The sequence below is a fragment of the Lepisosteus platostomus genome, chromosome 11, assembly GCF_059453375.1.
Source record: "Lepisosteus platostomus isolate fLepPlt1 chromosome 11, fLepPlt1.hap1, whole genome shotgun sequence".
Classification (NCBI taxonomy): Eukaryota; Metazoa; Chordata; class Actinopteri; order Semionotiformes; family Lepisosteidae; genus Lepisosteus; species Lepisosteus platostomus.
The window spans coordinates 11,242,580-11,386,758 of record NC_142621.1 but is presented as its reverse complement, the minus strand read 5'-3'; the positions used below and the strand labels follow the sequence as shown (position 1 = coordinate 11,386,758).

At 35.1% G+C, this 144,179-nt stretch overlaps 1 protein-coding gene across 3 annotated transcripts; it reads left to right on the top strand.

Moving 5' to 3' along the window:
* The first annotated feature begins 67,589 nt into the window (after positions 1–67,589).
* On the top strand, positions 67,590–127,732 carry nr5a2 (nuclear receptor subfamily 5, group A, member 2). 3 transcript variants are annotated; one of them, XR_015925206.1, is made up of 9 exons: positions 67,590–67,812; positions 72,154–72,285; positions 75,883–76,001; positions 77,889–78,030; positions 81,354–82,000; positions 101,713–101,832; positions 105,978–106,125; positions 124,546–125,250; positions 126,797–127,732. XR_015925206.1 is itself a non-coding variant. In XM_088598416.1 (8 exons), exons 1-8 carry the CDS (start codon positions 67,749–67,751, stop codon positions 124,791–124,793), a joined length of 1,620 nt encoding a protein of 539 aa, XP_088454542.1. In that variant the 5' UTR covers positions 67,590–67,748; the 3' UTR covers positions 124,794–127,732. The 3 variants fall into 3 exon arrangements, 2 of the variants coding, with proteins under 2 accessions (XP_088454542.1, XP_088454543.1); XM_088598416.1 differs by having other exon boundaries at positions 124,546–127,732; XM_088598417.1 differs by lacking the exon at positions 67,590–67,812 and adding an exon at positions 71,628–71,847 and having other exon boundaries at positions 124,546–127,732.
* The last annotated feature ends 16,447 nt before the right edge of the window (positions 127,733–144,179 follow it).

Genomic DNA, 144,179 nt, shown 5'->3' with positions numbered 1-144,179 from the left:
CCTGTCTTGTGAAATTGTCTTATTTATTGTTGTAGTCTTCTTATTTATTGTTATTGTCATCCTGTAAAGCGCTTTGAGAAGCCACCTTTAAAGGCGCTATATAAAATAAAGTTTATTATTATTATTATTATTGTATGTGCTCTCCCTTAAACTTTTACTAGTTGAGTATGGTACTTTTACTTCTAGTAAAACTTTTAATTAGGTTATGTATTATTACATTGTGATAAGGGTTTGCAACTAATAATTATGTCGATTAAAATTAATGCACTTTAAATGTTTTCATTATCTTGATAATACCATGATAATATGTTTCCATCTATATATGTTCACTACAGGTAAATTATATTTGAGAAATTTGCTAATGTTCTGTAGTTTATATCATTGCAAGATATAATACATTTATTAGTGCAATGTATTATGCATGAACCTGTGGTAATTCAACGATACACTGAATATCACAATTGATCTGAAATTATTTGACTTCTTTACATGTGATGAACTAAATTGTTCATGCACATACTTATCAGTCTTGCACATTTGTGAAAGAGAAAGCTTTTACCTGCTTCTACACACATTAATTCAATAACATACACTGATTTCCAAATCAGGTAAGATAGTGTGTACAGTCTGATTAATAAATTCTTCCAAAGCGCTTTAAAATGAAATTAATGAGAGCTAGCTCATTATGCATTAAACAATTGTTTCTAATTAATAAATACTCTGACCTTCCCATCTGACAACCGCAGCAAAGCATAGCTTACTGTACATGCAAGTTATATTATTTGCCATATAAGGGTTCCCATATTATTTTCACAGTTCATTGCTACTTAACTATGTCAATGACGTGTCAGTGCATCAACACAGATGTACTTTGCACATATGGATGCACTTTGTGCATGAATGCTAATGAGGTAATTTTTGCCAAGCACAAAATACTCTGAAAAATTCCTTGACAGGAGTAAAGTTCGGATGCCTTTTTTGCCATGGATTTACAAATTACACATGAATCAAAAAAAGTCAGTTTTGGTAAAGAGAAAATGACAAGTAAGCACAGTGAACAACACATTAAGTAAGACTTTTTCTATCCTTGTACAGTCTTTCCTAGCTTCTGTGTATGTAATTATTCTTTACAGTCTGGTTCAGATCAAACAGCATTTGGAAAGTCTTCATTTTTTTATAAATGTTAGCTTAATAGAAAATGAATAAGATGTTAAAGGTTAAGGCTGAAGTGGTTTAAGGTTGTTATTACAGTTGTTTTCACATCTGAAATGTTAAAGCAGTAAACTCTAGTTCCCCCACCTACCACACACACTGTTCCTTGTATGCTAGTTTCTGTCGAATACAGAACCTCCTTAAATTGCCTTACACCACAGAGAGTGCCATAATAGCAGCTTTTACACATTATTTTCTTCACAGAGTATTATTAAAGTTCTGAGGGTTATAGGCACCAAGCATCTAGAAATTATCCTCATAATTGTATGGACAAAATTAGCAGCTACAGCATTATGAAGTTTAATTCTTGTTGACACAGCCAACATATTTTGTTTGAGTACAACTCGATACTTTTAGAAAGTCTATCCTTAATCTGTGTTTGAATTCCTGCTGAGAAAAACTAATCTTTTTCTACAGCTTTAGTGTTTCATGTAACCCGTGCTAAGGTCTGCTGTGAGTAAGGCTTTTATGGAGCAGGAGATATTTTATACTTATTGCCAAAAGTTAATATAAAGTATATACTAGAATATATAAAAATATACTTAAATATTCTTCACACCCGAAGTAGGCCCCACAGCCAAAACATTGTGTTTCTTTTCTTCTCATTCAGCATGGATTAAACATTTACAGTACTTGTTCCTTACTATAAATATATACTGTACATAGAATATATAGAATAACATATTTTTTCAGAATACATAGGCAACATTGTGGCATAACAGCTACAGCTACAGCTGGAGGGTTCTGAATTTGATTTTGGCCTCAGGCTTCTGTCTCGCGACGTTTGCATGTTTCCCTTGCGTTCACATGGGTTTCTGCCAAGTGCTCCAGTTTCCCCTCACATACCAAGCACATAGTGGCTACGTTTGATTGAGCATTTTAAATTGTCCCTTTTTGTTTCCAATTCAGGGGCAGAAGAGCCACAGGATCCTCAGTTCCTGCCTTGCACCCAGTATTTCCAGGAAAAAATCCAACTTGCGACAACTTTCAGCACAACTGGCGACTTTCTGGCAATACTGTACGTTGGTGGAATAAAGTTATTAATCAACTAATTGGAAACCTGAGGTTTTACAATTCAAAAGATTGTTTCAGAAATCATTGTATATTTACAGTATCTTGGGAAAAAATAATTTTCATTAGTACTTTCATGTTCTATAGACTAATAAATTCCTTTACACGTTGATTTCCTTTTATGTATCCTATCATTTAGATATTTTACTTTATGGTTATTTTCCATTTAAGTCACCCTGAATAAAGACATCAGATAAATACATGAATTACACTGGTAATAATGATACATTTACAAGAGTTTGAGAAACCGTACTGAACAGAAGGACATGTTGTCACAGAAACTAATATTTTCTTTATGTTCTTTCAGATTTAGTTCTGAAATCCACCACATGAAACTTTTTAACTGCAGCTTCTATTTTAACACATGTCCTGTCTCTTTTTTTAAGTCCTTTGTGTAGGAAACCGGTTTCCTGTCTCCCAGTTAAACAGCTGACCTTTAGTAGATCTTTTCACGAAAGCTCTAAAGCAATGGGTACAGTGTTCATACTTCCTGTTTTCACACTGCATCTCAAATTCAGAAGCTGCAACAATGAAGGCACCGCTAGAAGTATCTGAAATTGTACTATGAGAAAATAGATTGGGGAGAGCCATAATCTATTGCTTTGTTTTATTCTTTATTGTGGCTCTTGCATTAGTGACATTAAAGCAGCAAAGGTATTCTCTCCAGCATGAGAGAAGATGGAGTGAGCATTTTAGTCCCTGTGAAATCCATTCATAGCAACCTGGTACATTATTTTTTGGGGGAAAAAATAATTTGTCTCTTTGCATCATTGTACAACATGAGTAGGAATTATTTTTTCTTAGTATGAGGTAATTGCACTGTGAAAGAATACTCTTTTAAACTATCCCATCACAGCAGTATGAATCTTGATTTAGGCACAAATGAAGAGCATATGGCAAGCGCCACATGCAGAGGTTGTTAAGGAAGAAGAAAAAAGCAAGAACTTCTGCCAGTAAGTTACATGGCAACTTTCCATCCTAGCCTCACATGACCCTCCTTAAAGTACAGGCTTTGAGGTTTCTTCATGTTTAAAAATACTCAGTGCTAAATTCTTTACACATGAAGGCTGAACTGGGTAAATTCTGCAGTGGGATTTTTTTTTTGCATAAACACTGGCAGCTTTTGCATTTTTAAAACGATAGTTCCAAAAATATGATTTCTTCTACACAGTAGACTTTAGTCTTTCACTCCCTTGTCTTCAGAGGAAAATTTCAAGAAAAAACAACAACTTTTAATTGACTTACAGATGTTGAGGCAACACTTTAACACTATGTGAGAGATCATTGACATTTTTGGTTACAATTCGTCCAAATTCAGACATTGCAAATTGAATAGTAGATAGAGAAAGTATGAATGGATTTTTTTTTCCGTGTACTCTTTAGAAACACAGTCTATGTGAAGTACTGCTAATTTGACGTTTGTAAATTTTTATAGAATATTATATTTGTTTACAGAGTAATTAGAATTACCATTTGCTAAAGTACTAATTGCTTTTGACACAAAAATTATGTTCATTGAGATTTTTTAAACAAACCTGTTCTTTGTAGGAATACAGTATTCGGCTCACTCCAAGGAAATAAAGCCATTTGCCTGAGAGTATTTTATTAATTTTAAATTAAACGTGTATAAATCTGATAATTGTCAATGTTATTAAATATTCATGAGAAACCTTTTGTGTCCAAGTAATGTATAACATGACATCATAAATCTGGTGTGTACCAATTATACTAGAATAAATGATTATATTATGACTCTTCTTTTTAAGATTAACAGGTTCTGCATACATTTACATATAGATCAATATTTACTTCATTTTACTATATTTCACCTTTCTAAATTATTTAACTAGGCCTTTTCCCTTATTTCATAACAATAACTATGTTTGCCTGTGGAGAAATGTACAGTAGGTGTATTTTGGACGTTAGATGTTCCTCCATTTAAAGTTTAAATCATTTGAAGTAAAGGCAAACAAACTTCAAGGAATATAATACTGTCATCAACATGATGTGTGTTGTGCAGCTGCCCTGACTAACAAGATTTAAAACAGCGGAATACTTTATAAATAGGTGCTACATGGGGCTTTACTTGCTTTATGTGGTGAATATAATTCATGTATCAAGAGCCTGCAGTCTCCAGTTTTGCATATTTTACACAATAAAGCCCATAACAGAGTCTGCACAATGAAAGAAAGGGAGCAAGTACAAATTATAATGGTATTTTTGTTTGATCTCCCAGACATATAGTGTATCAAGTGTATGTATATGTTTTTAAAAATAAAGTGGTAAAACAAAGGTCTTCTGTTTTATTTCTATCCATTCTGAAGAATGACTCATTTGCTCTATGCATTACTCACAACGAAAAGAAAAGAGCAATGAAACACCCAGGAACTAAAAAAGGTTATGTTCTACCAAAGGCTGCAGTGAATACTGTTTTTAAATAGAGACTATGGTATCTGAATTTCCTTATTGTGCACTTTACCACTGGAAACCGATAGCATAATGGCCAGCTGTGCGAAAAATACTGGCAAGAAATCACTGTATTTTGATTGAAATGTGAATACACTGAATGTGTTGTGTTTTGGTGAAGAAATCTTCTTTTGTATGAGATATGTATGCTCTTTGTGGGAAAAGCCCCTTTGCATAATAATGCCTTGCTGAAGCTATTTCAAATCACGTGAACAGTTACTCAGACCGCTAAGCTACAAAATGACAGCGAGCTCATTGATATTCTGCTTTAACAACAAGAGAAATGTCAATATTTTGGATTTCTCTCTAGAGGTTGATTTGTTTCTGCTTTGAAATGTTTAAAAAAGTCTATATTTTCTCAAATATATGAGCCATCTTGTTGTACGCCTTTTTCTGCATGTCGGCTCATTGCGTGTTTGTGTGGGCACACAGACATCTTAAAGATTGTGGGCTGAGCTAGTCTAGTTTTTAAAGGTTCTCTAAAGCCACAGGGAGAAACAGGACTGGTTTTCTAAAAACACTGATTTCTATTTTCTGTATTGAAGCTTTTTGAAGTATTTAATTAATACAACTATTATCAAATAAATGTGTCATTATTCTCAAGGTTCAGAATACGCCAGATCAAATACAAGTGCAAAATACACGTAACACCAATCAACATAAGAACCTGTTCACATAACAGATATTTCATATAAAACTTAATATTTGTGAAGAATAGTCTTTGTTTTGATAGTGAGAGTATCATTACAGGACCTAAAATCTTAAAATTAATAATAGTCTTTTACAATCTCTTGTAAAAGACTTGCATTGCTTCTCTTAGAAACTGGACAGTTCTTTTAATACATTTAAGTTGATTTTGCATTTTTAGTCAACATTCCCAAATATGCAACTTGGGTGTGCTCACAGATCTTGGCTCCATTTGATTCCAGAATTGGATGGCCTTCCTTGTGAAGTCTGCAAGTGTGGCTTTCACTGGGTTCTCTGGTTTCCTCTCTTCCACAGATATGTTGGTGGGAGTCACAGGTGTTATCTACCGTAAATTGTCCCTATGTGTGTGATTGTATCCTGCAATGGATGTGACCAGCCCATGGTGTAGTCCTCCCATGAGCCATGTGCTTCTGGGATAGATTCAGAATGCCACAACTTTTGCCAGGAATAAGTAACTTCCTGCTATTGGATGGGTGGATAATCAAGATTTTGGACTGTCTGGCTCCTGTGGTACAGTAAGTGAAAAAAATGGAAATTGATGTGTCAAAAATATATTGTTTATAAGAGTATGGTTACTTCAAGTGTTAAGTAAAGGATTGCTGTAATATCCCAGCATTGAAAGCTTTTGCAAAATATGCATTCTAATTTTGTTAAGGAATCCCTTTAACTTGTAAGGGATGTCAGATTTCAAATAAATGTTTTTTTTTCCACTACAGGAAATGTACTAAAATACATATTATTTGTAGACTGCAATTGCTGAAGAAATTCCAAAGATGGTTTTAGTCAATTTCAAATGTAAACAGTGTAAACTACATATTAACCGCAATAAATCAATACGAGCATTGTATGTGTTTGGATTAAAATGATCAGTCTGGCAAAATAAAACTGTGCCAAAATGCACATTATGCATAATATTTTATAATTATTTGATGTAATCCATAAAGATATAAAATTGACTCGTCTCATCTTGAACAACTCAAAAAGAATTCAACATTTAGAACTCAACATCTCCCTCTAGTGATGCCTAACTTGGAAATGATTCACTATGTACAAAAGCAAAAGTAAAAAGATTATTTTTTATTTCCAAAATATTTACCATTGCTTAAATTAGTTTGTCTTATACAGAAATATGGATAATTGCATATCAGTAATAATAAGGTATTTAAACAATTACTAAAACAAGTTAGAAAGATTACATCTTTAGTTCAATATAAAAACAAAACCATTTAAACTTATTTACTGAAATACATTTAATAGAAACTGTTCAACCAAACGATACTGTATACTTATACTTAAAATCATGAATCTGAATATCAATTTCTGAACACAACTCATTAACTATTCTAATTTAAATAGTAATGTTTTAGAAATATAATGTATTTAACTGTATTGCAAGCTAGAAACATAGTAATTAGTCATCATTTATCTAAAGCCCTAAAGTACAAATACTACCACTAAACTCTAAAGTTTTAGGATTTGGGATTAATAGTGTTTTATTCTGAATAATCATTCATATACTGTACATCTCAGTGCTGATAGAAAGTTTATGCTAAAACGAAATTGATAATTGAAAAGTGTACTAAATAATTAAAATAACACCAGTACAGCACAGTCCTTTTGGCCATCTGTTTTTTTTTTGTCTTTAAACGTTTATGGCATTAGGTTTAGTTATGCTGTGAAGCTCTTAAATATATATGCGGTATACAGTATATAATCTCAAAAAATAATTTTCTCTCACCTTCCAAACACAGTTTATTTACCTGGAATGATGTTATTATAACATGTTAAGATTCTATAGGTATATTTCAATTGTATTTTTCTCTGGGTTATTTTTAACCTCAGAGAATACCACAACAAACATTTGGGGTTTTGTCACTCCTTGTGTGTTACTATATGGAATTATAGTATAATTTACATGACAAAGGACTTAAAATAGATTTAAACATTTATCTGAATCATTAAAGCTAAATTTTAAATTCAATAATAATAGTGTTAGGTAACTCACTACCTATACAATTGCATTAATAAAACAGCTGAAGTCATCATACCATTCTTTGTGCATCCATCAATGTACTTCATACAGCATATCTTTTGTCATCAGTTCATTCTCATCAGTTTTGGCACAAAGGAGGAAAAATCTGGATGTGAAGTAAGAACACATATCATATAAGAAAGATGACGACATCCATTTGTCATTTCATTGACTCTTTGTTAAGTTCTGTTGCATCCATTCAGACACGGGAAGAACATTTGCAAACTCCTGCCCAGAAATTCATCCATGTTCTCCCAGAGCAACACTTTAATTCCCTCTTCCATTTTATTAATTGCTGAATTTCTTAAAAACCCTTGCCAAATGTCTGGTTTATTTTTGGAAAAGGCTGCACTGTGAATTTGCCTGTAAATGGGAAAATTTTAAATTCTGCATTTCCATTAATAATAGAATAGAATAGAATAGAATAGCATCTTCATAATAGTGTAATAGATGTGCATTTCAAAATTTGTATGTGATTAGATGAATATTTCAAACTGTTTTTAATTTTGGTAAACTACCATTCATATAACATTATTAATACCCTGCAATTAAATTATTTTACATACCACCATGGACACTAAAATAGAAATTACTCAACCGGTACTGGAACAAATAATGAAATGTTTAAAAAGATATGTTTAAAACATTGATGAATACCACTACTAATAAGTGCTTTATCAATTTTTTTATTATTATTATTAACCAGTTAAATAATTCTGCTACACATAGCAGAATATGCTTTTTAAGTTCTGAAGTCTGCAATTTTCTAAGTTTATATCCTCTAGGATTTTCCGGCTTAAAAACCAGGCTAGGGCTTTTAAAACGTAATCCTTCCCACCCTGACTACAAACATAGATATTAAAGCTGCCCACTTGGAAAACATATCTCAGTGCTGGCAGAGTAATCGTATTCTGCCACATTATGGGCAGTGAAATGGCTTTCAGGATAACCACCTACAACTTCTGGAGCATGGAGAAATGCAGTGATAGCTGTACTGCCACCTGGTGGTAGTCACTATGACTGCACTGCTTGGAATGTAGTGTCTCTAATTTCAGAAGCCCTAATTGCATATGAGTTCATAAATATAATATTAAATAACCACACTGAAAAACAAGAATTACTTTTAAATGAAACAGAAATTTAATGGAACCCTAACTGGGCAAAAAAAGCCATGTGGCAAAAAAAATTGGTTCTATGGATATGAATATTCATTTTTCTTCTGTTCCTTGAAATTATTCTAGAAGCTTTGATCTGTCATTTATAATATGTTTTGTTAAGCAAGACAGCATACATTTGTTTTTAGAACCAGTCTAAAACTGTGACAACAACGATCAGATTTCGGATTTGCATGACAAAATCCTCATCATTTCAGGTTGGGAGAGAAAAATGTATTGTCTTGCTCTCAGAATGGATCTTTATTCCTTCAATAAAGTAGCAAACTAACAACCACCCTCTTCAGTTAAGGGCTTTTAATTAGAAGAAAGGCTTAAACTTCGCAGTCATTGGCACCACTATGATTTCAAATACATGGAATGGAATGAACTCTCAGAATCATTTATGAGGAAAATGCAGCTTTCTTTTCACAGACAAGCCCCTACAATAACCACATCACTTAATTCTATAGCAGTGTATTACCCAATAAAACAGTCACAACTAAATTTTAGGACTTAATTCTGCAAGTACAGTATAATTTATAATTAGAAGGACTGCTTTCAAATGAAGTGTTTGGAAAAGAAACTTAAAAGGAAAGGACCAGTTAAAAGATTGACTTTTTTGTGTGTTTTGAATAAATCAGAGCAAGTCTAGTCTCAAAGTCTACTTGGTGTTATAAGCATTTTTTTTACATTCTATATTATGTTATGTTTATTCTATTGTGGTGCTGAATAAACAGAGGTTTGACCAAAGAAAACATGCTTACTGTGAACATTTTTTCAAAATGTTTTAGTGCGTTTATTTCTCAGAATTAAATCATAATGTATTGTTGTAACAAGATGCTCTATTTTATTTAAAATTGTATTTTAAAGGTATGGCAGCCATCACTGTTCTTCAAAGGCATTACTCTGAAGTTCAGCTTGGCAGATAAATGTTTAGGTCTCTGTCACTAAAGATACATCTTTCTTTCTTTTTGTCTTTCTCTTTGTCTTTGTAACCAAGGAAATGTAACTTCTACAAAAATCATTTCCAGGTGGCACAGTGTTAAGGTGAGAAGCTGCATCACAGTTCTTGGCTTTTCAGTTGGGTTGGTGGTCCATGTAGAGTTGCATGTTTCCCCTGTGTGCTGGTGTGGCTTTTCTCTGGGTGCTGATAAAAACATGCTGATAAGATTCATCAGTGTTTGTAAGCAATGCTTGGGCCTGTGCCCTGTAATGGGCCTCCCACCTAGAATGTTCTCCTCTTTTGTGCCCTGTGATTCTAGAATTGACCCTTAATAGAGGTCGGTGACATTTTAACAGGGGATGGACAGAACATTATTATAGAAGTTCTTAACTTATGTTTGGGATGGATAATGGCAAGTAAGCCAATGCTTTTCCAATTCATAATCATTCCTGATGTTAATTATATATCGTGATGGAAAACAGAAACGCAACACCACACTCTGGCCCTCCCGTCTGCGTGAAACAGGCTGAAGAGTGACTCATCCATGAAGAGGACCTGATGCCACTGCTGACGAGTCCATCGCAGCCTCTGTCAGGCTGAAGCCAGTCAGATGTGATATCTAGGAGGTGTGAGCAGAGGGCCTCTGACAGGTCGCCTTGCTCTAAGACCAGCAGCATGGAGCCTCACTGTCCTGTCACTGATGCGGGTATTGTATCTGCCAGCAGTTTCAGCAGCAGTACGGGTGGAAGATCTGAAACGATCCCTCAGATGGACCATCTTGATGTGTTGGTCCTGTTCTGGTATGGTCACTCGAGGGCGACCGGATCTTGGACAGTTATCCGTCCTGCTGGTCTGCTGAAACCTTCTCTGCAGTATAGCCACAGTGGAGCGGCTTACTCCATAGTGTCTGGGAACGCTGGCACATGACATGGGTGCCTGCAGCATGCCAATGGCCGTCTCCCGAGCTTCTGGTGAGATTTAAGGCAGAAAAATTACTAAGTGTGGCCCTTTTCTTGCAGTGACCTAAGCTTTGAATTAAGGCCTTTTTAAAGGTGACCTGATCAGGCATTGTAACACCTGGACCTCGTTGGGTAAAAGTGCACCTAACGAGCTTTCATATAATTGGCAAGTTGCAATGCCTCACTGCATAAGCTGTATTTCTGGTCAGAGGGCTTAAAACAAATTGACAACTTTTTGTGAAAGTACATAAGCTATAACTATAGGATTCTCATTTGAGAAAATGTTGCGTTTCTTTTTTCACTCACTATACAGTATATCACACGTAAACTCATCTTTTTACCCATTTTGTGTCATGCATCCCTCCTCCATCCCACCCCCATTCTTTGCTGCTAGCATTTGGATAGCTCCTCTTTCTGAAAGGGGTCCGAGCCTTCCTGTTTTATGGCCAAGGGGCCACCCCTTAACCAACTAGATACTCAATACATTCATTAATTCCTAAAACATTGGGATCTTGAATGTCATTATTTCTTGTGAAATTGAGCAATACATAATTCTATGGATATTTTCTTTTAATTAAATAGATATAACTATGTGTAATAAAACTTAATTATGGGTGGCACAGTGCTGCAGTGGTTAGCACTGCTGGGGCCCTGGGTTCATTCCTGGACCTGTAGTGCTATCTGCCAGGAGTTTGTATGTTCTGCCTTTGTTTGCGTGGCTTTCCACTGGGTGCTCTGGTTTCCTACCACAGTCCCAAAACATACTGGTACTGTAGGATAATTAGCTTCTGAAAAAATTACCCCTACAGTAGGTGTACAGTATATAGTATGTGTGTGTGTGACTATGACTGTGTCTGCTCTGTGATGGACTGGTACCCCGTACAGGATGTTTCACCCGTTGCTTGACAGGGTAGGCTCTCGTGTGACCCTGATTTGGAAGAAGTGGTTAGAAAAGAGATGGAAACATAATTATATCCATTGTATGAAAATGTAGTGTTATTTAAATGTTCATATAGTCATATCAGTTCAATGTAAGATGGAGATGCATTGCTTTTCATGACATAGAACATATTTATTGTAAAGAAAATAAAAGAGCAAAAGATCTGAATTTGTACACCCCTGTTCAAATAACGAGCAAATGATTTTCAGTCAGCAATTCCCCAAGATTTATCTTTCAAATGGAAAAGTCATCAGCTTCCTGAGCAATTGGGAACTATCACTCAATGTCAAATATATACTATACACTGTACATGATTCAAATATTTTAATCACTCAAAAAAAACATATGATTGAAAAAAAAACATAAAAAGTACACAGTAGGTGAAAGAAAGTCAGAAGAATGGATTGGTATTGGATTTTTTTGCGGGAGAATCACGGCTTTTGACTTCAATACAATTAAGCAGGGTCTTAACAGGAAAATCTGCAAAAATAACATCATTCATTAATAATGAAATGGAAATGACCATTTTGAAGTGTCTGCTCTCTAAGGGTTAAATCCTGTTTCTGTAAATTGGTTTGCTCTCTATCTGTGCTTTCATGTCTCTGGGAGTCTAGACAGCTTCTTGGCATCTGAAGCTCTTTAGAGATTTGGAGATATTGTCAGAGAGTGAGTATTGAGTTGTTTAGATCATGCTGCACTGACATCTTTTAAAAGATAATATAGACCTGTAGTTATCCATTAAGTGTCGTCTACACTATTAACTTGCAGACAAACCAGGAGGAGGTCTCTAGAGAGAGTAGTCTTCTTAATATGAGCTTAAATTGTACTTACTGTAACCCCAAATACCAAATAATTAGAGCCACAGAACATTGTCCATTTTGTTTCTTTATTTGTTTTACTGATAAACTTGCTTTTAAAATCAGGATTATATCATTTTTAATTTTTAATTTATGGTCCTAATATTAGAGACTTTGATCAAATATATCTAAGATGCTTTAATCATAGTTTTGTAGGAATGGGCATTTTCACATTTTCAAGTATTATTTACTGCAATCTGCCAGATACACTACAGATAAAATCCAACATAGAGGGTACTATCAGGAATCACAGACCGATTTAATGTCAATATTTGAAAATACCAGTAATGTTGTCCTTCTTTTATAATTGAATGGTACAGTCTAAGAAACAGATACATTACAGAATATGCATTTTAGCTGTTTGCCTGTATGTTATTGAATTTTTAAGACATTATTCCACCAACCAATCTGAAATTAAAGTTCTGCAAAATACAGTTCCAGAAAACTGGAAACTGGAGGTTAAAACCGGAACCTATATTTTACATCAAAGAATTACTTTTAAAAAATAGCATTTTAAAACTCTTTAAATTTATCTTTCTCAATATTTATTTGAGAAAACTGAAACAATTATCAAAATGAAATACTTTTGATGCAGATTTCCAACATTTTTTTCTTTGATATTCATTTATGTTTGATACAGTGTATTAAAATCCAGTTATTATATAATGCATACTATCATTACATAACTATTTGGCAAAAAGAACAAAATAGGTTGCTTTAACCTTGAAATTATAATTATTATTATGCAGCACGATCACGTTCAAACTTTGAAATAAATAAAATTCTCTGATGTCAAATGATTTGCAGCATAAACCTGAGAGGGATAATACAGTATATGCAGGAAGTGTAAAACATAATATTGATTTTAATATGTTCAATTTATTTTTCAAGCACCCTAGTACTTTTCTATAAACTAATGCAATATTTTGGTCCCGTCTAACATGGAAAATGGAAGAAAAGTTAAACTAATATTACTTTGTTAGTAAGATCTTGACTGAAGTAATCTTGTCAGGAACCACTCCAGCTTAGACCTTATGATACAATATACAATAAGCAAGAGCCCGCATTGTGGCTCCATTTAGTGTGCAGGCCTCTCTTTGGAGCCAGATGAGATGTCCTCATGATGATATAGCTTTTAACCTTCCATCTCCTTCAGCCTGACGGGGTGAATTACAGTAAATGATAGTTACCCTGCCTGCGAATTGATGTGACCTGATTTCATCTTGCTGCTCTAATGGACTATATGGGTGAAATCTCCTGGGAGGAGGGTGTCCAAGTGAATAGAATGGGTTAAGAGGAAGAAGCCTCCATTTCATTCCCAGTCAAGCTGTCTGAACTTTGTGGTTCTGAGATTAAAATCAAAGCCTGGCTTTTAGACTGTAAACATTACAGGAAGCAGCGCTGCATTGTGAATGCACATAGTCCAGTTGTGATGGTTTCTTCAAAATACAGTTAACCATAAAAAAATGTCAAGGAAAACCTGTCTTCTTAGCATAAACAATTCAAACAATTCCGGTTTGAAAACATGAACACTGTTGAAATATTTAGGAAATTGAGGTTGGTGGTCTCATGCAATTTTGAAGTACAAAGGTAGGGTTTGCTTGCAAATCAACAGATAATTTGAGTCTCATAAATAATGAGCACAATAATTAGATTTTTTTCCCATGACCTACAGTGCCAACAGAGCAGTGCATATCCTGTATTTTTGAGTCATGAAAGGTCAAGTAAATTATGAATTCATCTGTATTTACAGCCTGAGTGAGTGCTGTAATCATGGAAGTTGTCATAGACTTAAAAAAACGTTTTATGGTTAAATTGGTATGCTTTGTTTAAGCTGTAGTGACATAATCCTGAAGAGCAAGAAAGACTGCAGTTTTTCAACATAGTAACGCATTACATTCTACATCAGGATTTATGATAATTCAGCTTGACCACTTTTGAAAATTGTTTTGTATTTGCAACTGTAACTGTGAAGGATAACAGGGGACACGTGCTGACCCACTTTCATTACAGTGCAGTATGAGTCAGGGCTTCCCAGGGCTTCTTAGTGCTCATATCTGTCACTGAAGGCCTTCAGGATGACTCTGATTCAGAGTTATTCCAAAAGCCCATGTCATACTGTATCTCTTGCTCTCGTTTTTTAAGACTTGTTCTTTCTGTTTCTTTCCCTACAAACAGTATTCTTCTCTTTTTATCATAGTACAACTAAAATGACTAAAGTTAAATTGAAGTAAGAGTTCATAGTCCTACACAAAGCAACGATTTGGCACAGGAGTGACCTTCTGGTGAACCCTTAAGAGGTCAGGCTTGTCAGTTTCTAATTTGAAGCTGATGTCAGTCCTGAGGAATGCAGGGAGATGTCTCATTAGTAACTAATGGTGGGCATATCTCCTTGTTCCAAACAGTGAGCCTACCTGCAGTATACAAGATTTACTGAGCAGAAGGGTCATTCGCTATGGAGGAATGGGCTTTTCAGAGGTGGGATTGAGTGAAAGAGATGAGACATCGAATTGAAAATTTTGGATTTTTTAGAGAAACAAATTTAATAATAATAAGGACATACAGTCTCAGACCCTAAGGATACATGAGGGTGTCGGGGTATATTTTGTGTAAAGCACCTCATACTTTGTCCATGTGTGGATATACAGTATATACAAAATGATGGATCAAAGAGAAGAAATTGATTTTAAACCTCCTCATTGTCAGACAATAACATTATGGCTTAACGTCTTATGGATCACTCATAGATACTGTATGTGCATAAATGTTCAGTATCTGACATTATTAGTATGGATGAAGAGACTATATAATATGAAGAATGAATCATTGTTAGACTAAGTAAGTGTTGTAACAGATAACTAGAGACACAACCAAACAGAAGACCTCCTGTAAGGATGATGGGACAAAAACAGTCCATTTGAGTGAGGATAACCAAAGACAGAACATCATGGAAGACTCTTACAAATGCATTCATATAGCTATGGATTTTTAGAATCTGAAGAACCCATAAATATATATGTAAGTATTTGTGTTTCTGTAATCTATATGTACTTTATATATAAGCGGAACACTGTATTATTCACAAATGGTGCCTATGTGTATGTTTGTTTTAGTTCATTACCAAAGATTGCTTTAAAACCGCTTTGTAGAATATTCATTTTCTGTGTTTTTATTCTTTTAAAACCTTGTCTCTACCTCAAAATGAAATTAAAAGAACTTACTAAGTAGCTTTCATGTTTTAATTACCATCAGTTGTGCACTAGATGGCAGTAAAGTGTTTAAAATATGCAGCTCAGACACTACATGATTGATGGACCAAAGATCATGTTTAGCTATTCTTGGAAGACATTAATTAAAAAACATAGTTTCATATAACCAGCAGGGTTTCCTATATATGTTGCTAAATCACACATTGCACTAGTAAAATATGAGTTGGATCAATATTTTAAGACGCTAATCTTTCACTGTATAATAGCAAGACAAACAATACTAGGCAACCTGATAGGAGCCCATTTCACTCAAAGCTGTCTGAGGAAGTCCAGGAAAGTTGATTTGATGTGATGCTTCGTACTGTAGGTATGATCATAAAGCAATTTAGCAAAGATGCTAAATAGAGTTGATCTACTATAATTGTCCTGGGAGATACAGAGATCAGATTCCATTACTCTTTTTTGACAAGTTGTGATTTGAATGACTTGATTGTCATGGCCTGTGGTTTGCACTGGAAATGATCACTTCTGCCCAGTACATCAAGATTCTCCCAAAAACATGCTTTTCTGTCTGTGCCAGTGGACATCTGTCCAGAATACATTGGGTTTCTACAGCATTTTATAACATAGATCACACAGCCTGTGTAACAACAAGACTGAAATATAGACAGGACATTGTTTGAATGAATTCTCTTTTCCTATAGCTAGTATTCTTCATGGAAGCTAAGATGTAAGGTGTAAGTTAAGGTTCTAGTGTTTCCTAAAAGTCATTCTTCCTTGAATGACTGAACCCTGTTTCCTTATCTTCAGGATCACAGCTAATGGGAAGACAACACAAAGATATTTTAAAAGATCAGAAGGTGAACTTAGCTGATACTCTAATAAAGTGTATGAGGTCAAGAGCCCGACACTGTGGATTAGTGTTCTGCTATTGTGGCTCAGCAAAGGTCACACACTGAGACTTATCAATCCACCAGTGAATTAGGAGTTGAGTCTTGAAACCTACAGTAGTATTATGTCTTTCTGGAGCAGCTTTGTTAACACTATATTTGACATGTCTCATGACTTCAGAACAAAAAAATGTTTTGAGAACTAGCATTTGAGTGTATAAACTTGATAGTGCCGAGGCTCTGAGCGATCCTGTTGGGCTTTGACCTCACTGCACACATTGCCCTACTGTTTATTTAATGAACATCAGTTAAAAAAAATATTCAAAATTATTACATGAGCATGTTGAGGTTTACTGGAAAAAAACCCCAACAAATTCAATTTAAAAAGAAGAATGGTGGTCAGGAGCAGCCCTACTGAGTGGTATACAAAACTATGTCTAGGTTATCAGGCATTTCTTAAATGTACCCTGTATGTGCATTGTAATGGGAAAGGTACTATATCCTTTTAGGGCACATCTTGGCTCACTGTCATCCTTTAACCCTTTAACTAAGCAGTTATTGAAAATAGACAAAAAGGTAATCAGTGCACACAAAAATCTGTATTACAATTAAACATTTACATGTTTACGTGTTTGTTACTGTTTTATTGTCGTCTAGAACTTGATTTTTTCACCTTTATGCATCTTGAGCAGGAATATTTTCAACTACATTGCTAATTTAATCAAAAATCTCTTTGACCATTGGTTATTTAAATATTTAATATAGTTGTTCTAACCCAGTACTTTTAGAAGGACTCATTTTAATGCAGAGCAAAAATATCATCCAGTGTTATGTAAAATACACACTACTCCATTTTCCCAATTAAGAGTCAGATTGAACAGTGCATTATACAGGAGGAGTATGTTTTTTTTTTCCTTTTGAGGTTTCAAACCACAATACAAAAATGTAAAACTATTTCACTAAACTTTATAGCATACTCCGGGGTTGGTATTAATAGCGGATCCATTCATGTTAGAGAGTTACTTGGATTTTTATATTCTTCATGTATTCCAGTTTCTAACAGTACATATATTTTTAAACATATTAATCTTGTATAGATTTTTAAATCTTATAGGTATACCTGAATAAATAATAAATATGTTTTTTTAATTCATTTTAAGCTCTGTGAAAACTCATGCTGTAACCGATAATATGGATTTGGGGAATAAAAAGTGAGTCCTAAGTTTCAACAAGTACATGCATCAGATGAATAAATTCTACCAACCACATGAAATGTTGTGTGCAGAAGGTAAGTTAATATTTTACTTCAGTCATGGGAAACAAATTCTTCAAACATTTGTGGAGTTTTCCAAAATGGGATTTACTATCTCTTCCAAAGGAACAAAACCCCACTTGTAATCACGGGAATGGCTTCCTTTAACTCAGTCATCATTCCAGTGGAAAAAAAAAAAACTTGCTGCTATGAAGATATTTTTTTACCAGAAAGTCAAGTTTTAATAAAAGGTTTAAAGTAATAAATGCTGTATCCAAGCCTACAGTATGTAAATTGTTCTTTTCTTGATGACTTATGTCCATTAACAGCATAATAAAAGCTTATATCTGGTAATTGAGCCTTGGTTAAAGTAAACACTGACTATATAAAGGTGTGTGAATCACAAAACACACTATCGTGTGTGATAGAGCTTAGTAGGTTTCATTATTTTATAGATATTTTTTAACCAAGACTCAGGTTTGAAATCCATATGTTACATGTATTCTATTATTCTATCTTTTTCATAATACTCAGGTATCATTAAGTAGCCCAAGTTTAAAAGATCTGACAATAGCAGCTGCTGTCCCACATTGGAACAAATGTGTTGTTGAATCCTTGGCAGCCGTACATTGAAAGGCTAAGTTACCGTTAGCAATGTATGATGTCAGCAGATTTTTATAGCAGTGCCTCTTAACAAAGGTTTTCTAATTTGGTTTTCTCTTTAGCTTTATAGTCCTTGAAGTATCTCTAGAAGTTAATTTAAGAATGTTGTAGTAGGTAATCTGTTATTATACATTAGGAAATAGAGATCTGAAATTCTTGCAATTATCACATGACTTTAAGCCATGGAAATTTTTTTAATCTGTATCCATGTAAAATATGACACAGTTCATACAGTACATCACCTCACCATGTATTCTGGTAAATTCAAAGAACACACTGACCTTCTTATTTATTTTACAGTGTTTTTAATGTCACTGGCAGACCTGTGAGGCACAACAGGGTACAGCACAAAGCTTAAATATGTGCAACTTTAACTGGAAATATATTTATTTAAAGTGCAACTTTAAAAGGAAATATATTTTCATTTCAGGTTTTCAACATGGTATTGACTATACCTTGTTCCTATATATATATTACAAAGCAAGGAGTAAACAACTCGGAATCAAAGCATATTCTCTGAAAAACAAGGTTAATTACTAGTTAAAAGGAATCTCTTTGAAGAGGTTGTCCAGGAGGACTTAACCTATCTGTGGGTGGTTTTCACAATTCAGATTTAATGAGATATAGGATATGCACAAAACATGTCCAAGTTGAAAGCATCACTCATTCATGGTAGCAGTGCTGATACATCAAGGATACCACCTTTACCCTGAAATTCTGCTAACTCAGGAGGCCAATTAACACCTCACCAATGAGGGTCAGAGATGAGTTTAAGATTTCTCCCCTGTGAACAAATATACTTCTCTTGGTTTGCTGATGCCAAGAAGTGCACAACCATGTTAAATCAGTTTAGCTGCTTTGTGAAATTAAAGACGCTCCCAGGTAAAGGTTTCTGAGGAGCAATTATCTCATACTACAGGCAAGATTATGCATAAAGTTTTTTTTTTCACAAAGCTCAGTCTAAAAAACAAATATATATATAAGGACTGCATGTTTCCAGCTTTAGGTCAAATTTAATTTTAGTGGACATTAATAAAAGGAGATATTGATAATGGTGATTCTTATGCTTCCATACTCAAAATGAACTTCAGTTTGTAATGCAGTAAATTAAAATAGAGAAAAAAGTAAATGTTGTAGTCAGTTATTCGTCTTTATTGTACACATACTATTCATTCATAACTGTAGGAAACCAAAGCTAAAAACATCTTGTTTTTTTCTCTTGATCATGTTTACAATAGCAGTTTATGATCATAATAATGACATCAGCTTCCTTAATTGTATGTATTGGCTTGGTTCCACTGTTATTAGCAGCAGGTGAGCCAAAGCCTAGAAAATGGAGACTTCCTGCAGTGAGGTATATACATGCCGTCTGAATATTAGTGCACTTTTGTAACAGGTGGATGTTCCAGTACTGATGTTACAGTATACATTGCATTTTGGAAAATATGAGTAAAATATCAGGCTCAGATCTTATGAAATAAAATGCTATTTGATTTATTATAATTATTTCAAAAAAAATTAAATATCAAGTCTTAATGCTGCTTTACAAATGATGAAAAACCATCAAAGATAAATTGTGGGTCAGATGGGTCACAGCTAACCAGAGCTGTCAGCTAGAAATGATTCCTTTTAAAAATATCGTATTGCACATTCATGTTATTCATCATTTCGCATTGCCAAGACGAGGAAAAAGATTGGCACAGACATCTCCTTGTCTCTGGAAACACTAAATACAGTCTACACTAAAAAAATGCAGTCAGAGTGTTTTCAGTTACATAAATTGGCTACGTATTTGCCTGAGGGCAATCAAACGAAAATGCAGGAAAAAATGTACTTTTCATATTATTTGTACTTTATAGACACATCAAAACATTTATCTTTTCTTGCACAATTTATTTCTTCACTTTCACATAGTTTTTTTTTTGCTGTTCTGGATTATAATTGTTGGTAAGAAAACAGGACTTTTAGCCAAGAATACAAATAAGGGAAAATTAGTATATTTGAACATGTGCACTTTGTAACTTCATATCTGCAAGATTCTTGTTTAGAACACAACACATTCAAATGAAAACAGCATATAATAGTTGTTTATTCATTAAAAATAAAACATATAACCCTGACAACCTTATGTCTTTGTCAAAACAAATAGTGGTTATTCTTTTCTGTCATTTATTTACTTAGTGCCAAAGCTGTAATTAACTGTCCTTAAACTGTCTTTGTTCTTTTTTCAATTCAGCGATCATTGTAAAACCGTGCTGAAATTTCCATATGTGGGAATACTTCAACAGAAAAAACAGGGTAATGATTTAAGTTTAAAATGTAAGCAAATACACACATCTTTAGACATAAAACTGCATTGTAAGCACGTGCTTTTCTACTCATCATCATCATAACTGCTTCAACCAAGCCATTTATTTTGTGGAAACTACAACACCTCAGATAGATTAATAGCTTTCTCTTACATTTCAATTAAGAAACCATATTGTCTCACAGTCTCTTACAAGTCAGCTATATAAACCCTTCCAAAAAAATGCCACAGAGCATGAGGACTATACCATTTGATTAAATTAAAACAGTATGATTACTTTAATAGATACAATGTGTCTTATTTACTGTAAAAGCCAATTAACGCTGTCAGATTTTCTTTCTTTTGTATTACGTTAACTGTAATAAGCTAATCGTTTCTTGTATTTTTGTTTACATTATATTTATCAATAATGCTCAAGGCCATCAAAAAAAAATGGAACATTAGGGAAGCACTTTAACATCAAATATTGAAGAGATGGTAATTTAAATGACTTGCTTATTAGTTGTAGCTCTTGAACTGTGAGTAGAGTTGTGTGCTCTCCTCATGTTTGCATGAGGATTCTCCACAATCTCCAGGTTCTACCCACCTTCCAGATACATACTGGCCAGGTTAATCGGTGTCTCTGAATAGCGCCAGCGTGCTCCTACAGTATGTATGTGGTTTAAAACTGACTGACCTGTCCACGGTGTAGGCCTGCCAAGTGTTCTGCGTTATGCTCTGGGCTTATTTATCTATTCTAGGAATTTGCATCTGGAATAATTAGCCACAAAAGTGAAAAAAAACTTTGTAAAAAAATAGCTTAGGAGATGAGAAAGAAAAAACAAATGATCAAATATAAAATGGATTTTTCTCGCTTGTTAAAACTTATTTTATGGAATGTAGAAAAATGGAGGATAACATCTATCCAGCCAGTTTGAAAAGCACTCCATAGTAAACATGATTTAATTTAGAACTCTCTGTCAATACACATGTAATGAATGCAGATTGTTGCTTTAGTAATTATAATTATATGTACAATAAACGAGAGTCAAACATTGTTTAACTAGAATCTTGAAGTAAATGTGTGCTGTTTTCCAAAAAGACAATCAGCTTCCCAGAAGAAACCAATCAAGGTACTATTCAAGTATGACCTGTTAAAAACAAGAGTTGTTGCCAGGCTGGTTTAACAATAAAATAAGGTAGTAACGTCTCCAGCTTGCTTAATAAGTTAAATAAAACTGAAGACCAAGTTTTAACATGTGCATGGTTTTTACAGAATATTGTATTTTTGATGGAATTAAACCATTATTCACTTATACATTACATTTTTGATTTCCTAAATGTTATCTGTGGAGCTCTTTGAAAGTTTTGCTTTTCCTCTTTTGACAATCTTTCTCAAAGATTATGCAGGATGATTCTGTTTGAAAGCCCAGTCTTTTCTCTTCAAAATCATCATCCTCAAGTACTCCAAATACTGTACACTCCAAAGCACAATGGCATTCAGATATTATACAAATTCCGGTGGTCACAATTTTTCCAAATGTGATTCACTGCATCAGTTTTCAAACTAAATGCTTGCTGTTGTATCATAAACTCTCAGTGACTGTCAGTACACATTCAAAGCAATGTGATTCCTTCAACTTGAATTTACCAATCTTTAAATTCACTATGGCATCAAATAAATGCTTGTATTAAATAGTAATACAGTGATACCAAACTCTATTTGCTTAAAATGCTTCCAAATAAAATGTTCAGTATTGTAAAAGATACCATAGTCACTGTACAGTTCTTTGGTTCATAAGCAGATAAAGTCAACTCTGGGAATTACAGAGGCAAGAAACCTGAGATGGTTGCCTGCATGTTACAAGACAAACACATGCTCCTTAAAAATAACAATGAGCTCCTCTGCTATTTGCTGCCCCACATGCGCACAGACTCAGATGTGCAGCATATGACTTATTTTCCGCAAGATATAATATTACTGGGATGTATTAAGCATCCTCTGGCCTTTTAAAGACTGACCAAGTACTGAGCTTGATAGACAGCTACAACTTTGTAACTTCCTTTAGTACTGAACACTGCATAGCACATTTTTTTATAAATGTGTTTATGAATGGAGAATTCATTATTACTGAACACACTGAATCCTGTACAAATGTTTGCTATTCAACACGAAAACAAAATAAAAGCTACATTTCAAGCCTTGCTGTTGAAAAATTAATCTACTTCTAATTTATCACAAACAGAAATGCATTGGTGATCATGTATTTCACTGAAACACTGTCATTCCAAAACCTCTGAGGAAACATGTTGACAGGAATACTGGTATAAGGAACTGCATTACCTATTTTAAAGTTCTTGAAGATTTGATTTATTAACTAATCACGAACTAAAGCACTAAACAATATATCTCATTGAAAAAAAAATCTCTTGCGCTGTTAACTTCATTTCATCTCATGTTGTGGTACATGACTGAGGAGGTAAAGATAAAAAGGAAAGATGCTGGTTAGTATCCTTCACATTTCAACATAGTAAGTGGAACGTTCATGGATTTACTGTACAGTGGATTTTATATTCACAATCAAGACTACTCAGCTCCAAGTCCAAACTCTTGCTCTCAGAGCGCAAAACTGTGGCTCACTCAATGATACAGTATGTGTGCATCTCTTCTGCCAATGGTTGCCAACAGTCAGATATAAGCCAGGAAATGTTGTATTTCAGCAAGAAATCGTTTGTCCCGTACAAGGCGCAAAGAGCCCCAAATTTTCATGAATCCTAAAAAACATCAAGCCATCAGAGATTAGCTAACTTACTTTCTCCGGGTATCAATATCAATCTGAAAATCGTTCTTCACGTAATAATCACTAGATAGTACTCATATGTGAAACCTTCCATTATTGGCTAACAACGTTTCTAATTCTAGAACACAAAAAATGATGACATCATGTCCACAGCTAACTCTAGCCAAAGTGCATCGATAAGTATATTAGCACTTACCGCACAAGGTAAAAAAGCAAGACAGAGGAGTCAGAAGACAGAAAGAGCCCTACTAAAACAAAAAAAAGAAGAGACTGCGTAGCAACAACAATTAAAGAGAACAATAATAAGACTGGTTCAAACCTGTATATGTAGAACCAGGTAAAGCCTCTTGTACATTTTGTTGACACAATTTCAACATCCACCACAAGAGTAAGAAGAACTTCAAGCTGCATAGATATAACAGATATGCACAAGAAAGCAGCACATTCCAAATCTGCAACTAGCATTAGCAAATTCTACAGGTATGTTTCAAATACTGAAAGCAACAAAGTGGCTGCCTATAAAAATTTCATCATTTGCAATACAATTATACATTGCTCGATTGCTGACAACAGCATGTACAATAGCAATAAACTGCAGTAAATGCTGAAACATTTTCTGATTCAAACACAGTAAGTACAGTAGAATGTGCTGTGGAATAACTAAAAGGCAAGCTTGTAACAGCTTATGTCTGTAAGAGATATTTTGGAGGACATATCATATAAGTAAAGAGAATCTGTTTTCTTCTTTAGTCCCACTGAGGTAATCAATAAGGGGAGCTTAAAATCTCCCTACTGTGCTTTTGGTACTTTACCACTGATTCAGTGTAAACCTCCAGATTTTTATGAAGATAGTGAGGAAGCCTGCAAATGGCAGTCATTGAGCTATTACTGACAAAAGACACCAGCCGAGCCACAGCTACATTACTTCATATCTTGGACAATACTAATGTTAATTATAGGATACATCATTCCGTTTACCAGTTGTTACACAATGAAAACATATATCTCTCAACACATGCAAACACCCATTAGCCTGTATGAGAAGCTATCTTTTACAGATACAGAGAAACTGATAGGCCCAGTCAAACTGCTTAAAACCACATTGACAAGGCATACAAAGTAATCTGCGCAAGCTATGTTAGTATCGAGATTTGAAGAATTGATTTTACTGAATCAGCTATCATAAAGCAGATTGCTGTCTGTCAAGAATCTGGGAAAGAGAACATAAAAATATTATTTCAGATTGTGCTGTAGATTGTGGATTTTGCTTTTAGAAGCTATGTAAGTGCTTTTTCAAGTCTGTGCAAAATGAGCTGTTGAGTGCTGTGATTAGCTGCAAGAAACATATTTGTAAAATATAGATGATTAGGCCTACAGAATAATTATTAGCATACTTTGACAGCCGATTAATGAGCAATAGGTAACAATGTTCGCTAGAACTGGAAAGGTCAATATGACCAAGGACATGTTGAAATATAAACAACATTGAAATGTGCAATCTAGAAAAAATATTTCATGTACAGTATGTACATTGTTATCAAAAGCATCATTCTTTTTGATTTACAAAACCTTAAAGATTCTTTTCAGGCTACAGGAGGAAACATTTCTTTACCTTCTTAGTGAGGGTGAAAATGTCAGCAGCGAACCAATCTGCAGCAGAATGCTGTGAAAACTTGGCAGAAAGGAATTTAATATCCATATCATTTTATAGGCCGTCTTTTCAAACAAACACAAATGATTTTTTTTGTTTTAATTCTGCAGTATACAGTGGTGCTCCAATATGTATCTTCATTCTCCAGTTTGACGCCGTATTTTTGCTTTTGAAATAACAGGAGACCTGAATTGTCCGATGTAAATGTTTTTACCAGTCAAATACTTCTATTATTTTCCACACAAGTGCTTTGAACTTGTTACTCTGCAGACTCCTTGACAGATGTCTGCTGCTTGTGATCCCCTATTCCCAGGATGTGTGGGTGTGTGGACAGCGCTGGGAGTTTGTGCCACTTGCTGCATTTTGTAGTTTTAGTGTACCACTGAGTGCAGCCGGTCCAGTGCTTACAGCTGCTCAGAGAGCCAGCAGATTTACTGGTGGCACTGACCTTTTCATCAGAGGAAGTAAACTCAGCCTGGTGTTTTCTGTCTTTGATGACTATATTTTTACTTTGGAAGTAAAGTCAGTATCTCATTACAACTTCACTGGAATGAATGCTTTCAGTGCTCTAAAAGATATAGCATGCATATTTAAAATTGTTGTGGGAATGTATTTTTCATTTCCAAATATGCCATTCCACAGAAATAAACATATAAACCACTGAGAAAGCTTGTGAATGTGCTCAGCGGACCAAATATCCAGAAGTCTTGTTAACATTTTAAGTGTTATACTGTACTGTACACTACAGGTCATGCAGTAGATTATAACACACATAGTCAAGACTTTTTAGTATTCCTAAATCATTGTTACAAATATTCACTTTTCTGTTCTTAAATATCTAGGCAATCCGGTGCTGTTTGATTATAAGAATTTTAGTATTGATCTCCCTGTGACAGAAGCTACAGTTGCTCTGTAAAGAATTTTGACATGTCTAAATATGTGTTAATAAATACTAGTTCTATCTAAATACAGAACCACTGAACAAAAGAGCTAAAATGGATTACCCTCAGGTGTAAATCTGCATCATATATGGACTCAAAACTGGCATATTTAGAGTCTTCATCGGAAGTATTTCAAAAACCTTGTCTTTATGCTCTTGTTGTTGTGCTCTTTAGCGTGATAGTCTACGCCAATAAAGTTCACTATTCAACAAGCTGTTTCTTCTGTCTAAATAAGGGTTTAACTAAAGTGCTGAAATAAGGAATGGTTATATTAATTACTTGAATTTAGATATATTTTGAAAACTATTGAATAATTAGTTGAGAGATGTATTTATTGTTGATTCAAGTATATAAACTTTAACTTAAGCGGGGATACACCTGTAACCATTTCAAATCTACAGTAGGCTTAAATGATATGTAGGCTCCTACATTTACAAATATGTGGGAAAGGAATTTTTAACTTGCAGGTATTTGGAAATACATTATAAATAAAGCAAAAAAAAGGTTTTTCTGAGTAATAGAGAAACCAATAAAGAAATTAATAGCTTTATTTGAAGAATATGTACACAGCACAAGCCTTCAGCAAAGGCAAAATAATTAATCAAAGTTTCACCTAAGTCCAAATACAGTGCATAATACAGCTATTAGTTCTTATTGATTGACCCCAAGAGGGGCATTAGCAGCTTGAGAGAATGATATTGAGAGGAAGATGGCATGAACTGACACATTTAAAAGACTTAGTGAGCTATCCAAGGAGTGTTGAGAGGAAATTGAATATTTTAACCTTACTTTCTGGATACACCAAGGTCCATTGACCCAATATCCATTTGAGAAAATTAATTCACAACACATTAAAACACTATTAAAGGAATTCTGTTGGAGATGGAATGGGGCCAAAAGCAACTATTGATTAGGGGCCACTCTGTTACTTTCTATAGCCAGATAATACTTCCAAACGTAAAAAACAAAGACCCTTGACCTTGGTTGTATGATTCTGTGTTCTGACAACCTTTAAACAGCATACAATTTAAAGCTAAATATTTAGAACTACATAATTTACCCAAATGCAGTAAACATAAAGTCATACAGTACATACAATATCGTTCTATCAGAAATCATGGAACATGCACATCAAACATGTCTATAGTAAAATATATTTACAGAATGCTTATAGGCCCAGAAATGAGATTATATAGGTATTTTTTTAATAATTCCATGTTATCTGTATTGTAAATTAATATTGTATGTGTAATAACTGTACCTACAGTATATTGTAGGCATTAAGCTCAAATCAAAAGGAAAAAAACATGCATACTGATAACAAAATGGCTCTAGATAAAATGTCTATAATTAAAGTGAAAAATCAAATATATTCTTTAAGATGCTTCCTTTTTCAGCTATTGGCTTAGTAACATCCACTCATGAGCCTTTTTGAAAACATTTGTTCTACTATTGTAATAGTAAGTGTACTGCACTGTGCCAGAGCAATTCTTCATTTTTAATGAAACAAGTACAGACATTTTGGCACTTTGGCAGAAGATTAAGATTGTCACTGTAATTAACCAAGTTATTTCGAACAAAATACATTTAGACATTTAGACCACTGATTCATAGAATTCATAGATTCATAGAAAACAATGTTGTACAGTATGAATGACTAAAAAAGGGCACATTTATCAAAAATACAGAGCCCAGTATACATTAAAGAATGTTTTATTTTCTAACAGAAGTGCTGTAAAACCTTTTTATAGTGAATAAGCACCAGATGCTTGTAAAATTGAAAAAATTATCCACTCTCTATAGTAATTGCAAATAAAATTGCACAGCTTTGGCTTATTAAATGAGAGAGTTACATTAACTGAACAGGAAAGAGCATTGAACCATATGAAATTCCAACACAGCACAGATAATTTTAGTGATAAATTAAACTTAATGGAGAGTGTAAAATGTAATAATGCTCAGGGGGTAGAGAAATAAATGGAGAGGTGTTACTGACTCCATTTGTGTCCCGTGAATGTAATGACTAAATCAGACAGAATTATTAACTGCTTTTATGAAACAATGTAATTTAGCACCTTTTTCCTTTTTTACAATCAAAACACAGCTCATCTGTCACCTCCTTTATCATCTTATAAAACATTAGATTTGTAAACAGATGGCGAGAAACTGCGGCTGTATGACAACAGATGTAAAGCGTGAATCTATATTTGACACGACTGAAAATCTGCACATTACATACACGTTATTTATACAGGAAGTGTAGCATTATGTTACCTGCATACTACCTTTATTAATTAATGCAGATAATGAAGACTTTACTCATTTACAGTATCTGTATTTTTATTATATAAACTTCATTACCTTGTTACAGTAATTCAAGGATACTCAATTGTTTTGAAGTAGAAATTCTAAATTTATATAAATTAATTTTTTCCTCCAGATGTACAGTAATCCAGTAATCCAAATCCTTGCCTCCTTGCCTGTGTAATTAGGAACAAATTACAAGCTTTATTATGTAACTTAACATCATGCACACGGTTTTTTAACAATTACAGATATAAGTGGTGCGGTATGTTACATAGTCTCAAGCTATACAAGTAGTGTGGAAAAGCATATCACAACATCTCTCAGAATGTGGTTTGTCTTGAAAATTAAAATGATGTACTGTATTTCCATAAACACCTTCTGTAAGTCTTTTTCTTAAGTAGCCTTTTCTTGTGTTCAGTGTTTCCAACATTCATTTTCCCTTCAGTTATTAATCTGTTGAAGATGTGTCAATGATTAGACTTTTATTGGGTTTTAGAGGGAAGTTTGGGAGATGTTCACATCCTAATCTCGCTCACTTTCACTTATACTGTATATGTAGAAATATATCAAGCTTCTCACTTGTTTCCTTTTTTTTTCCTTCGTTTGACCTCATCTTCACACTTGCAGCATCCTCAGCACCATGAGGAATTAGGCTTTGACTGAACTAATGGAGTTCATAAGAAAAGTTTGGGAGGGATGACAACAACCAAGCTCAATCAGACTCAGCTGTCAGTAATTAGCAATCGCTCCTGACAATCCATTCCTCTCCCAAACGCTATAAATACCTAAGAGATCACTATCTCTCTCTCTTGCATGTCTCTTGCATCCCATCTCCACAACATCTCCACCTCTGCACCTACCCCTTGGTAACCCTGCATGGGTGTCCTGGTCTCCTTGTCCTGCATGGCCGGGAGACCAGCCCTCAGCCAAGCGGGTTAACCCACAATTTCGCTCCACCATGCTTTCATCTTGGGTGTTTGTCATTCCTCGTGAATTGAACTATACATTGGTTATTTGTATTGTAAAGGCTGCAGGACTAGTGCTCTGGATTCAATTCCAGGCCTGGGGTGTTATCTGTGTGGAGTTTTTGTGCTCTCCCCATGTTCATGTGAATGTCCTCTAGCTGCTCTGGTATCCTCCTATAGTCCAAGAACAAACCGGTAGGTTAATTGGCTTCTAGGAAAATTGGACCTAGGTGTGAGTGTGTGAGTGTCTATGTTCATGACTGTCGGCCTTGCAATGAACTGATATCCCATCCAGGATGTACCCTGCCTTGCACCCATTACTTGCTGACGTGCTCCCCCTTGAACCTGAAGTGGAAAAAGCAGTTAGAAAACCAGTGGTGTGCCTTCGGATATGAGTGTGCCACAATATTTTAGAAATGTTACATAGGAATAAATTAAATATTGTTTATATAGAAGTAGTGTAGCATATTGCATGTTTGCTCACTCTAAAGCATTGTTGAATTTGTTGTGGCTCAAGTTAATTTTTCCAAGTTTGACAGACATACAAGACATAAACAGGGAGAGGCTGAGCCTGTGCTCGGTGCTTCATTGTCATCAGTTTCTACCAGGATAAGGTGACTACACTACGCACTGTGCGGCAAACTCGGATTAAAATTGAATCACTGTTTTGTTTATAATATGTATAATATGTGCTTGGGCTTGTGATGTGTGTGAGGAGAGAGGTGTGGTGTCCCACAAAATGTTTATATTTATATTAACATTATACAGTATATATACAGTATATATGTATTCACTGTAAGTGTGCAATAAAAAGGTTAAGAAACACTGCAAAAAGATTGATAAATTTGTATGCATCAATAGTATCACTATTGCGCAGGTTCTGTGGAGGATTGCTGTCACAATTCTCTGCCTTTGGAATATTAATAAAAGTGATTCTACTGGCTGAATGGAAAATGCAATGCATCTTGTTAAATCTGATTCTGATCACTGTACTGTATGTGGCACTGTGTACTGTACATGAAGGTAATAAGAAAAATAAAGCTGTGTCTCATATCAGTGAGAAAACTTTATGCTCTATGAAATGTCTGAAAATGTGTGAAAGAAAAAAATCTACTACAACAACAATAAAACAGAATGTTACTTAAAGATGACACAACATGTCTTTCAGTGTCATTGTTTTTTTTTCTGACTTTGTGCCAAATCTCTGGCCCTCTCTTGGCAAATAATTTCTCCAAAGTTATGTATACTTTCCTGTCCATCATAATGTCTCTTACAACATATGGAAATCCTTCAAAGTAACACAGACTCCTCAGGACGGGATGTTTCTTTTTTGGCATTTCCTCACGTTTAGGTCTCTTAAGGAGTTTTCATGTTTTATAGCAGACTGTGAGTATAAAAACAAACTGAAAGTAGAGGGTCTTTGATCTACATTTCCTGGTAATTATTTATGTCCTCTTTGCACGCACATTTTTTTTTTACCTGATTATTATTAGCTTCCTAAATATTTGGTGTGACAAAGATAACACACAAATTAATAGTTTTTGGAGGAAGTTATAAAAGCTTTCTAGTTGTCGTGAGAAACCATTTTTCAGAAAAGTCAGACTGTTGTGGTGCATATTTGCAATTTTTTTATTTTTTGCATGACGATTCCAGTCCTGTCCTCACTCCACAACCAAAGCTTTACACAACCTTAGGCCTAATCTTAACCCCCCTAATTAAATTCCTAATACTGACCATAACTGTAGATTTAGCCCTAACTAATAAGATAAGATCAATTTATTGGCCATATACAATTTCTTGTATTAGGAAGTTGTCTTTTCGCATACCCCAACTTGCTCTCCATGAGACACACAGAAGCTCAGAGCGCAGAGTCAGCCATTTATACAGCACCCCTGGAGCAGTTGGGGTTAAGGGCTTTGCTCAGGGGCCCAACGGAGTAGGATTCCTCTGCCAGCCACAGGATACAAACAGGCAAACTTCCACCCACAGACACAGATCCTTAGCCACAGAGCCACCACACCACCCCTTTAACTAATGTGCTATAACTGAGTTTTAATAATTTGTTTTCTTTACAGCTTTGAGGGAAATATAGTTAACGCAGTTAACACATCTTCATAGATATCTCACTGTGAAAAGCTCTTAAAAATAAAACAATTCTATTTGTAGGTTTTCTTATTCTCAAGACAAATTACAGTACATGCCTCCCTATAGCTTACAAACACATTTTACAAATATGACAGTTATCGTATACAGAAACTCCAATTTTAATCAGAAATCTCTCTCGATAGAACAATATACTGTATATGTATTGAGTATTTCTGTTGTTATAGATATTTTGCTTTCTTTTTTGTATTACAAGAACTACTTAATTTGATTTCTAATTTGATAATGAAAATGAATCTTTGAGAATTCCAAAACCTAATCCAAGGAAAGAATTATTTTTCTTGTTTTCTTTTTTTTACATGAACATATATCTATCATATACAAAAACAAGTCTATAGCCAAGAGTTGTTTATATCTTTAGTAATGGTTATTTTTAATTTCTAATGATACAAATACCTGGATAAAATATGAAGAGATGGTTAAAAGCATGGCTAGGCTGAAAAAGCAATGCACTTTATCCAAGACCCCAGACAGAGCAGCAATTAATCTAAAAACTTAGTCCATGCCAGGCCAAAAGAACAGTTACTTCTTTCCTTGACCTACAGTACATGCCAAACCAGCTCAGCAGATGTACTGAAATTCACAGTAGAAAGCGTAAAATTATTGCAGTTCTAGTAAAGCAAATGACTGTTACTGTAGTAATTGTAAAGATCCATTGTTACTATTTGAGAAGAGACAAAATATATTGCACTCATTTTTGTTGAGTGTCTTTTTTAATTAAGTCTGAGACTTAATTGAATCTACTGTGACCCCTCTTAATACCTTTAAAGGGGAACTGCAATACTATTTAATGTGTTGAGGTTAAAAAGAATCAACATTGATGAGTGCATTTCAAACCACAATAAAAGTAAAATGTACACAATAACTTCTAAAATCTGTAATTTACATCACAACATTTCCAGGTAGTGTATGTGCAGGGCCATATTCTCAATTCAGAATGAGGCAACAAAACTTCTGGTGACGTGAAGCGGCCCTATAACATTGTTAACAAGCAGGCTTTTGAATACATTTCTTTTAATCCAATAGAAATATTGCTCTTGACTTCGAGACGGTTTTGCCGATAAATGGTACTTACTTGTTAACTCTGCATGCAGATCACATAGAAAACTTTCTGCAATGAAATATCTGCTGCACAGCCTGTACTTAATTTGCTTGGACATTGCATTACATTAGTCTTTACAGTGACTAGTGAGCAGGAAGGGCCACTTCACATCACAATTCACGTAAACTCTTGCTCTTGCCCATGATGAGCCCAGGGGTTTGTGATTTTGTGCTTAATTCGAAATTTGTAAAATTACTCTGTACCATCAATGAATTTATTCTGTTAGTGAGATTTAATAACTGGTCTGAGAAATTGGGACTACAGTTCTCCTCTAAACAAAAAAATATGAAGAAAATATAATAAAAAATGTGAACTGTCTGTGAAATTCTTGTAGTACATTTAGTAACCCTTTCAAGATGCTTGCAAATATTTCTGCAAGAAAAGGCAAATTGAAAATAAGAGGGGCTGTTAAGTGCTTGAAGGGTCCAAGCCAGGTTCTTTTAACTCAGGTGTGATACTAGAAGTCTTTAAGCCTGCAGGTAAAACATCACATTTCACAGACTCATTGATGAGGTTATTAGCTAATGCATGAAGGGCAAATAATCTACTGTACATCTGATTAGCGATATAGGGTGTAAGAAACAGGTGGTACAGTAGGTCTCATTTAAACTACCAACTCAGTCGCATACTGTAAGTATCATCACTAAAACAAGAGAAGCTCAAAACTATAAAAGAAAGAGAGGTTGTCATGACTACAGGAGGGGGGAGCACCAACTGGTTATTCATAAATAAATAGCATGCAACACTGTTCATACAGTATTAACCCGTTTGGGTATTTTGTTTGGTAATGCAAAATGACAATAGGATTACTGCAACCTGTCTCTACAAGACTAGAACAGAAGAAGGACCTGGCCACCTTAGGCTTGAGGTCTGGCACCTTTATAGAACTATTTTTCTTACATAATCCTGTAGTTTCCGTTGATGAACACCCAAAATATTATCCTGCTGCTTTCATAAGTTTTCATGTAGTCAAGGATTTGCATCAATAAAAATATTGCTTACAAAATTGTTTGTAATTGATTCCCTTTCCACTTGATATGGCTCATCAAACAATGAAATACTACATTTTCAAATTCAAACTGATATAAGGCTACTTAGTGGCACATGCTTCAGTAGAACTAAAAGTAGCTGGACAATTTTCAAAAGAGCATCAGAACAATTAATGGAAAACTAGGCTGCAATTAATGAAATACGTGTTTCTGCTTGTGCCATGATGACATAGCTGTGGACTAATGAGAAAGAGTCAGAACCTTTCACTCTACCAAGATGGCCACAGGTGGTTGCTCCCCAGGGACTACATCAAAGAGGCCACCATGAAGAAGAAAGTGAGTCACGGCTTGTTGATCATGTCCATTTATCTCCGTAATCGTCAAATATTAAGTGATTCATTTCCTGGGTAATAGTGATAGAAACACAGTGCCTTCGATAACAAAGATATCAATTAAGCAGTTGCTTCAGCAAGTCAAATTTATAGCAAAAATTAGATGAATATCTTTTGTAGCTTCTTTGGAATGATTTAGGTACAGTACTTCAAGATGTAAGGTACAATACCGTATATCCTTAAAAAGGCAAGCTGGGAATTACAACCAAGGTCAACATGTAGAACAAACATGGTTTATGTAAAAATAATTCCTGTTTTTATTAGTTAAGGCCTTTTGTTGTGAAGTGTAGTACAGATGGAAATTTTCATTTTAGTGAACTAATATGATTGTTGTTGTTGTGTCATTTGCATCTGCCTCCCTTATTGTGCAATATTAATTAAATTAGATTTTAATCACTGACAACGTATCTACCTCTGCAGAATAATTCTTGGTAAAAGTTTTTTTTTTTATCCAATAGATCGTTATTGTTTTAAACAGCTCCAGATTCAGAGGGAATTTGGAAACAAAAACACATTAGTGGTCAATGTTAAAAAACTAGAGTTAAACTTTTCACTATTGACATGAAACATAACTTCCAAATGTCAGTGTGATTTAAAAATTTGTCAGATACTGTAGTAAAGCAATCTATTATTCAGTTAAAATACAAAGTGGCAAAGATAATGGTAATTTACTTCAGCAGAATCTTTTGTTTCTGAAACAGCCATTGGATCCATGTCACTTTTAACCTTTATTCACATAAAAGTGGTGAAAGAACAAATGAAAAGAGGGTGAGTACAAAGTATTTTGATCATTCAAAGTTCAGTGTTTATTGAGTGTGATTCACCTCAGGGATAATTTCAGACCTGCCTGATACCTTCTCTTGGTTGTGTAGACACAACCAAGAGACGGTATTTATCCAGAGTGTAGAGATAAAAGGGCTTGGGGGGTGTGCAGTGAGGAAAATGCAGCCAGGGATTCCACGTCTAAGACCAGTTGGGAATCTGATGACAGAAGGATCTGTGGGAATTTAAAAAAGTGAGCATTTACTGTTCCCCCTGGATGAGAATTTCAGGAAGGAAGGCTTTCATTTTCAAGCCCCTTCCGTTATTTAGATTACATATTTTCATCGGCAGAGTTTTCAAAGGGAATAGAAGTTTCCCAGTTCCTTGTGTCTTGTATATTCTTTGACAATATACTATATTGTTTCCGGCACAACACTTATTTTGTGGCAATTTTGAACAGTTGATTGAAGCATGTTTGCTCCTTAAAGAGAGAAAGAGTGGTCACTATGAGTTATGACTTGGGGAAGTTGTGAGAAGAGAAATTCTTTTTCTCAGTGTTGTCTAGCATTGTGCTCAGTTCCCAAGAGGCTCTTAGAAAATTGATTTCCAATGTTTTTATTTTTCTATTTGAATTCTGCATTTAAATTATTTTGTAATTTTTAATACACACAGAAACAATACACACAGGGTCCCCAAATTAGGCAGCTGAAAAAAAAAACAGATTTACCAGATTTAACCAGATTTACAATTGTATTTATATTAAGTAAATGACTTTCTTCAAAGAAATATTATTCCTAAAAAACTCAAACAAGCTAAATTATGGATTCAGGAGACCCAGAGAGAGTCGCGCCCCAAGCAACATCAAGGGAAACTGTCAGCAACGGCACAGAGGATTATGGGATGTGACTTACCATGAGTAACTGTCATGATGTCGGAAAGTAACTCATCCATGTCATGCCGTGGAATGGCCAGGAAAGCAATAAAGACCAAATGCATAGCGGGGGTTAGCCCGGGCTCAGAAGGTCAGACGATATCGGGATAGAAACCTAATCCCTCAGGCCACGGACGTGGGGCGACCTGGTGCTAGGTGGGTCTCAAGACATCCAATCCCTCAATGCTGAGCAAGGGGGAAAGGGTGACCCGGAAATATATAGCCCCACACAAAGACACACCGGAAGAACAAGCAAAGGACAGGAAAACTAGGAACCGGACAGAGTATCAGCGTCCTCTAGCTGTAGAGAGCGTGACAGTTACAGTACTTGCACCATCTGCTGTCACAATAAAGCCCAATCCATTATTCATGATCTCAACCATCCCAGCCACAAACTGATCTTCCTTTGTGCTCTAGCAAGTGGTATCACACCATTAAAGCACTTACCGCTAGACTAAAGAACAGCTTCTATCCTACAGCAGTGCAAATCCTTAACAGCTAACTGGGCAATTCCTTAGAATGCAATGCATCTCTGCACTCTGCATTCTTGACTTGGCTACCACGTATTTATTGTTCTGTTTATTGTCTGTACAACTGTCACTATTATTTACTGCTTTGTAATGTACTGTCTACATTGTGGAGTGTTGTCTGTTGTTTGTTGTACTGTACATGTCCTAAGTGAACGGCGTGAATTAGAATCATAATGTACATGTACCAATGGCAAATAAACTCCTCTATCTAAACAGCCACTCTTCCCTTACTTGTGTTCTTAAAATAAATACCTAAACAATCCCATTTTTGTCCTTTTGTCTTCTACAAAACTTACAATGTCTGGTGTAAATCCATGTGAAATATATGGATTTAATGTTTGCCTTTTTTATTCACCAGTCTCATGATCTGAAATAAAATACAGGGCCCGCAGAATGAAAATGGTCGTTGTCTAATAAAATGGGCAATATTTGAAGCTCTCAAGTGGCTCCTCATCTAACAAGAGTACAGGATGAGTTCTACAGCCTGGAGATCCTGTAGGAATCCAAGTCATGCTGCTCGCCATGTCATGTTGTTTTAGTTCCTTATAGCCAAGTACAGTTGTATAATTTCTAGTAAGAGTTATAGGCTTGGAATCAGCAAAAAAAAATCCCTGGGTTTCCATGCTACAGCACCATTTAAACTCCATCTGAAACTACACTGGGCAAGCAGTTTTCAATTCCATTATTTTAACTAATTTACAAAAACGAATCATAACAACAATAGCAATAGACATGCATTTCAATACTGTACGTTTTGTCTTGCATACCACAAATTTTGACTTACAGGAACTATGCTAATTGCCGATCTTCGCATGTGATTTTACATCTTTTGTGTCTGAATTTTGTGAAAGTTATATTTTTTTTAAATATCCTCATGTAAGAACAGAATAAATACATTTTTAATTTAACCAGATCGTTTTAGATTTACTTGCAAGACTGCACTGCTGGGATTGTTATGAATGATGTTTTTTAGATGTGATTAAAGGAACACTACTACTTGGGACCAATGTGCCCAGACCCATTGTTGTATGTCTTGTAATGACAAAAACACAGAGGAGATGTCAAATTCATTAAGGTTTTTTTTTTTCTCTAGAGCTAGAAAGACTAAGCATTGTTAAATATATTCTACAGTATAACACATATTTTAAAATAGATTGGAAAACAAGTAGTAAATTATAAATAATAAATAATAGCAATATCAAAAAATGGTTCACAAAATTTCCATAAAGATACCTTTTTTAAAAGACTAAATAATTACAGTGCATAGCTGGTTAGACATCATATGATGAGTCCAATCCAATCCAACACAATTTAAAAATTCACATTTTAATAATTTGCCTTGAAATGTATTAAAATGAAGTGAGTTTTATGCCTTTCAGCTCCTAAAATGTTTTTTTTTCCTCAAACATCTACTGTAAATAGTATTATGAGCATAGAGCAGAGTGAGAACAGAATGGGTTAATTTTTAATTTATTAATGCAGCAAAGATTAAGCAACACCAAACATTTTCAGAAAAATACATGTGAAAGGTTTACCAGTTTTACTAATAACTTATCAATCAAATTCGACATATTTTTAAACAATGTTGCCTGGATTTAAAAATTGGACCCAAAGAAGAATCTCGTGTTCTTGAAGGATATGATCAGGTAAAACCGAATTCTAGGTGTTGTTTCATTCTTCAGAAAAAGAAGAGTCAAGAACTTTAACAGATTTTCCAGTCAGGCCATCTGTGGACCCCTTGCATCATTAGCTCTGGACTGATGAAAGATGAATTATAGTTCTATCAAAAGGAGCTGTGTATCAGGAGCATATAGCTATCAGCCATACAGTAACACCCTGCAACTCACAACTGGCAGCCTACTGAAGCTCAGCGGGTGCAAGCCTGGCCAGTACCGGGATAGGAGACCTCCTGTGAAAAACTAAGATTGCTGCTGGAAGAGGTGTTCGTGGGGCCAGCAGGGGGCACTCAACCGGTGCCCTGTGTGAGTCCTAATGCCCCAGTATAGTGACGGGGACACTATACTGTAAAAAAGGTGCCGTCTTTCGGATGAGACATAAAACTGAGGTCTTGACTCTCTGTGGTCATTAAAATCCCAGGGTGTTTCTCGAAAAGAGTAGTGGTGTTACCCTGGCGACCTGACCAAATTTCCCATTGGCCTTAACCAGTCATGGCCTCCTAATAATCCCTATCTATGAATTGGCCTATCCTCCCCACTGATAGCTGATGTGTGGTGAGCGTTCCAGTGCACTATGGCTGCTGTCGCATCATCCAGGTGGATGCTGCACATTGGTGGTGGTGGAGGGGAGTCCCCATTACCTGTAAAGCTCTTTGAGTGGAGTGTCCAGAAAAGTGCTATATAAGTGTAAGGAATAATAGGTGGGGGACATTCTTCTTTCAGTTTATGTTCAGTGTGTGTTTTGCAGCTGAAAAGGAGACAAAGGGATATGCTGTAAATCAAGTCAGAGAAGCATTTTAATGCTTAACCACCTTAAATGAACAGGTACCATGTTCATCTTTTTAATGTTTTAGTTCAGATGGTCACCTTCCTTGTCCATCACTTTTTAATCCCCTTATTGACTGATCTGATTTCAGCTCTCTGACATAGTATAATTATTCATTCCATTTTGTTTTCTTCAAAACAACTTTGTTTGTGCATGATATTTAATTTGAAGAGCTAACAGATTGTGATCAGTGGTCAGGGCTCAAGAGAAATCAGACAGAAAATTAGGTTCCTGTTTTCTTTTGGTTTGATTATCCTGCTAGTATAGATCATTACATTGGCATCCATGTGTAACAAATTGCCAGGGGATTTGAATCTATTTATCACTGGTTCTGCCGGGAGGTCTTTTGATAGTCCTGACACAGCGTGAACACTCAAGAGTAATTCTATGCAATGCAAACAAGATGGTGATATCAGATGACAAATGGCTAATAATGACTTGGAACCTGCACTGACAAAGTAACTTATTGATCACTCTTATTACTGAATGCATCAGTCTTTAGAACTAAGCATGGAAATTAGCTGCGATCCACCCACAGCTACCCAGGACCTTGCCTGGAGAAGACAGGACAGGACAAATGGCTGCTGGTACTTTCTGATAATGTGCTCATACAGTGATTCTCAGCATTTTAAACAATCCAGACTGTACTCATAGTATTCCCTCTGTATAACAAAGAGCTTATTCTCTTAAACGTGATGATAAAGTTAAACTTAAAATGGGAAAGATTTTAATGTACTGTGTTAATAATCACAAGGCTGCTTTGTATTTAAGAACATAAGAACATATGATTACAAAAATATAAGGTTACAAATAAAAGGATGATGTAGTTAGTGGCTACTTAGTCCTAGAATCTCATTCTGCACTTTTTAGAATGGGCAACAAGTGTTGATCAAGCATAAACACCTAAATCTTTTTCATTTGTAGGTACCTCACTTCCTGAAGGAGCTACTCATGCCTGGCATTCCCCATTTAATATTTAAAATGTATATTTCTGCTACATGGATGTACCATCCTGCACTTGTCTACATCAAACATCATTTGCTGTGTATTTGCACAGTTTTGAATTGTATCTTAATCTCTTTAAATTTCATTTGCTGCTTCTACAATGTTTACTACCTTTCTGTTTGGTATAATCTGTTTACTCACTATATAAGAATCAAGATCATTGATTTAAGTAAGAAATTTCACAGATCCTAGTACAGGTCCCTGTGTTATTCTTATAATTACACTAACCCCATTTGAGCATTTAACCCTTATCTGCACTGTTTTCTATCTAAAAAACAATTCTCATCCCAGCTCCTACCTGTAGCTGTAGGTACTGGTGCCTGTTCAGAATTACTCTTTTATGGGGAATTTTAACAGTCGTCTGAAAATTTAAATATACTGTACCATATTGTATGCTTAGTGTGTTGTTGCAGATGCACACACAGAGCATGAGCTCTGATATTATGAGCTGATAGCAGAGCGAGAATAAAAAGGATGACTGTAAGAACAGACAATTAAATAATATATGCATGAAAGAGGGATCAGTGATGATGTATCAAGCGTGGAGATACATTATTGTTTTTAATAGGACTGGAATAGCTAAATCAGATAACAGCTCAAGAGATCCAAATATCTTTTTTCCAGCTTTGTGGTGTTGAAGGTACTAAGGAATAATGGCTGAAGGAATTTCCCCTCATACTGTATTTTAGAACAGAAAGTTAAAGTATAACTATTTCCGACCAGATTTCTGTATTTCCATTATTTCCAGGATGCAGTTAGTTTCTGTGAGAGCATAAGGAAACCAGAAATGAGGAGGCAATGTGAACTGAATAGTGTCATTCCTTTGCTGCCAGACAGAGCAGAGGTGTAGGATGTATTAGAGATAATAATGTAAAATAATATGGGATAGTATTTTATGTTGATCATGGCTTTCTTCTTTAAGCATTAAAGTTGTGCTTGTGAGCTTGCCCTTAATTTGGTGTCTTCTGAGTAAAAGCTGCTGTTCATTGACTATAAATCTTTTTTGTTTGTGTCACTTTTTTCTGCATGCTTTAAAAACTCCATTAAAATGAACTAGAAACATGTCTATTAGCTTTGTAAGTTACCTTGATGTATTTTGGCATAAAAAATATTTTTTTTGTTGTTACTGTATATCTAGGTGCAAAAAGTTAGAAGAATGATGTAACAATGCATCTAAGGTTCTCTTTTGTCACCAAGTGCCATCTAACAATTTGTCTACATGGTCAAACTACTATTAAATTCAAGTGTAGTGCACCTATTTATGAAGTGCATAAATATACTAATAGAATCCAAAATTTTTATGCAGCAATATATACTGTATAAACACAACTTTACAAGAGTACCCACTTGCCTCTGTATAGAATTTGTTTCAGACTAGTTTTTTAGCTTCACGTGAATGGTTATAAATGAAAAATATATCCTGATACAAGGTTTTAAACATTACAAACATTATATTATTTGGTTATGTTTGTACATCATTTTAGTTTTCTGCTGAGGTAATGTTGTAAATCTTGACTAGCCAAAATTTCATTTCCAGGTTTCTATTCAAAGATAGCCTACTGTATATTAAAGGAAATAATATTGTTTGCAAATAAGATATCTGAACTAATGATAATCTACACTATTTTTTTTTTTTATGTTTTGGATTTAGATGTAAAATTCAATCCTAATAAATAGAGTCCTGCCTAGAAATATGTAAAATATACATTATTAATGTACTGTATATACAGTACTATGATTTTAAAAATGGTTCAAATGATCTTCTCCTTTAAGGTATTTAATTAATGAACAGTACATACTTATTGAGAAAAGGCAGACACATTTCAACGTTTTAGGAAGGTTACTGTTACAGGTTTTGTGATTTAATATGCGTTCTTCTTGATTATTTTTCTGTTAACTGCCCATATTAAATTACCTCATAAATGTTTTATTTACTTCCTTAAACTATAAAAGAAAGATCTTCACAGTGGTGCTACATGGTTTCAAGAATGTTTTGTATTAACATTCATATTTTAGTCTTGGATGCTGGTATCCTGATGAGGAGTTTCCTGTAACTCATAATCCTAAGAGCCCCTAAAAGCTTGTAGCATGTAGATTTGACTCATGGCAACACTGTTACTTAGGTTGATATGGTTATCTGTCCCATTCCTTAGTAAGTTTTTTGTTCTTTCTTTACCTATAAAAACATATTTTTGCTTGTCATTAATTTATTCACTAGTACTGTATGTGGTATAATTTTCAACCTATGTTAGTTAAAAGTACATTTTAAAAGATGTACAGTATGAAACTGTATATTCTGAATTTTGTATTTTTAAGCATTTTTCTACTAAGAATGTTTCTAGCATATGCAAATGATCAAACTAATTGTGAATTTAATTGTCAAATACAATAATGATGCAAATGTTTGGATTTAGACACTTTTAAGTAAAACAGAAAAAAATAATTCTTGTAAGTTTAATATTAGAAGTAATGTGAAAAAATCTTTAAAATGTTCCACTGTTAAGATTTCCTTTTAGAGAAGGGGAAACTGAACAATAGATCATGTTTTCATTAGTTTCATGGCGACTAGAATTAAGATGATGATTGCAATTGAGATTCAAAATTCCTTTTGACCTTTCGTAGATAACATACATTTTTAAGCAGGGTGAAGGTGTTGAGTTTGATAGTTTATATATTTGAAAAACTATGAAAGATTGTTCAACTCTTAGGCTTTGCATGAGGTTTAGGTTTCTCCTCATGACCTGCATGGCCCTTTGAAATCTTGGCCTAAATTGCCTTTCAGAACTGCTGACTTCTAAAACCTTGGTTCTCGCCCAAGGTCATCTGTTCTTCTCATCTCAGCAATACAAAAATGAAGCTTCTTTGGTTTTGTGTAATATACAATCTCTCAGATTCTTCTTCAAGAGGTAGCATGTTTTTCTTCTAGAGTTAAAAGTTAAAATTTGAACTGAGTTCCAGTAATTGAAATCCAACAGCATGAAAAAGGCATATGATTTTTTCCTGAGGTGGAAAAAAATTAGGGGTCTTAGCAGGGCTAGATACAATAAAACATAAACTGTAATGGTATTAAATTAGATTGGGTAAACAGTACAATAAGGACTGTAACCCAATCATTTTAAATGTGGCATATTCAGAGAACAAAAATATCTACAGTTCTTGCTCCAGAATGAGATAGTTCTCTGAAGGCTGTAGTGACCTGGAGTCATTTACAGTATATTTAAAAATGAACCTCTGCTTGTATGTGAAACAAATCATTCTCTAGGACTTGGAATTTATTGTGGATTTCATCCTTAAAATGCTATCATAAAAAAACAATGCTAACCAATATATTGTATAGTTTTCTTCTACACACCATTAATTTTCACATCAATTTTCACATAAGTTTCACATCCTGAAATATTTTAAATGGATGTTTTTTTTTTAATTTTGTTTATCTTTGTTCCTTTTCAAGTTTATTTTGTATGTCTGCTATTGATAATACCTGATGTTTTTAGTTTTCCTGTGGAAGGTAGTTTAATAAGGAAAAAAAAACAAATGATAAAAGTGTTACATTTCACCCCCTCTAACAAATACATAAACATATTTTTAAAAACAGTCAATATTTCATAATATCTTTCATACAAACATATTTTGTATGAATTGATTTTTCATGTTTTCAGCATTGTAAGTCTCTGAACATATAAAATTCTACAATAATTATTGAGGATGTTACAACAGTGTAAGTGTAAAATCTAACAACACTCATTGATTGCGATTACTCTCCTGTTTTGAAGCCTAATCTCAATGTTGTTTTCAAAAACCTTCCTCATTCATTAGCAACCTGACCTGTGCTGTTTGATGTTTTAATGGGAGCAATCAATATACATCTTACCTCTCCCTTACAGTAAATGTGGTTAAGTATTTATGAATTAATTGACTTGCCTTATGCAAATCAAAAACATCTTACCAACTGTGAATTAGAGGTCATATGTTCAGCGTATAATAAATAGGCCTTTTAACATAGTATTAATGCTGACCATATGATAAGCCTTGTTAAAATGGAAAGTGAGAAACAGACTAAATCAATCTGCTTGCATTATCTCATCTCAAATGTATTTAACTGCACTTTTCAGCTGATGAAGATGTTACACTTCTTGTGTTCGAAACAGCTGGGGTTTTCATTAAGAGCGTCCTTCTTCCCAGCAGAGATGTAACATTCATAAAGCAATAAATGCTCAAGAGACGTGTTTTGTGTAAGCTACTAAGAGAGATCTATTTTGATTTTGTGAAGGTCAGCTTCACTGTGAAGGAAGTTATAACTGGGCAAGAGATTGCATTCTAAGATTAATAAATTTCACCTTTTGAATTATAGAAAGTGCAGCTAAAAATCAATGAACCTCCCATTATTGCACCCCGAAATAGAAGACAGAAAGTAATTCTTGTTAAAGAGCTCTCAACAGTTTATTTCAAGTCACAAGCATCTTGTCAAGTGTTTAAAAAACACAGTAACATAGGCTTTGAAAGTGGCATTTTAATATTGGCTGAAACAAGGACTAAACTACACACTCAGTAACACTTCCCACTTTTTTATTCCATTGTGTTAAAAGTTAGATAGTTAATTCACACTACAAATTAACCTTCTCACAAAAAAGGATGAGGTACTGTAAAAATACTAAATGTTTAAATTAAATATTGCATATGGAGCCCCTGAGCATCAGTGAAGCAGTGGTAAGTATTTATGTCTTGCAGGGTGCTGTCTGTGTGGAGTTTGTATGTTCTCTCTGTGTTTCCGTGGGTTTCCTCTGGGTACTCCAGTTTCCTCCCACAATCCAGAAACGTATTGGTAGGTTATTTCACTTCTGGGAAAATCGGCCCTGGTGTAAGTTTGTGTATGTTTGTCTGTGTGTGTGTGCCCTGTGATGGATTGGTGTCTCATCCAGAGTGTATCCTTCCTGCCTTAAACCTGTTGCTTGCTGGGTTATGTTCCAGCATTCCCTGTGACACTGTATTGCATAAAGCGTTTAGAAAATTGATGATAGACATGGTGCCCCCTGGTGAAACAGTTTGATTTTTATTTTAATATATGAGGTTGAATATCCTTGAGTCTAACATCTTTAACAAAAGTAGTTCAAGTAGGTATCTGTGTGAGCATGCATAGGCTGCAAAGGAACACGTAAAGGTTTATTCCATGGTGAAAAGAGAAAAATAGAAACAACATTTTGGCTTCTTCAAGTGTGAAGTGTCAGTCTGCTTCATCTTTAATAAGAGCTGCAGGAAAATGGTAAAGGAGCTGGTAAATCTTGAAACAAAATCTGTGTGCTGAAATTATTTCAATTTCTACAGTTGCTGTTTTACTAAGTATACATAACATAAATACAAATAGATGTATCAATGTACAAAATTATATTCGTCTCCCCATATAAATAACAGTTAAATTGAACGCTAAACCATAAAAAAGTTAACAAGTGGATCTTACATTTGAACAACACTGTTGCACTGCGTCCAATGTGGTGCAAATGCATTTTAGCAATTTTATTGATTAAGCATGTTTTTGTTGCAGATTCTTAATGCAGATTATTTTTCTTTTATAAACAAAGTAGCTTTTTTGTATATATTTTCGTAGCTTCACTGAATTTGTCTTAGTTACAGTTACCATTAAAATAATGAAACTCCATTGCATAAATTGTTTTATACAATTTGTCTAAGATATGTCCATCCATCTTATAACCACTACAGTCACAGATACAGTACGCACACACTCACATCAGGATAAATTTTCCCAGAAGACAATTAACCTACCAGTATGGTTTTTGGACCATGGGTGGAAACCGGAGCTCCTGGAAGAAACCGACACAGGGAGAACATGCAAACTCCACACAGATAGCACTCCAGGTCCAAAATTAAACACAGAGCTCCAGCACTGTGAGGCAGCAACAGTAACCACTCCGCCACCATGCCATGCCATCAAAGATATGTCTGTCAACAAAATACATTTCTCAAACTTCCTGATTGATGCTGATTCTAAAGTAATTATTTGATTTGCAAATCAAATTATGTGGTACTACATTGCTTGGGCCTCTTAAAGTACTGCACCAGCATTCTCAGTTTTCAAAGGACCTGTGAAATTGGAATCACTGAAATGAAACATGTTATCTGAGCATGTGCATTTGCGCTAGCTTTGATATGCATACTATACGTTTTAATATGTATTCCTCCATTGGTCTATCAGATGTGGGAACTGAATAGGGAAGTAGCTTCCACAGTGAAAAACTGTGGTCAGCAAACCACTGCTGGTTGATAAAGAAAATACTGTAACTGTAGAGAACCTATCAGTCTAAGCATCCATGTCTGATACAGTACATTGTGAAAAATCCAGTGGAGCTATATTTGGAAAGCAATAACATTTTTGTTTAAATCTTGAACATATGTATAACAGAACAGTAAAACACTGACTTTATTCTGCATAGATGAAATGCTAAACAAAATCCAAATGAGGTAAACAAAACAAACAGCATTTATTTAACTCTAATGAAAAGAAAAATCTGAAAACATTTATTTTTCTTTCAAAAGCTTTGAAACACCACCACCTCAGATGTGACATTAATTGCGGTTAGATCTTTGACAGATGAAAATATAACCACAATGGTTACTTTCAAACCAAATTCTTAATAAGTGATTCTTTTTTTTTTTTTACTTGTGCTTGTAGAGCACTAAGAGCAATAAAAATAGCAAATAACTTCAAAATTTTCTTAACTACATTACCAAGTAGCAGTACATAATTGATTTTGGTTTGTTTTCATCTTCTAAATGTTATTTGCAAATTGTGTAAACTACATATCCATAAAATTAAAAAATCAAATTGGAATTTTTAATGTTAAAAGTCCATTTTTGGGTTGATTTGTGTGCAAGTATCTTGCTTACAATATTCTGAAGAAATAAATTGAATTTCATGTCAAACCAATCTCATTACATACCTCCTATAAAATACAGGTTTAACTCCTTTGATCAGGCAAAATGTTAAGAGTTGTTTAATAACTAATTCTCCATGGTGCAGGTCAGTCTGAGCCTACAGATGGCCTTGAGAAAAAAGATTGAAAAACTGCTCTCCTACAAAAGATGGAAACCTCATTATTACTTATTTTTTGTTTGGCTCCCTCTTTTGTAGTTGTTTTTGTGTTTTTGTCTCCTTTCATACCAACAGATGGTCACAATCCTGTACAGTAGCTTCTTTCCCTAGGGTTGCTATGCAACGCGGTGAGGCCTATCTGCATCCTCTTTGGGTTGTATCCCATTTCCGTTTGACAGCTCAAAAATAACCAGGCCCAGTATGCTTCTGCATGTTGTTTCCTCCTTTCTTCAGAGTGTGACATCTATCAAGTATGTTCCTGGGCTTCCTATCTCTTCCTGTAACAGCCCACCAAAAAAAGAGTTGTCCTCATTTGATTTTCCTCATCGCTTCCTATTTACACCAATCCCTAATGTTTTAGACGAGGGAAAACATTCATAAATGACACATGCAGCTGCAGGGCCATAAAAAAATAGAGGCGTTCAATGGTAAACTAGAAAGACTCATTATTGTCAGATGATGGGTTTTTTTCTTATCCTCTGAATAATAACATTCATTTCCCAACTGATAGTAGAGGGATGAGGAACAAATCATTGTGTTTTGGTTTTACTCATCCTTTTATTCTTGTTTGCCTTGTCTTGCATGTCATTTTTTTCAGAGACTTTAGCTGTTTAACACTGCTACGATTTAAGGGCCTGCACTGCATGCTGTGAATGAAAGGCAATTAAAATTAATATTTGCTGTAAATACTTTGCTTAATTTAAAATATTCCGTAATGTAAAAGTTTCTAGAGGGGTTTTTGGAATGGAATGTCGTCATGATATTGTTCTCTGTGGAGTCACTTCAGACTATTATTATTATTATTAGTAGTAGTAGTAGTAGTAGTAGTAGTAGTAGTAGTAGTAGTAGTATTAATAATAATAATAATAATAATAATAATAATAATAATAATAATAATAATAATAATAATAATAATAATAATAATAATAATAATATATTCTAGAGTTATAGCATTTTTCCTGGTAAAACTCCTCACACTGCCTTTTCTTCTCATTTACATTGCTGTACAGCAGTTCACCATGTTGTTTTGTATAAACTGGACTTTTTCTATGTCCAGTCTATGACAGTTCAACTCCACTACAGTTTTCTGATTTTCTACTGTCATACTGGTTGGTTAATTCGCTGAAATTGATTGGTTAATAATTAGTTAATTCATTGTAGATCACGTATTTCACTACGGATGTAAATTTTTAGTTTTGTGTTTAATCTGCTGTATATATTAGCAGTACTTCATACTGCTGTGGGCACACTGTAGGTTTTAACCTGGTCATATAGGGCTAGATCATGTGTTGTCAAAGTACTGAGTACCTGGCATAAATGAGCCTTGCAATTTCCAGGGGAAAATGGGAGTCACAGTTCTAACTTTTTACCGAGGACTATCTTGGCTACAACTGGTAGCACATGTTTTTTTTCTCAGGCCACTACCAGTTCAGTCATCATTTATTAATTAATTCTCCACTATTTTTAGGTGGGAACAGTTAATGAACTACAGGATGTTTCCTGCTTTTTCGTGCAAGGGCCGCTGTGCTTTACTTCATAATATAATGCATAGTTCAGGAAGTCATCATTTATTATTTCATGACATCTTAAACAGCAGCCAAATGTCTCTAAACATCTTGAAAATATAAACAAAAATTAATCATCGATCCATTACGAAAACAAACACTAGATTTAAATGAAACATAGGAAGGGCAATGAATTCCAATCAGTACCTCACAATATGTGACACAAATATAAATATATCTGCATTTCAGTCTAATGCATATCAGACTATATTAGAAACTGAAAAGTCAGTCTTGGAACCAATTTCTGATTGTTCAGTTATATTTATATCCAGAAAGGCGTGAAATGTTGTGGCAAGCTCAGAATTGTAAGGACACTCAAATAATTTTTTCCAGTTGTTTAAGGATCACAAAATAGAACAATAATATACAACACTCTGATAGCATTTAAACTTTTTGTAAACATTATTACAAGTTTATATAGCCACATTTGTGTTGTATTAATGTTATTGGCAAATCTGAATAAATGTACAAATTCCTCTGGAAATATTTTTATTGGAGTTCTCACCAATAACCTACCTCGTTTTGATCAAATTAATCCTGTTGAATTAATTTCAGTCCTTGAAAACATGCTGTTCATATATAGTTCATTTAAACTATAATCTGGCAGTCTGAAGAATTTAATTCACATTGTAATTATATAGCACCTCTTTATAACAGATATAGCGTGATCATTCTCAATGCCTGTTTGAAGATCAAGATTCAGTTCTTTTAAATATAATTCTGATGCTGGAAATGATCCTTTCCAAACCTACTCCACTCTTAGCTTGTGTATCTTTTCCCTCTATAGATATCAGTTTTGTCCAAACGAAAACATGTAAACCTCAGTTACATGTACCTACCAAGGGAAGCAACCTACACTTCCTATTTATCCCTCTGTAACACAATTCTTGTTTAGAGCTTAAATCAGCTTGTCATTTAAAATTCATTAAGGAATAAAATTATATATGATAAATAGCAAGGTCTGAGAACATCTACAGTAGATATAGAAGCAGTTTATAGTAGTAGTGCTCATTATTGTTTACTTTCTCCTTTTTAACATAAATAAGTTGTTAAAAGGTATACTGTATTATGTACAGAATTTCATGGAGATCATGTGGGAGTTTCAACATCCATATACATATTTTTATTTAATCTGCAGTGCTAATATTTGTAGGTAGATATAAAAGCAAATGTCTTTTGATAGCAAAATAATCTTAAATCATAACAAGAGTAAAATCATTATTTGTAATTTTCTAGGATAAAGAAAAAGTGATAATCAAAGAACTTCTGTAAACGTGCTTTAACTCAGACATCCAGTAAAGGAAATAATCCCTAAGAATGTTATGTAATTAGTTAAGGAAGCAGTTCCTTACAGTAAGAACCAGTGAAAGCAGAATCACTGGAAATTTCTCCAGAATTCATCCACAACTTTACAACCTGCAGAGGAAGATGATGATAGTATTATACATGAGAAAATGTGTGAATCTGGAGTGAAACATTGAAGAATAATAGTTAAAAGCAGGACACATTAAACATATTGATACGTACATGCCAGGAAATTCTTTCTCTACTATGTTTTTGGCCTCAGTTCCCATTAATGACTAATTTAGTGTCTCAGGGTTGAGTTCAGCCCTTTTTATTGTCTTTACTCATTGAGGACCGTATCTGTGACAGAACTTCTAAGAAATTATAAATATAAACTATTATCAGAAACTGTCTAGACTGTTCAGCTTTTGTATTTTATTTATCCCACTGTCCAAATATGTTTTTCCTTATGGTTCCTAAATAATCTAACAATTTTATTTTTTAATATTAATGATGAAGATAACAATATAAGAATAGTATAAAATAATATTTGAATAGTAGAAAATTCCTTTGCACTGGAAAATCAACATAACTCACTGAAAATTGCATCAAAAAGATGATGATTTGATTCTAGCTCTTTATACAAGTTCAAGGACTGTTTTGTCAAATATGATGCACTTTATGTGTGCCATAAATTTCTATGAAAATATATATCATGCATTCTGTACTCTTTTACACAAAAAAAATCTCACACCAAAATTGATTTGCAGACATGGAATAAATATGCCACAATCATGACTGTTTATAAACTGTCAATTAACTGTCGTCCAAGTTTAATCACAGTAAAACCCGGAAAAGAGCAGTGTGAATTAAATGTCATTCTTCATGAGACTGGATTTTATGTTACCTAATTCCAATGTTGATGGTACTGCATTACTTAAAAGCCTGCTGTAATAACATTACCTTCGTCAGTAATTTAACACAGCATTATAATTTGTTGCATTTATGATAAAGAATGAATTATGTTTACTTTCTGTAGGAAAGAAACAACCTTGTTTCATTACATTCTCTTTTGTTACAGCTACATAACAGTATGCTCTCTCAATTTGAAAAGCGTCAAATATCTACACTAAATTGTCTCTTAAATGCTTCTTGCATTCATTTGTAAAACTTGCCAGTTTTCCCAAGAGATAGAGAAAATCCAACAGAGAAGAAAAGAGAATGAAAATCAAAATGTCATGTTGGGGGTAAGATCAGTGGAAAAAGGTCTGGTTTAATTTGATATGATTAGACCACAAAAAGAAATTACTATAAAAGTCTCAGTATGATCAATCAATTATATAAATATACACTATATTTACTGATATTTCCATATATTTATTTCCCTCAAGTTTAGAATAACACATTTATAAATACAGACAACAGAATGTTATTAGAATTCATCAGTCTAAGTTGTAGCAGCACTTAACGTGCTATTTTATATCTTTCTAAAACCCAGCTTCTATAAATAGGGGAAGTAAAAATAGAGGAAAAGTAAAAAAAACTAAATCTATGTTTCTCAGCAAATGATTGGACAAAAATTCTCTATGATGGGTTGAGATACAAAATTCGCCTTTACCAAATAATTCCCAAAGATTCAGAATAAGAATAATAATAGCTCTGTGAACAACCAATGTAAAACGGCAAGACAATTATATTTATGACGTACATACAGTATATGTTGCACATTAGTATTCTAAAGGCTTAATTTCCTAATGGTTACACTACATGATTCCTCAAGTTTTACGTGATTTTTTTTAGACAATCATATCTCCAGATGACTGTTGAATATTTACAACACTCTTTCCTACTGATATGCCCCTTTCACTGACAAAACTCTAGGAACTTGACAAAACAATCGAGAAAATATGGTGAATTAGTATGTATGGGATATGTGGCCTGTGCAGGAAGCCAAGACTACAGGGTGTGGGTTAGTTTAACATAGCTCTGATTTCAACATTTTTCCTCTGCCACACCTAAATCCTTAATTGTCTGGCCACAAACAAAGTATTTTAAGACCACACTGCAGTCAGTATTTAACTGACACTTAACATGTTTAAATTAGTACTGTTGAACACCAGCAATTACAAATATACAACACCTTGATTTGAGCAAAGGAAAGAAAATTCCTTTGCAGCAAAAGACTGCGGTTTGGATTGGCAATAGCCATAGATATAAATTTGCTCCATATGTTATCTGTGCACTAGTTCTGATTGTAGATGTGAGTTATAGAAACGCATTTGAACACTTAGAAATCCATTTGTCTCCACAGTTATTGAAGGAAGCAGCTCTGTCTTCTTGGGGGGAAGCCCAAGCTTTTGAGTGGGTGTAGTTATGTGGAAGGGGAGCCCCAAATTCTGAATCTACACACACACAAGCATTTTTGTAAGTTGTTATGGAAGTTGTTATGGGAGGCCTCAACAATTTTAGAACAAGGGTGGCCCGACTCCTACCTCCCTAACCCCCTGCCAAGAACAACTTGAAGTAAGTTGCTGTGGGGAAAGGAAGGGGCCTCATACATTGCTCTTTGCCCCACTGTTTCATGAAATGATCCCCTTGAAGATAAGTGAAACATTTTCTTTTAAACACGTAGATGTCTGAAACGAATGTCTGGAAATGTATCTTCATTTATGCAGTGCTTTGCAAAAGTATTCAACCCTTTCCAATGGTGTGCCATTTTATTTATTTTCAAGTGAGGCATACACATTTGTGCAGAGGAAATACTTTTAATCAAAACTTGAAGGCCCAGATTGAACACCGTATTATGACTCTGGGTGAAAGAAAATAAACATAAATAAAAAAACTGCTAAGAAAATTCCAAAACTGGTGATTGAATAAGTGTTCACCTCTCCAATGAGTCTGGGTGGAAGCACCTTTGGCAGCAATTAAAGCTGTGAGTCTGTTTGCATAAGCTTCTGTCAATCTTGCACAATTACTGCGAAATTCTTTTTTTTTTCAAAAATGCTCAAGCTGTCAAATTGTTTGGGGATTGTAGATGACCAGAAATCATCAAGTCTCACCATGTATGTTCTCTGAGATTTAAGTCAGTACTTTGACAGGGTCCCTCAAACAAAGTTCGTTTGTTCTTGTTAAGCTTTCTCTGTCATACCGGTCAGCTTTGTGAAGTTGCTACGTAGGATATTCTTAATTTCTCCCATCTGAGCCATTGAATTATCAGATCTCTTTCAAAGTCACCATAAGCCTAATAGTGGCATCCCTAAGTTTCCTTCGTTGCCTGACTGCTCAGTATTCAGGGACAGCCTAGGCAGTGTCTGTGTGGACTTCACCATGCTCAAGAGAATATTCAGTGTCTTTGAAATGTTTTATACTGTTCTCCCCATTTTTGCCATTCTACAACCATCTCTGAATTGATGCTTAAGCTCCTTCTTTATGGCTGAATCTTTGCTTGAAATCCACCACCTGACTGAGGGACCTTACAGAGACACGTGGATTTATTCTGAAATAATGTGGACCACTAATATTTCACATGTAGCCGGCTTTCTAATATTTGTGTGACTTGTCAAAGTAATACTGTGCACCTGAACTAATTTACTGTAGGTTTGCCATATTAAAAGGAGGGAATGTTTATGCAATCAATGTGTTTTAGTTTTTTTATTTATTTCCATTTTCCTGACAAAAGTGTATGCATCTATTCTTTAAAATGGAACATCACTGACAGGAGATGAAACTATTACAAGGTACTGTAAGTAGACAAATAGAAAGAATAATGTTAATTGGTCTATATAGTACAGAATATGACAGTTGCAATATGAATATGACAGTGTCCATGTACACAGTAAATGAAAAGTGACAAAATACTCTGTATCACATATGTATAATGTATCACGTATCCGCTATAACCTGAATACTGTTATTCAGTATACTGTGCTATAATACAACAATCTTAACTATATCTTTTTTAGTAGAAATTGTTACTCTTCCATCTATTTAAAACTTGTCATGCCATTTGAATTTACAGGATAGATGGACTATAAAAAACTTGAAAGAACATCATTTTCCAGGACATCAGTTTTTTCCAGTTGTTTCTGATCAATAAAGGTCTATTTTCTCCCACATGAGGTTTCAGATTCAATACAGCTGCCATAGGTTTTAAAAACATAGAAGCATGATCCATTTATTATTGGCTGTTACAATGATTTATGTACTCGGATACTCTCCATTGAAAACAGGTTCTGTTTATTTCCTATATATGTTCTTTATTGACAACAATTGGTAGGTAGCCCATTCATCATGATTTGGCATTGCACAATGCATGAAACAGCTCTAAAATTGAAGGCTATAGCAAACCATTACAACTTAATCTGCTCTTAGAAGTACAGGTGCCATTTCTGCAACCTTCTGCAAATAGGTGGAAATGTCTTTGACATTATAGAAAAAGCAGATTCGACTCTGCATATCTGTTAGCCTATTGTAACCTCTATTTTCAGGGATGTTGGTAATATGTTGGGAATATTTAACCATTTGCTGTACATTTTTGTAACGTGTGAAAATTCAGGTCAGATATTTTAGCTAGTATTCGTAGAAGTATTATCATTACTATGAATAGGCACACACAAAAAATGGTCTGTAATAATAACTTCTGAAACGACTTCTTTGAAAAAGATGTTTGTGTGTGTGTGCTCTAGATGATAGGCATCAAAACAGATGGACTATAATGTTTCCTGAGAAGTGTACTTTTAATATTTCATGGCATAAGATATGCTGACGATAAGAAACTTGTCAATAAATGTGTGGGAGTTGTACTGATGAGATTGTATAGTCAATAGAAAGCATGTTTTAGGTATGCCCATTGAAGCCAATACTTTCTGGAATTAATCTATTAAAACTAAATGTAAGTTCAGAACATTGTTCTGTGGCTGACCAGTTTAACGCTCCATAAAATATGTTCTTCTACAACTTAAAAGGAAAAGATGAGGAAATATTTATGAAGTGGCAGAATGTAAGCTGTGCATAAAGAGTCTCTAAAGTCCATATGAGAAGGAAAAAATCTAAACATGCTATGTACAAATTACAAATACACATGCTGCAAGGGCTTTAAAGATATGGTTGTGTTCATGTTGGTTTCCTTTGGAGTGTATCATTTCTTGGGGTATTTCAGCTATTGTTGGCACTTCTTGAGTGTTTGCAATGCACATTTAGAACCACATGCATCTTGTTTCACATATGTGTATATTAAACGTAATACTTTGTAAGTACCAACAATAAATGAAAGCAGCAGGCCTGTATGATTCATAAAAATATAATGGCTAAGATATGATGGACGAGAGTAGACTAGGATGTTTGGCAAAGCTAACTTGGAGGTCCCACCAGCATTGAAATAATGTTCAGTATGCCAGCTTTTATCCCTGAGAAGCTGAATCGTTTATCATTTAAGGTCTGTGGACATACTGTACATGTAAGTATTGTAACCCCCTGTTTGAACTTAATTCACCTCAAATCTGTCTACTCCTCACTGCAAACTGTTTTAGCGAAACTTTAAAACACCATATTCAAAAAACAACAATATTTGTTAAACAACATACTTCAAATAAAATAAACATTTGCCTTTAATTTTATTTGGCACTGTGTTCACACGGTATACACTATATATAGGTTTTATGGATTCCACCTACAGAAAGCAATGTACCTGTATTGACGTGTAACCATCAGATGCATTGTTTTGCACTTCTTTACATAATTACTGTATATTCACCTCAATCGCTTAGCTACACCAACTCAGTAAGTGACTGAGCATATTGCACAGACAAGATGAACATGGGAATTAAAAAATGGCTTGAGTTTTCCAGCAGCAGATGGATGGTCTTTTTCAAAAGCTGACAGTTTTAGGCTGACTTGCAGTTGCAAATCTCAAGAATATTGATCAGCTGAAAATATTTGGAGGCTTGCGTCTTCCAAACTTGCTTACCACAGAGGTTCTTACTGGTCAGCTAAAAAGGATTCCAGCCATTTTGTTATGATGATAAATGAGACCCACTGACAGGTCACTTCTTTTTCACCTAAAGCCACAATTTGTTCCTTCCCTGAGGCAGGAGGCTGATTTTTCAGGGTGACAGATTTATTGGTGTCTCTGTAGCCTACAAAAATCTCCAACACCCAATAAAGGTTAGACTTTGATGCTGTTAAGCTGAAGCTTCATTTATATCCATTCCACTAGGAGTGTTTTACATATACAGTATATGTGAGCATCTGGTTTCTGGTAAAAATTCTCAAAGGCAATCCTTAAATTCCTCAAGTACATGCTCTTAGTCTTTGTTTCATGCTTCTGAGGGAAACAATATTTAAAGTGGTGTAGCATAGTAACTAGTAGCAGTCGTATAAAAGTATGATTTAACATTCATCTGAAGAATAGAATCTGCATAAAACGCAGATTAGATATGGACATTGACACAAAAATGTTTTGACTCTTTCCTATTTATGAATGTTTTGTTATTTTTGAAAAATGTATTGAATGTCCAGTTAAAACTGAATGTATTTAATGCATCATTGCAATTCTATGCATTTGTCTTTGCATTGATTAAATGCAAAAGTTCCTAAAATTCTACTGTATGTATTCTTTGAGCCATAACAACATACAGTATGACCATGAGAAAAGCTATAAACAAGAGCAAGTCATTGGGCTTATCTATCCCATTGAGGTGATGTTATCTACAGTAATTGATTCAAGGATCACATTCACACACTTCTTGAAGAAAGCCACACAGCTTGTTCAGTAATCCTACAACTGTAGAGAAGTGACCCTTAGAAACAAATACATTTTCGTATGGTTTATATTTGTTTCCTCTGAAGAAAGCCATAGACTAACCTACAGTATATCAGTGTTTTCAACACTTGAATACATTAATCAGTTCCCATCATAGTCTTCTCTGTTCAACTTTAAAAAGTCTTAAAAGATTAGTCCTTTTAGCTTATCCATGTCCTAAAATTTATTTGGTTGCTCTTCTAAGGACTGATCCAGTAGACTAACATTTTTTGTAATGTGGTGACCAAACTTGTGTACCTTACAGCTCTCTCTAAGATATTGTTTTACTAATATAATATACACTTTTTTTCCTTTCGTGGTATAAATTTTATGTATTCTTACATTTTCTGCATTTTTTCTGCTTCTCTTTCTAGAAGGCATAATTTCTAATCACATAAAACGTTTTTCATACAGAAGAAAGAAAACACAAGGGGAAGGCCCCACAACCGAAATGTTGTTTTCTTTCTTCCCTTTTCAGCATGGAATAAACCTATTACTTGTTTTTTTCACACAGTACATACAGTACCCCCTTCAAGTTTGATGTTTTCGATTTTTGTATCTATAGCTTATGTTGTTGGTACCAACCTTTCTGCTCTTCTCTATGTTAAATTTTATCTGCCAGTTGTTTGCTCAATTGTGAATTCTATCTAAAACGTTTAGAATTTCCTTTGATGCTTCTACAGGGTTTGTCAATGCTTTTATTTTGACTCTGCAAACCTAATAAGTTTACTCTATCAGAATCCATTTATATAAATTAGGCAGATCAGTGGCTCTAGTACAGATCCATGTGGTACTACATCTGGTAGGGTGCATCACTCTATTAAGAACATTCACTCTTGATCTCTGCTCCATCCTTTACCCAATTGTTATGCTAAGTACATTAATTATCTTAAATGCCGACTTTTCATTGTTCATTTAATTTTTCCTTCTCACTGCCTCGACATGTTTCATTTTTATTCTGTATGTATTTACCTTTGTGTATTACTGTTATTTCACTGGGGCAATGCTGAACGAACCTTTTAGTTTTAAATTTAGACTGCATACATATTACAGAACTATAATGTATAATGTCATATGGTTTTTAATAAAAAACAATCCAAAAGCATTTCTATGGCAATAGAATCATAATGAAGAGAACAGAAAACAGCTACCGTCAATATTCAATTACGAATTATTAAAATTGTTTGGAGGTGTGTTTTTGATTCATGAAGAAAAATCAACACAGTTGTGTATCCAAAGGACCTTGTGTATCCCTTAAGATGTTTTTGTTTCTCTGTTTAGTAGGCAGAAATAGTTACAGAACATTTTGATTCTGCAGGGAAAAAAATGTTTTTTGAATTGTGTAAATTACACATCCCACCCACACACCTGGAGGACCCTGGAAAGAAGTTTGCATTACAGGATTTTTAAATAATAAATCAACAGAGGGCACAGAAAACAAAGAGGCCAAAAATATAACTAAGTTCCTCTTTTCTTGTTTGTCCATTATTATATATAGGGATAGTCCCTATTCACACATGATACTCTTGGTGGGTGATGACTAATCTAGTCTTCCAACAGAGACAGAAAATGAATCTGGCTGGCTGGTCTAACTACAGCTGGAAAGTTGTTGGCACTGCACTGGGAGCTTGAGCTATTTCCTCTGCTTGTTGCTACTGGAGTAGGCAAAACTTGTGTGTTGGCTCTATTGTGTTTTTTTTATTCGTATATAGGAACCCTCTGGGTAGAATCATGACGGGGAGTACCCATTGAGAGGGGTGGGATAGAGAATTGCGTGTTGGATGGGGGAAAATGTTTTTCTGGGTTGGTTCGTATTGCACATTCCACATTCCTGCTTCCCGTGTGCAGTGGGCTTTTTGCATTTGTCATTGTACCTACTGTACGTTTTTTTCTGTCATATTATGCAGTTCTGCTACACAGTTAGTCTAATAATACATTAGTATTGTTTTCACAGTTTTGGTATGATACAAGACAGCATTCATTGAAAGGTTACTGCCAGCTGAAATTCTCAGTAGCCTCATCTTCCAGTTTTGTGCATCTGATAGTCTTAGATATTACCAAAAGGGAGAAAAATCTTAATAAATCTAAATATTTATGTTTACAACTTGAAGGTGGTTAGAATATGTGTCAGAATGTCTTCCTGGCTTTCTGAGACCTACCTGAATGTTTTTCAGTATCTTTATCAAATATGGACAATAGTGAGAAAACTTAGATCTAATTTCAATTGCTTTCCATAGCTATCCTGTAGAAATACATGATGTAATGAGAGATGAATTAATATATTGATGTCATTGCCTTTTTGCTTTTAGCTGTGTAGGCAAAGCAACTGGAGTGAACTGCTAGCCCTCTCCCTTTCCTTAAAAAAACAGACAAACCCATTTTTCAGACTTGCAGGAACTAAGGTTTCTATTTAAAACGCTACTTGTATTTTTAAGCACAGCAGACTTAAAGGCAGACTTTAAATTCTGATCCAATGGTTGAAAATTAACAAAATAAAAACTGTGCATACCTTTACATTGAAATGCAGGGAGGTATTACACATTATGGGTGGGAATAACATAAAGGAAAATCACTGCATATTTTTACCATAAATGCTTAAATAAAAATAATTGTCTGTGGTATGTGAAAGTTATTTCCATATGCAGTCCTACGTAGAGCAAATCTGGGCTGTGATGGCCTAGTTTATAGTCTGCAGGTGTCCCTACCACAAAACCACTACTTGCATTGCTGTAGTGCTGGGAGGACTTTCGAAGAAAGATTATGGGTGGTCTTTATGGACAGGATTGTGGCATATATTGAGAAGTCATTGCAATGCTTTGAAAAATATACACCCTGCTTCACATCTCTCAAACCAGAACTCTTTGGTCTTATGGTTCCTGCATAGATTAGGACATCGGGAAAATTCCTAGTCCACAAAATTCCATGTCTTTGGTGAGCCCAGGGAAATTAAAGTAGAACTAATGTTGCACTATGGGAATTTTATGCAAGGAATGGCTTATTTTCTTCAAAGCCTTTAATCAAAATGTGATGTAAAATGCGTGACCATTCCATGATATATAAAATCTGGGTTGCATCCAGAAAGGGAGAGAGTGCGGAGAACAGTGAAGATGTGGATTGGCAGATTTTAGAAACCATAAGGTTACGAATTCCAGAAATAAATGGAGTCTTTATTAACCTAAATGCCACTTAGTTCAATGTATATAATATGCATTCTGTGGCTTAAAATGAAAATGGTGACTGCAGGTCTTCTTATTTTTTTAAACACTTTCATTTTAAGTGGAAGTGATCAATTTAAGTCTTTTAAATAAGCATAGTGGTGGCTTGAATGGTTTCACAAAGAATGGTTTACAAGGTCATCTATGGTCAAAAATATAAATAATGCAGAAAAATATCTTACTGTACATAGTCATGTGTCTGAAGTTTCTGGTATTGCAGAACTGGTATCTGTTTACATGTAATTGAAAACATAGATTTCTTGAAATTGTGGGCAAACATTCACTTGCATTAAGTGCTTCAGAACACATTCTGAAAGGAAAGCAGATGTCTCTGAGGGAACCTCAGTTTCAGGTGGCCTCTTGAGAGAAGACCATAGAGACATATTGGTTGCAGGAACTAATGACTGCTTTTAAACATTGAATGCCATTAAGTGTTTTGCAAATTGTGTATCAAATATACAACTGTTCCCATAGAATACTGGAGACATCCATGATGCTAAGATGTGTTTAACCACTGCCCTTTGGAAGTCCTTGCTAGTTAAAACGTTTTTGTTTTTTTTCAATATCAGATTCAGGATATAATGCATGAAGACTAAACCTAATTAATTTTCATTTTTACTACATGTAATTAGAACTGTTCCTTAACATTACAGTCCGTAGTATTATATCCTCTACCTTTAACCCATAATATTGAGTCACCTGAACATTTCTGATTATCTGGTGTAAAATGAAAACGAAATACTATTGTAAAAAGTTGTTTTATTAACATTTATAATAATAGTAAGAAATTCAGAGTACAGGCTGCTGTAATGTATTTGGTTATAGGGGGTTACATGTTATCTGTGTTTCTATAAGCATGGTGCCAGATACCAGATTCCTATAAGTGGAAGATATTGGCTGAATATTTTCCTTACTTACAATACATGAAAAACATCAATTCCAAATTGCCATGAGGAGCAACAAAATCTGCCCTTTGACAAATTCCACTCTTTCTTAAATTAAATAAAAAAGAACAAGTCTCCAAAAACCTTCCTACCATAAATACCATTCCTTTGCGCTGTCCTGTTCAAACATTGTTGCCGAGTTAATGGTTAGGCATAGTATTTGTTCTACATTTATTTTCAGTCAGCCTGCACAATGGTAACTCTTGATGAGAGAGAAGTGGTACACAAAGAAATAGTGTCCAAATGGACTGTCAGCAGTTCAGATTTTACTACACTGTCTTTCAAGAAGAGAGAGGTAAACAGAAGATACCTGTCTAAAAAAACTACCAGTACCCTTCTCACTGTTTGCGTAGTCTGTCATATCACAGTTTGTCTTGTTAATTTTGTTTAACTTGTTAGACATTTAGTCATCTGATTTTTAAGTGATGTCTGCTTTTTGATATAAAGGTAAGACTTTACACCTATCTACAATAAAATGTAAAGAGCTTTTGTAATAGTAATAGTTGTTTCCCTGTTGACCCTAGCAGAAGAAATAAGCCCAGAGAAACTGTAAAAAATGTAGTAATGTACAGAAAGAAACCTCATAGGCAAAAAAGTAATCACTATCATTTTGCGAGTACCCGAAGTTAATTCAGTGCAGAAAAGAACAAAGAAAGAAAAAAGCAACATTTCAGCAGTAGATTCGTGTGTTTTGTTTCATGGCTAAAATATTGTTTCTTTTCTCTTTCCAGCTCAGAATTATCATCTACTTGTTCCTTTTGCTCAGAGATGCAACTCCCCACTCTGGCTTCTCATGAAATTATCAGGCCCTGTATTCAAAACACTTCCTATGGGAACCAACAGGGATTTACATGCACAAGTATTTTGAATACAGGGCCCATTGATTATAGGAACTCTGATATCCCTCTCTGGTTTTCTATGTCTGTTCAGTTAATAGTAGTCAATTTAACAATTTTTTAAAGGAAATGGGTGAAAAACAAAAATGTACCAAGGTTTATGTCAGTAGTGGTCTGCTGAAAAATGACTAAGTTGGATACAAAAACATGGACAGACATTTTTAGTTTTGCAACAATTACTCGGTATAGAAATGGAAAGGAAATTCCCTGTGGAGAAACCAACAGAGATTGTAAGAGGCTTTTAGTCTCAATATTAACAACTGAGGACAGCCAACCATAACAGTAATGGATAGCACTCCTGTTTGGGGCTATTTTATAATGCTTCATTAAAGTATAATTGTATTGTAACTAAAGATGCATTAAGGCAAAATACAGAGATCTCCAGATATACACAAAGCTTAATTGATTACATTGCATGTAATATGTTTCCCTATGAAATCTACTGTGTTTAACAGTGCACACATCCTATGATGTTGCAAGATTCTCTCTTCTTTGCACTTGAAATATACATGTAATCAGTGCAATGAACAATTAAAACGTAATATTCCTTATCTTGATAGGCTGTATGGAATAATGGTAAAGGGAGCATGTAATCTCTTGTTTTGTAATGCTTGAACACATAAGTGCAATCTTAGTCAAAAGAGGTTTTCTGTTTACGATTCTAAGAGGAAGCAATTATCAGCTGTGGTATCAACAGAATGGAGCAATACCAGAGAAACTTGGATCCACATCCACTGAATCGATGGAATTATTCCTTACACAAAGCTCAGGCACATGACATAGACTAATTATTATGATTGTTTCCTATATCGAACTCTTTACAGGAAATTTGTATAAACGTACATGGAGATGTTTGTAATTGTGGTCAAGGAGCATAGCCTCCACTAAAAAAATGTGTTTTTTTTGTAAATAGTTGTATTTTTGTTCAGAAAAGTGAGCATTCACACCTAGCATGTGTGACAATGATCATGGCTCACACTTGTATTTATTAATTAGTGAAATGCACACTGGTAACTCACCAAGCAGTATTAAATACTTCTATAAGGATTATATAAAAGACAACATTTGATCCATTGAGAAGCACATACACAACTGTTTAAGCTGATAAGAAAGGTCTTTAGCCTTTCTTTTGTTTTCACAGAGGATGGTGACTTTGTTTTCTCCTGCTTTACACACCTGACAGTAACAAGTGCCATTGTTGTAAATGCTTTGAAAATAGAAGCGTATAGGAAGCAATGAACAATGACTGCCGCATGACCTGTTAATGGATATAACAGTTGTGTTTTTATTAGTATGCATAAGTATGGTGTGTGATATACGGTAGTAAACTGTTTTTTTTTAATTGAATAACAAAGTCTGCAAACAGTATTCATACAGCGTCTTGCAGAAGTATTTGCCCTCTTGCAAAGTTTCCACAGTTTTTGCTGACTGAGGAGCTTGAATGACACAAACAGGAATGTATATTTAGAATCTGCACAACCTACTGCAAACTGATTAAGCTAAAAACTCTGATAGAATGTAAATAAATTCATTTCTTTAAGAAAATAAGAAGATTCTTAATTGCAGACGTTTTCACCCCTTTTGAAATCACAGTCCTAAATTAGTCCAGGTACAAAAGAATAATTTGAAAGGTCACACAGTTTGTGTAATGGTCTCTGTCTGTGTGTAATCAGAGTGGTTTAACTTGGCCTCAGAGAACATACTGTACATCCCTCTCTGTAGGCACAGTTCATAGAGTGATATAACATATGGACCATGAAGAGTATGGAGCTTTCAGAAGAAATCAGGGATTGAGTGGCAAATACAGTAGGAAGAGTTTGGGAAAAGGTTATTTATATCTTTGAGTATAGCGGAAAGTCCATCATTAAGAAGTGAAATGTGCCATTTATACAATCGTATCACCAGGACGCTTCCTAGATCATGCCCTATTTCCATATGGAGCTGCCAGGCAAGGCAGCAGTGATTCTGAAACATTTGCAAAGTTCTGTGCCAGAGATGTGAGTCACTGTTGATACATTAACATTCCAATCCTACACAAAGCTGGTCTGCAAGAAAGAAGTCATTACTGATGAGATATACTGCAGACTTTTGGCAGAAGTTTTTGAGTCAGATGGGTATGTCTGATAGAAGCCCACCAGAGCACACCACCAACTCAACACCATCCCAACTTTCAAGCATGACAGTACTAACATTAGGGACTGGGATGTTTGTCTGGATTGGGAGGAAAATGGATGGTGCAAGATATAACCGAATCCTGGAGGAATGCCTACTTGACTTCAAAATCTAAAACTGGGCGGAAAATTCACAGTTCAACAGGACAAGGACGTGAAGCATAAGGCCGAAACCGACACTGAAGTACCAACTGACATTCATCCTCCTCATATATACAGTAACAGTGTTCAGTTTTGAACAAAAAAGTTCGGATATAAATGGTTTTGTAAGGCACTAATATATTTGTCCATAATTATTGGAATAGTAGGAGCATAAATTACTTGATATAGTCAGGAAAAAAGGAAATAATTCACAACTAAGTGCTAGTTAGTATGCAGTTTAATAACAATTACTATGATCAGCATTTCAGTCTTTGCAGATCCTTGCTGGGACCTAATAGGCTTGGCTACATACAGTAATCATACAAGACAGATTGGTCAAATCTGAATTGGTTCTGGAGCAATTCATAGGTAACAAAAAATATATTAAACATAGACGAGGTAGTTGTAAATACTGTATACAGTTAAGACGTATGAGTACTATTGTGTGAATTGTTTTATCAATTTTTATGCTCATGCATATGCTAAAGAATTGTAGAAAATGTATTTACACTACATTTGTAAAAATGTTACTAAACTATTGTTTGCTAGGAACATTTCTGTTTAATTATCAGTGTCACGATAGATATTCAATATTGTATTTGTTTAACATACATATTAAAGGTGATATCTTGTCTGCCAGGTGGCAAAGTTCTCAGGAGCTTGTATGTTCAAACATCTATAGAAGACAAATTTTTAAAAGTCCAGGGTAGTGTTTGTTCTCACTGAAACTCCTGTTTTAATATATGCAGAAAATGATTGTTTAACATAACACAGATATCTCATGTAAATAAGAGGTTGTCAATGAAAACATTAAAAGTTAGATGTTTTCTGATACTGTACATTCTAAAGTAATTGACTGGTTTTCCAAGACATATTTTTCAGTATCATGTTAAGATACATTATGAAACCTGTTAATTAGCTGGATGGTCTAACTAGAGAAAAAGGTGCACTCTGACAAGTATGGCAAAGAATTAGCAAGAGGCAGACAGCAATATGGATATTTGATCAGATTAATCACTTTAATTTAATTACAAAGTCTTTTAAATGTATTATAGCTATAGGTCATATTTGCAATCAAAAGTTAAATGAGAGCTATAAAAGTTGACAACTTAAATTAATAAATATACTATACATAGATATAAAACTATACAGTCCTGTGGAAAACTATACAATTAATAGAGAAAATAAAAACTCTATAAAACCAATCTAACTGTAATATATACAGGTTGTGCTTTAGATTTATTTTAAAAGTATAGGAGCTATATTAATGATGTGGTTGAATATACAGTATAGGCGGTATAATATAACAGGTGGGCAATCCTTGGTTTTGAGTGACAATTAGAATAAATTCCAAATTTAAATTCAGATACTGTAAATATTTGAAAGTATCGTCATGGCCTTTGTGTTGTTTTCTTATATTAGGAAGTATTAATATAAAAGCACTTTTTAGCTACTGAAATACACATCATATCTTGTTCTTAACGTCATGTTTGCAATGAATATTTAAAAAATCAAATACTGAACAACATAAATTACAAATGTAAAAACAATACAGAAAATGTGGTTAATTATTTTTTTCAGAAAAGAAGTGAGAAATAACCATACAGTCACAATGTATGCACTAGCAAAAAAAGAAAATCTTTTCTATTTTGGCTGTTTTTTTGGCTGCTAATTATTTAGAACACTGCTACAGGTTTTTTTTTTTAATCTCAAACAACATAGAACTTTTTTTTATAGATAATGATTACTGCTGGAATTTTTTTTAACGTGATTGAATCCTTCGATTAACCAGATGGGTAAATTGAGAAATCACATCATTAACAATGATGACCCAGAGAATACCTAATTATATACCTAAATCAATCATTATTTGACTATTAAAATATGATTTATTGGAGCAGTTTGTTAAAAAATGCAACAGTATCTCAGGCCATAATTCTTTAGTCTGCTGTACAGAGCCCTAACCACCACTCCACACTGCTGCACAAAAGGTCTAATAAGGAAGAACTATTTTGTTCTTATTCAAATTAACAAATAAAAAGCTCTTTTAACCTCCTAAGAAGGATCAGTCTTACTATACTGTATGTCCTTTCTAATTTAAGAAGGTCATGCTGTTTAAGGCACTGTAGGTTTATGGTTTATTCACTTTTGCAGCAAATTCTTGTTGTTTTATAACGTCAAAGTCTGACTCATAAACACTGTGGTAGTGTAGAAAAGGTGACCAGTCTAGTCAGCTTTTAAAATAGGTATTATCATAAAACTAACTAATGCACCAAAGTGAATGGTAAATTTGTTGTAAATCTCCTATTCTTCAAAAACAAAGACTTAATCTTATTGGCAAGCAAAGGGGTTTAAGGGACCCCAGTGTTATCAGTTCATGTATACCTGTGGTAGTCAAAACAACTAAAGCCAGTTGTCCCCTTCTTGTAGTGCTGGTGACAGCATAGCATTAGGTCACAAACCTAAGTCTATAGTCAATAAGCTTCACTTCAGTGGGCTACTTGTCCCTTGAGCCTGATCTCTTGACCCTACTTCTTCTCCTTGCATTGTTAACAGAGCAAAGTCTCATCTTTCAGAATACTGCACATTGCTTGTAATCTCACAAAAGGTGACAAAAGAGATCCTGACTTTTAATATACTGTAGGTATAAAGGTAAAGGTGTAATAAGGCATAAAGTTTAAAATATCCATGGCCTGAAACGTGAATTTTGCATGAATTAATTCGAATGCGTCTAAGAAAAGCTTGGGAAAGTCAAGAAAACTGTGAGTGAAGTCACACAACTGTGATGGATTTTACCATTGCTACTGCTCAGCTTTTAAGTTGCCGATTACACTGTATCAAAAATACATCAGTGTCAATCACACTGTTTTAGAACTGGGACTTAAAATACATGTAGAACTGGGCAAACAACATACAAAGTGCAGATTTAAAATAAGTTTCATACAAAGTGCCCTCATTCCTCGCCCAATTCTCCAGTTGTTATGCCTTGAAGGTTGTTAACACCAAACGATTTATATTCTCCTACTGCTGACTAAAATATACTTGCTTCAAGCATTGTATTTCTTCAGTTTCTTAACTCCTAGGCTTGTCATTTACTGCCCCAAGGATAACTTGAGATAAAGGCAAGAAGGTGTCAGTGTAAGCTTGTACTTATTGGGGGTGGGGGGTAGCAGTACTTGATTATTTTATGCTGTGCTTCAAGTGGGAGTGTGGGCTTCCAGAATGTTAGAATGACTAGTTACACATACAGAGTTTGGTAACTTTTGGCTTGAATTACATGGATTTGAGGAGCTTCTTCATTCCTGAACTAGCATCTGTGCAAGCAGAGCTCTGTTTTTTGAAGATGGTGCTGCTTACATTAAATGGTGGTACTGAACCATTTGCATGTTAAATCCTGTATGTTATACATGATATATGAATAAAGCATTACACTTACTAGCATTAGGAGATGAAACTGCTACTGATACATGCACACACTGGAATCTTTTGACCTATTTTTTTACCACCTTCTTAGTAAGGCAGTCAATGGCCTCTATAGCAATTCTCCCTCTTTCCCTTACTAGTTAATAATTCCTACTCCATTATCTGCCAAGAGTTCTTATCAATCTCTCTGTCAGTTTATAACAGGGGCTTATCAATGTATCTGGAGTCACATGATTATGGCAAGCCTATCACAACCATGAATTTGGAACCCAACCGATTAGTGCCCATGAGACAGGACCATTGGTCAGGTCACTATTTCTTGGGGGGGGCTGGGGGGTGGGAGTTGTTCAGTACACTGAGAGAATTCAGGTGTCTTTCGAGCTTGGAGGTGATATCTGTTTTTAACCCAAACTTTCCCTGAAGTCTTTCTGGAATCAAGGCCGGAAAAGTTTACAAGTCACACCTTTTCACAGTCAGTTTTATATGATTTTCTGTCAAGGGCAAAGCACTTCCAGCCAATAATGTCTTCAAGCCCTGAGCCTGGCATGGGGCAGGATTTCACAAGACAAGAGCTCTCTGGGTTAGGTAGGTTGCAATCTCTCCGATTTCTTTTGCTTTTACACAATCCTTTACCAGACACTTGAAAGAATCTGACACTTGTGTGATTCTCTTCGTATTCCAACAGCAAACACTAAAGTGTACCAAATCATTTCAAGACACTTTTCTCATGCCTACAAGCTATTCATACTATATTTTGGGGCTGCATTGATACATAGGACACAGTTTTTTATTTAATTTCATTTTCCATCTATAAGGGTTACAAGTATTATGGTGTGGTATCCGTAAATGAGGAGGCACGTTCGACTTTAGAATTGACACGTTAAAAAATAGCTTCTCGTGTGCTTATTAATTGATCAAATGCATGGTTTATAAATAGAGAGGAATCTAGGAGGTTATGACGTCTCACCTACCACCCACCAAACTTAAGCAGGTGGATATTGTGTAGTCAGGAGATTTGAAAATGTGTGGTAATACAGAATAGACGATAGATAGTAAGATTTATGTTCAAAATAATTAGCTTCAAGATAGTTTACAATGATTCAGGTGTCATTCTTTATTCTCCAACAAAGAATACAGCTGGGTTTTTTTGCATACAGTATGTGCAAAATAGACTGTTTAAAATATTTTCTCAAATTTTGGAAAAAAGACTAAATTAACGAAATTGTGCTTGCCTAATCACAAGCTTAAACGCATTTTGGACTCGGTTGGAGTAGCTGATTGACTGTTTCATTGATTGATTGGTGTACATCTTATCTTATGTCGTAGAAAGAAACAGGAATGTACGAGAAAGGATTTTTTTCCCAGATGATACTGACATCGACGTTATTTGAAAGGAAGACGCGAAGCGTGCTGTGTGCATTGTTGCATTATTTTGCGAATAAAACACATCACAACAAATTGTTTTTCTCATATTTTTGAAAACTTGCATTATTCGCATATCTGCTTTACTGTCCTTTGTAATAATTTGTTTACTATGAGAATCTGGTTTGTAAGGTAAATGTTTTCCGACCACAAAAGTATATTTTAACATTGTGATTGTGTTATTTACATTGATGTTTTGTTTCGATTAATTATAAGATTCAAGGTAAAATGAAACGGTCTTTTTAGATTTTTTTATATGAAACACAAAACTTTCGGCCTTAAATAATAAAAATACAGATAGCCTATAATGCTTGTCACTTTTTAATGTTTTAATGGCGTGTTTCAACAACTGTGGCTAGCTTTGAGACTTCAAAATACCGGATTATAATTCTTTGCAAAACACTTGGAATCTTCAGCGTTTGGAAAGATGAGCGAAAGCTATAGGCTACCACGGACTTGATGATTTATTGTACATGGAGAAATGCTAGTCTACGTTTTTTTCTAATAGGAAAGGTTACAAACTGATTAAAGCAGAACAACAATGCTCTACAGAAATTATCACAACTTTCAAAAGAGGTTATCAAATATCGAGAAATGTCTCCAGCAGTAGGGTAAATACAAATAAATCAAGAATTTGAATTGGAATAATCCGAACACGTTTTCAGTTTCACAATACACTGTTCTTTTCAGATACCTATCGAGGCAAACACCATGCATATTTTATAAAGCAATTCTTGTAATTTCACCAACTGAAGGTAGCAGTTCCCGGGCTGGCATACTTGATAATAAATAGTATTATCTTAACATTGTTCATATAAAGAATAATGTACAAATGTAGCAAAGATGAAGAGAAGAGTAGACAATTGTGATTGAACCAGTTTATAATGAAAACAAAAGGCAATCCTGGAAAAACGAATAAGGAGGGCTATTCTGTTTCTGGTAATACGTAATACAGGCTACCGTTTTAAAATCTTTCAGTTTGAAAAGTATAATACAGTAAAATTATCTTTCAACCGCTAAAATGGGAAAATGCCGTTCGTTACTCGTTGAGCTAATTATTTTTTAATTATATCTAATGATTTTAAGTAGAATAAATTTAGATTAAAAATAATATATTTTTCCGAAACGCCCCTTGAGAAATTGGAGCTGTAATACAGAAAAAAATGCAGAAAATGTTTTGTGAATAAAGAAAGTAAATTCGGTTAAAACATATTTTTTAGATGTGGAAAATAATTTACGGCCTGTTTAATTATAATTAAACAGATATTTAGGACATCATAGCTTTTTTTTTACTTAATAAGAGAATACGGTATTTCAAAGGCGTTATAATAAGTAAAACAAACTTGTAGCTTTTGCAACTTTTGTATTCTTTTTATCTTAGCATTGATCTCTGTGTAGATCTCTGCACTGTAATTATTGTTTAGTATTTTTTTTACTTGCACTTTTTATTGAAAGCGGCTTGTTGCAATCTTAAAATATTAGATTCTCAATTCCTGAAAACGCTTTTAGGGGGAATACTTCCAGTTCTTCCAGGTCGGTGGCTTCCTTTTTATGTCATGCTGTTAAGAGATATAAAGATAAAAATGGATTCGTGATTCTAACGTTTTTACCAATATTGAAATAAAAAAACACAATTCTAATTTTCTGTTTATTTCTTAGATTATTGTTCGTAGTAGCGGTGGTACTACTGTTTCTAGTTTCTAAGACGCAAGTGTAAATGCTTTTGCTTCTGACCGACACCGTACAGAATTCAAATAAAGGATCTTTATGTTAGTATCGGATCCTCTTGTGATCAACCAGGTGAAGCGAAAGAGATATACTTTGTTATCGTAAGCCAGTCATTCGAACACCTACAGGTTAGTCACTGAACTCATTACCGTAAAGTATCCGATTGCAGTCGGTGTCAGCAGAAAACTTCAAAATGAATATTTTAATGTAAAAAAGATGTTTAAATATTTGAAGTGGACCTTTAGTTGTGCACTTTTGACATCAGTTGTCTATGTCGGAGCAGTACACTGTATTCAGAAGCAACACAGGTAGATATGTGATTCTTTACCGTTAGCAATAAGCACGTTTCACCTGCTACTACAGTATTGTATCTCCGTGAATAATTTGTAATATAGCAATTTCAATTTCTGTTAAGGATCAGTAATGAACACAGTTGAAAGCACATTCAATTTGCTTATATTTTAATTCAGCATTTCAACCTGTATTTTCTACATTTTATTAAGTATTAAGAAAGCTTTGTGTGAAGTAAGGGTGAGGCACAGAAATTAATTGGCATATTATCTAAAATGATTATGTTTGCTAGTAGTTTTCAAAACCATTAATTATTTATGTTGGGCAATACTGCGCTAGCTCATGTCAATAAAGCACGTTGAATCTGAAAATATATTTAGCCTTTTCTTGATGCAGTATTAGAGATGCTTCTGACTTAAAATATCGACTGCGTTTTAGAAATAATTTTGTATTGTCTTTTCTCCAATAAAAGACCCGTGCGCTTGAATGCAATTCATACACTCACCCGGCCGATTATAAACATATCCACCATATCACGAAAACTTAATTGAAATGACCTAATGTTCACAATCATTATTTAAAAACCCAAACAAACCGTCTAATAAATAAATGTTTCTGTCTGAATGTATGACAGAAAAACACTGATAATACTAAATATTTTCTTATTTCTCCAAATCTAACCTTCTAAAATTTCCTTGAATTTCTGTTTTCTCTTGACTCTTTAAATTTCTGTTACAACAACACGGAGCTCAGATATTCGTTGATTCTCACCATGTCCGTTCACTGCGTTTTTTATTTTCACACATTTGAAGCATTGTCACTATTTCTATTTAAACCACTTCGAATTGGGAGGATGAAACATTTTATGAGCTGCGATTTCTTGCCTCTGCCAGGGATTGGCCAAAGAAAGCGTGATGTCAGACCACCCCGAAGAACCGTGATTGGAGAGAGCTTTGTGAGTGATGAGTAAACAAGGCAGGAAGGAATGGTTTCAACTTCAGAACTCAACACATCACAGATAGAGCTAGCTAGACATAACACATTGGAGGGGACTGTAACCCTGAAGCCCCTGACAGTTAACTTCAGTTTATAGACTGATGTCAGAAACATCGAAGAGGCACTGGGAGATCAGATAGCCGCTGAAACATCGGCACAGACGTGATGATCTCTTAGTTTAAGGTGTTATTTTCTTAATTTTTGGTTAACAGTGCAGAAACCGGTTGTCTAGTAACATAACTGCTCATAGACATTTTTTTAAAGTGCGCTCTCTTCTAATTGCAGCGTGGTAACGCAAAAAATTGAAATCGATGAGATTAGATTTCACAGGGCCGGTGTGGGAGATGAACTTTTATTTTGTCAGCTATTAAAAGACAAGCTGTTGTGTGCCCTTAAGTTAAAGTGGCACCAGCTGAGTTGAGGCATTCGCTGGATTTGGGGAGAGTTTTCTCAGTAGGTGAGAATTTGTGGTGTCCCCCTTGCGTCCAGGTGGCCTGTCGGACGGAGCCGAGCCCCCAGTTCCGCTTTGCAGCGCTGTCATGCTGCCCAAAGTCGAGACGGAATCTCTGGGACTCGCTCGATCGCATGGGGAACAGGGACACATGCCAGAAAACATGCAAGGTAAGTAAATAGCTTCATTTACATTCATTGCACATGTGAGGTGGATGCAGAAATGGAGAATGTGTGTGTGTATTGTACTGTACATTGTACTAGTGATTTGTCGATTTGGGTAGCATCGTATTAATGGTGCATTAGATTTCAGATCATGTTTAAATTATTGTGACCTTTATAGATCTCATCCGATAATCACTGATACTTCTTTTTCCACCGCGTGTTTAACTAAGGCATATTAAATGGTAAGCTTAGTTTTTAACGGTTCATCACATTGTCATAAGGATGTTGCCAATCGAAACCATTTTGGTAGTAAAATAATTTTCAAGTTACGTATTCAGTAATATTGTGATGGCTCGCTAATGTAAGGTTACGTACTGTACAGTAAATGCAGCCTGCGTTATTAGAGGTCGAAGCCCCTTAAGACGTTTATCTCTTGCAATAAACAAAAATATCCAGAAATTATTCATGTAGACGTTATTTACGTGTAGATCCCGAATATTTATAATGTCTTTTTTTACACCAAACTCTGAAAGTTAAGCAAAATAAGATGATGGGCCTGAAGTATTCACTTTGAAGTGCATCCTTTGGGAAAACTAAGAAAACTTATTTTTATGGTATCTTGAACTTTCTCTTTGAGCACGAAAACTGTCAAATAATAGTTAATTGTTAATTGATATCTGGGGTCCATTTTACCATCAATGTTATCGTATTGTGACGTAAATTTGTTATTTTTTTAGCTTAACTGTTTCCTTTAAATATATACACACTAAACGTCTGAAATGTAATTAATGTACCAGTTCAATTTTCATTGTCAATTCCTATAGCAGCTAACTGAATATTTATTACTTTATAAATATTAAGTTATTTCTAAGAACAAATTGAGAACAACTTGTTTATTCAACCTGTTGCGATGTGAAAGTAAGGCACCGAACATTTCCTATTTCCTTCAAATCTCAGTGCTTCAGAATTAATCGGGCAAGGGAAAGTACTGTATATTTATACAGTATAACTTTCTAAACTTGTCCTAGCAAATAAACGGGCAGAAAGTGTACTTTCAAAGAAAGGAAACCAATATCTCCATTCTCTAATTTCTGAAATTATTGTCAATTGATGTTTGATTGAAAAAAAGGTTTAAGTAATGGATTTTCATATGCGAGTGTTGTTAAAAACGTTCAAAGCTGAATTAAAAAAGCATTTGAACAGTACTCTCCGATAGTCACTTTTTGTACTTCAGCTTTGAGCATTGAAGATCAGAGATCATAAACCTCATTTTGTGAAACCTAGCTATTTAAATCAGGCGTTTAGATTATTTTTCATTCATCAATCCCACCAGTTGTGTATTGCTTATTTTCCCTTTTCTAGGGGAGAACGTATTAAATCTAGATAGACACGATTGAGAATCAAGTTAAAGACACGATTTTCTAAAGTATAACTTCATAAGTCCTTAAATATATACTGTATAAAGCGCTGTTTTTATTTACAGTATGTACCAATAAAATTAAGTTTAAACAAACTTCTCAAGATAATGTAATAGCATCATAAATACAAATTACTTATTTCATTGTATCTTTTTCCTATTTGTTCTTGCAAATATATGTTTTACGTGTATGGCAAACAGTGTGCTAATAGCGTTTAGAATGTCTGTTGAGTAATTTAAAAAAACTTCTTCACGTAAAATAACTATAGACTTCTCGTAGGGAAAATGACATCTCTCTATACTAAATCACACTAAATCACCACCGGATTGTAAGACATTCTGAGACTTTGAACATTTAACAATGGTTCTGTTCTTTGTAGTTGTCGACAATTAATAAATACCTGCTGATGCTGGGTTTTTTACGATTGAGACTTCTTGTCAAGTTTGGTTTGATGTGTTAAAGTTAAAGAGACGCATTTCCACCAGATCAGGATATACCCTTTCTGAAAGATGTAGGAATTATTTTAATAAAGATATGTTATACTGTAAGTACACGGTAATCAAGTTGTGATAACACAAGTACCGTGAGGTACACGGTACTCAAGTGCTCCATACATAAATATAGTTCCCGGTGATAATTTGTGATACCTGTACCTTGATAAACTGCATGCATTAACAATTGTTTTAGCTCCCACTTCATATAAACCAGTGAAATTAGTTAAGCATAAATACGTTTTAATGTTTTAAAGAGCTAGCACAACCCATAGCATTAAAACAGTATAAACTGTATACATCGTGTATCAAGTTAATCGTGTAATTCAGATACATATTATAGAGCGATGTTTTATTAATTTCTATACTTTAAATAATAAACTGTAAATTTTAGTAATCGGGATATATACATCTGCTAGATTGTAAAACAGTCATAATTAATTCATGGACATTTTATTTTAAATAAAATATGTGCGATATTGTACATTCATGGATACATGTTCTTGTCTGCATTACAGTCTTTCAGTTATTACATGTACCTCCTGGGATTTACATATCTATTATCTAGTGCTCAACACAATAATTAACTTGATACGTTTTAGTGAAATTAAAGAAACTCCCCTGGTATGCATAGTAATTATTATTTGCATGTTTTGTGATTTGAAGCCAGATTGACAGGAGCTGACATAAACTGTGTCAGAACCGCGAAGGTCCGAGGAATGTTGTCAACTTTAAAAAAAATGAGCATGACTTTATAGTTATATACAGTATCTACGTACTATACTACCTTCGTCAATATACTAAAGCAAAACTGAAATATTAAATAGCTACGTTTGAGGCATTGTGGGCAAGGACTTAAACATTTGTTGCAAATTGTCATTCTTTTTGTTCCCTTAAAAAATGACCGAACAGGTGGTTGGAAATGATTTGATTCAAATTCTTTTTTACAGATTGGAGACACGTTTGTTATACGCGGGTAGCCTACTTTGAAATAAAGTTTTTTGAGTGCCTTTAGGCTGTTTCAGTATTAAATATCTTCTGGCGAGAGAGTGTGTGTGACAGAAGTAGCAATATGCTAGTCTTGTGTTACTCTTAAATGTTTAGTAGCCTCCTATTTTCTGAGGCATTAGAACATACAGTAGAATGAATATGAATGCAGATTCAAAAGGTTTTACAAATCGCTTAGAAAGTTCACGAATTATCACCGTATTATTTTGTGCTTCCAGAAAAAGAAATGTATGATGTGATTTTTCTAGTTAAGAATAACCAAGCATATTACTGACAGGTCTTGTGTAGCCCACTCTATTTTCATCGTAAGTTACTGACTACTTATTTGTTATCTGTACGACTTTTACTACAGAAACAGCATTTACAATGGAGTTTTAAGGACTGATTTTTCAACCTATCTGAGGAAGAAGAAAATCAATAAGACTTGGTCATCAAACTGCATACTGTAAATCTGATACATCGGTTGGCTCAGACATCATTTTGTTTCTTCAATGTTTATTCTACTCTTACAGTCAGGAGTATTGCAGACCTGTGGAAAATGTAATGCTGGGGTTTCTAGAAAAGCTTATTTATAGGAAACTTGCCAGAGACGTTCTTGGATGAAGCATGTGGTGGTTCAATTGCAGTGAAAAATTTTACATTGCATTTAAGCTCTGAATTGGCCTATATACCCCTCTACTTTCCAGCTCCTCAGTTTAAAATGATGGACTACTCCTATGATGAAGACCTCGATGAGCTCTGTCCTGTGTGTGGAGATAAGGTGTCAGGGTACCACTATGGTCTTCTTACCTGTGAGAGCTGCAAGGTGTGTGTGGTTTTTTTTTTGCTATATTTTCTGATTGTTTTATCTTGCCTAATTCTTGTTACTTGTTAAATCTTCCGTCTTCTAATTTGTATAGTTGTTTAAAAATATGTCTTCTCCAATTTACTGAAAGATGTAAAAAATGACTCATGAATTTTGTGTCTGTACAAGTACATATGAATTTATGTGTTCACATTAGGTGTTTTAACTTTAGTAACTTATTTTTTCTTTAATTGTATGAAAGCTAGGTCAAATGAGAAAAGACCTTCATGTTCTGATTAATGCTGTGTAGTAACGTCTTAGTGACACAGTTTTACTCATACACATAAGAAGGAATACTCCATAATTAATTTAAAGAGCTTTTTAAGAAGGTGCCCATGTTTGTATTTAATTCATTTTAATACTTAATCTTGTGATAGCACCTTAGCTTCTCAAATGTCACTGCTTTCATATGCATTTCAGCTATGACTGACTTTTTCCGTGTCTCCAGTGTGCTCAAGTCGAGACAGAAAATGTCTCTCTGTATCAGAAACAGATTTATTTGATGGTGCCATTGTTTGAATATTTAGTTGATTGGAACTATTCCTTCATTACAGAAGTTATGTGTTGTGTTTCTGGAGTTCAAAACTACTCGCTGTTTTCTCTTAATTTTCCTAAACTGCACTGTCTCAAATGTAAAAAAAAAAAAACAGATCCGGAGATAAAAATCGAAGGACATGGGCAATGCATGTGAATCCCTTTGCCTAGTATGTGTTCTGGTTTATATTAAAACCATTACTTTTGCAAACAGTTTAAAATTAAAGGACTAATCTGCAACCTATTCCTAATGATGCACAATTTTGTTTATAATCTTAAGAACCTAAAATGCATTTTGGTCAAAATGCATGCATATCATATTGTATGTTTGGCCTTTTTCTTGCAATGTTTCTTTTTAATATACAATACCCATCACGTTAATGGTGCTATAAGATACAATTTTAATAATCTCAAGCAATGTAGCAAGCCCAAGTCATTGGAACGTTTTTTTAATGTTTTCATTGCCTCTACCCTTTATATACCCTTTAATATACAGTATATATTTTGTACATGTTTGTGAATTCTTCCAGGTTTTTTTTTGCAGATATGATAATTGGTGACCTTAATTCTGTCATTCACTTATTGCCTACTTGAATTAAAAGTCTATTTTAACAGCTCTCTGCACCAACCAAAGGTTGTACTTTCTCATCCAGGTTATTATTGCCAAAAGTATGCTCACTCTATACAAAAGTTAATTAGAACATCGGGGTGTAAAATCCATATTGTAGTGCTTATTTCATGTTAAAGGTCAAAATCCTTTGCACCCCCATAAATTGGGTCAGGTAAGGTAGAATTAAATCTTTGCTGTCTTTAGCAAACAAATTGACTCAAAATATCCTTGTTGTTCAATTATCTTAATGAAATTCAATACTTATATATAATATTTGAATATGCTGCAGCACTCCATCATAATGCAGTAAAACATTCCATTAAGGTTTGCTGACTTAATCTGAGCTGCTTAGTTATTTCAATGGTTCCTGCTTTTGCATTATTTTAAGAGTAGCAATAAAGTCTTCAATTCTCCTTTTACTATAGGAAGCTGCTTGTATTGAATTGGCTGTGTTTTTTTTCCCTATTGGTTTACTTTGATAGGAGTTTGTTCCTTTGTAGATTGTTTTATACAAATCCTGTCAAGGCCTGTGACAAAGATGAACTTAAGCTATTTAATAAATCTCCCTAACTTTTAAGTATTAACAAATCATACAACATTTGTGCGTGTTCTTTTTCATAAATATATATTGTAAAAAAAAACAAATATAAGTTTAAAGATTGCAAGAAATTTGAATTTTACATCTAAATATTTTTTTTCCATAGGGTTTCTTCAAGCGCACAGTTCAGAATAATAAAAGGTACACATGTATAGAAAATCAGAGCTGCCAGATTGACAAAACACAGAGGAAACGGTGTCCCTACTGTCGGTTTCAAAAATGTCTCACTGTTGGCATGAAACTGGAAGGTAAGGATGTTTTTCATTAAACTATTTGCTTTCTGTGCTCCTGGCAATGTTAGCCATAAGGGAAATGACACATGCGTGACACATTCGAAGAAAATACATTGAAAAACAGACCTTTATTCTACTGGTATTCAGAAAATGAGCTTTTTTTTTTAGATAGCTGCTTATTTTAGTTTATATGTACTTTCTGAAGTCTTTGGTTTTGCCCCATACAAATGGTGTTTTAGTAATCTAATGAATTACTGTTAATTGTGACTTGCCAGAGGGCAGAATTTCCTTGGCTGTCATGTTATAGGCTTATTTTCTTTTGATTTGTTTTCATATGTTAGCAACAGGATACCAAAAGCCCTGCAGTACTTTGTCAATCATATCCATGGATATACATTTTTTGAAAGCTGATGTATTTCTGAAGTACATGAGGAGAAAGTCTTTCAATAATTCCTTGTGTCAGCTTCACATTAAAAAATGTATTATTTTCATTCTGGTTGCCTGTCTGAAAGTTTGAATCGGTGCATCCAGGCATGGGGTGTGGTATCGATAAAAAGCAGCAGTAGTTTTTCTCAGTACCTTTCCTCAAATTAATTCATCTGTTGGAGTTAAAACATACATCTAAAATTGAACGGAAGAATCAATAGGAGTTGCAATATATATGAAGCAATTGTTGCAATAATTTATTAATATTAATACATTTACAGTTTTATTTAAGCACAGCCTATGCCGTGCAATTACTGTATGTTAAAAAGTAGAAGATAATATAAAGATTGTATTGTTTAGCAGAAACAGTCAATAGTAGAAATCAAGATACAGTATATACAAGAATGCAGACTGGCTAATGACCTAATGCATGGATAGGAAAAACAAATGAAACAAAGTAATAGGCCATATTACTAAGTTAAATTAAGTGGCAATGTGACTTAATATTATCGCTAAGTCGCTTAATTTATAGTCGCTATGGCGACTTCTGTTGATAAATGGTAGCTTGTTGCAAGTTTACAATCAAAATAATTCATCACTTCTTTAGGTGTTTACCACAAATTCCATGTTTAATAGGAATAATAAGGCTGTAACTGAGTGAAATGTTCTATTTATTTTTTAATTAAGAGTCAAAATAAGGAGGTTTATTTTTAAAGGGTTCTGTTTCTATTTCATAGTGCTGAAAAATGTATAGAACCAAACAGAACTTATAAAGTTGTAAAATATATTCTTTGCTTTATTAAATTCTTTCATTTCCTCTGAATTTCACAGTTTAAAAAATGTATGTAATAATTCCTATGAAAGGAAACCTTTAGTGAAGTAAGTAATTATTCCAAAATCAGGCAAACAGCACTCTAATTTATATGTATTTTGTTTGTAATAATACGACAGATGGTGGGCTTGTTCATCTCTAAGATGGACTGAGTTTTTAAAAATCTGAGACTTTTTAGTAAAATAATAAAAGCAGATTATATGTAGTATATTCAAATACTATTTAGCTTACAAACATAATTATGAGTTTTGAAATTGTGGACAAAAAAATATAGAATTTAAAAAATGTGAAGTAATGCTTGAGTAATTGTAGTCAGTTAAGATATAGTTTAGAAATGGCCCAGAATGTTAGTAACAACAACTTTAGTTAGTAAGTCATATTCAACGTTACTTTTCTATGACAAAAAAAACATCACAAAAAAGCTTTATCTACAGTATATAAGACCATCAGTAATAAACGTCTTGTCAAATGTGCATTGATAGTGTACATTCAGAAAGGAGCTGTATAAAATCATTAAGTATTATAAAACCCTGAAGCATTTTTATGTCAGATATCAACCATGGGACCCATAAATATGCTTTAGTAATATAGAAATACTTTAAATAGCGAAATATTACCTTGGATTTAGCAGAATAAAATCAATAAATAATTGATGGTTTGTATTCTACCATCTTTATGATTTGGTGACTGTTCCTAGGAAAGATGAATTTGGGAAATGGGGAGCAAACAGGCAGGGATATGAAAGAGAGATTAATTTTTAATTTTTTCTGCAGACAAATCTGTATGACATGCATGTAAATAACCTTGTTTAATTAGACACAAAAAAAATGTAACCAAAACATGTATTCGTGGTCTGACTTGCAGGGTCAGACCTAATTGTGTTTTCCCAAAAGGGCTAACTATTAGTTTTCAGCTCATAAATTACCTTGTTGGTTGGAATCATTAATAGTTAAAGTCCTTACAATAATGTATAATGGATACACGGGGTTTTGTGATACATTTTTAATGCTACACTAATCCCTAAGATAAAAAGCTCCAAACTTAACCTCCAGCGGAACACTCAGCAGTCTCTGTGTGTCACGGAGCTGTCAAAGGTTCCTGTTTTTGTGTAGTCACCATTAGTCAAGACGGACTTTGTGAGAACTTCTCGTTGGCTCTTTAGATCTACACGGCAGTGACAGACACTGCTGTGACAGAGACCATTAAAATTACTCCCAAGGCAGCTGTTGAGCTGGATTTGTTTTAATTATTTTTAATTCTGGAGATATTAGAAGCCATAACACTATCTATGGGCTTTAAGTTTTTCCGCTTGGGGAAATGGTGCACTGGATCGTCTTCTTTCACGTGCCAACTGTGTGCGAGAATTTATACTCTACTGCCAGCATAAAAGCAAAATAATTAAGCATAAATAATTAACGTGCACAGTCAACACAAAAAAAAACCAAAGCAGTCTCTGAATGGAAAAGTTCATTGATTACCTTTTTTATATGTGTAAATTAGTGTGTTTTCCTTTTTTTCGCATTTTAGAAAGGATCATATGATTAATTTATTCTTTAGCTTAGTGTGCAAATTCATGATTCTCAGAGTAGACTTTTATTTGTGTTCATTTTACTAATTAACTAGATCCATCAGTATGAAGCTTTAATCATATCCAAATTGCAGTCATGTGTCACATACTATTTAAATAGTACCGTATAAAACTTGTTCCCTGCTAAGTGCTAAGCCACTGAAAAAATAATCTTATTTGGAGATCCTACAGTATATCCCCAAATGCAAACTGGAGTGCAAACATAAAACATTTAATAAAGTAAGTGTCAGTGTCTTTTCAAATGTTGTTTTATTTGTTCATTATCTGAAACTGCTTACACTGTTATATGATGTTTTAAATAATTGGTATTGTACTGTGAATCTGTAGATAAAATAATGTTCAAAATATATTTTTAACCTGAAAATTAAATGTTCTGTTAATTTTTACTGAACAATATTTCTCAGAGTTGTCGAGTTTCTTACGCATTTACAGTCTTCGTATTATCATCAGAAGCATTGTTCACCATTTATTTTTTATCTTTGTTTGTCACAGCTGTAAGGGCAGACCGCATGCGAGGTGGTCGCAACAAGTTTGGCCCAATGTACAAGCGGGACAGGGCATTGAAACAACAGAAGAAGGCCCTGATCAGAGCCAATGGACTTAAAATAGAAGCCATGACTCAGGTGATGCAGACTGTGCCAACAGACCTGACAATATCTTCGGCCATTCAGAACATCCACTCTGCCTCCAAAGGCCTACCTCTAAGCCACACTGCCTTGCCCCCAGCAGACTATGACCGAAGCCCCTTTGTGACATCTCCTATCAGCATGACCATGCCACCTCATGGGAGTCTCCAGAGCTACCAGGCATACAGTCACTTTCAGAGTCGCACCATCAAATCTGAGTACCCAGACCCTTACACGAGCTCTCCAGAGTCTCTCATGGGCTACTCTTATATGGACACCTACCAAACCAGCTCTCCTCCCAGTTTTCCCCACTTGATAGTGGAACTTTTAAAGTGTGAGCCAGATGAGCCACAGGTGCAGGCCAAGATACTGGCCTACCTGCAGCAGGAACAAGCCAGCAGAGGCAAGCACGAGAAACTCAACACCTTTGGTCTTATGTGCAAAATGGCAGACCAGACTTTGTTTTCCATTGTCGAATGGGCTCGGAGCAGCATATTCTTCAGAGAGTTGAAGGTATGTGTCTTCAAACAAAATATACTAAAACTAAGGGGAATAAAGTACAGGCTTGTGTGCTATGAAAATAAATTAATATGATTTAATCACTTTCTCAAAATGTGCAATCTTGCCTTTGTCATTTCAGAGGCAGGACACACTTGGGATGTCATATGTTGTAGAAAATGGCCTTGACTGGTTTGTTCAGCGGTCAAGAAAACTTTAGAAAAGAAAGGAGACGCTTAATTTGCGATTGTTTAGGTGTACAGACTATTGCTCAGTGGTTCTTTTGAGTTTTCTTTGTTAATTATCTGCCTTAGACATCACATGGTCACATTCTATAACCTTTGGTACTTTGAAAAAGAGCAGCTATACCTCTAAAATAAAAGGTACTTACAGTACTGACTTTACATTCATGAATCATTTAAAATTGCCCACCAGAATGTTCATTTTCAGTAAATGATCAATATACAGTATAGAAAAAAGATTTGGGCATCCTGACAAGTAGGAAAGGCTTTTAATATTATGTTGATAGGTGTGAATGAATGCTTCAGTATAGGTCATTTGAGGGATGGATTTTAAATTAATATTGTGTTGAAGCCCAATGAAGTTTTAAATATCTATGCTAATATATTCAGAATTGTATTATAATTTCTAGTTTCAAAGTCAATATTACCATTCTAGTAGTGTTTATGTGTTTTTGCACATAGGCTTTAGTTTCAAATCAAGTTGATTTTCTTAATTGGTCATTTGCTCTGAATGCGTCCAGGATTTTAATTTCTGTCACATTAGGACAAGAGGTCAGTAAAAATAATATGTGATCTGTAGGAAGCTCACAAAGGTTGAAGCAACCCACCAGAAATGTTGTCTTCACCTGAAAAACAGTGTAGTGCAGTTCTGTAGCACGCTAATCCAATCTGAGTGCATGACACAAAATGAGCTGGTTAACAAGACTGTATTTTTACTGGCATCAAAGCAATACCTTTTTTTATTCAATACGAAAGTTAATATGCAGTGATTCATGATAGATCTATGATACGTTGCATACATGTTGGGTGTATTGTAAAAAAATACTTTTATTACTTTCATGCTTTTGTCCTAAGGTGCGACATACTGTATTAATCAATTCATGGAATATATAACTTCAAAAAATACATATACTGTATATTTATCAAAATGTTTTCAAGCCGAGTGAAGCTCCTGTGCACGTGATGTGCTCACTGTTTTATCATCTCTTATCTTTAAAGTAATTTTAATTATAATATCCTTACTAACATATACTCAGCATAATTTGATTGCTTATTACGTACGCTTACAAATTATGCCCTGCCCCACTTTAGTTTCTAAAATGAAAACATTTTGTTTCACTAACTGCTAAGTTGCTATAGTTTTTAATGGTACTTGGCCATAAAGCTTTGTTTCCAGCAACCTATTTTCCATCAGTTTAAATGATAAAATGTTATCTTTTGTGCACTGAATCACCCCCAAACCCATGCCATTGTATTTTTGAGCATTCAGAACAGAACTAGTATACATCTGCGAACTGTGAGAAAACAATGCTGTACATGACAATCATAGGAGCCACTTTTGCTCAGTATCATCACTAAATCATTGTCAGAAGCAGAGGTCTGCAAAATTATCTGCTACAACTGAGAGCTTACAAGAGCCGATGTTCTAATTATAAGGTACTCGTATAGCAGTTGTTAAGCTGAAAGCTTAGCATTTTTGATGAGAGAAAATCCTGTAAGATCCTTCTGAGAATAGGTGATGAGGGTTGATGCTAGACTGAATATACTGAATGTGTAATAACAATTGTGAACAAAAGAACTTAAGGCAGATGTCACCCAGGCAGTACAGCCTCTGACAAATCGTATATACAGTTCACTGGGGAACCACCCAAAGACAACAGTCAATTAAAGGTGTCGCTTGACTATTAAGTGATACCAGTCTGCGAGGTTTGTGTTAAATGATACAGATTCACACACTAATTCATTTAAACTTAAACAAAAAGTTTCATCACTTCTGTCATCAGAGATTAATACAGTAGGTACAAAGTGATACATTTTGCAACAAAGTTTTTACAACCCAAAGTTTGCAGTCTCAAATTAATTGCTCAGCAAGGAATAACATTTTAGAAGCAAACCTTGCAAACCTTGCTTTAATCTAAATGGCTTAGTCCTGGCATTTTATTATCAAACTTTAAGTCTCTTTCTCACTACAATGTCAATGCATTTGGAAATCCTAAAGCCACCTCTTAACGTTACCAAATCAATAACATTCCTCTTCAGTTTTACCAGTCTTGAGACAGAATAAAATCACTGGTTTCTGTTTTAAAATTCACAACAAAAGCTAATTTCAGATGTCTTTGGTAACAATTACAGTATAAAACTGACTAACAAATACAAATAGGTTCCACTGGGATTGGACACAGCAAGAACTGAAAGAAAGATACTGTACAAATGTGCTAGGGAAAGCTTGGTTTTTGGATAAATATACAGAACTTATACGAGTTAAATAGTATAAAAGTCAGAAAGTGAGAATAAACAAACTGAGATTTGATAGCCGATTGCATATTTTTTCAATCTAAATTGTGTATTCATTTTCTCAAAGACATCTGGAGCAATGGAAGTTGGCAATTAGTTTATGGTTTGATATTTTATTGTGTGATTTTTTCAATCACCACATGCTAGTTTGCTGAGTACAATTAAATTATGCTAAATACAGTATTTCAATAGTAGTTTGTCAATTCCATAGACTAAGGAATCTGTGAACGTAGCTTTCAGGCCCTGTTGATTAGCAATTGTCTTGCTGTTTTACTTAATGCTTAATATATACAATACAGAAAATCCATTCAGTATTGAATTTCAGCCTTTCAGCCTCCTTAAAAATCTAAGTTATTGCGAATGGTACTTATTCACATTCAAAAGATTACTGCTTATCTTATTATACCACCTTGAAGACTCATATGGTTTAATTTAAAGCAAAATGTTTAGATTCCTTTCAACAAAACAACTCTTTAGATAGATATATTGATCCCGTGAGGGAAATTGCAGAAAATTTAGATTGATTTTCTTTTGTTTTGGTAATCATTCCTAATGCTGCAAGTTCAGGTTGGTAGCTTTTGATAATAATGTAGGTTTTTTATTTAAATTAGAAAGTGTAATAGTACTAATACTGACCCATAAGGCTCACCACTCAGTTTCGCAGCCCACGATGCCGCCATTCCTCATAAAAGTGCTCTTGAATTATATGTGCTAGCCATTACTTAATCACCATGTGCAAACTGCTTTTTATATTCACCCTTCTCTTTTATATTAACCCTTCATGTGGTATTTTGGTAAAAGTATTTAAGAAATCCATATATATATTGTACCATAGATTCTTTTCTAAACCATTACAACGTCTTCATGTTGTGTTTTTCATATAGAAATCCTTCAGTGTAGTTTTTAATTTCATTTCCATACCTTTGCAACAAGGCATTAATATTTATGTTTGCCGTTTAACAGTCTGTTTAGTGAACCTGTAAAAATATTTTTTATATGACATCGTATACTTCCTTTAAGTGGAATTTGATTAATACCATCAAGCCCAAGTGACCTATTGGTTTTAAAACCCTTTAGTCCCTTTAGTGCACAGACATCAGACTTAAGTTGCAACCTCTGATAGTGATGCAGGGATAAATATTTAGTATTTTGCATTTATAGTACTTTGCATTTATAAGCATTTTTACTAAATGCATGGTTAGCGATTCCTTTTCCATTTTCAATCACTGACCTACAGTAGTGTTCCAACAAAATCTTTTAGACCTAGGTTTGCTTACCTTTAGCGTAAATTCTTCTTGACGTTATACTGTATGTGAGTCCTTCATTTTCACCTATTCGCTATTAAGTGATGTCCATTGTATCACCTTGTGCTGGTTCACTTTTTCAAGACTTACTTTTAACAAAAGGTTTCTAAATGGTAATGTTATGTTTATGTGTCCCTAAAGCTCTCTACTAATGTATTTTTTCTTGGTGTCAATTCATGAAAATGCTGTATTTATTATTTAAAAACATCTGCTGATCACAAATTCAAATGTCTTGACTATATTCTTTAAGCAGGGCACATACCTATAGACTAAAACAATCAGAGAAGATGCAGTGATTGACATATAGTAAAACTTAAGTAAAATATTTTTTAGAATCAGGCCTGGGACAAATAAGTTTTGTTTTTATTTGCTGATTTTAATGAATCAACGATGACAACTTTACAGGGTGGATTCTAATATAAGATATACTGTATAACTGACAAACAGACGTGTCTAGAAATTGATTCTGTTAAAATTGCTTTTGGTTAGTTTGCGTTTGGAAAGCCAGCACTTTCTTGATCTCACATAAAACTGGACATGTCAAAACGTGTTGTTTCAACTAAGGAGCAAAACAGTATTTCATTTTGATTATTTATTTCTGTAAATGCGCTTAAAGGACTTGAGGAGCCTGTAAGAATCCAGTACTGCTAGTGTTGTTTCAGTTCTGTCCCTGTCGTCAACAGTACAGATCTCCATCCCTCAAGTAAGGGATGTGTAGTAAATGTGATGTGTGGTAGAAAGGAACTGTTATCGGACTTTGTTTATTCTAAATTAAAATCTGGATCAAGCGCATGTAATGAAAAATGAGGTTAGGTTATTATAAACACAGGAAATATAAGTGAATAAAGAGTTCTGTAAGCCTGAGCTGTTAAGCAACTATAAATACATCTCCAGCTATTCCACTATTATTAGCTAGTCAAGAACAAAAGGATTTTGCTGCAAATAGACATGGAAAAAAGCACCTGGTAAAAGTGTTTTAGGATTTAGTTTCCAGAAGTTCAACCTAGTAATAGGAATCATAAATATTAAGGTATTATGGGAATATGTAAAAAGAGTTTCCTATTGTTTTCTATGGAACATAATTTCCCCAAAATTAAAATGACAGGATTCTTTCAAAGATGCTAGTACACATGCTTTGAATTAGAAACTGGGTTATAAATTTTCATTGGTCCTCAGTCTGTCTTAATCTGTTTAGGATTTGAAACAATATATGGGTTTTTGTTTAAAATGTAAAATGGCAGGGTAAAGTGTGTATTTTAAATAACTGGGTCTCATACCAATTCACAAACATACAGCAAAGTAAAGAGTTTATTTTCTGAGAATTTCAAACTCCACAAAACTTGAAAATGGGGAATTGGCAATAACATACTGTATTATCTTCAAGTGCAAAGGTAAACCGAAACCGTTCTACCTCAAAGCAAAATATAGGTTTTATCCCTACAGAAGAAGGTATTTAACAGTTTTTTGTTTTGTTTAATGATGTGCCGGGTTCATAGCCCTTATAGCCCTTATTACGAGATTGAAAATACTCTCACTTAATAAAAACGAAGAGTTCTTGGAAAAGTTTGCCACCTCTTAAGTAACACCTAGCCCAGCCTGTAGTATTCAGCGTGGGAGTCGGAAACAGATGTACAGAGGACAATGCAATTTGTTGTCACTGTCGATATGGTGTGGCACTTTTCCCATCTGTAATTGTTCGCAGATTGAAAAGAATGTAGGGAGTGATTCATGCCCAGAGAGAGATCACCTCAGTATTGTAGCAATGGCTGATTGTTTACAAGATAGGATGCATAAGGCAAGCTTTTCCTCAGGCGTTTAGAACAATAGGCCAAAATTAAAATGAGTACTAAATATATATTTTTATTGTTTTTTCTTTGTATTTTACTGTATATGCTATCAAAATTTAACACTTTATATGATTTCCTCCTGAGTGGCAAAATAAGTAGGCAATCCCTTTCCCCATTCGGGCAAACTATCATTTTTCTAATTTGTTAATGAGTTTTTTCCATTGAAGATGTTTTTTTTTATCACTTATCTACAGACTGTCCTCTTTATTAATTTGTATGATACCTTCTGCTTTATGCCTACACCATATGTGATCATTTCATAAACCTGATAAAACTAAACTAAGCAAATCCAACAGCACTCTGACATGCAGCTATAATATTTATTTTCATCCTTTCACTGCCGTTAGGGGACAGTTCTGAATTGTAAAAAAGGAACCTTAAATTGTAATACCAGACCAGCCATTAACTGGGGTGGACTGTATTAGACCTTGTTCCTGAGTCTGCACCCAGCAGAGAGCCAGGGCTTTATTGAAAAAACAGCTGGAGAAGAATTGACAAATGCTGAGGAGGTTGCAAAGAACCAAATTTGAGGACAGCTCTGAAAGTTGTGCAGAGTACCCCAGAAAGAACACAGCATGTGATATTTCAGATTTAAAAAATGAAAAAAACATGCTGCCATATATATTTTTTAGTTCCTTATTTTCTATTAGAATTATAAAAACACTTATTCTACATTTAATTTATGATGTTTCAATTGGGTTGGATTATCTCTGCACATATAACTTCTTAATAAGACAGTGCACATTTATATACAGGTATCATATTTTAAGCTATGACAGAATGGAACTTGAAGAGCAATATGATACTTTTTCATCTTCTAGATTATAGAACAAAGGGTGTTAGAAGGTATGGGGTTCTATATCATAATTTGAGGTTATTTTATTTTGGATAGATATTTATTCTGAAAACTCTTGTACCATTATGCTAACCTATGCTACTAAAAGCATTTTTAATGAAGATTGCTGTTCATGGATTCTAATACATTTTTTTAACACTTCAATTTCAAGGTGCAGTTGCCGATTATTGTTTTTTTTACATATATATATATATTTTATAATAGAAGAAATTAATAAGGTGTTTTAGGCCTGATCTGTGAACTCTTGAGACGATATATATCCAGAATGCTGTCAGTGAGGTCACCCGGCACACTTCTGACAAACTGCCTGTGTGAGTCACTGCGCCTTTGGCAGAGATTTGTAACCGTGTCCCTGGTCCATTGCATTTGAATTATTCTACAGGCCCTCGGCTTTACATTAGCACCAGGAGAGAAGATGAACAGGGGAAGGGAGCAGCACCAAGGGCAGGGGCTCATCGTGAAGGACAAGGGGAAACAGGTGGAAGGTTAATAGCTCTGGAGCGTATCCACCAGCCGCTCAGGCTTGATATATGGGCTTTGGGCCTACTGCGGGCATAGGCTTTCAAAGATATATTATTTCATTTGAGGAGCAGCATTCTAGTCCCTGCATTTGTCCACTGATAGATGATCTCCCCTTCCCCGGCATCCACAATTGGAGATGGCGTGTGAGTTTTTGTAAGGAGTGCTCCCGTACATAATTTTTTGCTGAGCTCTCTTTAACCTCTCCCACATGTAGCCTTTGCGAACGGCTGCAGGCAGGCCTTTTGGCAGACTGCTAGATTTCTTTTTCCTCCGTTTTTTTTTTTTAGAAGACTGTTATTTCAGTGGTAACAATATCTGTGTGATCACAGAGCGATGCCGTAAAGGGGAGTTTCACACGGCCTCTTTTTCATTCAGGAATAATTTAAAAACAGGGAAAGGTGCCATTTTCTGTGACCTAATAAAAGAGCTACCCAAGAAAATGTGCCACAGTCCTTAAACTGAAGGGCTTGCAAACATATTCTTGGCACTTGAGGGTGTTTATGTCATTTTTATATTTGACAGTGCAGATTTGATATGAATTAAAATATAATATTTTCCGTACAGATCATTTCAGAAGAATATTGGTATCATAAGTTTTGTTTTTTCATTTTGTAAGGGTAAGATGTTAATGGAATTTTCTATATCAACGTCCACATTGTACTGAAGATCATCTTTCAGTAAAGAGAAACACAAATTACCAGTAAAAGAGCAGATAATATTAGGTTTATTCAGTATTACTGGGGCAAGTAGAAATACTGTATCTTACAGTCTGGGAAAATAAACTGTCGCAAACTTCCTTGTGTACCAAGGCTTCCGGAGCCAGCTCATCACTGAAGTGCATTTTTCAGAGTAAAGACAAGTGAGTCTTGCCTGGTACCTCAGAGATTCAAGGGGCAAGAGGAAGGAAATGTGTGCACTTGTTAAAAGGAAAGATTTAGGGTCTGAAATCCTACAGAGAGACATGAAGGAGGAGTGTTAGCAAGCAGGAGAGTCTGTTCATCCACTTGTTGCTTTGATGAGGGATAAAAGGCTGTCATGAACTACAAGTTCCTGGCTGAGAGCTGATAGACCCATCCTGACAGAGACATGCACAGGGCCAGGCTTGAGGGAATAGGACTCTTTTTTTTTTACTGGGTCTGGAGAGCGTAAACATTAGACCATTAGGCCGTATGCTTTCAATGTTCCAGTGCTTTGTTCAAAACTTTGAAATACTGCGTACGCATTTATGAACATTTCTCCTCATACAGTACGAAAAAGTACAGGAAATGCAAGCTCTTATTTATTGATGATTAGAGTAAAAGCCTTTTTTATTGGCAGGTTATGTTGCTTGTTAAAACCTGGATGTAGAAAAGAGCTGTTAATGGTACCTTGTGCTTTTTGCAGCAATGCTTCTTTGCAGTGCTTAGGTGCAGAAATAAGGAGGGGTTATTGATAAACAATTTATATACTGGAAACTTATTTTGAGCCTAGTCTGCTAAGAAAATAGCAGACATGAGCCTTTTATCAGTGCTAACAAATGTTAGTTCCATTCACAAAACACATTTTAAAAAGACTAATTTGTGGGCTTAAAACAGATAGTCATATAGAAATCCACTGACTATTCACTTTATACTCTTCAACTCTCTCTAATATAAACAACTCTCTCTAATACAAACAAGTCTTATGGTGTATACTGTAGTAAATACTTCTATTTTGAGAAACACCATTTAAAACGCATACAGAAAAGCCTGAAGCATTCAATTACCTCCATCTACACATTTAAAAGTTCTCCATAAATTTCTCCCTCTTCATAATTATTAAGCTTTCTTCTTAAATTGTCATCCGACTAGAAATATTTAGTGTTGTTGCAGGTAGGGAAGATAACACCAAAATCATAATGCTTGTGTATGTTTTATTGAAACCCATTCACTTTTATTGAAGTGATTGTGGTGGTACTGTATTTTCAGTTTATCTTATTGTGGAAAAAAATTAAACATCCCAAACGTAAGAAAATGCAAAATATTAAATTGCGGACTATAACAAAGTAGAATTTCCTTTATGAAATACACTATAGATACACTACAAAATGTGTTCTGATCTTTGGTCGTATCTCTTCATATATCTTTATCTTTCTTTCTTTTGTGGAGTTATAAAAGTGAGCAGTCTAATTACACTGTGTTCTACTGCCTTAATTATCTGTATGTAATCTTTGTTGGCCAAGGGTTGCTGGTGTGTCAAGGGAATCTGTCACTGGCTGTCAGCAGTTGTCTTTCACATCTATTTTTGCCACTTATTTACAGCTGACTATTTTAAGCTTGGGGCTGCTTAAAGTCAAAAGACAATAGATAACCAAAGAACCTCATAAGACAGAGAGTGTGTGGGATAAGCTTACAAGGAGCTTACATTTAGCTAACATAGATGGTTAGATTTGTGTTTTGATGAATGACTGCTTGAATGTGTTTGAAATGAGAAATGCTACACGTAAAAAGTACTGTATAATAAGTGAAATGTAATTTCAAAAAGGCTTAAGTCTCTGTTTTAAAGAGAATAAAACAATTGCCTCTTACCTTCACACAAATACCAAAAAGTAGAGCTAGAGAACAGGTCTTCTCTTAAACAGAATTATTTTATAACCAGTATTGAAAGGTGAATGAATTTCATTTGGTCAGTGGTAATTATAATATGTAACATGTTACTGTATGTTCTTAAATATCCTGTGACAATTTTTTTTTGTCCTTTGTAAACCTTTAGGAGTTTACAAAATGCCATAATGCGTACTATTAAAAGGGAAATATAACTCAGTATATCTCTGTTTTACATCTGTATTATCTCTCTATATTACATTGGTAAAATATAAGCATATTAGCATATAATCATTTGTAAGAATAAATGTTTCTCTTTCAGCATTCTTTTTTTTCCAGCATGCAGGTTAATGTTTCCAGCTGTGGCTAAGCAGATACATATTTTAAGATACACTTACTAGACTAATGTGGTTTAGAAAAACATTTTTTGTAGACAAAATTCTCAAAAGGTGGCTGGGATATGGTGGATTTTCAAGTTCTGAAGCAATAGTTAAACAAACCACAAGCCAATCACCAGAAAGTACACACATTAATAGCTGCAATGATTAGAGGATGAGGACAATCAGTCTTGTCATAACACATGTATTCTTTAATTTTAGAATGTTGCTTTATTGTTCATGAGCATTGTTCATGAAGTGCTCAACAAATACCCTTGGTTTTTTTCTACAGTTTTTCTTATGTGTCCTTTTGTCCTGTAATGCCACAGTATATTAATTAATGCTAGGCATACGTATATCTGTCTTAACTTCATTGCAGTACTGGAATGTAAAAATCCAAGAAAAAGCAGGTTGCTGCTGGAGGTAGTGTTGGCGAACCAGTGGCTGAAACATTACACCAATGTCCTGACGACTTGATCAAGTCAAGGCTGCTTATGCACTGGATAAAGTGGACATTCTCCTATGTTTAAAGCACTATTGGATCCTTTAGGGATGAAAGGTGATCTATAAATGCAAGATATTAATTATTATTACACTTAATTGAAGCTGTTCCTTTGTAATGTGCATAGTTATTTACAATATGTTATCTTATTATATGATCCAAGCCATATCCAAACTATTTCTTGTGCTTGTTTGAAAAGTCCCATTTTATGCATAGCTGAACATGCACCCCTATATTTCACAATGTGGTAGAAGGTTGCTACCTTGCTACAGCCTTTAAATTACTTTAATGCACAATACTAATTTGACAGCATACTCGAGAAGAGATCCCATTATAGTGTTCTTATAAGCAGGGGTGTTTGTTCAGGCTCAATTCCCCTCTATACCTGCACAATCTGCTTTTTTAAAGTTCTCCTTTAAATCAGTTAGTGAACCAGTTTTATCTCTTTTTCTCCTGATCTAGGGTGTATTGTGGTTTTGGGTGCTTAATGGCAGCGATGTGTTACTCCAGTGGGTTTTGCACTTCAGTTTTGGGGAAAAAATGGCTCCCCTCCTGTAAAACACTTTGGGATAAAACTGTTATATAATTGCAATGAATTATCTTATTTCATCAGTCAGAACTAAAACTTGAGGGTTTTGGGGGGGGGGGGGGGGGATTGATGGAATTGCATTCTGGCCTTTTTAAAGAACAATCCATTTAGGTTTTTATGTATTTTCCAGTGCTTTGGATTGCATACAATAATCATGCAGGATTTAATACAATCATCATTTTCATGCATGCCTGTGCTCTTGTCAGACAAATTCATGTGTGTGACCAACTCTGTGTCACAAAGAAAACATAAAATTCAGAATCAAATAAAACAATGTGTGCAATAAAGGGAAAGCTCTCCTGCCAGCATCTAATAATGCAGAACAGTTCCTTGCAGATTGCACATTGCTGAAAGATCAATACTCCACGTCTGCAGTTAGAACTCATTTAAAATTTGAAATGCATTATTTTCTCACTGTATTTCTGCATCGGGTTACTTTAGGGAAATATTTCTCCCATGCCTGCATGTATATTAGAAGCCTAATGTTCATCTGAATAATTGATTAGTCTGGTCTGTTTTTGATAATTAGTTGATAGCTTCTTAGTTTTAAGCCCTGGAATCCCTTGTTGGAGGCTTATAGGCCATTTTCATATTATTATGAACATATATCTAAGGCACTACAATACTTAACACAAAAGCTGTAATGGTTTAAGCTACTCTCCTGTTAGGCTTAAGACTTCCCACTCTAAGAAACCATAAAGAAAATCTATGCCTTTTTCTCACACCCTCATCCCTTTGAACACATTTCCCTAGATTTCACAATGTGGTAGAAAGTTGCTGTCTTTCTAGAGCCTTTAAATTACTTTAATGCACAATACTAATTTTGACAGCCAGGAAGAAATAAATTACACAGAAGTTTTTGCGTAAAATTGTAAGGAATTTTGGAATCTGTAGCACGCAGATCAGTTCTAAAGGATAACAAAGGGAACTTTTTCGCAGGGAGAGCACTAACAGTACTTACAATTATTGTTAAGGTGAGAATATCATTGCAGAGATCGTTGTGATAATGACTGAGCTTTTCGACAAGTTTCCTGGATTACTCATACAGATAATATCAGGTCTCCTCATGTGTTTTGTTTTCTTTTTAACTCCTATCAATCATGAACAAACTAGTGTTTGTGTATGTTTTCAGTCCCTTGCTTTGCAACAGTTTGCATTTAATTACACAGATTTCAAAATATTTAAAACAATTTGTTACTTGTTACTTTTTCACCTGAAACTACAAAGGTGTTTTGCCGGCATTTACAAATGTTTTGTAGAAGTAGTACAGTATAAGTGGAAGACACATTTGCACAGAGAAATCATGTCTTTGGGAACATTTGTCAGCCATCAGTTTCTACTGCAGTAATTCTGACTTGGCTTTGTTGTCCAGTTTAATGAAACACACCAAAATAATTAATATAATTCATATTTTTTAGTTATTGTAATAATATCTGTAACATAACATGGTTACAAAAGTGGCAGTAACACACTTACCCTGCCTCATAGACAAAGGTAAACATGAAGCCTCTCAGGACTGAAATTCTGATTAATAAAAAGACCGGAACCTTTTGTTTTCACTTTGGAAAGACTGGGGGTCCTGTCGAATACAATCTGTTGTATGGGTCAGGGGTTACACTCTGGAGTCTGTTAATGTGGTCATCGTGGGAACTGATCAATCTCCATGCTTCGGCTGTATTGATCCAGCAGTCCATCAGCCAAGCCCTCCCACACTACACTACCCTGTGTGAACACTGAGATTGATGGTTTCTGACCCGGTGGAGCCAATCAGAGAAGCCTTAAGAGATGTATCTGTGATTTTCATTCACTGCGGCATCTTGCTATCCCAGTGCCTGCATTTACTAATCTAGTGCTGCGTGCGCCTGTGCTATGAATTATGAGGACTTCTAAGTTCTCCCTGAAGTACTACCCAATATTGCTTTATTTTCCTATGTTTTGAGAAAAAAAGAATATATTCTTTCACTCAAAATTGCAAACCAGACTGTTTTCTTTTAAAAAAGTGTATAGCTTTATGACAACTGGAAAAATTGAAAGGAATTTGTCTGGCTTAATTTATTTCAGACTCATTCAGTATGTAGTGTCTGAGATGATTCGGGGAGGAGACTGGTTTTATTTTTACCTCTGGTTTTTCCAGTTTCTCATGTTTTGGGATAGCTGTGTGTATGTGCCTCTGAATTTTTCCAAATTCTGAGTTTTTGAACCTACGCTTGGAAAATGTAATGTGCATATCTGAGAGAAGAGGGTTGTCGCAAACACAATTAATTCTTGCTGAAGGCATTTGCTAGTGTCTCAGTCTGGGTTGTTGACTGGAGAAAATGTCTTTGCTTTTTGTCATGGGCTGAACCTCTCTTTTAAAAAGCTAGAACAGTTATTCATCTTCACTTTTAGTGTCTGCTGCACAGAAAGAAAATATTATAATGGGAGGGTTTTATATATTGTGAAATAAAGCTTGGGCAAACTACAGTAGTTTGGAGGAATATAAGTATTGCTGCTGGGAGAATCATGTAAAATAAAGAGGAATGCTCATAGCTACCCTATTTATATTCTGTGATGCTTATTTCTTAGTGTCGAGCCAAAATGCCAGAGGTGTAGATAGGAACAGTGTGATAATAAGTAAGTACTGAGATTTCCAGAGGATCAGGAATAAAAAGAAGGGCTAATGATTTGAATTAAGCATTTCTCTATGAGTCTCCAGGGTGAGCTGTGGAGAAAGTTCACAGTGTGGCACATCAGCTGAAGTATGTATCACATCCAGGGGATTAGATTTGACAATTGTACGCGTTCTTTAAACAGCTCTCATCTCCTGTACTCTGAAGATTGCATTCATGTACACCAGAGAAGAATGCTTATACATACATTAATTTATGCTTACTCCATGGGTATTATGGTAAGGTTTGTACTATACAAGTACTCACAGTATCCTCTCTAAATCTATTGGCTTCCACTTTTCATGTGTATTCTAATAATTCAATATCAGGGCAAAGTAATATGGGCAAAGTATTTCAAAACAGCTGCTATACCTAATAATGAAACAAATGCTGTAGATATGCATTTTAATAGGTAGTAAAAGGTGAATTCCCCCACTTCCACAAGTCCAGTATGACATGTATTATAGCATTCAGTAAAAAGAAAAATGCACAAAAAACATTTAACCAGTGCTATTAGTTTCTGTTGTATGTTTGGTTTTTATGGCTGTAGCTTTGGAATGTAGTTCTGAAGTCATCTATGTTTTCAACGCATGCAAATAAACAGTATTTTAAGCAAACATTGTCTTAATTCACTTAACATTGAAACCTTTTAATCTATTTTCAAGAAATAACATAACTAGAGATACTTATTAAAGCAGATCAAGCCGCTTGCCTTCATTATGTAAAGTTACTGAGATCCCTAAGCAATGCTTGTGGTAGTCTACCAATGAAAGCAATGGATCATGTACAGTATATGGTAAAGTAGTTGTCTTAACTGTACAGAATTAATAAAAAATAGTTTTGAGGTCTTATTTTAGACCATTTCACTTTTTGCTTATTATTTCTCCAAAAGCCAAATTCAGTTCAATTTATATCAACTCAAGACTCATACACCTAAACTTTATTTCTTAATTTTGAAAATCAGTGGTTTAAAGAACAGGATACATTCTTATTGTATTCCCTTTTTAATCTACCATTTCAATATATTTTAAATAGTTTTGTAATATGCATATTACATTTTAGGAGCTCTACTGAATATGATTTTTTTTTCCTGTTTCTTAATAAGAGCTTCTTTTGGTTCCTGTTCCAAAGAGAACTGAATCATTTTCTCATAAGCCTTTCAGGACACTGTCTGAGTCACAATCTCTCAAGTGGAATGTGATAAATGCAAAGCATTCTGTAGAACTGTTGGTTGGCATGCGTAGTTTTATTGTGCAACTTTAGGATTGTTGAAGAATAGACCTCTGGATTACACTACTCCCCCAGACCGGTGCAACTCAAAAGACTAGAGACTGAACAATTGCAAAAATGAGTCTTAACTTCTACTGTACTGTATACTGTTGACGATCCGTACTGAAACAAAACATTCCAAGCAACGTTTAGGTGCAATAACATTTAGCATTTAAACAGAAGCTATTGAGCAGTGTATGAGGAGACATTAACTTTAGTAAAGTGAAGAAAGAGGAAATAATATTTATCATGTTAAAGCATTTTTAGTCAAGTACAGTATGATACTTTTTCTTAGTTTTCAGTGTTTTTCCAGGCAACATTTCATTTTGTCATGTTTTTCAAGGGATTATTTTTATTCCAAAATTAATGTTCAGTGTTATTGGTGGCTTAAATTTTTCATTGCATGCTCTGTTGCCTACCTAGGTGGATTTTTCTCATGTATGTATGCTTTCACTCTATTCTGTTACAGTAAAGTGTACACAGGCCCTCTTAAATGATATTTTCCTGCTTCCTAGATACTTTAACAACCACAGTATTGGGACTTTGAACGTTTCCTGATAGCATTGCTTCGATAGCATTTCTATCTTGCCATCAGCAGCACATGTAACTTTGTGTGCAGCAAAGCTCTTGCCATAGGGTAATAAGTAGTGTAATAAAATTAAATATTACATTTCTGAATCTTTTGATCTTGGGATTACAGTAAAAAGTGTCACAGTGAACATCTGTCATCAAAAAAACAAATGACACATTGGCACTTAAGATAAGCAGAGTAGCCTACAAATGCATTTAAATCCTTAATTCAATGTACAGTAACTGAAAGCGCATACATTTGGTATTTGCTGTCTAAATGAAAACATGAACATCTGGCAAACAATAAGCATTAGAGAGTACAAAAATGTACGATATCAAAATAATTGCTAATTTTTCTAAATAAACGGTTAGACAAATAAAAAGAATTGAAATATAATCCTCGGGTCCATTTAGTCAGCTGGTAGTTTCACTAGTGGTGCAATGAGATGGGAGTTAGCTGCCTCTTCAGTGCTTGGGTCCTGGGGTCTCCTAGTGATCACTTGGCCTTTTCCCAGATGTCCTAGTTTCTTCCTAGTGTCCAGGTCCATGTTGCGTAGGTTAATTTGTGTGTATAAACTGTCCCCTTTTTACAAGTGTTGCCCTGCAATGAACCTAGGATTTCAAGGCTAATGGGATGGTTGCTACCCACCCAGGAAGAGGATGCAAGAACCTATTACCCAAATACTGTATATGGTAAGAAAGCAACTTGGGACTCTTTAACTGAAGGGCAACAATTGGGGACTTTCAAAAAAACTAATACACTGTCTCTTAAGATATGAATGATAGGTATGGGTTTGCTGAATTAAGTGACCAAATCATGTGTTTAGCTGAAAATTAGTTGTTTTTGGACAGTCTCATTGGTGTTAGTATGACATCATATATGGAAGAATTTAGTTCATATTGGAAAAAAATGTCATCTCGTCTGTAAACTAAGGAGGAGGGCTTGTTTTACAATTTCTGGCCCTGGTGCCTGTGTTAGAATTGAGGGACAGACAAATTCCGAACTACATCAGGATATTCTATTCAACAACCACATTCATTTGAAGGAGCTCAAACTTGGTTTAAATCGACTTTCCAGCAAGACAATGGCAGGAAGTGTATGTGCAATGCTGTGCAACAACATTGTCGCGTTACGATGAGCAAGAACAGGTCCCAATACTTGGATCAATAGAGTGCCATGTAGTCAGGCTGCCATCAGCAACTGTAAGTGGAGTTCTGTAGTAACTAGACCCTCCTGGCCATACCTTCACACTTGGACCTTCTCATTGATCTTTGCAAGGTGTCCTGATTTATGTCTCTCAGATCATGACCTGTCATTGACAGGCTGTTTGGTTGTAACCTGACTAGAAGCTAGAATTTTCTAACACTGTAATATGCATATTATGCATAGTCTAGCCTCCAACGTACCAATGCGAAGTCATAATTCTCTTGATAAGCGTGGCATATCTGTTTTTCTCTCTTGTATTTCTCTAGGCTTGACATTTCAAGGCTTAAATCATCATATCTCCTGTATGCAATCAACTCTCTTACTAATGAGGTGATTTAGTGGTAATACAACAGTCACTTGAGTATAACACAATCATGGATGATCAATTATTCAAAATGACAACAAAACATTAAATCAATATTCAAAATCTGTTTTTCTTGAATTTGCCATTATGATTTTATTTTGATGTTCAGTATGTGTGCATGTCTAAGAAGGTAAAAATAGTTTTGCCCAGAATTACATAATGGTTGACAGTCGGGCAGTGGTTAGCATTTCTGCCTTGCAGTGCTGGGGTCATGGGTTCAATTCTGGACCTGGGAGGCTATCTGTATGGAGTTTGCGTATTCTCCCTGTGTTCATGTGAGTTTTCTCTGGATGCTCCAGCTTCATCCCCACAGTCCACTGACATACTGGTACAGCAGGTTAATTGGCTTCTGGGAAAATTGACCCTGGTGTGAATGTGTGCATGTGTGTCTGCAATGGACTGGTGTCCTATTCTGGGTGTACCCTGCCTTGTGCCTGTAGCTTGTTTTTATGTTATTTAGATTTGGTGATCCTGGATGCATTTTAGTATAGTAACAAAGAAACTTTTCTCTATCAAAGGTTAAAAGGAACTTGGATGTCCTTCCACTCTTGGTTAAATCACCTTTTGAAGGTTTTTAGTCTAGTTGTACAATTTATTGATAAATTAACTACAAGCAATCAAGATGGTGCAGGTTGTATCACATAAGAGTGTAAAAGTGCTTGTTTAAATGATTCCCATATTCTCAGGCTTTTTTATTTTACAGAGCAGACTTTAATGTGGTTCACTTAGTTCCTGAAGCAAGCCCACTCTTGGTTTAGAGATCAATGTAGAGCTGTTTTTACTTTTCCATTCAACTTAGACCAAACAGGCCTTGCTGCCTGATTTAAGTGGTGTCATCCATTCTCTGCAAAGCCATGTTTTGGCTGCATACAAAATAAACATAACAGATAAAGCCAAAAGAACTACAGTAACAAGGAAGTGTGGTAAGAATAATCAGCATAAATAAAAAACTGTATATGTAGAACCTTGTTTCATAATCAAGTTGCTTATACTTTGAAAAGCTTTCATATAATGCTGTCTACAGATGCAATATATATTTGGAAATGTTATTTCACCATTTTCTTAACTGTAATGTAAATATTTGTTGCAATTATATTTGATGTGACTTTGGACAGATCACTTTCTTTTTATTGTTTTAAGATGTATTACAAAACGAGCCTCTACCTCCTTCATACCTGACAGTTGACATCATAGCATTTGTGATTTTTTCTCTCCACTTTGTGTAAACCCTATTAAATATAAACAGCTTCTGATTTCTGTACGATTTTGCTGAAGACCAAAGCTTGATCCTGAACACAAAAACAAACAAACCTTTTTTTAATATCCTGTCTGTAGAAAAGTTTCCATGAGTGAGATAAGAATATCCACAGGATAGTTTTTGTGGAGAAAATGGGGAAACAATCTTATTTTTTTTCCTCATTCATTTGATCTCCCCTTTCAATGCTGTCTTTCTCCATCTAGCTGGACAGTGCAATAATTAACACAGCGAGGTGTGAGAAAGACTACTTTTGACAATAGCAGTGTTGTTCTAGGTTATACTCCCCGTTTGCTAACGTCAGCATCAACTGATTCTTGGCATCAGAAACAGACTTTTTGTGGGCAATTTGTAACTTAATCATTATTAATAATAAATGAGTGCACAGGGTGGTGTCACATGGTCAGTGGCTAAATCAGTAACACTGACAAATGGGGAAACATATGTCCCGAGAATTCCAGTTCACTTTGACGCATGTCAAAATTCCCAGAATAAATACTTTCAGTCAGCCTCTGTGACATCTTCCCATTGTGTTTTAGTAACAGGTAAACATTTTTCACAGTTGTGTTACTACTAAAAGACAAGATGGCAGCCTTAATGTAACTTTACTGCATTCTCAACCCTGCCTAGTTCAAAGTTTAATAGGCAGCCAGCACCACAGCTTATTAAACTCTTCTTACATCCAGCATCTACAGTACTTAATAATACTGACTTAAATGTTTATCATAAGAGACATGAAAAAGTAAAGTCATTTTAAATATTATTCTTATATTTGCTAAATGCACTGTATTGTGCATGTCCCTCCACTGAACAAATCAGTTTTATGGATTTTGTATTTAATAATTGGTCTCTTAATGATCAATTCTTCATTTAAATGTCCTGTAAGTTATACAATATTGTATACAAATATTGCAATTTAAAGCAACAGTGTTTTTTAAAATTAATTCATACTGTAACGCTTCGGGGTTCACGTGGGCACCCTCGCCGCTGCCACATTAGGTTGGCCCCCCACCGGCGGGAACTCGAACCCGGGCCTCTGGCATCACTCAACAGGGACCCAGGCTCTTGAGCCAAAGGGAAATCTCCCATCAGCCCAGCGGCTGCGGTCCTTGCTTTTCACAGGGAAGGGCGGTGACGTCACCGCTCTGGTAAGCCAGCTCTCGCAAACAATGGAGGCCATATGTGTTACAATACTATGCATTTATGCAGATCCCCACCTTCTTTTATTTCATGGGTAATTTCTGTGATACACAGAGTACTTGAAACAATTAGAGGTAGATGGAGATTCCATTGATTTAATAGTTTCTTTTTCATGTCAGGTTGATGACCAAATGAAGCTTCTTCAGAACTGCTGGAGTGAACTCTTAATTTTAGACCACATTTTCAGACAAGTGGTACATGGAAAGGAGGGCTCCGTCCTTCTGGTTACTGGGCAACAGGTAAGCTGCATGATTACATAGACAGAGCACTCTTTCACTGGTTGTGCCTGAAATTACTTTATGAATGTGTTATATATGATAATACAGAGACAAATACAACGCAATCTCCTAAAGTCATACACACAGTTGTTGACATTGTATATTAGTATTTTTCAGCTACTGTATAACAAATTTTAAAAAACAAAAATAGCAACCACTTGAATACATTCTGCAGATTTATTTTAATAAGAATAAGAGAACAAGAACAAGAATAAATTGCGCTATCAACATTCTGTCAGAGCAATAAAAATATCATGATTTTACTTGTAAAGCTCTATACCTATTCTGGCTGTATGCTTTGCAGCTAATTCAGTTTTCAAAACTTAGCTTTTTAATGTTGGAGTCTTATTTACTATGCTACATATTTCAAATAGCATTTAATGAGTATTCTGTATTGCTGACTTATATGTACAGTAGCATAAGCAAAGCTATAATGTCAGAGTATAAGAATGTGTACTGTCCCTATAATAAGGGCTCAAACTGATTTGTAAAAACTTCTCCAGAACATACAGTACACACACTATTGGCCTCACAACTATAAATTACACAAATAACAACCTTCAGAAAGGAAAAGTGTTTAAAAGGTGCACTGAAACTTTCAGGGCTACGTATTTCAGTACTGTACGAACGATATTTGCTTTTCTGCTTTGAAAACATCAATGGGATGTTTTGCTACACGTTCCCCTTTTGCGAAACGCGTTTCATCCAGAGAGGTGCATTCGCAGCAATGCAAAGTTCGGCAGAAGCTCGAAAGTGGAATGTGTTGATCTTTGCATTTGTTTAATAAATTTCACTCCCTGGCTTATTGTCATCCTATCTCTGTTCTCCTAGCGAACCTAGGAAGTCTTACAGATAACACTATCGTCCACATCCCATTCGTTTGTCATTCCTTATTTCTGTTTTGATTTAAAAAAACTGAGACACAAGAGCAGGCTTTGCTTGGTAATGCAGGCTGGCTGGGATGAGTGAAGTGCTGTACCATTTGCATATTTTGGTTAATGAACAGCTGGTATTGCTAGGTCTTCAGGGAGAAGGGGTACACTCGACCTGTTCATTATCTTCGTTACTTTACAGTGGTTTAGGAATGACAGCCGTCTTGCAAAGTACAAATCATCCTAAAACGGGAGTGTGGGATCTACCTAAAAGGGGCTTGTGCAAGATGTTAATGGCATTTGTGGAGCACGGACATGATCAATTAGCTCAGGATAACAAGTTGGAAGAGTTTTGCAGTCTGTATCACGTACTGGGGAAGGAGCAAACTTCTCCAGTAACGTCAGAAATGTAGCCATTGTTTTTACTTTGCTAGTGTTTCAATATAAATGTTATGAGATTCCTCTGAGGGTTTGCACAGGCGTGCTGTCAGAAGAGATGTTGTTTGTACTGACTCTTGTGTCAATGTATCTATGTATACCTCACTGTGGAATTGCAGTATACACTGAGATGGATTAGTTAAAAAATGAACTGAAACATTACACCAAAGGAACTGCAATCAAGCATGCCACTGACACACATTACTGCTAGCAGCTTGTAATAATATTGAAGTAAATCTCTAGGAAGGAAATACTTTAGATCCATTTTAAAAGTTCCAGATATGATAATTTGGGATGACCAAAATTTACTCCTCGTCTAGAAAAATTCAAATTGATTCTTAGTTATTTCTCTATAAAAATGTAATTTCAACAGTGATAACAGAGAAAAATAAATCTTACAACATTTACATTATATTTAATATGACACATTGAAATATGAAAGATAAGGTAGTGTACATTAGTAAGTCACATTCTTAAGCTGAATAAATGCCCTAAAAACACAATACAGCATGCCAAGCACACTTAATGTAAGCAATTTTAAAAAGTGATATTGAGACACTTCGGATCTAGAATTAGCTGTGAACTTTCATTCTACTCATTTATTTCATATTAATAACTGTCGTGCAACTATTTTCTTTTATGGTATTCTTGTGAAACGACATTTCCAACAGGTTTAGAAACAGAAATGCAGGTTAATTATGTAAGGTAGTAAAAAAAACTACCCTCACATAATTAATTACAAAAATCTGCTTTATAGATTTTTTTCATGACAAGAGCCATTAAACATGGCAGTTTTTCATTGAAAGGATGGGCCTGATGTCTGGTTAACAACCAGATGTTGCCGGACTTCCATTGCAGTTCAGTGCATGTGTCTACTGTAACAATACAGATTATTGTCCTAAGTCTTTTAGCACTGGTCAGACAATAAACTCCTGTATTCTTGGTAAGAAAACTAAGGCAAGGGAATGGTGTCTGAGCTGGGGTTCTCATTGAAGTTATTTCATGCACAGTTGATTTTATGTAAATTGATTGACACCTTTGGGGGTCTGCTTTTCACTGACTCATAATTTTTTACACCCTTAAAAAAAAAAAGAACCGGTGTGCATCTCGAATTCTCTAGCCTGAGCTAAAAAATTCTACTCATCATATTTACACAATAAATAAATTCCAAACTGCCTCATTTTTAATTGCAAATCCTGCTCGAGGGACCCGTTCTTGTGCTTAGGAGGCAGCCGTCTACCTTCTTCCAGAAACCCTAGTGCAGTCAATTATGGTAATGAATTGTCAATAAATATAAAAATTTAATATGGCCTGCTTACAGTGAGTGGCAGCTAAGGACTTGCCTCCCAGACAAATTTGCTGTTGCTGCAGATATTAAGTGCACCTGAAAGAGTAGTTGTGGGCCACAGGGCCTGCATGAAGCCTCATAACGGAGCTCTGGGAACTCCTAAGATCCCCCCTCATGGATAACGTGAGTGTCCAGAAGAAGAAAAGGAAAAATGCAGAGCCTTTGTTTATTTGATCTTCATTATGCTGCTGTTTTCATTTTAGTTTTCTCCCTGCTGTGGTGCTAGGATGTACAGTACAATAGGCAGTGCAGGCTAAGTTTAGAAGGAGACATGAGCTTGCTGTACAGGAGGTGTTGTACAAAGTTACAGTACCTCAAAAGATACCAGAATCTTCTGAGTTAAAGTTTAAAACATATCACAAGACTGGTTTTAAGAAGATTTAGGTAGTTTACTATGATAGAGTGCCGTAGAACAGGAATATTTTAAACATCTTTCTGGAAAAGACAGAAAGATTGACTTTGTTCACCAAATTCCCAACAATAGCTGTTTCCCCCACCAGCAAATGAAGCGATTCTACATTAATATGTGTACAAAAAGTTCATAATGTAGTTCAGAAAAGCAACCAACTGAATCCACTAAGCCTCAATACTAATCAAATTTGAACTGCAGAATGAAAAATAAAGTATCTCTTAAATAACAAGAGTACTTATCCATCTGGTAGAAGGGTGGGGATATTGTAAATAGTTGGATAAGAAAAAATGAAGTGCGACTTGAGCAATTTTTAAATCCATAATGAGAACGTCCAAGGAAATATTTGTGGATTCCATAGAAACAGTACATTTCTGTGTGCTATTTTCTTTCTTCAAATTTAATCAATTTTCTGGGAACTGTCCAACCAAAATGAGAAAAAAAAGAACAAAAACACATCGAGACTTACTGCAGCTGCCGTTTTTTAAGAAGCCGACATATGCGCTTGAACTTCATTATAAGAATTGTCGAGGAACTGTCTGCTAGCACTTCACAAAATTGCAGAGTTCTGTTAATGCATTCTAAAAGTCAGTTTGAGGGGAAGTTATAGATTAAAAGACACATTTTCAGATGTGAGCTTTTCACAAGATATTCAGCAATCCTAAAATTTAACCACATAGTGTAGCATATCTGACAAGGGCTGCGGCTGCTGTCACTGCCACTAATGTATAGAAAGCTTTAAAGATAGAATATTTCTCCTGTTTACCATTTAAACGCAAATATTGGTTGTCCGTGGAATTGTTGAGTTAAGTGTTCATGCACCATCTGGCTTACATTACTTAGTTCACTAGAAATCTTTCTATTTACAGGGATAAACCGAGTGGTCTCATAAACAGTGAAACATATATATTTTTAATTAAGCTTAACAAGCAAATTGTATGACAATGTATTAGTAATATTATTGGAAAAGGAGAATGTGTCTGGGACTGTATACCTATTTAATAATTTATTGTGCATTGTGCTCTTCTCTCTTATTTAGGTGGATTATTCCATAATTGCTTCCCAAGCTGGAGCTACACTGAATAATCTTATGAGCCACGCACAAGAGCTTGTGGGCAAACTACGTTCCTTACAGTTTGATCAGCGGGAATTTGTGTGTCTGAAGTTCTTAGTACTCTTCAGTCTCGGTGAGTAGCAGCAGCATTTAAGCTCATCCTTGAAATCATTTTTCAGAAGGTCACTCTGGAATTTGGAATTCTCAAGAAAACAATAACTGCTACTTTACTCTGATAACAAAAGCCAAGAAAACTGCAGGTGCTGATATTTATTCTACTGTGTGCATAATATGAATACTGATTTAGTGCCTGGAACACTCAATATGGAAGACTTAATTTTAATCCTTCCTGTATAAACTTATTTGTTTTTTTAAAAAACTTGCATGGACTTAATTTTACGTTCCACACAAAATTTTGTAAAATTCAGATCAGTTGTTTTTTTATTTGTGTAGTACAGAGAAATCAGAGAAATCAGGGTATTATTTGTACAGTATCATGCAATTGCCATTACAGGCACATTAAATTGACATACAGTACTGCTTTTGCAATCGTTTTGTACAGCATCATGCAATTGCCATTACAGGCACATTAAATTGACATACAGTACTGCTTTTGCAATCGTTTTTGTTAAGACATTAAGGTCATCCACTCAATAAATTAATGTGTAAATATCCAACTTCCTTTTTAAAATCATACAGTATGTATAAAAACCCATGAAAAAAGCACTGTAATTTATATTATTGAAGGGGACAGCCTTTTGTTTGAACTCATTATTTGAAGAACAGTTTAAACATGTAAATCACACATTATTTGAGATGACAAATAAAAAAATTACATTATTTAGGATATGTGATAACATCTAATGTGATGACAAGGAATTGTTGTAAAGTGTGGATATTAAAATAGTTTATGCAGCTAGATACGGTATATATATTTTTTTTCATGCAGTAGACACAGAAGAATAATGAAATAGGTTGTATATGAGGCCTACCTAGCTGTTATATTTTGGTGGGATTAATATGTATTTTATTTTCTTTAGCATGGAGCTGATTATCAGAATTATTTCTTGGAAACACCATACATAATGAAACATACACCAGAGAGTTCTGTACAGCCTAAGGCAGTATTCAGGCCTTAACTTCAGAGCTGTGCTACAGTTTTGAGAGGGAAAACTAAGCCTAGAGATTAGACAGATACCGGTTAACATTTTTACTAGCACAGCTTGGTAGATACACATTAATCAAATTTGAAAGGCAAATAATAGTGGGTTTGAAATTCTAAACATAAATATTGCACATGCTTTATGAAAATAAAGTTACATAAAGCTGCATATCGATTTTGTCTTTATTTTTGATTCAGTTATGGAATACTTATAAATCCTGTCATGTCAGAGCACTGTCCCTAGCATTGCGTTATTTTCTCATCATTCTTGCTGCACACCTTGTTCCCTGTGCAGTGTGTCAAGGTGACTTCTGAAACCACATCATGAAGGTTCAGTCATAAAAAGTCCCCAACTCTCTGTTCAGATTGCTGCCAGCACTGAAACGGAAACCTGAGGTTACATCAGCACGAGCAAATTCAAATTCAAGAATTCAAGACAGTAATACACGAACCCATTAACAAATAAGAAACATGCATGTCTGATGAGAATGAAAAGAATTCTAAAGTGAAATATACAATTAATTGTCCAAATTGAGCAAGTTAATACCCATGGGGTTAAAGGATAAGTTAGTTCTATTGCACTTGAATCTAGGCAGTTAAATTGATGCCCCGATGGAAGCTCAAATTCACTGTGCAAGGGGTGGTCATGACAGTTAAATTGCCCTTCCACACTATTTGTTTGACGTACTGTAGATGTCTTGAAAACTTGCACCGATGTCTTGCACCGATAGTTTTGCTGCACTTTCTTCACTATCCTGCTCGGTCTGTTTTTATTGCCTTTGTTTAAAGTTACAAACCAGACTTCCATGGTGAATGTTAGGACAGATTCAATAGCATTTCAATGGTAAAAACTCACTGTTGTACTGCACACATTAAAAGACTGGAGTTTCCTCAGGTAGAACAGTTGCTGTTGTCTCTTCTTTCACATGTCACATGTGTTTTCCTCAAAAGGTTAGCTTGTAATCAACAATGGTGCCAAGATATTTATAACTGCTGACAATATCAATATCTTGCTCCTCAGTGACTGATGGTTTTGCTTGACCTATTAATTACAGTGTTGCCAATGCAACAACAATTAGCAAAGGGCTAAAAGCTGTTCTTGACACATTTAAAAACTTTAAGAATAACATACCTTTACTGTATTTGAGAGGCTCACTCCATGCTCTTCGGGCTGTAACACATACAGTACTAGGCTGCCGATTCTATTGCGTTTCTTCCCCTAATCCCTGAATAGGATAGATAGCTGTTCTAATTCTGGAAGGTGTGGGAATTCTATTTTTTTGGCTTTCATTTTTTATTTCAGGGGAGAGTATTTCTTGCAATGTAGCAGAAAGCATAACCCAATATTGTGCTTCTCCCTGCTGGCATTTGTAGCATAGTCGCTCCTATCTGGGTCTTCCACTTTCTATGACTGGGCAGTGGTTGCCAAACCTCTACAGCCTGTACATTCCAATACACCAAAATGGTCATTTCTGCTGTCCTGTCTGTGCTCACTCAACAGATATTGTACAGATACAGTGAATTAGCACATGGAAGAACTGGCTGTAGGTTTCATAATTAGATCAATATTTGAAAAATGAAATGATTCTTTCCCAGATTCCTTCCAAAGTTCAAAATGTGATGTGATGTATTTTGATTTTTGAGGGGAAAAAAATTCTTTAATCTACTCCTCACCAGCTTTTAATTAGATTTAATTGCTGATCTGTAATGCGTGTCTCAACTAAACATTCCTTATACAACACAAGTAAACATTAGAAACTGAAGGAAACTGCAAACCGCCCATGTTGAATATTGTTCCAGATGAGGCATAATTCAGTATTGCTCTTTGGCTTTGAATAGAATTCCATTGATAGGCTTTCCCCAGAATGGTACCTTACTTTAGGGAAGTATTTTTAATACAATTAATACATTTTATTTGAAAGTTTTCATTCGGTGTTATTCTGATTTTTTAAGAAGAAAATGTATTGAGTACTTTTTGGACTACTGGAAAGACCAAATAAGGGCACTTAAAGAACAAATAATCCATATCCACCTTGTCTTGATGTACTGCACAGCCTTCACTCAATCCAAGAAAAGTCTGGCCTTACCATACGCACATACATTTTCTTTTTCCTGATCACCTAGTCTCTGTTAATTTATCAGCTTTACAAATTAGGCCTTTTAAATAACATCAAAGCCAAATTTCCCTGACATATGTTATACCCTATAGTTCTGCCTCCTGTATTTTCTATCAGTAGATGAACTTTGCAATGATCTGTCAACAATGATAGTCAGCCTCTGTAAGCCAGGGAGTGTTTGTAAAGCCAAGTGTCAATAAAGAGGAGGTTAGACATTACTTGACCTGAATGCAGCAACTTGTCTTTTCATGACTCCTAAAGTCAGAACAGGCAGCAGGCAATAGGCACTGCTCTGCTGTCAGTCTTAGCTGTAAACAATTGCGCATGGGTTTTAATGTTGAGGAGTTTATCAATGGGCAAATAATTGGAAAGCAGTTATCGATTCTAACAAACACTCAGTATTGGGCCTGAGAAAACTGTAGGAATTGGGCTAGTTCTTTTTTTTTTCCCCCCTTGCACTCAAAAGTACGAGGCACTGCTATCCTAAAAAAAGATAGCAAATTGTTATTCCTTGCTACAGACTAGCACTGATGATTCTGGAACCAATAATATTGTCAGGTCAGTTTTTGCAAGTATCCTTGTTTTACTTTCAAAATACAAACAATCGTCAACCACACATTTTTCATTCATATGTGCCAAATATGGTGGTGGGGGTGGGGGGTGGGGGGAGGGTTAAATATACAGTCTTGGGATCTTGGTGTAACCCCGCAGTTAAGGGTCAGGTGCTGTCATTTGCATTTGTAAGAAAAGCAGCACCATCATGACTTGTCAAAAACAAGTAAGCAAAAGAAATCCAGGCCAGGTTCATAAGTGCTCCCAATGGATAGGAGATTTGTGGGTATAGGGGTAAGTAACCTAACATTTTCAACTTTAACAAAAAAAGATGCTGGGATTCTTTTTTTTTTCTGTTCTTCGTGCTTCATTCATGTTTCTTGTTGGACAATTTGGAAGTTTGATTCCTGGTATTCTTGAATTCTGCACATCTGGCTTAGCATTTCTTGGCGGTTATGTGAGGTTTTCCAAAATGTGACTGCCATAACATGCACAAGCAAGAAAAATACTGGATGTTCTGTCAGTATCGGCTTGCCCTTAACTGCCAGAAATGTGTTAGGTATGGTGTGGCTGTTGTAACCTTCCGTGAATTTTTGAGTTCTTAATCTGACAAGGGAGTTGTTAGTCAAGCACTCAATGTAAATGAATGACCCTCAACATAAAAAACCATGTATCCTTATTAGCATTTTCAACACATTTTGTGAAGTGCATGCCCCTCAGCACAAGGGGTCACTTGCCAATCTGCTGAAACAACAAACATGAAATCTGCTGTTTCTATTAAAAGGTATTTTTTCTCTAAATTTTAATTCCCAGATATGAGCCACTAATTAAGAACACATGCCTTATTTCACTTGTCAGAATCAATGCACATATCTTCATAATGTGCAAGGGAGATTGGTAATGCATGCATCTGAGAATAATGTTTGCAAATATCCATTTCCTGAAATTTATTAAATCATTTGAAATTCGGTCGGAATTGATTAACATTCAGAAGCTGCGACGGTTCGATATTTACGCCTCTGAGACCAGGCCGGGGCGAATAATGGTGCATAAAACTGCTGCTATGTCTTAATTAAATGCAAGATAATAGGAGTAGGTTTTTCTAGTGAGCAAAGCAGTTTGGCAATGGCTGGCTGTAAGTCATCTCGAAGTTCTGAGTTTAAGTATAATCAATACGTGCATAAAATAGACTGGTGGAACCTGGCTGTGCACTGGGAACACATAACTCTGTGGGGGTCATCAAACTGCATGGATCTGAAGGAATTTAAAGAAATCAAATAAAATAAAGATTAAAATGAGGGAAAATAAAACAGAGATGACACTTTGACCTTTGGTATTGAGACCAGAAACAGAGAAAAAAGGCCATTCAAAGAAGTGCACCTCTGTGGTAATTAGGAATGACAGTTTTTTTTCTCTCTCATTACTTCTGTGTTTATGGATTTTGTCCATTTTCCCCCACTGTGTTAATCAAACACTCCAGGTAATAGCATAAAAGCATTTATATGTGTATGTGAATGTGCGTAATTCTGTAAATATTCATGGAACCAGTATTAGGAACTGATGATCCCTTTTCTATCAGCATCTACTAAATTAGTCATTTGCTGTAGATAAATTCACATGTCTGGGATATGAGAAAAAAGTCCTGTGAACATTTATACACAATTTATGTGGAATGACGTATGATAGAGAACGTTATTTATTCTGAAATTTAAAAGACTTACTACCACTAACCTTTAGCACACCCTACCTTAAGTGAGTGTTTTAATAACTAAAGGCTTTGAATCACCTTTGTTATCCTTGCTGTCAATGCAAAAGTCAATACATTTTAAATTTTTAATGAAAAGTATTAGAAAAGCATGATGTACTATTTTATCCAAAGTATAAATCTGAAGAAAGCTGAGGATGTACTGTACATAACAACCACTTTTTAAAAATGTGGAAGGACCTAATAAGGGTTAAAATGGCTTTCAAACTTTATCAAGCTTTAAAAGCTCCAGATCTCAAAAATGACTTCATTATGGTGTCCAGTGGCAGGCTGTTTTGATTAAATGCAACTTTTGTTGAAATGTAGCCTTTTACCTCTGACCTAAGTCATATTAGTCCTTTATTAGGGCATATATAGTAAATTCCAACATCTTAAATACAAGATACAACAGTATATGAAACTGTAAAGATATTATGTGCCTTTTGTTAAAGAGCACAGAGCTAAGACACTTTTCTAATCATATAAGGATTGACTTTTGCAACCCTTCATTCTTGAAGTTAAATATTCGAAATCCTTGTGAACACTTCATTTATAAACCAGGCTTTGCTAGTAGTGTGTTCATGTGGTTTTGAGTTTTTATAAATTCAGATTCACATACAATGTGAATAATTATAATAACAACACAAGAAATAATATATAGCTTAACATTATAACATACCTCTTTGCTTGAAAAGTTATAGCTTAATAGTTCAGTTATGGTATTCTCTTAGTATGGATTTAGTCTTTACAAAAGCCAGTGTTATCTTATTATATGTTTTCAGTTTTTCAGAAAAAAGGAGTGTGGAGTTTGGCAGGACTCACCAAAAGCAAAGTCTTATCGATTCCTGGGATAGAATTTGTGATTTCATTTTAAGGTGCATTGTATTTCCACATTCTCTGCCTCCTATGAAGCACTGTGCTGTGCTTGAGCTATTGGTATATCAACAATAACTGTTACAAGCAGCTACAGAAAAATCAATAATGAATGTTCATTACCAGGTGCATAAAGTGTACAGTGCCTGCACCTAGGAACTTAGCAGTCAGGTGCAGCCAAAATCATGTACTGTAGGTATCTGTCATATTTGTGTTTTGTGATACTTTCAATAGAAATATCAATTTTGAATGTCCATTACCAGGTGCTTAAAGTGTATGGTGTCAGCACCAAGGAACTTAGCAGTCAGGCATAGCCAAAATCATGTACTGTAGGTATCTGCCATTTCTATGTTTTGTGATATTTTCTATATAAATGTCAATTTTCCACAGCCTAAATTTAGTTCATAATTTTTTTGGAAGACATATTTATTTAGGAAATAGATTAACAAGATCTATTTCTCAAAAAAGTCATAAAAATGTTTAATTCTTTTGTTGAAACATAATGCCTACAATATCTCTTTATTTTATTCATTGCTCTTGGTAGGATTATATTGAAGTTATGTCTATTACACTGTATGTACATACAGTACAGTATGTGATGTTAACCATGGATAGTAATGTTAACTGCGCATCAATATAATCTTGCTTATTAAATACAATCTGAACATTTCTTATGTTATTCAAAGATGGAAGGAATGTCCACAAACACTTTATAAAGTAGTCTTTACAACTCAGACCCGATGCTGTTAATAAACATTACATTCTGTCCTTTTAACACATCACTATTCATATGTCATTATTGTTTATTTCACAGTACAAAGTAAAAATATCTCTTTACATTTTACACAGCAAGTGGAAAGTAGGGCCAGTCTAGTCTGTCAAATTGCAATAAAAGCACATTTATCTAAATTCGTATTTATGAGGCAAATGCATAATGATATATTTTTCACATTAATATGTGTTTCAATTCGTGTCTATGTGAATTCCAAAATGGTTGATGGCACTTAAAGGAGGAAAAATATTTCATTGCCCATGAAAGTGCCACTAATATCAAATACACCTTCTACAAACAGCCCTAGAGTAAGCTTCTGTAAGAATCAGAGCACAGCTCTTAAAACATAAAAACATAAAAAAAAACTAAAGCTTTTAAGTTCCAATGATAGTGTCTTTCTCCCAGGTGAATGACAACGTGAATTATCTCAACAGTAAAAGAGCAACAGCTACTGTCGGGATTTCTATTGATCAGTCCCGTGGCCTGGCTTATTTAAACATTGTACACAAACACAGATAAAGAGTTGCACAACCTCTACATAAAAACCTGTCATTTCTCTATCGATCCCACAGAAGGATTTCTATTCTGTGGCCATCTATAAAATGCTGTCTTAGTCATAAGAAAGAAAATGGATGCAGGTTCCGTATTTTGTTCAAGGAATAGGGCTGAGATTATGCAAGTCAAACGGATAAAAAGGAAAAATATTAAATACTGTTTTAAGGTTTCACTTATAATGACATTTGCTAACTGATTTAGCTAAATTTTCTTAGGTTATGAACAAACTGCCATATATTTGTAACCAGTCCATAGCTCTTTTAATTTCTTCAATATTTTTATTAAATTAATAAATAATATTAAGAAAACATTCTAGTTTCTTTAGTAGCTCTCCCTCAATTTAGTTTATGTTGTAATAGCTTAAGGTTTATTTTGTTGCTCAATTTTACCTCCTTTACATTAAACTAAGAAGTTATCTTATTTACTGTACAAATTTGTCATACAGTATCTTTTCTTTCACTTTACTATCTGGTGTTCTACAGGACACTACTGAAACTTGAGGCTGTGATTAAACCTAAAACTTAATAAAGAACACAAATGACCTAACAGGTGCTCAAACCATGCCTCTTGTTCTTCGTCCCCACTTAAAGTCGGTGTTGTGTATTTAAAGCAGCACAATCTCCTGCTGCCTGAGCTGCTTCACAACCCATTGGTCAATGCTGCAAATATTTCTCATCATCACTCATTGTCTTAAGTTACTGAAATAGAATCCTGAAATCCCAGACAACTGCAGAAAACATAACAATGGAGAAATACAGTATCACCATTATATGAAGAGGTTTAAGTTGGCTAAAGACGAATGAGGACCACATTTATTTTCTGCATTATTGCCTGTTCTATTTGTAATTTGTAAAACATTTCTAGTACTTCTAGTACTTAGGAACTTTCAGTGATGCAGCTTTAGCACAATTCCAATCTCCTTATAGTCAACTATACATCACATTTGCATCTTGATTTTAGGATTCCCCCAGCTTACCATGCAGTATTCAATGTTATATACTGTAAGGGCATCATTATCAAAGCCTACGATTGCTTTGACATACCATATGATTATCACACTTCTGTGTGACAAATGTGAGGATTAAAAAATCAAGTACATTATGAAAGCCTTTTATACTAAGCGACCATGAAAGGACAACCACCCTGTATGTCAAATGAGTGACCTTGAAGAGAGTAAAGAGTCTCATTAAGGATGAAGAAGATCGTTTTCACCAGCAACTTACAGTATACAGTATGGGTGCACAAATATGTAACTAGTTTGAGCATTTCAGAATTAAAATGTTTCTTTCCCTTGTTTTGCAAATGATGCATGTAAAACAGAGCTTGCAATTCACATGTGTGTTTCCTTATCTAAATAAATAACATATTTAAATAGTTTACCTTTGTAGTTAACTTGGGTGTCATTGACAAGCCACACAAGCCAAAACAAATCCCTTACCTGTCATGTTCCATTATCGGTGAGAGTATAGAAACTGCTAAGAGTAATGGTATCCAATAAATTTAATAAAAAATAACGTTGATATATTCTAGTTCCATATGATACAGGGGACACATTTGGAGTTAATGCTAATCACATCTGTTTCTTTAGTCAGCACTACACGGCTCATCATAAAATCAAAAAAGCAACTTGGAGACACGAAGAAAAATTTACGCTATGGATTAACTGTCCTTCACACAGAAAATATACATCCCCAGGCTCTCCGTTGAATTATTAATTCAAATTTGTCAAAAAAGAGAAAGAAAAAAATGTATTGATGGGAACTTGCCTTTAATGACCTCATTAGGTGTGCACTCTCAACTGCAGTTGGGACTTCTGCTGCTCCAGGATTTTAGAGGAAGAGGGTATACTTGACCCCCGAATGATTTTCTGTCACTTTTTCATAAACAACACTCCCTGAATGCCTCATACACACATACACATGAAATGATTTGTGAGAAGTCCACTGAATGCAAATCAGTTTAGCTGGGACTGCTTAGAGGCAAATAATAACAGCATTAAAAAAATATAGAATGCATGGTCATATTTACTGGGAGTTCAATTTAAACACTCGTTTGCTGAAAAATGCCCTCAAACAAGTTTAGCCCTTCTCTTAGACATGCTTCTGGAAAGACTTGACTTAGAAATACCCATTTTTTTAGGAAGTAAATAGCTGTCAGAAATAATCCAGAGGCTTGGTTGCAAGCATTTCAGAAGTGTTACGTTGATTGCAACAGGACGGAAGGCCTCCTGTTGCTGAGTTATTTTATACATTCTAAAAGTTGTCTCTGCTAACTTTGATCTTTCATAATATTGTCTGTTTCAGTGAAAGCTAAGTCTAAATGTCTTTCTATGTACATACACATACTTACAGTCCTCGATGATCACATTCAAACAGTCCAATTATAACGCTTCAGTTATCTTTATTTATTGTTCTTAAATCTGCAATGGTGGATGTTAAAAATCACAACACTTTTATGCCCTTTTCACATGTGTGCCACTAGAATAAACTCTCAACATGCATTCATAACTTTTCCTTGGTTTTATTTTGCGTCACAGGTTTCTACAGTATTTTTTCATTATCAATTAAGAGGTAAACAAGGTTCCATATTTCAGTTAACTTTCTTTATCGGCCATTGCGCAACTTTCTCCGGTTGCTTTTGATCGAATTTGCTGGCCATTTTTGGAGAAGAGGATTCTCCCTTTTTTCATTGTTTGTCATCCTGAAACAAAATAGAGAACTGCTGTAGTTTTGTGTCATGTTTGTACTGTGTATGTGGCCATGCTTAGTCAAAAAAACGGTGAAGAAGTAAGATGGTGAAATATCACTTTTCTAATTATTGTTTTTTCATGCCGACCTGAAAAAAGACAGGTGTATTTACTGTATTTAGGTTTTGGGTAAAATATTGTATTTCACCAAGGAAAAATAAATAAAATTGCAGGCTTACCAATCACTCTTTAAGTAGTTATGATATGGTAGCATGCCAAGTCCAAGGAAAGGACAAGTGTTGCAGAATTACATGTCCTGTGATGGCGTTAATGACCTTGTCATAAGCTAAGCTAATATTTAACACAATTAGAGAAAAAAATATAATGTTTCAAATGCTTTCCACATCTTGTAGTTGAAGAAAAATGTAACATTCCAGTACTACAGTTCTTCACAAAACTCAATTCTTACACAGTAAGAAGATATGCTTCTAAGTATAATAATGGTTAAATACAAGCTTTGCAATTTGTATTCATAATTCTTTTTTTTTAATTCACCACTTATAAAAGTGGCTTCATGCTAGTGATTGGCTGATAAATGATTGACCAAAATGTTAAGCACGTAATAATTGGGTTGAGAATACACAACCCAAACTAATTGCACAGAATTCCCTTTGAATTGCACTGAAAAAAAAATCAAACCTATTGTCCTATTAAAATTCATTCAAGCTCATTGTGATTTTGGGCTTCTTCTTGAAAGGAGGGAGAGCTGTATTTGGTTTTGGATTTGAGCTAATGAAACAGTTCATTGAATTTTGGCAGCATTAGAAGGTGAGAGATCAAGAGCTCTGGAGAATACAAACCCTCAGAGACAGTCATATTGAAAGACATTTGTATCCGCCTGAGGGGACTCTTGATTTTTATTATTATTTTTCGTGTGTGATGCTTAAGACAGGCTGCAAGATATTAAGTGGGTATTTTTAATGTTAGAACTTCCAGATGTATTACAGATTGCATCTGTGTTTCAAAACAAATGTTATTTGTACTGTACAACATAAGTACAATATAATGTCTTCTCTGTGTCTTTTGAAGGGCCTCAGTATTAAGTGACCTGTGACGACAATTGTATTTCATCTCCTAGCCTCACTGGAAAAACGATTATTCATTTCAATGGGAGGGACTTCAAAGAGGAATGTGGTTTCCAAGTTTTAAAAGTGATTTTGCATTTTATTACTTATTAATAAATGGTGAGATAGTTCTCTACCTTTCCAGGCACAAAAAGCTCTTAATAATATGCACGTTGGCCACAAAAAGAAATAAATAGATGTAAATATATTTCTCCATCTCTGGAGAAGGGAGAGTGCCTTTCAGCTAGTATTTGTAACAAGAAGAGTCTGTCTGAGCTTCTCCTGTAAATTTCATCATACCTAAGGCAGTTTTCCCCCTCATTCGAATTGCTGAAAAAGTGGACTTGTCCTCAGGCAACACTGTACATCCACTACCTGCTTAGCACAACAACTGGAGCTTAAATTTGACTTAATATATCCCCAACTGGATGTTGCTGTTTAATTCTCTTTCATATGAACCCGTTGGTTAGCTCACAGTCCAGCTAGGCTAGGTGAACAAATTGAGCCTTCATCCTTTATTCTGACACACCGACAAAACTTTGCTCCAGCAGTTTATTCAAAATAAATTTCTAACCCCACAGTACATCCCCAAAGGCTCTTCAGAGAAATTAATACTTTGCTGCTGTGGTGATGTGCATAAAATAGTCTTTAATTTAGAGCTAAGGACATTTACAGTCTATGGACCTGGACCCATGTAATGTGTAACAGAATATTCGATTAAATTAGGTTCTGTCCCACGTTAAACCTGCTATCATCACAAGTCCTTTATTTCATTACAGAACTCCCAGGAACAAACCAATGCACTGAGTATGTTTAGTACATGTTTACGAGAGATCAAAGTCCTGGAACTTTGTAATGTTCCATTACAACTTACAATAAATCATTTTGCACTTCACTTCGGCACTTTTCAGACACTTGTACACTGAAGTGTATTCATCCAAAGACTGCATTAAATGTTAATAACTAAATTATGTACCTTCTAAACATTTCCTTATTTGAAAGTTAAAAAAACACCCCAGACAAGAGTATGCCTGAGGATTATAGAAACTTAAAAGTAGACAGCTCAAGGGAAGAACACAATTCTTAAAAGATGTCCAATATAAAGACACCTCGCAAAATGTTCAATATCAATTAGTTTTTGGTAAATAGCCTTAACATTTATTTTAAATAAAATAGAACATTATATGAGGCGCCAAAAACAATGTGCAGCAAATACAAATAAGATATACTGTACATTCAAGATATAATTGCACCATTCAATTGTGTATGAAAGATATACTTGATGCCATAGTGGTCTAAATATATAGAAAGTGGTGACAGCTAAAATAATTCAATACCTTAGTACATTAATTGAAATCGAAAATAAATATTAGGAGAACTCTAATCACCTGCTGTGCGTCTGATGAAGTAAACCAAGAGATATGAAAAGAGTGGCAAAGAATTTTAGTTTTTAAAGCAGGTTGCTTTATTCATCGGTTGATTTAACAATTCAAATATTGGTTTTACAGATTCCTATGATGTACAGTACTAACTTCTAAAGGTTGATTAGCAGTAACCTGTAGGACATTGCTCTCTGACAGTATGAGCTATGTGTGTAATTGGCTCTCATTCTGGGCTACTCAGATTACATGAGTGAAGTAAGTGCTTCATGCGGTGAGTGTTCAACAGAGAGGTAAATGGATTTTATTACTGCTGTAAAGAGTTATACAATGTTCCTTAACAGATTTGTGTCAGCCAGGAGCCTGTTAATCATGTGTAAAAATTTACAGCACACCTGATTACCATGGAACATAAAATTCCCTCCCTCACTTTTAAGAGCTAACAAGAATCTCTTGCTACATACTGTATCCCTGCTTCTTTTAAATTTTAAATGTTTCTGCACATGGATTTGTGAGCGATTTATTCATTTAGGAGTAAGTTTATGTTATTGTTCATAGATACGTAGCTTTACAGATCCTACAGAATATGTCATGGTTGCTGTTGGAGACAAAATCTGCTTATCACAGTGGATTATTCAGTTTAGAACATAATGACAAGTGAAGTTGGAAGTAACAGGTAAAAAATCTCATTTTGGAATACATAAGTTATAGAATAATTGCGTGTGTGCATTTTAAACGAGAAGAAATAGACAAATGATTTGAAATCAATAGATGAAACATGGGACTTATAGGCCCCTCTAGTCCTGTCCATTTTAAAGATACTCTAAAACTGATTTAAATTATTTGTTTAGAATGCAAATATTGTGTAAAATGAACAAGACAAATGAGTAAGATAAAAACCATAACTTCTTAAATGTAATGTTGGAATTTAATGTACAGATTTCGAATGAAGCTCCTGAATTCTAAAACAAAACATTAACATTTGAAAATGCAGTGTTTTTCCTCCTAAGAGGTGCAAACACAATTTTGTTGAGAGAACCATGGGTTTCTTCAAATTCTTTTGAATAAAAAAAAAACATTTCAGAATATGGATTCAAATAAGACCCTGTTGTATATGTATAGGGTTGACTGCAGCAATAACTACTCAAATGAACAATATATTCTACAAGACCTCAGGGTTTACTCTTCAGCCGCAATGTAAAAATGCACAACACCCCTCTGTGTGTTCACAGAGAGGCTGTTTCATGTAAAAAGTTGATAATTAGTCCCTGAGTGAATAATGTAGAGAGGAAGATAAGAGATTGTTACTTACCGTCAAGCTACAACCTGCTTTGCTCACTAGTGTTCATGATAATATTTATCAGAGGAATGATCAAAATGCTTTTTTCAAGATAAAAATAACAAAAATGTACGACATTTGCAGAAATGTGAAATAATTGAAAAAACACTAGTACTATTGTCATTAAATTGACTATATTGTTTTTTTTTTCAAAAGGAGTCACATAATAATTAGCAATTAAAATGTAGCTTTTTTGCATCATTTTCCTCTTAATTAGCTTGAAATATCCGTTCAGCTGTAAATCTCTATAGTTTTAAGCAGTCTCCCACTTATCCCCAAATAGCCTCAGATACTTTTATAATGCAACCATGGTAACATCTGATATTTTAACTAAATTTATTTTCCACATTATGTCTTATACTCAATCATAAGCATATGAATTATATATGGATAACCCTTTTTTATTTTTCTTTGAAATGGTATACTGCAGCTCACATATTAGAAATACTTCCATCATTCTATGTTGTTTAAAAAATTAAATAAAAAATATCAAAGCATCATTTGAACAGTATGAGCTACAGTATGGCATGAGCCAAACTCTCTGAATACATGGAGTGCTTGTGTTAATTGTGTTAAATGCATGTGTTAACTTGTAATTTTTGTATCATAAATCCTTTATAAATTACACCTATTTTATGTACTTTTATTTTCTACAGAAAGTTATTTTAATTTTATTCTGCACACTGAGCAAAAGCATTACTAATTAATAATAGTCAGATTTAAACAATAGCAATTACTTACATAATCCAAATTTTATTTGAGGTCAAATATGACAATAGAAAAACAAACACTGGTGTGATGGTATTGGATAAAACTCCCATTTCAGCAAATCATTTCTGTTAAATGAATGTGACTTACTGATATGATGCTGATAAGTGTGAAAAAGCAATATTATCCAGTTAATCCTGATCATTGGCATCAACATGCTTTTAATATTGGCACACATTAAAATCCATAATTTAAAATGTAATAATTAAAAAAAACTGAATCCAGCATAAATATGTTAAACAGGAAGTTTTATTTTTTGTTACCAAAAAATCATGTATCCTGGATCTTTATGAGGATAAAAAATTACATTTCTTTAGCATTGAGGAGAGTGGGATTCAGTGTACAAAATAATTATGTTATGGATAGAATATTAAATCTAGTAGTTATTCCACTTTTGTTTGTGTTGTTGTTTGTATTATGTATCAAATACTTCTTTATTCTGATCAAACAGGATTGCTGTACTATTTGCTTTCTACACTGACGGAAGAAGGATTTTTCACTGAAACACCCTGGGAGAAACATTATTTAATCATTTAAAACTTACATATAACACAAAAATCTAAAGCACAGGCTTGTCAGATTTTACTTTGCACACACCTTTGTAAAGTCAGTACAAGTATGAGAGTTTTTTTAAACATTTTTGATATAGTCTACTTGGAACATGTATGTCAAACAGGTCCTGAAGTTCTGTTTATCATTTCATTTGTACTGCCCAGTAGCATTTGGGAAACTCAAATGACAGCTGAAATGAGAAGAGAAAAAAAAAACTCCTCTAACATTCACTGTTCCAGTGGTATCAATCCACACTTGTTAGAGAATCCCTATGAATATTTCTTTCTTGGAGATTCTGTAACTACAGTCGCATATCTGTCCATACATTATTAAAACGGATTTGAATGTATGTAGCACTACATACAATACATCATTTTCTATGATTAATTAAACTGCAGGAAAATTTTTCAGAATTACACTACTGATTGATTTTCCCAATGAATGTGAAATCCTGAATTCATTGTTTACTGAGTTGTGGAAATACATTTTAACTTTTAAAACTTGCTTATTTCTGTACTACATTTTGACTGTTTCTGTTAGTGGAACATATTTATATTTAAGCACTTGGTTCTTTTAGAATTTAATGGATAAGTTCTACGCATTGAACAGTTCCCTGGTATTTATGAGAAAAAAAAACGTCGTACAGGATAAGTTTGAATAAGTTAATGCTACTCAAAAGTATTTACATTTTTCTGGTGGAGGTGATGAAAAGGCAGCTCAATGTGCAAAGTGTAATTGGCCACATTTTCAAAATGTTTAACTAAGAATGTATTAGCAGAGGTATGCAGGATGAAGTTATGTGTGAAATTCATATATACAGTGAATCAAGATCCTTATTTTTTCATATAATTGGAAGTTGTATTGTGTAAAAAGGTACTGTAATATTTAATCTACAGAGACCTAGGTATTTTTTGAAGTACTGTTGATCTCGCTCGTCAGGCAAAACAGCCTTCAGTGTAGCCAGATTCAACTATTAAATATCAGAATCAACATACTGCTAGTCTCTTGTAGGCAGTGTCATATCACACCCTCTTTCCCGGTCCAGGGGCAGTGTTATTATTGGCAGTTACTGAAAAATACCAGCCCTGCATTAGAAGAAAACCTGTGTGTATGTACTGTGTACAGTATATTTGGAGGTGCATGTTAGAAAAGAGATACATCAGGTCAAATACTGTGGCCTCTTGACCTGACTTTGCCTGTAAGTGTGCTGAGAACATGCTTATATACTGTAGGCTCTGAAGGGCCACATTTTCATTTTCCAAAGCTCATTAGTTCCTGCTGTATTTTCTTCTCTGAGCGCCTGTAGTAGGGCAGATTATTTTGAGAGCCACTGGAGTGTGCCAGATGGTTCATTAGTACTGCCCGGGCAGGTCAGAGTCTTTCAGAATCATTTGGAAGTGTCAAACCGACACAGGGACCCTGTCAGCTTCTATTAGAATTAACTGTGTAGAGGTTCTCGATACAAACTCAACCTAGGGTCAAAATAATTAATAAAAGATCATATGCAGTGCTGTCTATGCCAGATTAAATGCAAGATTGCACTAGGGATTCATTAGATAGACATATATTACTCTATAATGGCTCCAGCCATGTATACTGTTTTATTTTCTGTAGGATACACTATGTCCACTTGTTTAGGTAGGAAATTACATTGTGCAATAATGTACAGTACAGATATAGAACATTGTATGTGTGCCCCATTTATGGTCTCTCATCTTATACACTAATGAATAAAAACATATGAAAGAGGAGGCGGTTTGGCCTATCTAGCATTTTTGTGTGCAGTAGCTAATTAAACTGAGGATCTCAATAAGTCAATACATAAAAAGTCAAGGTACAGGTAGCGGACAAAAAAAAAGGAAACAATTTGTTGGATAAATATGCCAAGTATATTAGAAGCAAAGGTCTTCCACACAGATGTGGCTTATGCATTAATCAAGCAGGTGAAATCCCAGCATGCTTAGGGATCGTGTATAAAAATCCTGGAGAGGCTGGGTTGTGTATAATGATAAGCATGCTGCAAGGTCAGTGACTTTAGTCTGACTGATTAGTGGGGCAATAGTTGGGGTGCGTTTGACAGGAGCTAGAGTGACCCGAGACAGCTCAATTTGCTGAGGTTTCATGAGCAAAAGTGTCTCAGGTGATGTCAGCAGGGAACTCTAGTGGAAAGACATCATCAGCAAAGGGCAACAGTGAATGGAAGCTTATACTCCAGGATTGTGATGTCCATGACAAAGCAGGCAACCACAGAGCAACGTGATTGCAAATTTCAGCCTGGGACAGGGGCAGCTAATGTCTTCGCAAACTGCCAAGAACACCACAGACTAGGATACCATAGTCATGTTGCCATAGCTATCACACCTGGCAATTGGCATTTTTGCAAGAAAGCAGAGGCAATGGACTACCAAGCATTGGAGAAATGTGATATGGTCAAATGAATCATCGTTCAACATGTTCTCTACTAATGGACAAGTAGACTTGTAGCACAACAAGTAAAACTCTTCGTACACACCTCAATATCCCTAATTTCTTGGTTCCAACAGTGAAGGGTTCTGGTGGTTCAATAATGTTTTGGGAGCATATTGAATTACTGTAATATGAATTCATAGAAATACTGTGCACATAAATAACAATACAAACATATTGAATTAACTCTATAATATGTACACTCCCAGCAAAGAATTTGCTAGACAAATACTGTTTTCCATTATATTGTTGAATTTAGAATTGAAAAGGATCACATTATGACCTTATCATACAAAAACGTGTGCAACTTGAGATATGATACATGCTGGATACATTAAGCAACTTTTAAAAGGAATTATAATATTTTTGGCCACAGTGTGCAAGACCCCTTCATTCTCTCAACAGAAAGGATGAGGGATGATTCACAGTATTGCTCTAATAAGCACTTCTGCTTCTCATTACAGACGTAAAGAATCTGGAGAACTTCCACCTGGTGGAAAGTGTTCAGGAGCAGGTCAATGCAGCTCTGCTGGACTATATCATGTGTAACTACCCTCAGCAAACAGACAAATTCGGACAGCTCCTGCTGAGGCTCCCAGAAATCCGTGCCATCAGCATGCAGGCTGAAGAGTACCTCTACTACAAACATCTAAATGGAGACGTGCCCTGCAACAACCTGCTGATCGAGATGCTGCATGCCAAGCGGGCCTGAATTACTGGAGGATTTCTCCAGACCCTCTGGCTCAGACCACCTCCACCTACAGGCCCTGTACACATACAGTACATCCTCCCCAAGACCGTACTCTGATATAACTCCTCTCCACCCCAGCAGCTGGGACTTTGATCAGCCAGAGCAATTTTTTTTTTCTTCATTTGTTTTCTTTTTCCTCTTTTTTTGGAGATGTTACAGACTTTGAGATTTATTGTGGAACACTGGTTGTCAGGGTATCAACCAGTTTGATGAACATGGTGGATGAGCTGTAAAAGAGACTCCAAAAACTTAAGAGCTTATTTGACACAAAGTGATGTAACAAAACGTAGACTCATACTGAAGAACAAACAAACCAAGGGAATTGTGCACTTATTAAGGAGGAGACCATTGTGCAAGTTAGAAAACACCCCTCATGCTTATGTAAAGGCATGTAGGACTCTGGTGGCAAAGCATTTTTGTAAGTATTGAAGTGACTCAACACATTCTTGATATTGGTACTGTATCTGATAGAAGCTCCAAAGGCTGTATGCACCACATGAGGCTGTTTCATTTCCCATTTTCTTCTTTCAATGCACAAGAGTTTTAGAACCTCAAGAGATCCAACAGAAACTTGCAAGGACAGATTGTAATATGACAGAAATACCTACTGTGAGCCCTATACAGACTTTTTTCCAGCCAACCAACACCCACCCACCCCTACACACAAAAAATCCCACCCATTTCCTTAAAAGGGCAGCATTTCTTCTTCCTGCACGTTCTAACATATATTTTTACAATCATCCTGTCTCCTAATGAGCAAACTAGGAACTAACCTAGTTAGTAACCTCTTTAAGTTACTGTGTGCATTATAGCTGTGTTTGTTTGCAAATTCTTCACTTTAGTGGAAAGTTTATAAAAAAGAAATAAAGCACCGCTAATAGGGCATTTGTGACACTGTAGCACCTGCTTATTTTAGAAAATCAAGACCCTGTTTTGTTATGTACTTTGTTAGGGGAAAAGCTTAAGTAAAAGGGAAGATAAATAAGTAAAAGGCCTACCCAATACCTCCGAAATGAGACATTTCATATTCTGACTGCAAAAACTTACTATCCAACATGTTATTGTGACAGGAAGGAGAAACACTGCACCTGTCAGTACTAGACCAAAGCCTGCTGCAGAACAAAGTGTGGTGATAAAAAAACAAACCTTAAATATCAGTATTATAAATTTGTGATGTCACAGTTACGTGAGTCTTGCCTTATTTCATTATCATGCTAGCTAACTGTGCAGATGTGAAATATGTTAAAAATATATAAAGTATTAATGTTGTAAAATTCAAAAGATGCAAAAGGTGTTTACATTTATTAGGTCCTGTGGGAGAGAACTGTGATGAAGCAAATTGCAAAGCAATGATTTCCTTAGATCTCTCTTCTGGTTTTGTTTCCTTTGGTTCATTTTTTTTCAACCAGTACTTAATAATGTCGTGAGACACTAAAATCAAAATGGGAATCTCACTTAAACCTTTAATTTGTAGATAGATGCATTGGCCTTGTGATCACTTTTAGAGATTGTATAAAGTTATTTTCAGTTTCTGCTATAAAAGTTTTTGTAGGACTGTTTGCTTTTGTTATTTTAATAGTTTTAGGTAATGTTGTATATTACTGGTTCACCTCTAAACAATTAAGATAATTTATTGCTTCTTGGTTTCATCCTTGTGTATGATAGAACAAGGAGTATCAAAGCCAAATATATTTGTTTACTGTAGCATGTTTAAAAACTAGTGTTGAAATGCAGTTCAGGGACAAAACAATGATCTTAAAATTATCACAGTTAATTTGATTAAGTATATATGGATCTTGCAACTGTAAAGTTAAAAAGGTATAGTATCTAAATCTATTGTAAATGATGCAGCAGTTGCAACTGTTTTCTACACTCAATTTAAGATGACTTAATTGTAGCATTGCAGACATGTCCTGCGTATTGTATATTCTATACCAAAGACTTGTCAATTATATTTTCTCTAGTTTCAGGTTCTCACAATGGAACACAACACTAAAACACCACAAATTCCCATGGCAGGTAATTCAAACCTTGTGAAGGTGAAGGACAATGAAGTCTGGATGTGTACTTCCAGATGTCAATTTAAAAATGAAACTCTGTAGTTACCGTCTTACATAATATTGTGAAACCTTTTCTTTTCGGTCTAATCAGGTTGATAACGTAATCTCACATTTCCCAGTGAAACAACCTACATAATGGAAGGATATAATTCCCAAATCAAAGTCCATTGTTATCTACTTCAAACTGTGTTTTTATAATGCTCTGTGGAGTTCACATGTTTACATGGAGTTTTACACTCTACATGGAGTTTAACAAATCCCTATCCATGAACATTAGATAACTTTCTACAGCAATTGGTGAGGGGAGGCAAAAAGTTTTGTGTGACAAATTCAAAAGTCAAAACAGATTATTAGCATTGTACACACCTGTAATTTTCATTTATTTCCATACCCTGTTGTCATTTAATAAAAGAAGCCCTTCTACAAATAAAACTCATGGTATGTATTATCATAATTCTTATAGTAGCAGGGCCATCCAATGGTGGTTTTCAACTCATGATAAAATGTTCCTTTCATTTGGAAGAACAAATTTCCATCTGGGCAGGATAAGAAAAATTTAAAAATGCTAAATCTTTGGCTTTAGTTGATTATTGTGACTTAATTTTTTTCTATCTTTGTGTGTGAACCGACAATCTGTATTGTCCCCATGTTCTGTGTTACAAATGTTCTGCAGCTGCCTTGGATATCAAACATTCACCTCCTCTTCAGTGTGGAGATTCTCATTTCAATTCAACAGCTCTGCTGCAGGAATGACACATTGTCATGTCATTTCTTGCTAAGAGTTTCTTTACACTGTTGGAATTTTTCCTCATATTTCAATAAATAATTATATGCCAAGCACTCTTTCAGTTTTGTAGTTCTTTTTAAAAATTGATGAAAACAGGGTATTAACATTGTTTCTTCATCTTCCATCCCTTTGACTTAATGTGTTGGGAGGTTAAATATCGAAAGACGTGACCAATATATTGCAGTAAAGAATTAATACTTTTTGGCAGAAAAACTCACATTGTGCTGTCAAGACACTACACTGCCTTGCCAGAATAATGATGGCGGTAAGTCAGAACAATTAATTTTGTGTTTAAGAGGAGGCATATTGGAGCATTTGTCAGCTAACAGTATGAAATAAATCAAACAATTCTTTAGGACGGTGAAACAGAATTAAAGTGTGCAGATGAATATTAACTCATAGTGTTATTACAAAATTAACTAATGCATAATTATCGCTATAAAAAGGTAAAATTGTGAAAGATAAAACAGGAGCACATGCCAATTTCCCGTGGAATGCATTATTCATTATATTTGATGCATTTATATACTAAATTCATTTTAAGCACAACATATTAAATCCTAGAACACTACCAGTAACCTTTGCTGCCAATTAAATCTATTCTTCCATGAATTGGTGTTCTATGTAATTCGAGGGTCCTGGGCAAAACTTGAGCCCCCCACCCTCTCTCCTCTCCCTTTATTCTAAACCAATTTACTTTAAACAAAAACAAAGCACCCAATTTCCTCCCTTCAGCAATGCAGTTTGTGTTATAGTTTCATTCTGTTTTACAATATTTACCCAAAAAACACAAAAAAGTAGATTTTGCTAAAAAAATGTGCAATTGTGAAAGGTAAAACATGGGCACTCGCCATTTTTCCTGTAGAATGTATTATTTTAAATATCATTACATTATAACACCATTCTGATGCACTTACAGTATATACCAAATTCATTCCATTCATTTCATTTCTAGCTCTGGACTGCACAGTGGTGCAGTGGTTAGCCTTGCTGCCTTGCAGAGCTGGGGCCCTGGGTTCAATTCCAGACCTGGTATGCTATGTGCATGGAGTTTGTATGTTCTCCCTGTATTTGCTTGGGTTTCCTCCCACAGTTCAATGACATACTGCTAGGTTAATTGGCTTCTGGTGGGGAAAATAGCCCTGGTATGAGTGTGTGCCTGTTTGTGACTGTCCTGTGATGGACTCGTGTCCTGTCTAGGGTATATCCTGTCTTGCTCCTGTTACTTGCTGGGATTCTGGCTCCCTCACAATCCTGATTTGGAAAAAGTAGTTAAATAATGGATGTAACAACTCTACATTCACTTGTTATCCCTAAGTACATTGTGTATAACGGGTCGGTGCAGTGGCTCTGTGGCTAAGGATCTGCACTTTTGGCTGGAAGGTTACTGGTTCAAATCCTGCGGCCGGCAGAGGAATCCTACTCCGTTGGGCCCCTGAGCAAAGCCCTTAACTCCAACTGCTCCAGGGGTGCCGTATAAATGGCTGACCCTGCGCTCTGGCCCCAAGCTTCTCTCCATGTCTGTGTATCTCATGGAGAGCAAACTGGGGTATGCGAAAATATAATTCCTAATACAAGAAATTGTATATGGCCAATAAAGTGATCTTATATTAACTACAAAAAAATAAGGTTAGATAAACTTAGATATAAAATAAAGTTAGATATGATTTTTTTTTTCCTGTTAAAAAGCAAGTTGAACTTTTGTTGGCCTTATTTTACAAATATATATATATATTTGGATATCATCCATGTCCAAAGATCAGCAGACTTTGTGCTCAATGGAAGTCTGAGCTAGTGCTGTCTGACACTCTTGTGACATTGTTGGGCAAGAGTAGAAGCTTATGTCTTGAGGCCAAAATACCAGATCAACTGAGAATTATATGAGTGCAACGTACAGCATTTAGGTGAAGAAATCCAGATGTGCCCATTACTGCATCAGTGTCATATTCATTGATAGGAACCAGGAAGTCTGCAAAGCTTGGTTCTGTCACTGATTGTCTCTCTCCATCTGTAACAACCTTTTTGCTTGTTGTTTCAACTGATGTTTCTGCTGCAGAAGTTTCCTCAGTAGGACCATTCAAGCTTTAAGTTTGTTGCTGACACTTTCTGTGATTGCTGCTGCCTCACCTACTGTAAGTGTTGCTACTACTGGCATTTTTGAAGTATTGCTGCTGGTACTGTTGCTTCATTATCATTTTTAATTTGAAGAAAGCAGTAACTATGTAAACTGTCATGTAACATCTCCTCTGCTTTTGTCTTTAATTTTTTAGTGGTGCATTGTCCACCTATAAATAAAAGAGTACGAGGTAGACAGGTGGAGCTGGTAGTTCTTGGGAGCCTTTTGCTCTCTGAGAAAATTGAAAAAAATGTCATTATAGTTGCTAGGTGATGTAATTAATGTGTTCTTTAGATTGTATCGTAGATCACCTGCATTGGCACTAAGGCCCCTTCCATCTTGAGTCCTAAGAAAATGACTTGGCTACCCCATACACTAGGTACAGTAAGAATGCCTCTGCCTCCATAATATCAGTATCAATATCTATGCTTCCACTTTGAAAGAATGTAAAAAATGTGTAATAGTATGTGTGGTTAAGGTGCAAAGGAGAAATTCCCAACATTCTGTGACTGCAAATTATCTGCTTGCACTGGGTACTAGTAACATTTTCACTTTGTACACATCTGTCTGGATGTGGAAACACCTCCCTGAATAATTAAGAAGAAAAAGTAATATAACTTCAAAGATGTTAATGAAATTATTTTTCAGTGATGATGTAAAAAAAGCAAGTATTATGGGGAGTGTACAGTAAGTGCCAATTTTAGGTTAAGGTTTTCTTCAGTTTCCATTTGAATCACTACAATACATTTTTAAATGAAATTTCTAGCAATAAAATTGTAGGATACAGTACATAAAATGTTTTAACTAGGAAAGTGATAATAATTTTAAAAAATGTATATCCTAGTTATCGATTTTAATTGCTTTCCAGGAGTGCCCTTAACATTTTATCTAATGTCTCATTGTTTTTTTTTACCAGAACAGTAAATTCACAGCTTTTCAGGCATTGAATCAACAATGAAATGAGAAGTTCATTTGAAAATGGTGTACTTGTTGTTCAAATACACACCCACCTCTAAAATTATTGGCGCTGAGTAAAAAAGCCTCTATAAAATAAACAATGCCAGTAATTATCCAGTAAGGAATATTCATTAATACATTTTAGGGTCCAATTTAGGGTCACAGGGGAATGGGAGCCTATCCCAAAAAACAACATGCTGAAGGCAGGATACACCCACGGACGCCAGTCCATTGCAGGGCACACACAGACACAGACATGAACTCACACACCAGGGTCAATTGTCCTTGAAGCCAATTAATCTACAAATATCTTTTTAAACTGTGGGAAGATACTGGGGCACACGGGGAGAACATACTGTACAAACTCCACTCACACGACACCATAGCACCCAAAGTCTGGAATTGAACCCAGATTCCCAGTGTGTCACGACCACCAGCTAGTGGAGATCATCTCGCAAAAGAACTAACCAGTACCAACGGTGGGTTAATAATAACAAGTGCCGCCACACTTGTTATTCCATCAGCACACGCTCTACCGTGCGGCGAGCAGCACTATTTAAACCATCCAACTTCTTCCCGCTGCTCGGTATTGAGTTAACTCCCTGAGAGCTCTACCTGGCGATCCCTAAACCTTGTGTCACTCTGGATTTTGGACTGCCCCTTTTGCCTTTTGACTTTGTACCTCGCCTCTCGATTCGGATTGTTTGCCACCTGTGTCTGTCCTGGATTTCAACCTACCTTCTCCCTTCGACCACGATCTCGCCTCTCGATTTGGATTGTTTGCCTCCGGTGTCTGTCTTGGATTTCGACCCTCCTTACTCTCATTGACCACGATCTCGCCTCTCGATTCGGATTGTTTGTTGCCGTGTCTACCGGCTACTCCTGCGGCTGCACAGGATCCATATCTCCTCATTAGTGTATCCTTACACAGTGCTGAAAGCCAGCAATGCTTACCACTGTACCCCTGTGCCACACACATATGGAATATATTTTACTTCATTAATGATTCAATGGAATCATGCAAAGTTAAAAAAATCTCAAATGATAAATTTATTTCCAAAAAAATTAAGTGCCACAATAATTGGCACCCCTGTTCTCAGTACTTTGTTCATCCTCTCCTGAAATAATAACAGCACTGAGCCTTTTTCTGTTTTATGAGCCTGGAGTACGCATTGGAAGGGATATTATACCATTATTCCATACAGAATCTTTCCAGATCCTTGATATCCTTTGGTGTGAACATATGGACTGCTCTATTCAAATCAACCCCCAGGTTTTCAATGGGGCTCAAGTCCAGAGACGTACAGTAGATGGTCATTGCAAAATGTTGATGTTGTGATCGCTTATCCATATCTTTGTGGAGTCTGAAGTGTGCTTGGGGTCTTTGTCTTGCTACAAGATTCAATTATGGCCAAGTATAAGCCTCCTGGCAAAGGCCACCAAGTTTTTGGTTAAAATGTTCAGGTACTTCATAGAGTTCATGATGCTTATTTTTATTTATTCGTATGAGCTTAACATGCAGAGGTTACATAGTTATATTGTCACAGTCAGGTGCCTCAGCCAGTCGCGGCTGACATCATCCAAATCGGTAAAGTTGCCGGGGCATCTGAAGTGAGGGCAGGAGTATAGGATGTGGTCGGCCGTCTGCTCCTTGCCGTCGCCGCATTAGCAAATTGGGTCATCAGTGAGACCCCACTTGTGTAGGGTGGTCCGGAAACGGCCATGTCCAGTTCTAAGTCGGTTCAGCTTGACCCAGGCTTGTCTGGGTAGGTCATTTCCAGCGGGTTTGTTAGACACTTTGTCAATAAATTGTTTCAGTCTGTGGTTGTTATTATTCCACGTGTCTTGCCACTTTTTGTTACCCCAGTTGGTGCCATTGTTGTTGTTTGCGTCTTTCATAAGGCGCCTCATTGTGTTAGAAGGTGAGTGACGGTTTTTTAGTCGGAGGATCGTAGTGTTCTGGTTGCAGATGGCATCATGCAGCAGGTGGTTGGAGTCATCTGAGGCTATCAGTGCAAGATTGATGTAACTTGCTTCTCTGCGAAGATTAGGTGGAAAGATGCCACTGAGAATTGGCAGCAATTCAGTGGGCGTAGGTCTAATGCACCCAGTGATAATGCGCATACTGTTGTTCAGGGCTGTCTACCTTCTTCGTGTGGCTGCTGTTGTGCCAGGCAGTAGAGCTGTACTCAGCTACCGAGAAGGCTAGAGGAAGCACAGAGGTGCGTAAGACAGTGAAATTTGCACCCCAGCGAGTTACAGCTAGTCTTCGCAGGAGGTTGTTCCTTGCTTGGATTTTTGCTGCTGTTAGTTCAAGATGTTGCTTGAAGGTCAGTGAGCGGTCAAGGACAACTCCTAGATATTTCGGGCTTTTCTCAAATGGAATAGTTTTGTCTTCACGCTTGACGTTGATTGTTACGTTAGCAAGGCGATTGGTGAGATGGAAAATGCTGCTCACTGTCTTGGTGATGCTGAGTTTTAACCTCCAGTCTTTGAAGTAGCAGTTCAGCTTGTTCAGGCCAGTCAATAGTGTAGTTTCTATTGCTTTGATGTCTGTGGAGCAATGCATAATACCGATGTCGTCTGCATATATGTACTTTTTGGCAGTTGTACATGGCAGGTCAGCTGTGTAGATGTTAAATAGCATTGGCGCCAGCACCGAGCCTTGCAGGACGCCATTCTTAAGGTAAAATTTCCTGGAGGTGTCATTTCCTAGTGTTAAGGTAAATGATCTGTTAGAGATTAGTTCTTGGATTAAGAACTTCATGATGCTGATGACTTAACAAGAGCCCCAGGACAAGCAGAAGCAAAACAGCCCAATAACATCAAAGATCCACCACCATATTTTACAAATTATAATGTTCTTTTCTGTATACACATTCTTCTTTTGACACTAAACCCATCACTAGTGTGCATGCCCAAATCTATTTAATTTCATCTGACCGTAACATCCGGTTCCAATCCTGTTTAACTAACTCCAGGTACTTATTGTGAACCCAAGATGCGACCAAGTTCTGTAATTCTCCAGCAATACTTTTGTCCTTTATCAGTCAAGTTTATCACTATTCAATTGGGTTTTACATTTAATTAATTATTGCCCTTAGAGTGGTAAGTGGTATACATATTTTTGATACTACAGTAAATGCCTGATCTATGAAGGTCAACAACCCTTTGTCTCTTTTGTTTATGAAATCTTTACCTTTCCCCATGATGATGGACAAAGGGGTTTCACCCCTTTTCTCTGCCCCAGTGGAACATGAAGCTTTGGAAGGCCACCATATACTGTAGTTCCTTAAGATGAACATAAGAGTAGAATGTTAATGAAAATTTAGTTTGGTTTGATTTTATTTATTTCAATCTTTAGGTGTGGCAATAATTTTGAGAAAAAATATTACTTGTTAATAAAAACAAGCTGCAAAAAATACAGCTTTTTTGCTCACCTTACTCAAGGTTATCAATCATATTGGAGGTGACTATAAACTGATGTGATCATAATGTCACATGTCCAACATATTGGTAATTTCATACCCCAGTTACCCCATATTATGTAAAATGTCATAATGTAAAAGTTTAGAATAGTACTACATTACCTAGTCTGAGGGATCAATGGATGAAGGTGCTTTACCCAGTGAAATAATGACCTTCCTGGGACCACGATTTGTTTATGAGTTTGAGGTTTACAACGACCTATTTAGGGCTGAAGGTTAGTCACAGTCAAAACATCCTGACATGAATAGTGATCCTCAATAATGTAATAATAAAGCAAGAGCCTTTAGCAGAGTTTGTCTCTAATATAGTATATCTCCTTGGACAACACTTATAATGCACCTGCATTTCTGACTTTGACTTCAAAAACAGTGTGGCTGAGTCTGGTTTAGTCTTCACTATGTTTTCTTTGAACTCTATGAGAAAGCCACCATCTTGTCACAAAATACAGGTCCAGTCATGAGGCCTTGAGCAAGGATAATGCCTGTTAATTGGAACAGGAGAGCAGGAGAACCTGTAAAATTCAACACAGCTGGCCTGAATGAATAATTACCACTCTGAGTCACTTTTCTCATGAGAAAAGGGAGGTGGGTAGATAGACTCTGCATGTAATTGGCCACTCCTCTAGACTAATAAAGAGGCTTATAAAACCAGCTAAGAGGAAAACTGTTTCAGTCTGTGACTCTAGTTAGAAAGAAGTTTGTATGTGAACAAAGGCTGTATGTGTTAGGCTCTGGAGGAGCTGCTTAGCAATGAACAGTAACAGTGTATGTTATCCTCATATCGAAGAAAGAGGAGTCTAGATGGCAGAAAGGGACTTCTAAATACTTTTGTCCCTTAATGTCAGCAGAAATATTGGCCTCAGAGTGTGAAATGAGAGAGAAGACAACGAACTGGCTGTTGCTGTGTCGGGGATACAAGTTCTAGTTTACAAATATTTTCAGCTGGAAAAGTTAGTGATTGGAGAAGTTAATAGTTGTTACTGAAGATCTGGTGCTTGATGAAAAGTAAAAGAAGAGTGGAGTTGAAGTAAATATGAAAGGTCTAGTACTTGGAGATTATTGAAAGTTATCCTCATCAGTTCACAACCCAAGGATTAAATGAGCAAATAAAGAAGAGCTTGTATTAGCTGAAAATTGTCGGTGAAAGTGAATAACTAGCAGCCAATAAGGAAGATGACTGAACAGTCTTCCCTGAGAGGGAGCTGGATGTTCAGAAGTAAGATCTGAAAATTAAGGACCGATCAGTTAAAAAGCAAACAAAAGTGACATGCTGGCAGTGTCAGACTACAGGTGCCAAGTATGCTGGTATGATGGCATTAACACTGATTTAATTACAAATAATGGAGTACTATACATCCAATTTGAATAGAGGATCACTGTGAGGTGGAGCCTAACCTGCTGCCCAGTAGGATCAAGACAGATACACTCTGGAGAGGACCTCTGTCCCTTGCAGAGTACTCACTTGCAGTATGCATAAGTGAAACAATTTTAGCTGTAATCTAACGTACCTGTAAATAGTATGTCTTCAGACTATGGTAGAAATATAGAGTATGGACAACGTGTGAACTCCACACCAAAGATGCCTTGGGCATAGAGAACTGTGAGACAACAGACTCCTATGTTATTCTCTGAATAATATCATTATTGCTAATAATGGTGCATTATAATATAGTTTGTTCTGTCTATTTGAGCTTTGTGCGGATATTTGCTCTCTTGTTTGCAAGTGCAAACTAGGACACATGGCCATGATATAGATTGAGCAGATGAAAAATTAGAAGTCTAAACACAAAGGGTATGATTTTCCCAGTGGTCAAACTCTGGGCAAACTGCCCACTTCATAGCAAATTAATTAGATGGACAGTTTTGCCAGGAGATTGTCCACAGGGAAAATCAGGCCCAAATGTCTATCAGAGAAGCCATTTCACTCTTATTTTATAATGTCTAAGCTTGTGAGGCTGCTCTTTAAAATGAAAATTCCCTGTGTATTTGTTTGCTTTTCAATGAATTTTAATAAATGTTGTATATATTATACATGTGAGCAGATACTTGCCTGTGGTAAATCTTTTTTTCACAAACTGAAATGTGCATGACTTAAATCCGTAGGGAAATGCTAGCACTGGTAAGTCTACCTGTAGTGTAAGATTCAAGCCACTTGGCAACATTCAAGCCAAAAGCAATGCCTGTCTTTTGAAAAACACTAGTCAAAGCCTGATAGAATCATACCTTTAATGGAAAAAAGAAACTTCATAATAATGAAGAAGAAAAATAAAAAGAGAGCAATGCTAAAGACTTTGTACATCTTCCTATGCTCTTTGAAAGCAGTTATAGTGGTATACATAGCAATGTACTGTATTCACATACAGTATGATCGTTGTACCTCTTCCAGTTCCTAAGGAATAAAAAATATCTTGGCTGTCATCCATAAATTACAGAAGATGCCACTCAGCTAAGATGGATCTGAAAAAATAGACAAAAAGTAGGCATGGGCATCTGTTTCTATTTTATTCAGTCTGGAGTCCAGACCAGCATACCCACAAGGTTTACCAATCTTTTTGTTCTTTAAAACTTTCCTCTAATTCTCCCGGGTGGTATCAGAAATGAACAGGGGTTACATTCATCTGTTGGTTATACTGGCATATTGTGTTAAACATTCTCTGAGTCGACACAAAGTGTCAATTTTGAAATAAGAATTTATTTGAGAAAAGAAATAAAGCTGGACCTAATTTCACAATCCTGAAATAAAGTCTTCTGAAGCTCATTCCTTTTCCTGATTGAAAACTCACCACTCTGTTTCTTACATAATCAGCGCAAATGCATTTCCTTACAAATATACAATATACTGTAACCATATAAGATTCACTTTGTGATGCTTCTGTTTGCATTTTAAAGTTTTGTACAAAATGTATATGAACATTAATTATTGTCCTCCACTCTATCTAATTTTTCAACAATAGACAAATGATTGAGAAGCAACTACACAGTTTTTTATGACAAACCACTTTAGATGCTACAACAAAGCACAGTTGTGGTTTAAATTTAATAATGAACACATAGGTAACGCATACGGCCATCAGGGTGTGTAAGAGCAGGCTTACCAGAGCGGTGATGTCGCCACCCTTCCCTGTGATAGCAGGACTACAACTACTGGGGTGTAGAGAGATCTCTCTTTAGCTCACCGGGCTGGGTCCCTGCTGAGTGATGCAGGAGTCCTGGGTTCGAGCCCCCGATGGTGGGGGGCCGACCTAATGCGGCAAGGGCGCCCGCCAGAACCCCGTTGCGTTACAATATATATTTCTAAATTCACTACCAAAAGTAGACAAAAAATGTTCCTATTTCCCAAAACAGTAAAACATTTAATAAGCAAGAGGCAAGCACTTCTTAATATCATTATATTTTCTTAAAATTAAAACAAATGAAAAAATAATGACTCTTGTTCTGGGTATCCATACATTTGAAATGTTGTAATCCTGTAAAAAGATTTGAATTGAATGCAATGAAGGCTATGGCCTTTTCTTTTGAATGCAATTGACATTAAATATGCATAAAAAATAAAACCGTATGTAATTTAAAGGTGTCCTGTTTTCCTCCTTATTAATCATTAAAAACTTTGAAGCACCTGGACCACGCTTCTAGCATTCCATTAATTAAGTGGACAAAGGCATGGCTTAGGAGAACCGATTTTTCAATTTCAAAAAATGAAAAGTATGCATTCAATCTCTTCATGTTATGCCAGCACTTAAATCGTAAAGACTTGACATAAAAGATTCAAGGCTAAGTCCTATTGAAAACCTCACAAACAAGTACTTCAGAAATCCATTTAGAAAAAGAGATAGAACATCTAATTCAAACATGTCATCCTGTTAAAAATGGTCTCACTAGGTCTTTTAAAAATTTCATCTCGTCGTTTGTCTGTCTTCTTTGTGAAAGAGATGAGTTTCGTATCACGTAGGTTTGAGAGTACAAAGAAATAATCATGCTGAGCTGCAGGCAAGTAGAACTGGGAAATATATTGGTAAGTGATGTCTGACCTTTGGCTGTGCAAATGATAGAAGTGGATGCCTATTCTGTAGGCATCTTTACATGGTGAACTCTTTAAAAACAATGTGACAATAAACATAATCCCTTCTTTGTTGTTATGGTGCGGTATGTTTATAAGGTAAGAGGTTTGTGTCAAGGTTCTGTAGGTCCCTTTAAACAGTAAGACCTGTGAAGAAAAGTCAATTAAGGGCTAATTAAGTCTCAGTTCTATTAACAGTTTATGTCTTAATGCTGTTACCCTAATGACCCTAATGACCATACAAAACCTGCTGTAGCCCTCACATATTAGTATTGGGGTCTTCTCATTTAAGTGTTTTTTTTAAATATCAATGTGCCTTTGCAACATAAAATGAATGTACTGTATAAAGTATGACATACAGTAGCAGGGCCTATTGTCTTACAAAAATTCTACTACATTGACTGAAAATTTGCCACAGCATTTTCTGAAATACTTGCCAGAGTGATGGGAGTTTCCAACAAATTACGTTTATTTTAAATGAATGATGGAAATAAACAAAAATGCTGAATTATTTTTAAAGTATGTACTGCAAGGTTATTTAACCTTAATATCATTTTTACCAATACTGATATTGATTTTGTCTTACTTTCTTTTTAATGTCCCAAACTTGCTTTGCAGACAGATAAAAGACGAGACACAACCTAATATATTTAACACAACATGAACCCATTAACAAATAAGGGACATATAGTACATGTATGATGAAAAATAAAAATAAATATATAAGTAAAGTAAAATATACAATCAATTGACTAAATTAAGCAGGTTAATAGCTGCAGGAATAAAAGGTAACTATTTCATTTGAATCTAGACAGTCTACATCAACACCTAGAAGGAAGGAGCTCAAATACGCTGTGCAAAGGGTGGTCATGACAGTCAATGATTATGTTGGCCTTCCACACTCTGTGTTTCACATACAGTACATGTCTGAAATCTGTAGCTGTTGTACACCAATCTGATGAGGAATGGTTGGGGATCAGTCAACTAAGTAATCCTCAGTTTCTCACACAACAAGCCCTGAGGTTTAACAGGCTGCTCTAAAACAGGAGTATTCATTGAGTGTTGCATTTGTCCTCTGGCTGCCATTAAAGCTTCATTATTTCAATTTGGGATTAGAGTATGAAAAGAGGTGATCAACTAAGCAAACACATCTCTGAGGCCTGGTGTGTTTGCATGTGTCTCCACTTCCCTCAGGTCAGTTCTGGTGTGTAGTGGTTAGAGAGGCTAAATACCAAGAATAAATACAATAGAGAATAAATACTGAGTATGGCCCTTATAACTACACTAATACATGGTTATTATCAAGAAAATGACAAACTGTAACAGGTTCACTGTCATTTTATTAAACAGAAATGTAACGTACATTAATTGTGCTGAAAACATTTGTCATTAATAGGGGGTATACAGTGAAAATCACAGAACATGAACATGTGTGACTACCACTAGAAGCAAAACACACAGCTCATCTTATACTTGCCTGGCAATAGATTGCAGATGCGGTCTTGTCAGATTCCGTCTCTTTCTGATAGAGTCTGGACAAAAGTTCCTGTTCAGTGATCTCTAATCCCTAGACGCCTCACCTTGACTCGACTCATCCCACAGATGTTTAATGGAAAGCTGGTGAGTACAGCATCCACGCTTAATTAATTTTTAATCTCAGAAGAAAGTCTTCGTTGCATAAGCAGCAATAGGACATGTTTTGTCCGGCTACAATTTTGTCAGGATGAGCCTGCAGGAAGGGCAGCAAGTGAGGTCCCAGGACTTTTAGCAAAATAGTGCCAAGCAATTAGGTTTGCTGCTAATTATTACATGTGGAAATCTGTAAGCTCTAGACACTCCTGACTGAACTATCATACTTGGACTTCTCATCAATCTGATTGACAAGCTTTTACCCATGGCCTGTCATTAATGGACTATGATTTTTGTGTTACCCGTGTAGAAACGGAGAGCTGTGAACACCCCAAACTGTGAGCAACAGCCCACTTTCCTCATAAGGAGGGCATTTTGGTTCCTTTTTGTGTTTTTTATTTTTTGAGATACACCAGTTTTGACAATCAGCTGGTCAAATCACCTCATCACGTGTCCAATCAATTCTCTTACTAAAATGGTAACTTAGTGCCTATGCACGTCAATATACTGTATCACAGCCATGAACTATAAATTAATCAAAATGATTCTGAAGCACTTATTAAATACTCCCAATCTATATGCTATATTGTTCTAAAAGTAAAGGCTATATTCTTAATTTAGAAATCCATCTAGATATTAGGTGGCGTTTTTGCAAAACTTTAATGAAACAAATGTATTAAATTAGAATTCACTAGAATTCAATTAGAAAAGCTTTCTGTTGAAATCTCTAAAGACATTCCAGTCATACAGTACAGTCACCCACACACCTAGATAATGTGACAACAGATAATGTGTAATTTGTATTAAAAAACTTAATCTCTATAATATAGAGCAATCTATAATGAAGTTCCTAACTAGATATAGTGTGGTAACAAAATCCTCACAGCCTCACAATGTATGTTTTGCCTCATAGAAAGAAAAATAACTGAATATCCAAGGTTATTGAATTATTATGTCTCTATTCCAAAACGATGTCCTGATAAAGCAGGTTAATTTTTCTCAGGCAGCCATTCATCCAGTATGGTTAAGTTTTGGGAAGACACTACATTTGCGAAATCATTATTGAAATGCCATTCAAGGCCATTTCTTCTAGCTGAGAAATGCTTCCAGGGAGCTCTCCTGTACTGGTCAAAACAGAAATAAAATGAAGTACTGGAAATTATGAATGAATTCTTCAAGACTCAGAAACCAGCAGGAACACAAAGTCTTCCTTTGGGTCCCAGATTCATCAGCCTTACATTGTAACCTATTAACTGACAACTCTGGAAACAGCAGCAATCTGAAAACCAGTCTTTGTAGATAACATGAGAAGGATATAACTAAAATTGTTCTAAGTTATAAGTCATAGCACTTTTTTATATTTGCTGCGTTCTAGTGCTGAATGTTGAATAATATCTAAATGATTTGTGGTATATCATACCCTGAAAGAGTATTACTTCAACACACACTAACACCAAAAACATATTTTCGCCTATTTCTTAATGCCCCCATGTGCATCACAAGACTACTTAACGATTGTGTTTAACATTTAATGTTTAACAATACTTAAACATTGCTCCTTTAAAGGAAGAGCAATTTTCAGATTCGAAATGCATTGTTGCATTGAGAAAAAGAACCCAAGGAACACAGAATATGAAAATGATAGGCATTTAAAGGCAGCTCCGGGGGTTAGTTTATTATTAAAGTTAAATTTGCCGATGTACTGTATGTGTATCTTAAGATATTGAAAAGAAAATTTAAAAAGCAGAATGTGGAAGGAAACAAAGTACACAAGATTCATGAAATCTTCCCAGTCAATGATGTCTAACAATTCAGAATGCTGAAGATATCATTGTCAATATACAGTACACCATACACAGTAATTTTCCAATATATAATATTCAGAATTCAATTAAATATATTCAGAATGGATGTTTTAGCTCAAAAATTAAAATAAAAGCATTGCTGTATACAATCTGAAAGGAAGGGAATTCTAAATATGGGTAGTCTAAATGTATAAAGAAAAAATCAGCTGGTGTTACATGTATTGTTACTAAATCTCTCTTTCTTTGGAAGGTATTACAATAAAGAGACTGTTGACAATGGCAGCAAAACATCATGCCCTACAATCTGAAAGACACCTATTGTGAAGGTTACTCACAGGGAAAAAAAATCCTGAATTCATACATTTCGTGCAATGTTTAAAGTTATTAAAAATGTCCTTGGAATGCGAGCAGTTCCTTTAATATTGGCAGCAAAAACAGACATGGCAGATATAGAAACACCAGAAATCCACATAATATCCTCGTCACAGGAGATCATAATCAATAAAGAATCCATAAGGACTGGAGGAAAATCTTAATCTTTTTTTAACAGAAAAGAATCCTGGCAAAGCTCAGATAAACAGCTGCTCACAACACGAGATAGGTAATGGGAAACATCATTTATTTTGTCTGCAGCTCACTCCTCAGAGACAACCAGTTCCTATGTACTCCTGAGCCAAGACTCGGTCCCCACAGCAGCCACTTGATATCAGAAGCTGCCTCTCTCTTAAATGAAAATGACATGCTTACAGCAAGAGCACATCATAAGAAGGCATGTTGCGATCAAAGGGAATATGGAAGCAGCACAGGGAATACTAGTTTGCATCTGTTAGGTCGGAGTTCTGTTTCTTGTCACCCAGAATGCCAGCCTGTCAAGCTGTCAGTGACCTATAGTAGTTACAACTCATAGCAGTGCCAGCCTGAGCCACATCTTGTATGATGCAAAGTAAACATAAGCTTCAAAAAGAAGGCAATTATCACAGCTTGACTGCAGAAAGAAATAAACATACTTTCTACCTTTTTCATGGATTCAGATTAGCAGCATAATTAAAGGCAATTAGGAAATAACATCAGAAAAACTAAACCATGTCTTCATCACACTGACATTGCATACTTGGCTTATTAATGTGGAAACAAATGAATGTGAAGTAGGGCTGTGTTGATGTAAAAGACAATGCAAAGAAAATATATATTTAGGAGACTTTCCTGATAATCAGAACTTCAGTTTCGCTGAAACCGAAAAAGCTAAGTCTTTAATTAATTTAGTATGAGCTCTGTTTATTTGATAAGCAATTTGATATGAACATCATTTTCCAGCTCTATTTTTACACTAGGGATTTAAAAACACAAATCCCACGATCTTTATTTCCTAAGGAGCAATTATTGCTTTTAAAAATTAAATTTGTATAACCTTACTGTTGTCTCGTGACATGTTTTTTTGTGAAAAACAGTAAACAACCTTCAAACATAGGCAATTATAAAATTCCTTGCCATGGCAGTTCTGTGCTCATAGAACACACTCCATTTAAATAATAAATTCACATTGTTGCAGAACTGACATATTGCTACTGTATAGTAGAATGGTAAGTACATTAAACAACAATACTAAAAATGACTGATTTGGTATAGTTGTGTATAGACATCAATACCAATAATACTATGGTTTTGGCAGGTACCAAGTGTTTCTGTAGATTATTGAAATATTACATACAAGGGAAAATGTCATAAATAGCAATAGGTCTTATGAACTTATCGCTTATTGTTTTGGCATCATAATAACATATTATTTAGTACTCCTAATGCTTGCCAGCATGAGGGTAGGAATATAAGCCCTCAGAAAATAAAGCATTAGAAAATACCCCCCCCCCCCCAAAAAAAAAAAAAAAATTCAGGGAAAAAGACTACCATAATGTAATATATGCATTATGTTCTTAATGAAGCACTTAATAATGTGACCAAAAACTGAACCTTATTTATTTGGTGGGACATTGACTGGTGAACTGACTTTAATACCCTGCTCAGAATGAAGTCTCAGCACAGAAAAAGCCGTAGGAAAAGAACAAATCGTAGCAAAAGCACATTAAATCCATTGCTTCTGCAAATTTAAAAGTTGTATTCTACTATGGCAAACATGCTACAAAGAATAGGCTCACAGCTCTAGTGCTTGAGGGCCAGAATCCACTAGGCTTTCCTAGGCTACTTATATCATCATAGCTGAAGACATTTCAATAGTATTAAAGTGTAATAGTGTCTCCAGTTAAGAGAAGTGAAGAAGGTGGAATTTACACCCACTGAAGACCAGGGGTGGAGACACCTCCTGACACTATAGTCCTCCAAGAATGTGGATATCATTTTGGGGTTGTCTTTATAACAGTTCTCTCCTAAATTATCTTGGAATCTCCCGAATTATGACTAGCCTGCCAGAAATGCTTGGATTCAATATGGAAAACA

Coding starts and splice junctions, on each gene's coding strand:
- nr5a2 (XM_088598416.1), top strand. CDS start 67,749: ATGTCTTCAAGCCCTGAGCCTGGCATGGGGCAGGATTTCACAAGACAA. Junction 72,286..75,882: donor CATGCCAGAAAACATGCAAG/GTAAGTAAATAG, acceptor TCTACTTTCCAG/CTCCTCAGTTTAAAATGATG. Junction 82,001..101,712: donor TATTCTTCAGAGAGTTGAAG/GTATGTGTCTTC, acceptor TTTTCATGTCAG/GTTGATGACCAAATGAAGCT.